Here is a 144,179-nt window from a genome sequence, read left to right as displayed (position 1 = left end):
CAGTGTTTCAAACCATGTTCCAGAGTTTTTAGTTCACCGTTCATGAGGTTTCAAGAAGAAAATGAAAGACAGATCTGAATGTTTGAAAGTGTTTTGGAAAAACTCTGTAAAGATTAGATGAACAATACTCAAAGGATAAATTCAACTGTTTTATTTTGTTAAGTTGAAAAAAAAGTTAAACAAGCAAGTAAATAACGAAACAAGGTTAAATGAGTTAAGAACAAAAAGTTAACAAGTAAATAACGAAACAAGGTTAAATGAGTTAAGAACAAAAAGTTAACAAGTAAATAACGAAACAAGGTTAAATGAGTTAAGAACAAAAAGTTAACAAGTAAATAACGAAACAAGGTTAAATGAGTTAAGAACAAAAAGTTAACAAGTAAATAACGAAACAAGGTTAAATGAGTTAAGAACAAAAAGTTAACAAGTAAATAACGAAACAGGGTTAAATGAGTTAAGAACAAAAAGTTAACAAGTAAATAACGAAACAAGGTTAAATGAGTTAAGAACAAAAAGTTAACAAGTAAATAACGAAACAAGGTTAAATGAGTTAAGAACAAAAAGTTAACAAGTAAATAACGAAACAAGGTAGAGGAGCGAAAACCCCAACAATCCCCTCTGAGCAAGCACTAGGCGACAGTGGGGAGGAAAAACTGCCTTTAAACGGGCAGAAACCTCCGGCAGAACCAGGCTCAGGAGGGGGCAGTCAACTGCCGGGACTGGTTGGGGGGGTGAACAGAGGTGGAGCAAGACGAGGCTACATCAGTTGAAGAAGCAGTATTGTCCCTCTTCCGGAAAAAGCTGAAGAATCTTTTCTTCTTTTTCATGGACTTTTCCACGAGCGCCTTTTTGTCCAGGATGAGGGTTCTCAACTCATCGATGGTTTCTGTGTTCTGCTTCTCCAGTTTCTTGCATGTTTGTTCCACCTGTTCTAATGTTGCTCGTGTTTCTTCAAGCTGTTCTTTGAGCTCTTTGGATGTTGCCTCCTGTGTCAGCTTTGCCTTCTGCAGGTCTGCATTTCTCAGTTGATCTTCTTTGTGCAGGCCTTCTAGCTGCTCATTTCTTTTCTGGATATTGCGGAGCGTACACTGCAGGTCTTCATGCATTTTGTCTTGCTTTTGCTTTTGCGCCTGCATTTCTGTGTTTTCCCGCTTCAAGTTGTTGAATTCCAACAATATCCCCTTAATGAGCTCTGAGTTGTTTTTGGCCATGTGATCGATCCTTTTCTGCATGTGTGAGCATCGTTGTTCCAGTGTTTCCTTTTCTCCCTCCAGCTCACTTGTTTTGACCTTCAGTTCATTACAGAATTCTTGCAACTTTTGATTTTTACTCTCAAAGTCCTTGATGATGCACTTTTCTTCTGCCAGCCTTTCTTGCTTTTGCTGTTTCTCTTGAAGGTCTTTATTTTGGCGCAGTGTTTGGTCCAACCTTACCTTCACCATTGTGTACTTGTCCTGCATGCCCTGGAGTTCGCGCTGCAGGTCTTTTTGCTTTGTGTCCTGTTCTTCCTTCTGTTGGAGGACTTCTTTCTTTTTTTCTTCAGCTTCATCAAGCTTTCTTTGGAGCAGGTGATTCTGTTGGTCCATGTATTGGAGATCCCACTCTAGCTTATCAATCGTCGCTTTCCTGCCTTGAAGCTGCTCGGACATTTCTTTAACTTCAGCGCTCTTTTTCTTGTTTTCTTTGATGAGGAATACAATCTGCTCTCTGGCTTGAGCAAACTTGATCCCCCAGCCCTCATTAATAATGTTGATGTCGGGCTGGCGCTGTAGTGTTTCTTCCAGGTGTTTGTTTTGTGCTTCCATTTGTAAGCACTTCTTCTCCAGGTGAACTTTTTCTTCTTCAATTTGTCGAATTTTGTTCTGGAGATGGTTGTTTTCATTTCTACTCTCCTGTAAAGCCTTTTGGATGGAGAAGAGGCCATTTGGAGAAATTGGCCGGCCACGCGTGGAAGGAGAGGCGGCGAAATCTTTTTGTCTCGGTTGCCGTAATCTTGGATACATGTTGGCGTTTGTATCCGATGACTCTGAGAGGTTTCTAAATTTTTCTGTAGTGAACGTTTGAAAGCTGCTAACACAAAGGCTGCGAAGAAACGAACTAAAAATTTCTGTTTCTCACCCCTATTTAAGGAAAAACTTCAAAGGATCAAAGATCCTTGTGACATCATCACTCCTAAGCCAATCAGATTGTCACATGACATTTTGGAATGTGGAATGGGGAGATATTGTTTTTTAAAACAGTTTTCAAATTTAACTTAATATTTAAGTGTTTCTTACTTGACCCGCTTAGTCGATTAAAAAGTTAATTGCCACGAACACCCCTAATGTTATATAACAGACCACAGAAAAAAGACCGTTTTTTTCTACGTGACAGAGCTATAATAAATGTTTTGTTTTTTTTAATTATCCTACTTTTTATGAAAGGGAACATTATTTAAAGAATATGTATTTAATTAAAAACTCTGTATTCATCTAAAGGGTATAACAAGAAGGGTGAGCTTCCTGCTCGAAAAGGAAATGACCAAAATAAATGTATTTCTCTGCAATTACAAACTCTGTGTAAACAGTCTTGGTGTCAAAATGAAGCTAACACTGGTGAGCAATGTTCCCTCTAAGCTGCGCGCGTGCGCAATTGCGCACTGCTGGCACGTCTCTGCGCACAAAAAATCTGTGTTGCGCACAAAAAAAATCTAACCTGAATTGAAATTAAAGTAAATACGTTAACAATTCTGTTTTGCAGTGTTAGTCAGTAAGTGACTGGCTGCTCCTGTATGGGAACAGAACGATGTCACCTTATCCCATAGTCCAGCCAAGAATGCGATTCACATTCGTATATACGCAGCTAATCAACGTTGCTGACAGGCTATGACAGCGTCCTTATGTGCCGACACCGGTGTTTTAGCGAGCAAAGCGGCTGATGTGGAGTGAAACCACGTTAATGACAACGTGTACAACCATTGGAGATGTGAGCAGGACAGACGGAAGAATTAACGGAAAAAGTGTGGACTTTATACCAGTTTTTAAATTGTGTTGATCGGCCACGTAAAACCAGAGTTATGATAAAGAGAATATATGCAATGTTTGGTTTTTATATTTATTGCGGGAAGAAACTGTAAAATCGTCGTTTTATAAGGAAAACGCTGGAAAGCTCTTTCCGCCTGTGAGCAAAAAGAAAACCAAAAACCCCAGCCTTTCCTATTGGTCGAAAAATGTACCATGTCGACCAATCAAAAAATGATATGGCAACATGGCATTTAGTGGTTTAGGGAGGGGGAAGTTTTAGGAGTGACGGCGTGTTTGAGATGTGAGAGATTTGCCACGTTTAGCACAAATCTTGTGTAGTTAGTGTGTAGTTAGTGTGTAGTGTAGTCAGTAGTTTTGTTGTGTGTGTCAGAACAATGAGGCGACTGCTGAATGTTACAGGTGTTACAGCAGTGATGCATCTGCTGCTGTCAGGCCTGCAGGTATCAGGCTGTTGTTCTCCTTCATCTCATAGTGGACAGAAATTATTTTTTGGAGTGGCACAAATAATTTGTGTGGCATCAGATTTGATGCAGAACAGCTGATTGTTCTGTAAATAGTTTGAAATGTTTATTTATTTTTATTTTTTTTTTAAAAAGCGCCTTGGCTGCATTTTTAGGTAAACAGCTGCAAAAAACTTTGTTTGCAAAACTCAGTAACTTTCTTGAAGAAGTAACTATATAATTAATTGCCCAGCATTGGTCATTATTTACTGTATTTTGCAGACAGAGTTACAGACTCTCTCCCAGACCACAGACTCATTATACAAGTCAGAGCTTTATAAAAAAAAGAAAGAAAGAAAGAAAGAAAGTTGTGTTTTCAAAATTGGAGTTCAAGTTATTTTTCCTTCCAATAGTGTTAACATGCTACAGGTCATGAACAAGATTTTTTTAAATTTTCATTGTAAGTGGGCTAAAGCAGTTAATTTAAAGTAGTCTAACATAAATGTAAACGCTGTAATTTGATTATTTTAATAAAGCATGTAACTTGGATGGATTTGATGCTGGCGTGACCACAGCGCACACGTCTGCCGTTGCTCACAGTGGTCCAAGTGTCCGCTCAGGGAGTTTGTGTGTTCGCTCAGACACGTGAAACATTAGAAGGAACATTGCTGGTGAGATGTCATCAGAGCTGTAAATATTACTGCAGATGCTACTGTGTCAAAGTTACTGTGACTCAAACATAGAAAAATAGATTTTTTATTTCCCTCACCTAATTTTTAAAAGTATTTTATAGCATATAACACCTTTGAAAATATGCTTTGGTTCCCATTTAACTCCAGAAAATCATAAATCAAGATATGGATATTACCTGTCCACAGATTCATGGTGACGTAACTGCTCTTTTAACTGTCTGGTGTCTTTGCTTTGTTTGGTGTTTCTAGACATGGTTTACATGAGCTTTTAGCTGAGATTCAGAGGTTTCTGTGGACACTACCAGTGTTGGGACTAACGCGTTATTAAGTAACGCGTTACAGTAACTACGTTATTATTGTGGTAACGAACACGGTAACTAGTTATTATGCCAAAACCGGGAACGCGTTACTCGTTACTGGGATTTAAATGGGCTCGTTATTCGTTACTTCGTGTGGTGGCTATCGCGGAGCTTCCACAGATTCAATAACATTAGCAAGTGGTGGAGGCAGCAGGTGGATGAAGGAAAAGGGAGGCAATTCAATTCAATTCAATTCAATTCAATTTTATTTATATAGCGCCAAATCACAACAAAAGTCGCCTCAAGTCGCTTCATAGATACAGAGAAAAACCCAACAATCATATGACCCCCTATGAGCAAGCACTTTGGCGACAGTGGGAAGGAAAAACTCCCTTTTAACAGGAAGAAACCTCCGGCAGAACCAGGCTCAGGGAGGGGCGGGGCCATCTGCTGCGACCGGTTGGGGTGAGAGAAGGAAGACAGGATAAAAGACATGCTGTGGAAGAGAGACAGAGGTTAATAACAGATATGATTCAATGCAGAGAGGTCTATTAATACATAGTGAGTGAGAAAGGTGACTGGAAAGGAAAAACTCAATGCATCTTGGGAATCCCCCGGCAGCCTACGTCTATTGCAGCATAACTAAGGGAGGATTCAGGGTCACCTGGTCCAGCCCTAACTATATGCTTTAGCAAAAAGAAAAGTTTTAAGCCTAATCTTAAAAGTAGAGATAGTGTCTGTCTCCTGAATCCAAACTGGAAGCTGGTTCCACAGAAGAGGGGCCTGAAAACTGAAGGCTCTGCCTCCCATTCTACTTTTAAATACTCTAGGAACAACAAGTAGGCCTGCAGAGCGAGAGCGAAGTGCTCTAATAGGGTGATATGGTACTACAAGGTCATTAAGATAAGATGGGGCCTGATTATTTAAGACCTTGTATGTGAGGAGCAGGATTTTGAATTCAATTCTGGACTTAACAGGAAGCCAATGAAGGGAAGCTAAAACAGGAGAAATATGCTCTCTCCTTCTAGTCCCTGTCAGGACTCTTGCTGCAGCATTTTGGATCAGCTGAAGGCTTTTCAGTGAGTTTTTTGGACATCCTGATAATAATGAATTACAGTCGTCCAGCCTGGAAGTAATAAATGCATGAACTAGTTTTTCAGCGTCACTCTGAGACAGGATATTTCTAATTTTAGAGATGTTGCGCAAATGGAAGAAAGCAGTCTTACATATTTGTTTAATATGTGCGTTGAAGGACATGTCCTGGTCAAAAATGACTCCAAGGTTCCTCACAGCGTTACTGGAGGCCAAGGTAATGCCATCCAGAGTATGAATCTGCTTAGATACCATATTTCTAAGATTTTCAGGGCCGAGTACAATAACCTCAGTTTGATCTGAATTAAGAAGCAGAAAGTTAGCGGCCATCCAGGTCTTTATGTCTTTAAGACATTCCTGCAGTTTAACTAATTGGTGTGTGTTATCTGGCTTCATGGACAGATAGAGCTGGGTGTCATCTGCATAGCAGTGAAAATGTATGCTATGTCTTCTAATGATGCTGCCTAAGGGAAGCATGTATAATGTAAACAGAATTGGTCCTAGCACTGAACCCTGTGGAACTCCATAATTAACCTCAGTGTGTGAAGAGGACTCTCCATTTACATGCACAAATTGGAGTCTATTAGATAGATATGATACAAACCACTGCAGCACAGTACCTGTAATACCTACAGCATGTTCTAATCGCTCTAATAGGATATTATGGTCGACAGTATCGAACGCTGCACTGAGGTCTAGCAGGACAAGCGCAGAGATGAGTCCACTGTCAGAGGCCATAAGAAGATCATTTGTAACCTTCACTAAAGCTGTTTCTGTGCTGTGATGAGCTCTGAAACCTGACTGAAACTCTTCAAATAAGCCATTCCTCTGCAGATGATCTGTTAGCTGTTTGACAACTACTCTTTCAAGGATTTTTGATATGAAAGGAAGGTTGGAGATTGGCCTATAATTAGCTAAGACTGCTGGGTCTAGAGATGGCTTTTTGAGTAAAGGTTTAACCACAGCCAGCTTGAAGGCCTGTGGTACATAGCTGATTATTAGAGATAGGTTGATCATATTTAAGATCGAAGAATTAATCAATGGCAGGACTTCTTTGAGCAGTTTTGTAGGAATGGGGTCTAAAAGACACGTTGATGGTTTGGAGGAAGTAATTATTGAAGTTAACTCAGAAAGATCAATTGGAGAAAAAGAGTCTAACTTAACATCAATGGTACTAAGAGTAGCTGTAGATAATATTACATCTGTGGGATGATTACTGGTAATTTTTTCTCTAATGATAAAAATTTTATTTGTGAAGAAGTTCATGAAGTCATTACTAGTTAACGTTAAAGGGATGGTTGGCTCAACAGAGCTCTGACTGTTTGTCAGCCTGGCTACAGAGCTGAAGAGAAACCTGGGGTTGTTCTTATTTTCTTCAATCAGTGATGAATAGTAAGATGTTCTGGCTTTGCGGAGGGCTTTCTTATAAAGCAGCAAACTATTTCTCCAGGCTAAATGATGATCCTCTAAATTTGTGACACGCCATTTCCTCTCCAGATTACGAGTCATCTGCTTTAGGCTACGTGTTTGAGAATTATACCACGGAGTCAGGTACTTCTGATTAGAGACCTTAGTTTTCACTGGAGCTACAGTATCCAGAGTCGTACGTAGTGAGGAGGTGAAATTATTAACAAGATGATCGACCTCTGTTGGGGTAGCGTTCAGATAGCTGCTCTGCTCTGTGTTGGTACAGGGCATTGAAGATGATAACAGTGGGTGGATTATATTCTTAAACTTAGTTACAGCGCTTTCAGAAAGACATCTACTTTGATAAAATCTACTCTCCACCGCTGTGTAATCAATTATTGTAAATGTAAATGTTATCAGGAAATGATCAGACAGGAGAGGGTTTTCAGGAAACACTGTTAAATGTTCAGTTTCTATGCCATATGTTAAAACAAGATCTAGAGTGTGATTAAAGTGGTGGGTGGGTTCTTTTACATTTTGAGAGAAGCCGATTGAGTCTAAAAACAGACTAAATGCCATGTTGAGGCTGTCATTTTTAGCATCTACATGGATGTTAAAATCACCCACAATAATTATTTTATTTGAGCTCAGAACTAAATTAGATATAAAGTCTGAGAAATCAGACAGAAACTCTGTGTAAGGCCCAGGTGGACGATAGATGATAACAAGTAAGACTGGTTTCTGGGTTTTACAGCTGGGGTGGACAATGTTAAGCATCAGGCTTTCAAATGAATTAAAAGTCTGTCTTGGTCTTTCATTAATTAATAGGCTGGTGTGAAAAATTGCTGCCACACCGCCCCCTCGGCCTGTGCTTCGAGGTTTCTGGTAGTTAGAATGACTCGGGGGTGTTGATTCATTTAAACTAACATAATCATCCTGCTGCAACCAGGTTTCTGTAAGGCAGAGTAAATCAATTTGTTGATCAATTATTAAGTCATGTACTAACAGAGACTTGGAGGAGAGAGACCTAATATTTAATAATCCACATTTCACTGTTTTACTCTTTGGTTCAGATGTGGATACTGTATTGTTCTTTCTTTTTGATTGTTTATGTTTAAGTTGTTTGTTGCTGGTTTTTAGTTTGTTTTTTGTCTTTTTGGAAGCTGACACAGTCTCTATGGAGATGGGTTTTTGGGGGGGTAGCAGGAGGAGAGAAGCTGCAGAGAGGCGTGTAAGACTGCAACTCTGCTTCCTGGTCCCAACTCTGGATAGTCATATTTTGGGGGGTTTAATAAATTTGTCCATATTTCTAGAAATGAGAGCTGCTCCATCCAAAGTGGGATGGATGCCGTCTCTCCTAACAAGACCAGGTTTCCTCCAGAAGGTTTGCCAATTATCTATGAAGCCCACATCGTTTCTGGGACACCACTCAGACAGCCAGCAATTTAAGGAGAACATGCGGCTAAACATGTCACTCCTGGTCTGATTGGGGAGGGGACCAGAGAAAACTACAGAGTCCGACATTGTTTTAGCAAAGTTGCACATCGATTCAATATTGATTTTAGTGACCTCCGATTGGCGTAACCGGGTGTCATTACTGCCGACGTGAATTATGATTTTACTGAATTTACGTTTACCCTTAGCCAGCAGTTTTAAATTTCCTTCAATGTCGCCTGCTCTGGCCCCTGGAAGACAATTGACTATGGTTGCCGGTGTCTCTAGCTTCACATGTCTGAGAACAGAATCACCAATTACCAGAGTTTGACCCCCGGCGGGTGTGTCGCCGAGTGGGGAAAAACGGTTAGACACATGAACGGGTTGGTGGTGTACCTGGGGCTTCTGTTTAGGACTATGCTTCCTCCTCACCGTGACCCAGCCGCCCTCTTTCCCCAGCTGCTTGGGGTCTGCCGGGGAACAGCTACGCTATCTTCGGCTGCACCAGCTACAGGGGCCTGGCTAGCTACGGGTGAATGAAGGGTGCGAAGCCGAGTCTCCAATTCAGTAATCCTGGCCTCCAGAGCTGCAAATATGCTACATTTGTTACAGATATCATTACTGCTAAAGGAGGCCGAGGAGTAACTAAACATCTGACACAATGAGCAAGAAAGTGCAGGAGGGACAGGTGAAGTAGCCATGGTGCTAACGAGTCGGCTACGAGCTAAGCTAAGCTAGCGAAACAGTACAGAGACAGTGAGTGAATACTTTGGCTATAAATTAGGTAGTGAGTACACAGAAAGTGTGCTTCGGATGAAGCACGTGAAGATTATACTATGAAAGAAGAATGTATTTAAAAGTTGTTAATTAAATTGCTAAGCAAATAAGCTACTCAGAAACACCACTGTGTTTGAGCAGGAACAGGAAGTGATACTCTACCGCAGAGCGAGCGAACACCAAGTGACAGCGCCACCAAATTGGCAGGAGGAGAGACCCGAAGCGGCCGCCGGTCCGAGAGTGTCAGGTGAACTGAACTTCAGGTAAGAAGTTATGACCTGCAGTCCATCTGGGTCAGATATGAACCAAGTTTAGGTGGAGTTTATTTTCGTTATGCTGACTTTTTCGTCCTGCGTGCTAGCTAGCATGACGGAGTTTCTATACAGCTGGGTGGGTGCTATGTTAGAATAGAATAGAATAGAATTCAACTTTATTGTCATTGCACATGCACAGGTACAGGGCAACGAAATGCAGTTTGCATCCATCCAGAAGTGCTTTAGTGATATAGATATATTACAATATATATTAGCAATAATATAGATATGTAAGTATATTACAGAAATGGGTCTATTATGGTATGTTATAATGTACACGGTATGAGGTATGTTGTGAATATTCTATAACTATAAGTATGTACAGGCTGTAGTGAGTACAAGCTATGTACAGGCTATGAACAGGATATAAATATGAAAAACTGTACAGAATATGAAATAAATAACTTTACAGAAATCTGAGATATACAGCTATACAGAAATGGGAACTATGCAGGTTATAAACAGTTGTAGGATTAAAAATTATCGAATGTACAGAATGATTATTTACACAGAGCTATACAGTAGTGCAGTTAAGATAAGTGAGATATAATTCCTACAGAGGCTATATAAAGTGCTAGTGGTTGTGAGTGGTGGTTCAGTCCATGTTATTATTGTGTGTTTGAGGGTACAGTTGTCCGTTGTGTGTGTGTGTGTAGGTGGTTGTGGTGTGTGTATGTCCAGTCCATGTGTTAACGTGGGTCAGATGTCAGGAGGCAGAGTTCAGGAGTCTGACAGCTGTGGGGAAGAAGCTGTTCCGGTACCTGGTGGTCTTAGTCCGGCGGCTCCTGTAGCGCCTCCCAGAGGGCAGGAGGGTGAAGAGTCCATGTGATGGGTGACTGGGGTCTCTGATGATTTTCCCAGCCCTTTTCAGACACCGCTTCCTGTAGATGTCCTTTATGGCAGGAAGTGGTGCTCCGGCGATGCGCTGGGCAGTTTTCACGACCCTCTGCAACGCCTTCCGGTCCGAGGCAGAGCAGTTCCCGTACCAGACTGTTATACAGTTGGTCAGGATGCTCTCGATGGTGCAACGATAGAAGTTCACCAGGATGTCTGAGGACAGGTGGTTCTTCCTCAGAGTCCTCAAGAAGAAGAGGCGCTGGTGAGCCTTCTTGACCAGCTTGGAGCAGTTGGTCGTCCAGGTGAGATCCTCGGAGATGTGGACTCCCAGGAACTTGAAGCTGCTCACACGCTCCACAGCCGTCCCCTTAATGTGGATGGGTGGATGTGGGTCAGCATTCCTCCTGTAGTCCACGATGAGCTCCTTGGTCTTCTCGGTGTTAAGCAGCAGGTTGTTTCCGTCGCACCACTCAGCCAGACGATCCACCTCCTCCCTGTAGGCGGCCTCATCGTTGTCACTGATGAGGCCAATCACCGTGGTGTCATCTGCAAACTTAATGATGGTGTTGGAACCATCAGCAGGTCTGCAGTCGTGGGTGAAGAGGGAGTAGAGGAAAGGGCTCATCACACAGCCTTGTGGTACACCGGTGTTCATCGTGATGGTAGATGAGCAGCGGTTATCCAGCCGGACATGTTGGGGGCGGTTGGTCAGGAAGTCCAGTAACCATTTGCAGATGAGGGAACTGATGCCCAGGTCTGTCAGTTTCCTGATGAGTTGTGAGGGGAGGGTTGTATTGAATGCTGAACTGAAGTCTATAAACAGCATTCTGGCGTAGGTGTTGTTGTTGTCCAGGTGTGAGAGGACAGAGTGCAGTGCGATGGAGACTGCATCCTCTGTGCTCCTGTTCTGGCGGTATGCGAATTGGTGGGGGTCCAGGGTGGGGGGGGGAGACAGGATTTGAAGTGTGCTAGGACCAGCTGCTCTAAGCACTTAGTGATGATGGGGGTGAGTGCTACTGGGCGGTAGTCATTGAGGCAAGATGGGTTGGAGTTTTTGGGTATCGGGACGATGGAGGTGGATTTGAAGCAGGCCGGTACCACAGCGTGGGCCAAGGACAGGTTGAATATGTCTGTCAGCACTCCTGCAAGCTCCCCAGGACACGCTCTGAGAACACGCCCGGGGATGCCATCAGGACCTGCAGCCTTGTGGACATTGATCCTGCTCAGCACCGCTCCTACATCGGTGGGGGAGAGAGTCAGAGGTTGGTGGTCTGGCGTCACGTCTGCTTTGGTTACTGATGTTGAACTTTATTTTGTTCATAAGGTTAATTATTAGAGTTGCCAACCGTCCCGTAAAAAACGGAATCGTCTCGTATTCAGAGAAAATATTACGTTTCGTATTGAGGTGAAAAGGAACAGTTTGTCCCGGACTTCAGCTACAATGAAAAAGACACAAAGCTGGAGTTATTCTGTGTCTTTGCTGCACAGCTGCCTCTTCTTCTCTCATCCTCTCACCCTCCCTCTCCTGTTTCTCCTTCAATCATGAAACTGATCAATGATCAGCTGATCGGCTTTTCTCTCTCGTTAGTTTATCTCCCACTTTGCGCCAGAAAGAGGAAACCAGCGGATGTCGCGCTAAACAACAGCAGCACTTTTAAGCTTGATCAGCTGTTGTTAGAATTTATTTAATATTACTTTCTAGTATCAGCTGATGTTTGCTGGAGCCACAGCTGTAAAGCTGCTGGTCATGATGTCGGTTTGGTTATGTGATGAGAGGGAAACATGAAGATGAAACCAGGAGATGTCCTTACTGAATCATCAGAGCTGTGATGGAGAAACAGGTTTACCTTTTAGGTGACATGAATGAGTTGAAGGGAAGTTATGAACTGTTTCTGAGAGACTAATAACACCAGGATCCTTTTCTAAGTAGCTGACAGCTGGTAACTGTGCAGGGGCGGGTCTAGCAAAGTGTTGCCAGGGGGGCAGGTAGGGCATTAACAGGGAGAGGGGGGCACAAGGAAATACTTTCTTATTCTCATTTAAAATGTCTCACTTTTAAAAAAATAATTATCTGAGTCTTGCAACAAACGATTGATAGATTGATACATATATACCATCAGAACAGTGTACATCACTGTCACAAGAGCGTTTGTTTTCATTCAAAGGCTTTATGATTTTTCCTGTAATGGTGGGCCGCTCTCTAGTCAAAATGCCCGGGACGATTTTTTTGTCCCAGTCCAGCTCTGTATGCAGCTCATCTGCAGTCTGGTGTTACCTACATCTTCCTATTCAGAAGGCAGAATTTCCGAGTTCTGAGTACAATCGAAAGCACCACGACTGCAGTTTTTGTGTTGGATGTAAAAAGCAGGCTAGGATAGAATCAGGTGTGGGATTTCTCTCGTGGAAATGTGCACATTATTTTTTCCTTTCTATTGGTAGGTGGCACAGTGCACTTGTGGCAAGTAAGCAAGCTAGAAGACTGGCAATCTTGCTGGGTATCCAGTTACGGAAGCAACACATTAACAAGAGAATTCTGAGTAAAACCAAAGTTACTTTCCCTAGTAACTAGTTACTCTGAAAGTAACGAGTAACTTGAAGTAACTGAGTTACTTTTGATAGAAGTAACTAGTAATGTAACTAAGTTACTAATTTAAAGTAACTTACCCAACACTGGACACTACTCATGTCAGCACTTATATTTCTGACCTCGTGTTATAATCGATTAAACGCGATCTCCTCCCTTTTGCCCCCATTTTTGATGTTGTGGGTACAAATGATCAGGCATGACATTCTCATAATAAATCAGATAAAATACTGCAAATAATTAATCCTGCATTTGTGTGATTGAAATGTGTGTGCAATGACACAGTTTTAAAGATTTGGCCTAAATGATTCTGGAGTGAATGAGCCTGAACATGATGACCGGACTAGTGACACCATATCACCTGTGACACTCACACACGCACGTGTGACTTTGCCAGTTTCAGCTGAAACAATTTCAGTGTTTCAAACCATGTTCCAGAGTTTTTAGTTCACCGTTCATGAGGTTTCAAGAAGAAAATGAAAGACAGATCTGAATGTTTGAAAGTGTTTTGGAAAAACTCTGTAAAGATTAGATGAACAATACTCAAAGGATAAATTCAACTGTTTTATTTTGTTCAGTTGAAAAAAAAGTTAAACAAGCAAGTAAATAACGAAACAAGGTTAAATGAGTTAAGAACAAAAAGTTAACAAGTAAATAACGAAACAAGGTTAAATGAGTTAAGAACAAAAAGTTAACAAGTAAATAACGAAACAAGGTTAAATAAGTTAAGAACAAAAAGTTAACAAGTAAATAACGAAACAAGGTTAAATGAGTTAAGAACAAAAAGTTAACAAGTAAATAACAAAACAAGGTTAAATGAGTTAAGAACAAAAAGTTAACAAGTAAATAACGAAACAAGGTTAAATAAGTTAAGAACAAAAAGTTAACAAGTAAATAACGAAACAAGGTTAAATGAGTTAAGAACAAAAAGTTAAGAAGTAAATAACGAAACAAGGTTAAATGAGTTAAGAACAAAAAGTTAACAAGTAAATAACGAAACAAGGTTAAATGAGTTAAGAACAAAAAGTTAACAAGTAAATAACGAAACAAGATTAAATGAGTTAAGAACAAAAAGTTAATAAGTAAATAACGAAACAAGGTTAAATGAGTTAAGAACAAAAAGTTAACAAGTAAATAACGAAACAAGGTAGAGGAGCGAAAACCCCAACAATCCCCTCTGAGCAAGCACTAGGCGACAGTGGGGAGGAAAAACTGCCTTTAAACGGGCAGAAACCTCCGGCAGAACCAGGCTCAGGAGGGGGCAGTCAACTGCCGGGACTGGTTGGGGGGGTGAACAGAGGTGGAGCAAGACGAGGCTACATCAGTTGAAGAAGCAGTATTGTCCCTCTTCCGGAAAAAGCTGAAGAATCTTTTCTTCTTTTTCATGGACTTTTCCACGAGCGCCTTTTTGTCCAGGATGAGGGTTCTCAACTCATCGATGGTTTCTGTGTTCTGCTTCTCCAGTTTCTTGCATGTTTGTTCCACCTGTTCTAATGTTGCTCGTGTTTCTTCAAGCTGTTCTTTGAGCTCTTTGGATGTTGCCTCCTGTGTCAGCTTTGCCTTCTGCAGGTCTGCATTTCTCAGTTGATCTTCTTTGTGCAGGCCTTCTAGCTGCTCATTTCTTTTCTGGATATTGCGGAGCGTACACTGCAGGTCTTCATGCATTTTGTCTTGCTTTTGCTTTTGCGCCTGCATTTCTGTGTTTTCCCGCTTCAAGTTGTTGAATTCCAACAATATCCCCTTAATGAGCTCTGAGTTGTTTTTGGCCATGTGATCGATCCTTTTCTGCATGTGTGAGCATCGTTGTTCCAGTGTTTCCTTTTCTCCCTCCAGCTCACTTGTTTTGACCTTCAGTTCATTACAGAATTCTTGCAACTTTTGATTTTTACTCTCAAAGTCCTTGATGATGCACTTTTCTTCTGCCAGCCTTTCTTGCTTTTGCTGTTTCTCTTGAAGGTCTTTATTTTGGCGCAGTGTTTGGTCCAACCTTACCTTCACCATTGTGTACTTGTCCTGCATGCCCTGGAGTTCGCGCTGCAGGTCTTTTTGCTTTGTGTCCTGTTCTTCCTTCTGTTGGAGGACTTCTTTATTTTTTTCTTCAGCTTCATCAAGCTTTCTTTGGAGCAGGTGATTCTGTTGGTCCATGTATTGGAGATCCCACTCTAGCTTATCAATCGTCGCTTTCCTGCCTTGAAGCTGCTCGGACATTTCTTTAACTTCAGCGCTCTTTTTCTTGTTTTCTTTGATGAGGAATACAATCTGCTCTCTGGCTTGAGCAAACTTGATCCCCCAGCCCTCATTAATAATGTTGATGTCGGGCTGGCGCTGTAGTGTTTCTTCCAGGTGTTTGTTTTGTGCTTCCATTTGTAAGCACTTCTTCTCCAGGTGAACTTTTTCTTCTTCAATTTGTCGAATTTTGTTCTGGAGATGGTTGTTTTCATTTCTACTCTCCTGTAAAGCCTTTTGGATGGAGAAGAGGCCATTTGGAGAAATTGGCCGGCCACGCGTGGAAGGAGAGGCGGCGAAATCTTTTTGTCTCGGTTGCCGTAATCTTGGATACATGTTGGCGTTTGTATCCGATGACTCTGAGAGGTTTCTAAATTTTTCTGTAGTGAACGTTTGAAAGCTGCTAACACAAAGGCTGCGAAGAAACGAACTAAAAATTTCTGTTTCTCACCCCTATTTAAGGAAAAACTTCAAAGGATCAAAGATCCTTGTGACATCATCACTCCTAAGCCAATCAGATTGTCACATGACATTTTGGAATGTGGAATGGGGAGATATTGTTTTTTAAACAGTTTTCAAATTTAAACAGTTTTCAAATTTAACTTAATATTTAAGTGTTTCTTACTTGACCCGCTTAGTCGATTAAAAAGTTAATTGCCACGAACACCCCTAATGTTATATAACAGACCACAGAAAAAAGACCGTTTTTTTCTACGTGACAGAGCTATAATAAATTTTTTGTTTTTTTAATTATCCTACTTTTTATGAAAGGGAACATTATTTAAAGAATATGTATTTAATTAAAAACTCTGTATTCATCTAAAGGGTATAACAAGAAGGGTGAGCTTCCTGCTCGAAAAGGAAATGACCAAAATAAATGTATTTCTCTGCAATTACAAACTCTGTGTAAACAGTCTTGGTGTCAAAATGAAGCTAACACTGGTGAGCAATGTTCCCTCTAAGCTGTGCGCGTGCGCAATTGCGCACTGCTGGCACGTCTCTGCGCACAAAAAATCTGTGTTGCGCACAAAAAAAATCTAACCTGAATTGAAATTAAAGTAAATACGTTAACAATTCTGTTTTGCAGTGTTAGTCAGTAAGTGACTGGCTGCTCCTGTATGGGAACAGAACGATGTCACCTTATCCCATAGTCCAGCCAAGAATGCGATTCACATTCGTATATACGCAGCTAATCAACGTTGCTGACAGGCTATGACAGCGTCCTTATGTGCCGACACCGGTGTTTTAGCGAGCAAAGCGGCTGATGTGGAGTGAAGCCACGTTAATGACAACGTGTACAACCATTGGAGATGTGAGCAGGACAGACGGAAGAATTAACGGAAAAAGTGTGGACTTTATACCAGTTTTTAAATTGTGTTGATCGGCCACGTAAAACCAGAGTTATGATAAAAAGAATATATGCAATGTTTGGTTTTTATATTTATTGCGGGAAGAAACTGTAAAATCGTCGTTTTATAAGGAAAACGCTGGAAAGCTCTTTCCGCCTGTGAGCAAAAAGAAAACCAAAAACCCCAGCCTTTCCTATTGGTCGAAAAATGTACCATGTCGACCAATCAAAAAATGATATGGCAACATGGCATTTAGTGGTTTAGGGAGGGGGAAGTTTTAGGAGTGACGGCGTGTTTGAGATGTGAGAGATTTGCCACGTTTAGCACAAATCTTGTGTAGTTAGTGTGTAGTTAGTGAGTAGTTAGTGTGTAGTTATTGTGTAGTGTAGTCAGTAGTTTTGTTGTGTGTGTCAGAACAATGAGGCGACTGCTGAATGTTACAGGTGTTACAGCAGTGATGCATCTGCTGCTGTCAGGCCTGCAGGTATCAGGCTGTTGTTCTCCTTCATCTCATAGTGGACAGAAATTATTTTTTGGAGTGGCACAAATAATTTGTGTGGCATCAGATTTGATGCAGAACAGCTGATTGTTCTGTAAATAGTTTGAAATGTTTATTTATTTTTATTTTTTTTTAAAAAACGCCTTGGCTGCATTTTTAGGTAAACAGCTGCAAAAAACTTTGTTTGCAAAACTCAGTAACTTTCTTGAAGAAGTAACTATATAATTAATTGCCCAGCATTGGTCATTATTTACTGTATTTTGCAGACAGAGTTACAGACTCTCTCCCAGACCACAGACTCATTATACAAGTCAGAGCTTTATAAAAAAAAGAAAAAGAAAGAAAGAAAGAAAGTTGTGTTTTCAAAATTGGAGTTCAAGTTATTTTTCCTTCCAATAGTGTTAACATGCTACAGGTCATGAACAAGATTTTTTTAAATTTTCATTGTAAGTGGGCTAAAGCAGTTAATTTAAAGTAGTCTAACATAAATGTAAACGCTGTAATTTGATTATTTTAATAAAGCATGTAACTTGGATGGATTTGATGCTGGCGTGACCACAGCGCACACGTCTGCCGTTGCTCACAGTGGTCCAAGTGTCCGCTCAGGGAGTTTGTGTGTTCGCTCAGACACGTGAAACATTAGAAGGAACATTGCTGGTGAGATGTCATCAGAGCTGTAAATATTACTGCAGATGCTACTGTGTCAAAGTTACTGTGACTCAAACATAGAAAAATAGATTTTTTATTTCCCTCACCTAATTTTTAAAAGTATTTTATAGCATATAACACCTTTGAAAATATGCTTTGGTTCCCATTTAACTCCAGAAAATCATAAATCAAGATATGGATATTACCTGTCCACAGATTCATGGTGACGTAACTGCTCTTTTAACTGTCTGGTGTCTTTGCTTTGTTTGGTGTTTCTAGACATGGTTTACATGAGCTTTTAGCTGAGATTCAGAGGTTTCTGTGGACACTACCAGTGTTGGGACTAACGCGTTATTAAGTAACGCGTTACAGTAACTACGTTATTATTGTGGTAACGAACACGGTAACTAGTTATTATGCCAAAACCGGGAACGTGTTACTCGTTACTGGGATTTAAATGGGCTCGTTATTCGTTACTTCGTGTGGTGGCTATCGCGGAGCTTCCACAGATTCAATAACATTAGCAAGTGGTGGAGGCCAGCAGGTGGATGAAGGAAAAGGGAGGCAGGAGGAGAGACCCGAAGCGGCCGCCGGTCCGAGAGTGTCAGGTGAACTGAATTTCAGGTAAGAAGTTATGACCTGCAGTCCATCTGGGTCAGATATGAACCAAGTTTAGGTGGAGTTTATTTTCGTTATGCTGACTTTTTCGTACTGCGTGCTAGCTAGCATGACGGAGTTTCTATACAGCTGGGTGGGTGCTATGTTAGAATAGAATAGAATAGAATTCAACTTTATTGTCATTGCACATGCACAGGTACAGGGCAACGAAATGCAGTTTGCATCCATCCAGAAGTGCTTTAGTGATATAGATATATTACAATATATATTAGCAATAATATAGATATGTAAGTATATTACAGAAATGGGTCTATTATGGTATGTTACAGTTTTTCTCAAATGTTAAAACACAAAAGCCAATCCTGTAACCCAAATGACCAGTAGTCTAAACACATTTACTAAATGTAGCCACCATATTCCAGTACCATAAACACATGTCACATGAAGACACAATTCACAAAACACAACCCTCTGTACTCATAAATCTAAACACATTTTTCCTTGCTAAAACACATGTTGCAAAACAACTCTGCTCATATTCTCAAATGAAAGCCCATGTGATGCAAAATGCTTGCCACAGTCACCAATCTTTGAACACAGGGAACACACCTGGCGTCAGTCACTACACACAACGACTCAAAATTGAAGACACCTGTTGCTAATGATGTGACCCCACCTATAAAAGCATAGTTTGGTGAAGATGCCAAACAATCACAATGGATGAAGGCATTCGAGCGTGCGGAAGGAGAAGAGCTGCAGGCCGAAGAGGGGTTGAGATCAGAGGAGGAAGAGGTGAAGGCCTAAGAAGAAGAGGAGTTCGGAGTAGAGGAGGAAGAGAAGGAGGCCAACAAGAGAGAGGAGAAGGTCCAGGTGGGAGAAGAAGACAACCTCGCACCATCATAACAGATGATATGCGAGCAACAGTAATCGATCATGTCATTGGCCATGGCATGACAATGGCTGAAGCGGGACGAAGAGTACATCCAAACCTGAGTAGGTTCACCGTGGCCACCATTATCAAGGCATTTAGACAACACAACAGGTATAGTACGCTATTGCTTTCTTTGTCACACTACAGTTTTACAGGCCTGTGAAAGTGGTCTGTTACTTTACATGTAGTTTTACATATAAATCAGTCAATTGACAACACATGTTTCTTTCTTTAGAGCTGAAAGGATGCCACATAGAGGTGGGAGGGTTGCCATATTCACAGCGGCACAAGAAACCCTCATTGCAGATATGGTCCGTGAGAACAACTGCATTAGACTCCGAGAGATCAGAGACAAAGTCATTGCAGATAATGTAAACTTTGAGAACATTGATGCTGTCAGCGTGTCCACAATAGACCGAGTTCTCCGGCGCCAACAGATGAGGATGAAACAGGTCTACAGGGTTCCCTTTGAGCGCAACTCTGCGCGACACATAGAACAACGTTACGAGTATGTGCAAGTACGTATACATCCATGTCCACAGTACAGTTAGTGGACATACTGTGTTGCTTAGTGGCCTACATTACTTCTGGACAATACTGTGCTACCTGATTGACCGTTCTGAACACCTGTACGCTTTTCCATGTTCACAGAGGATAATGCAGTTGGACGCGATGGCCAGACCCCATGAGTACCTCTTCCTGGATGAGGCTGGCTTCAACCTCCAGAAACGAAGGCGAAGAGGCCGTAACATCATTGGCCAAAGAGCCATCACTGAGGTTCCTGGCCAACGGGGGGGGTAATATTACTCTTTGTGCAGCTATGGGTACGGAGGGGCTTGTCCACCGGCATGCTGTCCTTGGGTCTTACAACGTCTCCTCACCTTCCTAGAGGAGCTAAAAGACATCCTCCTGGACCGTCAACAACACCATCCTAGGCTAGCACATCACATGTATGTGATCATTTGGGACAACGTCCGCTTCCACAAAACACACCAAATCAGAGAGTGGTTCACCACCAACAGTGACCACTTTTTAAACGTCTGTCTGCCACCCTACTCCCCTTTCCTGAACCCTATAGAGGAGTTCTTCTCATCATGGAGATGGAAGGTGTATGACAGACAGCCATACACAAGAGAGAACCTCGTACGGGCAATGGAGCTGGCCTGTGCTGACATCCCAGTGGAGGCCTTCCAGGGATGGATTCGCCATTCCAGGGCATTTTTCCCGCGGTGCCTAGCAAGGGACAATATAGCCTGTGATGTGGATGAGGTGATGTGGCCCAATGCAGCTCGGCGACATGATGCCGCACAGTGACTGTGTGTAATACTGTAAAAAGACCGTGTAGACAATAAAAAAGACTTCACACCCTGATCATGTTTCCGAGAGTACTGTTGTGTGCGATAGATTCTGTTTTTGCATTGAGTTGTGTTACAGTAGTGTACGTACATGCAGGATGTTTTTATAGATTTATAGTCTTCATGTGAAACTCACAAATCTAAATGCCTAATCCTCTGCAGGGTTCTATGACGATCCGTTACTGTACAGTTTATAAAAATATGCATTGGCAGTTATGAACCAAAGAACCTTCTCACAAATTGAGCATTGTGTTTTCAATTGTTTTGCTGTAGTGTGTAATGCTGTGTATAGTGTTTACAGTTTTGACAGCTTCGAGCTGCTCTCTTGGTGTGGGAGTTTGAGTTTTGCAGTGGGAAGGTGTGGTTGTGTTTATGTAGCTTTAGAGAAGGGTGTTGTGTTTGGACATTGGGGGACCTGGTGGTAACGTTTGTGACATGTGTTTTAGCATTTGAGAAAAACTGTAAATGAAACAACAGACACATTAATAAATGGAACCTTTTCCAGCAAATTACAACAAATAACAAGAATATGTTTTAAACAGGAAACTTGTATGAGACAGTATGCTTTTACAGACATTTGAATCTGTGTCACCCGATTTAGCAGGTGAGTTCCTGTCCAGTGTAATATGCAGCCTCACCTTCAACCCGTGCCTTCATGACTGCTGGCCACAGCTGCCTCTGGGACTTTATCACCTGCTGTGACAGATCGTCAGCAAAGTGGAGTTTGTTTCCGCTTACAGTTGGATGGTTTCTTACAGCTAAATAACTTTCTTGTACGTCATGGTGTCATGACAAAACTTGGTTTAGAAGTTTGAATTTTTTCACCTGGTGGTGCAAATCTACTTTCAGTTCATCATCTTCACAGGGTCTTGTAATCTCAGTGCAGGTTGGTTTGGGAAACCAAAACGGCATCCAGAGCTCAAACTCTAAAACATGTCTTTGAGTGGTTCTGTTTTTGCACTTCTGTTACTTGTTTGTACAGTTCAGGTTGTGTATGTGGATCAGGCAGCTGAACTGTGATGTATTTGTTTATAAAATCCAAAACAGTCTGATCATCATCCACAAGAACACCTTAAGAGAAAGTGCATGTACATGAAATGATCTTGTGGGCTGGATATAATTGAATGTGACCCACAAGATATGTTTTTGCAGCATTTAACAGCTGTGTTAAATGATGCTGGAATTAAATTGTGTTTCTATCGTATTCAAATTTTACTAATCTCTTGTATTACTGTATTACTAATATTCCTACACTTACCAGCCAAAGCACCAAAGGGATCAGATGACAAACCCATTACACCATTTTATAATTCGATCAAACTGAGGAGGCTCCAGCAATGTTTAACTCTGAAATGGTATTTATATCAGGTTGTGCAGCAGAAAGCAGGACCCAATCACAGGACTTGCTGAATGGTAACAGTGAGTTTATTTACAATGCAAAAAACAACAAGGTGGAAACAGTTCCAATAAATCTTGAATCCCTCTGTGATGACAATCCCAGCTCCAGATGCAAACAATCATCTCTCACACAGATTCTCCTTCATTCTCACAGAAATATTTACAATGTGCTCACAGCTCTCTCCAACACTCTCCACAGTTTCCTGGATGCAACAAAGCACAACAACGAGTCTCCTCCAACTTGGCGAGATAAAAAAACTGACTATTGCCACTTAATGATCCAGTGTTGACTGAAGCTCAGCCACTCTTTTAAATAGTGCTCTTGTGATCGGTTCAACAACAAGGTGTGGCTTTAGTGCAGGATCCTTTTGGCACCTGACGCTACACAAAGAAGAGGATACAGGCACACACACACACACAGATAGGGGAGGGAGACACAGTGAGCTCCAGGATGAGGAAAAGAAAAACAGAAATGGCAAGTTCAGCCAGCGAGGACAGAGGAACCATTGACCATTGTCACAACCATTATTATTGCATAGCACTGCTAGGGGTTGTCCTCCCATTAGTGTAGTAGTTGGAGAGTGTCCTAGAGTGAGTGCGCCAGTAGCCATTACAATCAAGCATGCTGCTTTCCACACACCTGTTTTAGAGAGACCTTACCATTGTAACAGGCTGGTGCTACCTGGTAACTACCTGTACATGTATGTACAGATAGTGTAGAGCCATACAGACCTGGTTGTATGGTCTTGTTCTGCTATTGTCAAATAAAGGTCTGTTGTTCTATCTAACTGACTGGCCTACGAGTCGTCTGGCTAACCTCCACGCTGCATGCCTGCTGGACCTGCTACCTGCTCCAGACTGCTGTTATACCAGGACAGTTTATCCATCTATCAGAACATCCTGTTCATCAGTTAGTCATTATAATTATATTTAAAAGATATACAGGTAAAAAATGAATATATGTAGTAATACAGTTTTCTGTTCCCACTGTAACTGCATCAGCATGACTACAGTCGATGGTTGAAGTAAATGGTGAGAGCTCACTGAAGTCATTTTTATCAAGCTTCCCCACTGATGCATTCAAGTGATATGATTATTATCATTATGAGATTCCTAATAAATTTAATTGCTTTACTTGGCCTTCAAGCTGGCTGTAGTTAAACCTTTACTCAAAAAGCATCTCTAGACCCAGCAGTCTTAGCTAATTACAGGCCAATCTCCAACCTTCCTTTCATATCAAACATCCTTGAAAGGGTAGTTGTCAAACAGCTAACAGATCATCTGCAGAGGAATGGCTTATTGGAAGAGTTTCAGTCAGGTTTCAGAGCTCATCACAGCACAGAAACAGCTTTAGTGAAGGTTACAAATGATCTTCTTATGGCCTCTGACAGTGGACTCATCTCTGTGCTTGTCCTGCTAGACCTCAGTGCAGCGTTCGATACTGTCGACCATAATATCCTATTAGAGCGATTAGAACATGCTGTAGGTATTACAGGTACTGTGCTGCAGTGGTTTGTATCATATCTATCTAATAGACTCCAGTTTGTGCATGTAAATGGAGAGTCCTCTTCACACACTGAGGTTAATTATGGAGTTCCACAGGGTTCAGTGCTAGGACCAATTCTGTTTGCATTATACATGCCTCCCTTAGGCAGCATCATTAGAAGACATAGCATACATTTTTACTGCTATGCAGATGACACCCAGCTCTATCTGTCCATGAAGCCAGATAACACACACCAATGAGTTAAACTGCAGGAATGTCTTAAAGACATAAAGACCTGGATGGCCGCTAACTTTCTGCTTCTTAATTCAGATCAAACTGAGGTTATTGTACTCGGCCCTGAAAATCTTAGAAATATGGTATCTAACCAGATTCTTCCTCTGGATGGCATTACCTTGGCCTCCAGTAACGCTGTGAGGAACCTTGGAGTCATTTCTGACCAGGACATGTCCTTCTGAGCAGGATCAATGTCCACAAGGCTGCAGGTCCTGATGGCATCCCCGGGCGTGTTCTCAGAGCGTGTTCTGAGGAGCTTGCAGGAGTGCTGACAGACATATTCAATCTTTCCTTGGCCCACGCTGTGGTACCGGCCTGCTTCAAATCCACCTCCATCGTCCCGATACCCAAAAACTCCAACCCATCTTGCCTCAATGACTACTGCCCAGTAGCCCTCGCCCCCATCATCACTAAGTGCTTAGAGCAGCTGGTCCTAGCACACTTCAAATCCTGTCTCCCCCCCCACCCCGGACCCCCACCAATTCGCATACCGCCAGAACAGGAGCACAGAGGATGCAGGAGATAAACCCAGGTAAGGGTGGGAATAGATCGAAGGCTAGAGCATCCAATTTGGTAGTAAATGAATTCATGAATTTGTATACATTTACTACAGTATATAAACTAGTATGTAATATATATAAAATGGATCCCAGGCCTGATTTTCAACTAAGCAGGGAGACTCTGGCAGCGTTGTCTCCTGAACCAAGATCAGAAACATGGTTGGGGTGCCACAAATGAGACCTGTTGGGATTTATTTTTATCTGTAAGACTAATATCTCATAATTAGCACCACATATTTGTGTTTTGTACTTTGTTGCACACAGTGTAGTTTTGGAAGCAGTCTGTTACTCTGACACAACAGACACAAGACTAAGACCCTTTACAGGAATGTGGACACTCTACAGGGCTGACAGAGGCCATGAGGAGGCTGTCCTGGTGATGGGTGAAGTGGTGTCTCGACATAAGGGGATGCCTAGGAAGCTGCAGAAGAAGAAACCTGTGCCGAAGTGGTGGATTTCACCCAAATAAGGAGAAATGTGGCTTTCCTCCAACTTTTGATCAATAACCTGTTTATCAAACATAAGAAAAAGCATTACCTGTTTTTTTTTCCAGGAGTTACAAGTATTATACTATAGTAGTAATACTTTATTCACCATCTCCTGCTTGCATATTTCTGAATACATCTTAGTGGTGTGGCAGGCATCTATGGAGCCAGCCCTGCAAACCCTGTTAATGGACGATGCTGTAGACAGTGGCAGGAAGGTTCCTAAAGCACTCTTTGCAGACCACCCTGTGTAATGCTCCACTCGTCAAACAGAAAAGATATGCAAAAGGTCTCAGTTGCAGCATCCCATCCATGGGATGTCAGCCTAATGTGTACCTTAATCAAGCAATGTAATAAAAACATGTGCTGGAACATAATAGTGCAAAAGTAACATGACAGAACTGTTCAGAAAGTGAACAGACTGATTCTTATATAACACTTTGCTACTCTCGCAGATTACTTAAAGTGCTCTATACAACATGCCACATTCCCCCAATCACACAGTCTCTGTAAACTGACAGCTAACTAACTACATTCACACGCCAGAGCCACAGCCACCCGGTGGTAAATATGAGTAAACCCTCACTAGCTTTTGGATAAAGTGTACATTCACAAATCTGTCAAACCTGCGTTTGAAACGCTGGCTATCATAGCAGTATAGTGTTGCAACATGGCATTTGGTTTTTCTAACTAAAATAGAAAAATAGGAACATAAATAGTGCCATCATTGCCAGACCTGGCCCACATCTGGTTGACATACCAGATGTGGTATGCCATGACACCAGTCAGTCAGAAGTGCCAGCTTGATGCCGGATCCGGGCCAGACCTGTTTTCTATGAGCCTGGGCCACATAAACCAAACCACAATCGGGCCAGATGTGGCATACCATCGCATAAACAGTGCCATCATTGCCAGGCCTGGCCCATACCTGGATGACGTACCACTTACCATGCCAGAAGTCAGCCAGCAGTGCTGGCTTGACACCAGATACGGGCCAGACCTGTCTGCTGTGTGGGGAGAAGTTTAAGTATCTTGGGGTCTTGTTCATGAGGGAGGGGGAAAGGGAGGTGGAGATCAACATTTGTGCAATTGTGTGTGTGTGGGCCATGTCTGCACCTATGTGTGAATGCGGGAACCAGGAGGAGTTTCGTGCTCTTGAGCCAGCCACACCTTCTGCTGATGGATCATTACCTGGGCACTATTTAACAGTGTAGCTTCAGTCGATGCTGGAACGTTGTGTGACAACAGTCAGTGAACCCCAGCTTGTGCTTCGGTGAACAGTGTTGGGAAGGTTACTTTTCAAATGTATCCCACTACAGATTACAGATTACATGCCCCAAAATGTATTTTGTAACGTATTCTGTTACGTTACTCAATGAGAGTAACGTATTTCAAATACTTTGGATTACTTAATATATTATCAAGCTTTTTACAACTACATGAATGTACTACTGCTGTGTGATTTATTACTATTACTGCAGGTTACTCTCCACACCAACACCAGCTAGATTTTTAGATCTTAATATAAATGAGTAACAGTAGGTGGACATTAGGTAAGGCTGCACTTTCTGCAGTGATCTCGTATAGAAAACTATTCTGCGCGTATATAAAACAGGTCCGCGGCTCCGAACCGTAGCAAAGGGACCTCTGGCTAATACGTTGGGGTCGTGTCGGGCTCGTAGCTGAAAACTAGCTTTACTTTGTTGTCTGGGTCAACTTTGCTAGCGAGAGACAGAGAGAGGCGTTGAAAGGCTGCTGCAACGGAGCTTATTGTTTCAGAGGAAAACACGAACACAGCGTACAGTCGAGTCTTAATAGCTTACTTACAGCTGGGCTCGTCAGGCTGCAGTGGTTATTATTATATTTACATGCTTCCAGCTCCCGTTTCTGCTCGGTGACAGCTCGTACTTTCCCTTTTTCTCCCTCCTCGCTCACAGACACATAACAGGTATAGCAGTCCATTCTCCCTGCAGCACGGACTACACTGCCCATCAGGCTACATTCTTAGGACTCTAGGACGATGCCTGTAACACTCTCTTATTGCCTTCATATTAAATCATTTTTTAAAATATTTCTTCACGTCATTATGATTTGAGCATCTTAATGTGTGTTTTGTTTGGGTTTCCACCGGCGTGGAATTACCAAAAAATAGAGAGAGCATAGCCTAACATATGAAACAGGAAGAGACCGCCGTGTAATCCATTTATTTCAACAAAGCAACTGTATTCTGAATACCACCTTTTTAAACAGTAACTGTAACGGAATACAGTTACTCATGTTTTGTATTTTAAATACGTAACACTGGTACATTTATTCCGTTACTCCCCAACACTGTTGGTGAATCACCATTTCATCATGGTGAAAATAGCATTTTTGGCAAGTAGTGAAACTAACGACCGTGTCTTATGTTCAGGAAACCGTGGGGACAGCATGTGAGGAGAGTCAAGTGGTGTTTTGTAAATATTGGTGTGGGAACTGAGGAAGTTGGAATTCACTACACTGTGAGTCACAAAGATCACGTTTTTGGAACTGTTTTTCACTGTGCATCGATTCACTGTAAATAAATCCCATCTGCCTGAAGAGTACCACTGTCACCATCGTGGTGAAGCGAGAGCTGAGCATAAAAGTGAAGCTTCTGATTTACCGGTCGATCGATATCCCTACCCTCACCTATGGTCACGAGCTTTGGGTAGTGACCCAAAGAACACGATCCCGGCTACAAGCAGCACAAATGACCAGAAATGCTTCTCTGCTTAGGCTGCTGCCTCTGCGACCTGGCCCTGGATAAGTGGAAGAAAATGGATGGATGGATGGAATGGATAGGTTATTGGACTTCATGGCAGGTCCATGTTTTGGCCGACTGCTTCTCCTCTGCTTGAGATGAGAGAGGGGGGGGGAACACTCATTCACCAGTCTCACCATCGGTCTGCTCTTTGCTACTGCAACCCTGCACTGCCATACCTGCTACCAACTCACCAGCCTCCACACGTGCCAGCTCTTCTCCATTGCTGTAGCCTACGTCCCACGCTGCTCAGCTCTTGACTTTTGATATTCCCAGTGAACCCTTAGTTCCCTGTATTCCCAGCGAACCCAGAGCCTTCAGTGACTTCAGTGCCAACAAACCCACAACCTGTAAGGCCTCTTGTACTTGCAAGATCCAAAGCTCTTGGTTCCTCACTGTCTGAGGGTCAGAGCGAATAGGTCCCAGAGCCTGTGGGTCATACTCCAGCTGAACCTGAGCCAGAGTGGTCCTGCCACCTACAGCACCAGACTCCAGAGGGGTCCCTGAGTCACTGACCTTCAGTGGCTCTCCAGCGCCATCCCTGTCAGCATTAGTAGGTCCCCGCTGACACCGAGTGCCTGCTCAGCCACAGGAGGGTCTAACCTCCTTGCTGGTCCTCTAAAAAGCTTTGTTGCTGGCTTCCTCTTTTGTCTCCTGGGGAGTTCCATCTCCTCAGGGATCAACAACATTCAGCAAAGCGATGGGAGCTTGTTTTCTCTGCCTCTGGCCTCCCGGGTCAGCACCCAGAGTTGCTCTGTCTCCACCGCTGGCCTCTCAGCTTGACTTGTGCTAAATTTGCTGTTAGTCTAAAAGCTAGCCCCCACAAGGCCCCAAGTCTCCTGAATCCATTCTGGGTGCTAGTTCCACCAAAGAGGGGCCTTAAAGCTGAAGCCTCTGCCTCCCATTCTACTTTTAAATATCATAGAAACCACAAGTAAAGTATAAGTCTGAGAGCGAAGTGCTCTTTTGGGGTGATATTGTACTATGAGGTTAAGATAAGATTAGCCCTGATCATGAAACACCTTGTATGGGAGGAGAAGGGTTTTAAATTGGATTCTGGATTAAACAGGGAGCCAATAAAGAGAAGCCAGAAGAGAAATATGCTCTTTATTTCTAGTCCCTGTCAGGACTCTTTCTGCAGCATTGTGTATCAGCTGAAGGCTTTTCAGGGAGTTTTTAGGACATCCTGATAATAATGAATCACAGCAGTTCAGCCTGGAAGTAATAAATACATTATCTAGTTTTTCAACATCATTTTAAGACAGGATTTTTCTAATTTTAGAGATGTTGTATAAATGGAAATAAGAACTCCTACATATTTGTTTAATATGCACATTGAAGGACATGTCCTGGTCAAAAACAAAACCAAGGTTCCTCACAGTGTTACTGCAGGCCGAGGTAATTCCATCCATTGTAAGCGTCTGGTTAGATACCATATTTCTAAACATTTTAGGGCCGAGCACAATAACCTCAGTTTTATCCAGATTTAGAAGCAGGACATTAGAGGTCATCCAGGTCTTTATGCCTTTGAGGTTCCCTGCAGTCAACTAAATGGTGTGATTTCTGGCTTCATGGACAGATAAAGCTCGGTATCATCTGCATAACAGTGAAAATATATGCTGTGCCTTCTAATAATACTGCCTAAGGGAAACATTTATAATGCAAACAGAATTGGTCTTAGCGTGAAACTCTGTGGTTTCTATAATTAAATTTAGTATGTAAAGTGGGCTCTGCACGTAAAAACATTTATGTGAACAAATTGGAGACTATTAGAAAGATATGATTTAATCTACTGCTGATCAATACCTTTAATACCTACAGCATGAGCTAATCTCTGTAATAAAATATTATTGATCAATATCAAATGCACACTGAGGTCTAGCAGGACAAGCACAGAGATGAGTCCACTGTCAGAGGCCATAACAAGATCATTTGTAACCTTCACTAAAGCTGTTTCTGTGCTGTGATGATGTGTGATCTGTGATGCTTTCTGTGTTTAAGAAGCAATTTGAATGATAAAAGCTGAGAGGGACACACTCATGCAAAGCGTACAATGAGGTGAAAACCAGTTTCTGTTTTTTCTTGTTGTTTTCTTGTTTTGCTGTATTGGCCTTCTGCTTTGAGACGTCCTTGTCTCATCGTTCATGTTTGTTTAGCAAACAGCGTCTAAGCTTAGTGCCCATATAAGGAAGTTGAAAACATGCATGCGAGATGAAACTGACAGATCACAATCGTTTCACTTCCACTCTAAGTTCCTACCCTGAAATGCATCAGCAGAAACGGCTGCCATCTTACTGTGCTGCCTTTTCTTAGCACGCTAAACCTGTGTAAGTAATCATGTTTCTCTCAGTGCACTAATGATCCTACAGATGCAACGAGTGACCTACCATGTGACTCACTCCACTCCTCACGCCTCCTCTAGCTCTTTATCAGTATATAAAAACCCTGCAAAAGATTCTGGGATTACTCTTAAGAATTGTATGTGAAGAAATGTGACTTTCATTTTTTTGCTACTGAAAGCTTGCTGTGTGGTTTGGCTTTTAGAAATGTGAGGAAACCTAACCCTGTCATTTAACTTAATTACTGTATTAATATCATTTGGCAGTAAAGTGCTTAATATCTACACTTTTACATCTGCCTTCTAATAAAGCAGCCTTTATTTGGTTTGTTAGTTGGAACTCATTGGATTATTAAGCGAATGGGGTGACTCTCGTTTAGAAGCTAGAAAAGGTCATCCACTAATGGTGGTCTGAGCCGTGGCTGCTCCAGTCTGTATGCCAAAGTATCCCTGGGCAAGATATCAAACCCTCAGTTCAGTTTATTGCCCACTCTGACAAACCTAGTGTGTTACTCAAGAGTGTGAAAGGTAAATATGATGGTTGTTGCTTTTCTACTCGAGTACTGTGCATAACAACTACAGTACAGTTATAGTTAAACAGCATTGTATTTTCCTTTTATTAATTCATTTAGTTTTTGTATCGATATCGCCATGTCTGTGCATACATATGTGTGGGAAGGTATTGCTTCGAAAAGTCAAGTAACAGTTGCTCAGCTGAATGTCTGAACGGAAGTATGGTACGTTGTTGCACCTCTCTGTGGTTGCTGCTAGAGAAGTTCTTGTGATACAATGTTTCCTGTTTGTGAAGCAGGAAGAAGAACGTGAACACTCGAAGACGAGCAAGGGTTTCGCTCATGCAGACATTGTGCTGTGCAGTGACAACAGTCGAGATACAGGACGGAGACAAGGTACTGTTACCTATTATTTATCCACATAAATGCAACTATAGAACAAGCTGACAATGCAATTGTTCCAAAAATGTTACAGCAAACTCCGCCTGGTACTGCGGCGATTAGCATTTAATCAGAAAGTAAAAGACTGTTCATTTCCTTTTCAATACAGGATTTGTCTTTCTCTGTATAGTTTGTCATACAGGATAAATACATCACAAAACACACACAACATCCACACACCCATAAGCACCAAACAAAAAGAAAAGGCGTGACTTTATCCAGGGCAGCAGCAGTGCTCCTAATAACAGGTTGGAGCTGTACTAAAATTGTCAGCGATTGTCAGCTCCTTTCATTCTTCAAGGAAGAATATCAAATGAAAGGAAAAAGATGAATCCTTGGACCCTGGTGTCCTTTTCTGTTTACTGCTTAGCTGTCAAAGACTGTAATAATAACAAAGCAAAAGAGGAATGATGATACGTGGGTATACAGCTTGGAAAAAATTAGTCTTGACAGCATCATACATACTTTCCTGATGACATCACACAATGTCAAAGATGTCAAGTAAGGTTGGTTGTAAACACTTATGTACTCAATCAGTTCTGCCTGACACAAATCATGAGAATTTGTGAGAATCGTTAGAATCACCTAATAATCACACAGCGATCATCATATTAGACAAAGCATTTCAGTAGAGCTGGGCAATATGGACAAAATATTACCACAACATTGTTTTTCTGCATTGTATAAATTCATATTAGTATTCTTAAGCTAGCATCTCTCTGGTTTGATACAAACTGAAAGAACATGTTACGTTAACATAAACATTTTTAATAACTAATACGATTTATTTTCAACAACTGACACAAACCAAATACACAATTCTCTTAAGTATTGTTATTTGTATACATGTTTTAAAAATACACTCAAATTAACTGGCAATCAAACAATGTGCAGCACTGTTTAACTGTTTAACAGTGCTGCACTGTACTGAGTACTGATTTGCATTGTTTTATCAAGTCAAGTCAGGTCAAGTGGCTTTATTGTCATTTCAACCATGTGCAGTGGTACAATACAGAGTGAATCGAGACAACGTTCCCCCACAACCATGGTGATAAAATGTGTAGGACCAGCATTGTTTGTGCTTGTGCAAGCATAAAACAACGCAAATCAAGGAATGGCTGATTACTAGCTGCAATTTCTTTTCTATCTCGTATATTCCTTCAAATAAAAGTATGAGGTAGGGAGTTGTCCAGTCTAACAAATGCATTTTCTCAATAATGACGCCTGTAAGTCAAATATGGAAAAACAAAAAACAGTGCAAAGTGTGTGTTACTAGCTGTGTTAATTATCTACCTTTAACTCCCCAAAATCTTCAAGCAAATTTTAATTTTAAATAAAAGTAAAAAAAAATATGAAAGTTTCCTTAAAAATCAGGAAGTGCCTTGAGGCGACTTTTGTTGTGATTTGGCGCTATATAAATAAAATTGAATTGAATTGAATTGAAGTAGTTGGGTTTTGTTTCAAGTTTTGAGAATGTTTGAGTATTTGTAGTACCAATAACAGGGAAATGTAGATGTGTTTTGAAAAAAACTACAGTTTAACAGTGAAAATATGTCATAATATTAACAAAAATGTGTAATGATGTGCGCTTATTTTATCCCTGAGATAATGAAGAGAGAGATTGCTGGTCAGTTTGAGATGCCATATTTGTTTTCATTTATATGCTGAAATACAGAACAAAACTCTGCTGTCTTAGCTTATATAGTGTGTGTGTACCGTGTGTGTGTGGGTGAGGTGTGTGTTTCTGTGTGTGAGTATATTTCACTGCGTGTGTGGATAGGTGGGTAAGAAAACCGCCTTGGTATTTTTGAAGGTGGTTTGTCATGTTAGCGGACTTTATAAGGACCTGTCAGTGTAGATTTCCCTGCAAACTGGTTTTATCTGGTGGCTGTAGCTCAGTAGGTTGCTGGTTTGATCCCGGCTGCATGCCAAATAACCTTGGCCAAGATACTAACCCCTGTTGCTCTCTGATACATCTTCTGGAGTATGTGTGTAAATGTTACATAGAAATCACCTACATAGAAAAAAGACTTTGTGAGAATGAGTTGAATAAAGTGGGATTTATGATCCTACAAATGTGTCTGTCCGTATATACTTTTTGATTGGGGGAGAGAGGTTTTCACCCACGTGAGACACATGGTGGGACTAAGGACAGAGTCCGTCTGATAGGGGCCACTGTATGGGGGCCAGTTTTTTGGAAAAAAGACTTTAAAGTATCTAAAGTATCTTTAAAGTGCCTTTAACAGATAACCACACTCTCTAACTTTGAGTATAATGTAAAATTAGGGAGCTTTTGTAATGTCTGTGAACGTTCTCAGAGCAATTGGTGGACAGTCCCAGATTTTAAGACCTATTGGGAGTGTCCAAGCCATGCACTAAATAGTGTCCTTAAAAGGGATGGGTCCAGGACTATCTTAGGGACACTCCCAATAGGGCTGAAAATCTGGGACTCTCCACCAATTGCTTGGAACTGAAGAAGCTTCCCGGATGAGAGGTGAAATGTTTTTAGATGCTTCCAAAGCATTTGACAGAGTTAATCAACTGAAGATGTTTGTTAAATTGCAAAGCAGAGGGGTCCCTGCATATCAAATGGATAAAGGATTTTACACTTTTGGTATTTACATCAAACTATGCAAGTTAATTTGGGTACAGAGGTATCTGAACCTTTTTCTGCATCTACAGAAGTCAGACAAGGTGGATTATTGTATTTGTATGTTGGTGATCTTGATCTTTCTGTCAAGTTAAATGATTGTAAGACTGATTGTATGGTGGGCAACCTTCTTATTAATCATTTAATGTACGTTGATGATGTGGTCATTTTGTCCCACCACAGTGCTGATTACTTAAGAGTTTGTGCTAGTTATGGTGCCCAGTATGATATTGTGTTTAACCCTAAAAAAAGAGTGTTATTGTGATTGCTACAACTAAGAAGCATCAGAAGCTACAGTGGCTTGCAAAAGTATTCGGCCCCCTTGAACACATTTTGTCACATTACAGCCACAAACATGAATCAATGTTATTGGAATTCCACGTGAAAGACCAACACAAAGTGGTGCACACGTGAGAAGTGGAATGAAAATCAGACATGATTCCAAACATTTGTTACAAATAAATAACTGCAAAGTGGGGTGTGCGTAATTATTCAGCCCCCTGAGTCAATACTTTGTAGAACCACCTTTTGCTGCAGTTCCAGCTGCCAGTCTTTTAGGGTCTGTCTCTACCAGCTTTGCACATCTACAGACTGAAATCTTTGCCCATTCTTCTTTGCAAAACAGCTCCAGCTCAGTCAGATTAGATGGACAGCGTTTGTGAACAGCAGTTTTCAGATCTTGCCACAGATTCTCGATTGGATTTAGATCTGGACTTTGACTGGGCCGTTCTAACACATGGATATGTTTTGTTTTAAACCATCCCATTGTTGCCCTGGCTTTATGTTTAGGGTCGTTGTCCTGCTGGAAGGTGAACCTCCGCCCCAGTCTCAAGTCTTCTGCAGACTCCAAGAGGTTTTCTTCCAAGACTGCCCTGTATTTGACTCCATCCATCTTCCCATCAACTCTGACCAGCTTCCCTGTCCCTGCTGAAGAGAAGCCCCCCCAGAGCATGATGCTGCCACCACCATATCTGACAGTGGGGATGGTGTGTTCAGAGTGATGTGCAGTGTTAGTTTTCCACACATAGCGTTTTGCATTTTGGTCTCATCTGACCAGAGCAGCTTCTTCCACATGTTTGCTGTGTCCCCCACATGGCTTGTGGCAAACTGCAAACGGGACTTCTTATGGTTTTCTGTTAACAATGGCTTTCTTCTTGCCACTCTTCCATAAAGGCCAACTTTGTGCAGTGCACCACTAATAGTTGTCCTATGGACAGATTCCCCCACCTGAGCTGTAGATCTCTGCAGCTCGTCCAGAGTCACCATGGGCCTCTTGGCTGCATTTCTGATCAGCGCTCTCCTCGTTCGGCCTGTGAGTTTAGGTGGACGGCCTTGTCTTGGTAGGTTTGTAGTTGTGCCATACTCCTTCCATTTCTGAATGATGGCTTGAACAGTGCTCCGTGGGATGTTCAAGGCTTGGGAAATCTTTTTGTAGCCTAAGCCTGCTTTAAATTTCTCAGTAACTTTATCCCTGACCTGTCTGGTGTGTTCTTTGGACTTCATGGTGTTGTTGCTCCCAATATTCTCTTAGACAACCTCTGAGGCCGTCACAGAGCAGCTGTATTTGTACTGACATTAGATTACACACAGGTGCACTCTATTTAGTCATTAGCACTCATCAGGCAACGTCTATGTGCAACTGACTGCACTCAGACCAAAGGGGGCTGAATAATTACGCACACCCCACTTTGCAGTTATTTATTTGTAACAAATGTTTGGAATCATGTCTGATTTTCGTTCCACTTCTCACGTGTGCACCACTTTGTGTTGGTCTTTCACGTGGAATTCCAATAACATTGATTCATGTTTGTGGCTGTAATGTGACAAAATGTGGAAAAGTTCAAGGGGGCCGAATACTTTTGCAAGTCACTGTAAATGTTCCATGATTTTATTCAGCAGACCAAGTATTGGATGTGGTGAGTGTAATAATGTGAATTGTTGTCTACAGGATGAGATGTGTTCCACAGTAGGTTGTGTTGCTACACGGACGTTTAACACAAGTAAGTGAGTGTTGGGCCGGAACGTTAGGCTGTATGTTGTTGTTGTACATGGCAGAGAGTCAATCTGAGTCACATGACTTGTTAATAAATCTTACTACTCTGTTGGGCAGGAAATCGATATTCTGGAGTCTGTCGTGAATGAGACCAGAATATAACAGTGAGCAAAATGAAATACTTTTTTCATATCTTCAGAAGTGATCTTTCTGAGGATGATGTTGTGAAGTGACAGTGCTGGAAGTAGTACATGCAAGCTAATAGGCAGGTGAATTTTACATGTGCACAGATGATGTTGATTGTTGCCTATTGTTCCTCTTTTTAAACTATTTTTTGTGGCGTAATTACAGTTGAGCCATAATGAAAAAACTACAGGTTTCTACAGAGATGGACATCTGCAAATATTTATCAACTTTTCATGCCTTACTGGAGAACTTTATGTACATATTTATGTGCCATTTTAATGAGTCAATAAATTCAGTGGGAAGAGCTTTGACAGTTAAAACATGTGGTGACACAAGGTATATGTCAAGCTTTCATAAACACTGGGCCAAGTGTCTAGATATTTTATGAGGACCAGTCTTGTCTAAAATAAATAAATAAAATAAAGAAACATATTTTTTTTAAATTTGGCGCCTTTTTGCAACAACTACTGATAAGCGCTATAGAACTGGAAAGCAAATATCACATTGAAGGTGTGTGCCAATCTCTCATCATCCCTGTGAATTTTGGGAGAGACTGGACTAGATTTATCTGAGTTAGAGCAATTTCTTGCTTCATGGTGAAACATTGAAATTCGCCATACCGCCAGGGTCATGCCCTGAAAACTCAGTTTTCGATGTAACTTTAAGACCAACTCCCTGAGGCTTTCCTGTACCAGTGTGAGGCTGTTGCCTTGAAACTGTATCCCAAAGTGTAAAACATCCTGCAAAAATGGTCCCAACAAGGGCCCAACAGACTTAATAAGGAAGTCTGTTAGGAAGGACTTTTGTGTCCTTCCTTCCTTATTATTTTACACAGGTGTACCAAATTTCATTCTTGTAGCTCATACTGTGTTTCCTTAGGACTTTCTAAATGCATAAGGTGCCATTTTGAAACTCTCATGTATGAAACCAATAAAATAGGTCATATATGGCATATCAATCCGGATTCTCATCATGTCTGTCAAGTCTGCTGGAGTTTGCAGAATCTGTCACTGAGTTACAGCAGTCTCATTTTAAGTGATCGAAATTTGGTGTGCTGCCATGACAATGTCCTTTCACAAAAACCTCAAAAGCTTTGCATTCCAGCCATTCTGTTCACTGAAGATCATGTTGATCTGATGAAATCCCTACAAGGAGTTTGTTAAAGTACGAGGTCCAGAAATGGCGAAATATGTAGCCAAAATTAGTCAGTAGACTCAACATGGTTGACTTCCTGTTGGGTTCTAAGAGATTCTAGGAGATGGCTCTAAAAGACTGTTTTGATTGTGTTGATATTTTATATGAGGCTGTCAAATTTCAGATTTATAGATTAAACATAGTGCAGGGGCTGCTTTTTTGTTTTGTTTTTTAAATGTTGTAATTGTTTGTAATTTTGCAGTTACGAAACTGCAGGTTTTGTCACTTTCCAACCAAAATTCACTGAACCAGCAGCAAAAGAAGACCAAGACTGCACTTCATGTCTGATAAACATTGTTATGAATTCTCTCTTACTTTGCAGTTTTGCTTCCACCAGAATAAAATCCCATTTCCTGCACAGCTCTATCTCTCAGTGTACTTTGAGGCCAGTTTCCCATGCTTATTACGCACTGGTCTGCTGTTGTGTACAGTGTTGTCGGCTGCTGTTTTTGTTTTGTTTGTTTGTTTTTTCCCTAAAAACGACCTCTGACAAGAAAACCTAATTCCTGCTGTTCAATATGGGAGAAATTTCTACTTTCACAAATTATGGCAAATTGCAAATCCTAAGCTATGTCTCCAATAAAACCTCTGTAACTTTGTGAAAACAGAAAAGTTTCTGTTTTCACTTTCTACTATAGAAATTTCATGTTTCTTACAACAGTTAAAAAACAGAAAAAGAAGAAGTTCAAAGATTCGTGCTGACAGATTCCTTTATTTACCACAGCAGCTTTTTCTTTATTATGTAGAAAAGCAGTTAAATATGTAACTTCTTTAGATTGGTCAGGCCCACTTGAGATCAAAGTGTGGTGTATGTAGCCCATGATGTAAAATTAGTTTGACACCCCTGAACTAGATATAACAATTCAAATTAAGTCTTATACAATTTGACATTACAGTGTCTACAGAAAAATGCCTTACAAAGAAGTTGACATACCCTAACTCTGATTCCAACCCAAGAGGTCTTTCTTAAGCTGGTGGATTTTAAGATGCATCCACCTTTAAGTTAAAACTATTTAGATTTTGAGTTTGTGACATGAAATGTTTCAAATGCACAATAAATTATTTTGTTTTTGTCTGTGTCTTTTGTACAGGTAGTTCATCAGCTGTTCACTGCTCACAGCCAAAGAGAAAAACTCTAAAGAGACAGGCCTGTGTTGGTCACCCTATCCAAGAACAGCTCTGGGATCCCTGGGTTCACTAGAACACCTCCTCTGAAAAGCTGCCCGAGAATCACTACCCACACGTTACAGACAGTAGAGTTACTGTTAATGTACACGGCCTTTCTGCTACAATGAATGACGAAGAGAATGTCCTTGAGGTCGATGACACAGTCACAATGACTCCTGAAAATAAATCTGAAACTCCTTCAGAACTTAAAAAGGCTCCTCCAGTGGCACCCAAACCTGCCTGGTTTCGCCAGAGTCTGAGGAAAATTAAGGATGAGCAGGACCAGAAGACGCAAGCAAAACCATCAGAGCAAACATCTGCTGCAAGCTTCAGCAGAAACTTTGGTATCAGATCTGCATCATCTGCAACCAACCAATCAATCAAGCAAAGGATTCACTCTTTTGAGACTTTTTCCAGTCCAGAAGCTCCAGAAAAGGGGAGCAACAGAAGACCATTGGCTCCTTCAACAACCCTCTCTCCAGTGGAGAAGGGATCCCGAGCCCCTTGCTCTTCCTATTCTGCCTCAAATGGAGATAATGTGAAGAACAAAACTGAATTTTCCAGAGAGATCCAGTCCAGAGATCCAGCACCTAGTAAGGAGGAAGACAACATACCTGCCTCTGTTGCGCCCTGTGCCATTGCCTCAGCCAGCAATGAAGCTCGTCAACAAACAACAGAAAAGTCCTCTGAAGATGAAACTCGTTTTAATCAGTCTACCACTGATTCCATGTATTCTCAGACTATCAACACTGATGTGGAGTCAGGGATAAATGATTATCAGTCTGCTCCAGCGCATGACAGCAGTGAAGCCTTACCCACCAAACTGGAGTCTGAGCTTGAAAGAGTGGATTCTGAGTGTTCTGAAACATCGATGAGATCCAATCAAACTGAAGGTCAAAATAGCTCTGACTGGGCAGAGGAGGAAGGAAAGCTGTCAAGGACTGCTCGGAATGCTGCTCCGACCACAGAGAGTAACACCGTGAGCAACCCAGAGAGTGAAAGCTTGGGGAAAATAATTACCTTCAGTAATCAGGTAATCTCACACATGGGGGAAACTATATATTGTGTTTATTTTATATAGTCAAGGCTGAATATTCCCAAGTTTGGGAATATTCAGCCTTAACATTTATCAGTACAATATTATTTTGTTCCTCTACCAGCTTCGCTTACATGTGAAAATGGACAGATACACAAATCAACAATCTTTTTGTGGTGTTTGTGAGTAGGAGTGAGTGTCTTTGTATGAGGGGTGGGAAGTCATCATAGCGCCCCCCAGGAGCCAGAGGCAGACAGAGAAAGATCCGGGCCATCCATAGCCCCAGGAGTACAGAAGACATAAGACCACACATACTGGCTGTGTGTCCATCCCAGCAGGAAAAGGAGGGAGGCCCCAGATGGGGTACCCACGGCCTAAGAGTGAGAGTCTCAACGAACCACAGGCGACAGGCAGTTGACCCCATCAGAGGCCCAACACCCTGGCACGAACCACCTGGCACTTTCTACAGGACTGGATATAAAACCATTCTGTAAAAGTCCAGAGCCTCTGCGCTTTATCTGAGGATGATGGGAAGTGACTCTACCATCACACAAAGCAAACATCAGTATAACAGTGTTCCTAAAGTGCTGGGTTTGTTCATCTACAGTAGAGAAGGAGATTTCTCTCTGAGGGAGCCCCTGGTGAAGATTATGATCCTAGTTGATCCCTGGGATGAGCTCCAGTTTTCCTGATGTTTCCGAAGTGATTCCTCTCAGTGGGTCAATGGAACATCACCTTTAAAGAAAGGGAGGAAGTTTCTTCAACCTCTGCACCCAACAAACCCAGCTTGGTTGTAATGGTCTCCTTCACTCGTTTTCCTGCAGGGTGAATGTATGTTGTGTATCTGTTGTGTGTGCTGTTACACCCCAGCCTAGAGAAAACCAGAGAGCAACACAAAAAGACATTGCACCTGCTTCCTGGTCCCAAGGAAGGACCAAGGCTGCCACAGAGTTTGCAGTTTTACAACAACCAAATATTTTATTAGTCTGGTGGGCATCACCAAAACAACAAACAAAAAGCTCTAGAAATAAAACAAAACTAACTTACCTATCATGAGGAATCCAAAAGAAAATCCAGGCCTCTTACCTGTCTCCCTAACCTAAACAGAAGAATGGGCTTCCACATAAATCAGCAAAGGTCGATTTACAATATACAGATTCAAAATATTTGTTGGACTTTCCGATGTAATTGTCTTTGTATGTTTACAGTTTCACCACAAAAATAACATGATTTTAAATTTGTGTCAGTCTGATTTAGTGTGTTTTTGTTACAGGTGTCACAAGCATTGATGTGCTCTTTGACCGTCTGTGGAGGTAATCCTTCCTCCGCAAACCTGCAGGACACCTCTTCACTGGACTCCATTAACCAGCAGGAGTCTGATCTAGCCTTGGACACGTCAGGCAGAGGATTCTCTTTCAGGTATCACTTCAGTTGAGACATGTGGACATGCAAAATGCTCTGCTTTGTTATTTAACTTTTGTTCTCAGGGAATTTGGCTTAAGTTAACAAATACTCCCAGTTTAATCAAAGAAGGAGTAGTTAATTTTTAAAAACATGTTAAATAGAGCTCAGTTCTATACTTGTACCTATGCTTGTGCTCGTGGGTAACTGACACTCCTCAGATCTAATGCCTTTCTGTCTCCATAAATACAGCCTGTTCACTTTGAGGGAGTGCATCACTGATCGAGGGGAGGGTGGAGTTCACAACGAGACTGCTTCTGTTTCTGCTTCTGCGCACTCTGTCATCTCAGCTATCAAATCACAGGAAATACAGAAGATGATTCAGGAAGTTGAGGCTTTAGATGAAGAAACACTGAAGGTAAAAACAAAAAAGACATGTCGTATATCACAGTTCCATTAATTCACAACATCTTTAGAGACAAGTTGTAAAAATTGTAAGAGATTAACATTTTCAGTTATACATCATGAAGTAACAAAATGTAACTTTAGTAATGGAGACAAAAAAAGACTGAAATAAAGTATCTTCCTCCCAATTTTCTGTAATTAAATCCAACCCACCACGGCTTCCTGCTAAACAACAACCGAAAGGAACAAAATCCTGTGGAGACCGGGGACATCTCCTGCACTGCAAACAACAGAGGGTCTAACCAGTGATCCCATTTGCATACATCCTCGTGAATGAACTTAGGAAAAATTAACTTTAAAGTTTTACTCAGTTCCTTCACCACCCTGTCAGTCTGCGGGTGGTAGATGCTGACCAGGACAGATTTAATGCCCAGTAATTCATACAGTTCCTTGAGAGGCGGAAATGGTGCACTCGAGTGCTTGCTCCAAGGGGGTCATTTGATTGATGTTGGGGTTTTCTCTGTATTGTTATAGGGTCTTTATCTTACAATATAAAGCATCTTGAGGCAACTGCTGTTGTGATTTGGCAGAATATAAATGAAATAGATATATAAGTGAATGCCTGCAAAATAAATTTCATGGCAAATGGTAGAAATCTGCCACGATGCCACGGATACGCCTTTCAACAAAAGCTCAAAAGCATCATAATTTAACATCACCCAAGTTTTGGGCCAAATATTAGGCCGGTCTGATATTATCCCTAGGAGGAGTCTGAAAATGTGTGACTACAGGAAATGATAAAATTGGTACTAAAATGTTATCTTTAATTCAAAATGGTGGACTTTATGTTGGGTTTGGGTCATTTCATCCAACCTGCCATATTACACATGTGTACAAAAATTCATTAACATTTACATAACATTAACATTTGTTGCCATGATGCCAGGTCTCTCTTGGAAATGAGATTTTTAATCTCAATGAGATTTTACCTGGATAAATAAAGGACTAATAAACTTTGCTCAAACTGTGTGCTACATGTCTGTAGTACTTTGATAAAGATGTTGTAAGTGGCACTATTGAGCAATTTTGAAATGCCCTTGTCCAAGACCAATAAAGTACACATATTTTCACCAGACATGTTGAAAGATAGGTTGAGGATTTAACATTTCTCTTGAACAATGCGTTTGTTACTTGTGTGTATAAATAACAAAAATATTTTATTTATACAGCGCCAAATCACCACAACAGTCGCCTCAAGATGCTTTATATTGTAAGACAGACCCCACAATAACACATGCAGAGAAAAACCCACCAATCATATGACCCCCTATGATCAAGCACTTTGGCGACAGTGGGAAGGAAAAACTCCCTTTTAACAGGAAGAAACCTCCAGCAGAACCAGGCTCAGGGAGGGGCGGGGCCATCTGCTGTGATTGGTTGGGGTGAGAGAAGGAAGACAGGATAAAGACATGCTGTGGAAGAGAGACAGAGGTTAATAATAATTATGATTAAATGCAGAGTGGTGTGGGATGAGGGATACTGAAAAATGTTAACAGATTATTCATGATTGATTTTGTTACGCTGTGCACTTTGTCTTCTGGTGATGAATTTTCCTATATAATAAAATGCTGCTAGATTGTCTTTACCACACAGTATCATACATGCTCTAAATATGTTTGCAGTGTCGTAGTTTACTGGATTCTGCTATATTGTGTAGGATATTGTAGTTGGTGTTTGGAACAAAATGACAAGGATGGTTGTATTTCAAACCTGTTTTGAACCTTTTAAATTGGCCTCTGACAATGTATTATATTATACATATTTTAATATTAAATTATACCCTACAGTGAATCTTAACAACTTTCCTGAAACTAAATATAAAAAAAACCCTCAAAATTTAAATAAGCAAGTGCAACATTTCATATGCATAAATATTACATAAATATTTATTACGTAAATATTACATATACACGTCCCTACACACTGCTCCCCGGGTGCCCAATGGCTGCCCACCGCTTCACTGAGTGAATGGGTTAAATGCAGAGAGGGATTTCCCCACGGGGATCAATAAAGTATACATTATTATTATTACTAGTATTATTATTATTACTAGTATTATTATTATTACATGTAAAAATATTACATTTGAAAAACAGGGTCCAGAAAATAGAAAAATGTGTGGATTACTGTTGAAAAAATGCCTTAAAAATGGCCGCTCAAGTAAACCTACATCTTTCCACAGCAACTAGTGGACATCCATGTTGTGATTCTTCATAAAGACGAGGGAGCTGGGCTTGGCTTTACCATTGCTGGAGGGTCTGACCTGGAGAACAAAGCTGTTACTGTAAGATACACACTACACATTTATATTACTGAATTGTAATCTATTTTTTACAAAATGTTATTCTGTCTAATGTGAAATAAAAAGCATTGCAACTGTATTCACTGAAAAGTTGGCATTAGTTTAAAATGCAGTACAAATAATGTGCAATCCTGTGAATATCCACTGAAAATAATGTTTAAAAGAAAAAAATGAAACAGTGATTGACAGCAATCACAGCAAATCAGGTCATCGAATTGCAAGCCCACATCAACTGATTGCTCAGCTGATATTCTGTGACATATTCAGTTGGCTTCACCAACAGATATATCCGTCACATCTGTTGGTGATAATGAGCCATACCATCCATCCATTTTCCTCCGTTTATCTGGGCCCGGATCGCGTGGGCAGCAGCCTAAGCAGAGAAGCCCAGACCCCCCTCTCCCTAGCCACCTCCTCTAGCTTGTCCAGGGGAACACCAAGGCATTCCCAGGCCAGCCAAAACATGTAATCTCTCCAGTGTCCTGGGTCTGTCCCTGGGCCTCCTCCCAGTGGGACATGCCGGACCACTGTACCCAGGAGGCGCCCAGCAGGTATCCTTGCCAGAAGACTGAACCACCTCCACTGCCTCCTTTCAGTGTGGAAAAGTAGCAGCTCTACTCCCATAGATGCCCCCCTGGCAATCTTCTGCTCCCCTCACTCGTGAACAAGACCCCGAGATACTTAACCTCCTTCACTTGGGCAGCAACTCGTCACTGACCCAAAGTGGGCACTCCACTCTTATCCAATCCATGGCCTCAGACTTGGAGGTGGTGACACTCTGCTGCGAGCCACTCCAGTGTAAACTGGAGGGAAGCACCTGATGAAGCCAACAGAACCACATCATCTGCAAAAAGCAGAGATGAGACTCTGAGGCCACCCAAGTGGAAGCCTTCCATCAGATTCTGCCTGTAAAAATTATAAACAGAATTGGCAACAAAGTGCAACCCTGGCAGAGTCCAACACCCACTAGGAACAAGTTTGAGTTATTACCAGCAGTTGTATAAGAACTGAAAATGCTCATTTAAATTTTGAGTCTAATAAAAAAATGTAATGAGGTAGTGAAGCTGTCATTTCAGGCTCTACTTTCTCTGATCCTTAGTGAAGGTAATAAGTGGAGTTGGGACTTCTCCTTATCTTGTAATTCAGCATTAGAAGTTCTTTACTAATAGATTCATGTATTCATATTCATATTCAAGTAATCAAGTAAACAAAATCTGTTCATCCGTTTACCAGTACTCCGATACGTACTCCAGTCTAGTCAGGATTTGTGTTATCCACAGTGTGTTGGTCAAATCTGGCTTTATTCATTTTAATACCAATCTAACAAAACAATAAAACAAATATGAAATCAACTTCTCCCATACTGTGTTAAGGCTAGTTCTACCTGATCTCTGAATTTGCCGCTGTTTCCTACTTGTGTCTATGTGTCTCACTGATTATCTTGTGTTTAGGTCCACAAAGTGTTTCTCAGTGGCCTGGCAGCTCAGGAGGGCACAATTCAGAAAGGCGATGAGATATTGTCTATAAATGGACAAACACTGTGGGGTGTCACGCACACTGATGCCACCACTGCTCTGCGTCAGGCCCGCAATCTGAAGCTGGCTGTCGTTGTCATCTGCAAGAGAGTCGTGGAGGAGGGAAGAGAGGAAGGAAGCTGTAGGAGTGAAGAGCCAAATCCTGCTGGTCAGTCAGACAACTGGGAATAAATTTATTATCCCCAATTTATTTTAGCAGAAATCACACAACCATCAAGCAAAATGCAATACTTCCAAAGAATTGGGAATCTGTGCAAAATAAATAAAAACAGAATGCAAAGACTGCAAATATCATACACATATGTTTTATTCAAATATTCACAACAGAACACAGAAAACATCAAATGTTTAAACTGAGAAACATTCACAAAATGTATGCAGACATAGCTCTGTAGGTTTATCCAGGTCAGAATAGACATTTTTATTATAAATACTATGCAGGCTACATATACTCTGTGTCTTTGCTGTCGCAGTGGAGGAATGGGGCGCTCCAATGAGTGTGGAGCTGGAGAAATGTGCTGGTGGTGTTGGCTTTACTCTGGAGGGAGGAAAAGGCTCAATCCATGGAGACAGACCTTTAGTCATCAACAGGATCTTTACAGGTGCACTCACGAAGCTGGCAGTATTCACAAAAACTTTATCACAAGTGTTTCTTTCGTAGTTTATTTTGGGAAAAAAAATGAGTTTGATTCCAAAAAAAAAGAGCAGTAATTGTAATATTTGGACAGTTATTAAAAAAAAATGTCTTTTGGATATTTCAGGGGGAGCGGCAGAGCAGAGTGGTCTGCAGAGTGGAGATGAAGTGCTGCAGGTCCAGGGAATAAGTCTGCAAGACATGACTCGATTTGAGGCATGGAACATGATCAAGGCTTTGCCTGAAGGACCCATCACAGTGGTCCTCAAGAGGAGGCTGGGGGGTGCAGAATGACCGGCACAGCTTATGGGCACTGATTGAAGTAAAAAACAAAAAAACAAAAACAAATACCCCAGGACAAACAAAAACAACAAACAAAAAAAACAGCAGCCTCAGTAGCAAACAAGGACACAGATGTTGGACTTTTTCTCTTTTTTGTTTTTTAAAAAATCTCATCAGGTTAATAATTCTTTTAGTTTTATACCAAAGACATTGCAAATTTTTTCATTTTTATGCAGTAGTTTTGCATCTACTTACTTTGAATTTCAGAAGAAAATAGTGAAATTTCACAAGTTGTTGCTTTTCAATCTTGTGGCGAGAAAAAGGGAACGTCCCACATATGCAAACAAGACTCTAAAACTGTCAAATTGGTTAAAGAAACACACAAACAAAACAATATTTCTCAGAATTAAAGGACAACTGCACATCTCGAGAAATAATACAAAACCCAGTCAATTGGCAAGGGTTTGAACACTGCAAGGTTCATTTTTGCTTTAACTTGCTTGCTTAATGATATTTGTACAGTAAAAGCTTGTAATGTGGCGACAAACAAAATCAATTTGGAATCTGGAGGCAGCTCAACAGCTGCAGGTACCTGTACCTGCCTACTGCTGCAGTAGCTTGACACTGAATCTTATTAAGAGATTAAGTTAATTACAGAAATTGATATACTAGATTGAATTTTATTTTTTAATTAATATTATTAAAAAGAGTTTCTGTGCTCACAGTCTAAGTCATGTGCCTGAAATAACAATATTAATGGTAATTAATGGTCATAGAGATGATGAAGATGATTACCAGTGTCTTTGCAATTTTGTGAGGACATTTTTTTTTGCTCCATGACACCTACAAAGTTATTTAGCCTGTGTTTGTTACATCTTGAATGACAAGTGTCACCATTGTCCAATCATATATGCAGTACATGAAAACCTGAAATTAGACACTGGACTACATTTGAAGTATAGTATGTGATAACAAGCAGTTTTACTCCCTCTGCCACCAATCAGGTCATATGAACAACTTCCTGTATCTTCAATAAATGGCTTTAGTCACTGGGATTCAGGTGATGTCTGATTGTTTTCACTCCTACTTGCTACCACAGCTGCCTTTGACATTGACATTTTGCATTTTGATGAAATTTGAAAGAGATTGAAAAAACTACAGAAAACAGCCAAAATAAAAGAAACACCGTTAACGATGCATCTGACCACAGCAGTCCTGTGCTGGGCTGTTATAGTGAAATTTGTCATGTTTTAAGTAAAGATGTTTTTAATGTCTGAAAAACAATTATGCAGTCATAAGTAACAAATGAAAGGAACACCTTTTTAATGAAAGTATAGCACGAAGTCACTTAAGCTTCTTGGATTTTGATCTTGTCAGGGGGGTTTCAGCTGCTTTGGTGTTAATGAAATTAACATCAGCTGCACTGGAGGGGGAACAATTAGACGACCCCCAAAATAGGAACGGTTTTACAGGCGGAGGCCACTGACATTTTGTCTTCTCATAGCTTCTGTTTTGTTTTTTTACCAGTTTTGCATTTTGCTAGGGTCAGTGAAACTATAGTAAGTGAAACTTGGACCCTACAGATGTTGCACAGCTAGTCCAAATCCTCCAAGCACATCAATACGTGCCATAGCTAGAAGGTTTGCTCAAGATTTTGAAGGAAATTCCAGGAGACAGCCAGAGAACTGGACAGGTCCTAACGCATCAACGGGACCATTATCTGCTCCTTTATTCAAGGAGAAACAGGATGAGCAGTGGAAGAGCCCTACACAAAAATGTCTTGGATACTGACATTCACACCAGCAGGCCAATGGTGTGAATGTCTTTGACAAAACAATCAATAATAGATTTCACGAGGGTGGCCTCGAGGCACCACAGAGCCTGAAGGTAAATGTGTTGGAAAATGTGAGAGCTTGAAGAAGAAAAAGTGTAGGAAAAAAATGATCTTGTATTCTGACATTTTCACTTGAAAAATATTTTCATAAATTTTTATGATATACAGTTACAGAAAAAATATTCACAAATGTGTTGATTGACGTTTTCACAAATATACTGAGAGCTGCATTCAAAGTTTACTCATATTTATTTATTTTTACTAATTACAACCACAACTCTGTGATTACAACCTCTCAAATCAGTGAATACAGTGGGGACTATTATACAAGTGTTGGTTTGAACTTGGTTCATTAAAGTGTTGATAATTGTAGGTAATTGATCATAATTGGATTTTATTTGTCTATGCTGTCAGTTATAGTTCTTCGAAAGGAATCCAAATTGGCAAAAATTGTCATAATGCTGAAGAAATAAAAATTCGTAATCCATGTATTCCATCAATAGAATTTGAAGAAACAAAACACTATAAATTAATGTGAAGCTCCACTAGCACTTTATAGTGTCACACTATTAAGCATTAACCTATTAGCAAGTACTTATTTTTTTATATGTAATTAATCCTCCCTAGTATGTGGTTTTGTATACTGACACCGTGTACAGTAGAGGTGGGAATCACCATACATCCCACGATACGATATTATCACAATACTTACCGCACGATACGATATTATTGCAATTTTTAAAAAAAATTTGCGATATTTAGATTCTGTACATAAAGGTAAACTTTATCAATATTCATTTTATCTAATATCAAAGTCTCGCACTCAGTCTTTCTCTCATTTCAGTCAGTTTTATTGTTGACAAACTGAATGGTTTGTATTACAGTCTAGTCCAACTTAACTGAACGCAACCATCTGGTACAATTATAGCTATTCTGAACTATGCAATTTATGAAAACTATGCAGCCCATTCAGCAACTGAAGAATTTGAAAGTAAATTAAAACAAAATATAATTTTACATTAAATAAAAAAGTTTTAAACTTAATTAAAATAAAACATGTCTTAAATTAAAATAAGTAAACTGTCATGTTTATTGCTGCCAAAAAAAAGTTAAACACATTTGGACAGTGAAGGAATGTCAGGATTCTTGCTCAGAAAAAGGATCAACATGCTCTGAAGTCAGTTTTGTAACAAAATATCGATTTCTGCTGTCCCTGTATCGATACATTGTTAGCAAACAAAATATCACGATACTACACAGAATCGATTTTTTTCCCCCACCCCTAGTGTACAGCAATCACTGATACTACATCACTGCTAGCAACAATCATAATCATAGTCATGATCATATTCATAATAATATAGCTGTATTTATAAATGGCATAATACAGTGTAATGCAATGTAAAAGGTGAATTAAGCTCTTGCTAATACCTTGATAATGCTTAGTATGACACTATTATGCATTATTATTAAGTGCTAGCAAAGTCCCCCACTCTGTCTTGAAAATTAAATTAGATTAAATTAAGATTAAAATCAGTGCACTTCCATTCAGTTAGAAACTTACTTTTGTCTTTAGGATTTATAAACTGTAACCCCTCCCCGTAAAAAAACCCAAAACACTGCAAATAGACTACTGTAGTTTCTATAGATTAAATTGAATGTTTGCTTACTTGTTAAAACAGAAAAAGATGAAATAAGCTATTACACATATTCAGATATCCTCCTTAATGGGTCAGCCAATCAGAACAAAACTTTGTCCAAATATCACGACGCGTACAGCGTTTATTAACATCTGTGTTTTATCTCTTATATTCATCTTATAAATACCACTTATTTTTATTTTCTATGTCTCACTTTCATTTCATCATTATGTTTGTTTCACGTGTGACGTTTACCGTACCTTGCCGATACTTCACCATCACCGAAAATGTCCTTTTTCTTTTGAATTGGGGTTGTAACAGTTTGATATCTTAAGCCAGTTACACAGCAGTTATTCTTATCATTCTATCTTACACATGCAGTTACCTCATGCCACTTAAAATAGTTATTTTTCAAAACTTTTTACATCAAATCTGTCAGTCGTAGTTTTATAAATTGGTATAAAATTGACAAAAAAAAAAAAGAAAAAAAAGAAAAACCTTTTTACGTTTTCCTAAATGAAATATAATTGATTTGGTCATTACTGAACCAGTCTACCAAAGTTCCACTGTTGTTTCAGGTACTGTTTACCAAGAAACAGAATGGAAACTGTGCTTCACAGCCATGAAAGTCACAGGAAGACACTTCTGCTCAGGTGAACAGCATTAAAAATATCCAATTTAAAGGCATTTTAGGTTCGCCAGAAGAAAAAAAAAAGATTTTGCTTACAAGGGCTCCCCACGAATTCCAATGTATACTTTATCGTTTTAGTATAACTGATAAAAGAGGTAGATATTCATCGTTTGCAGGTGAACAAAACCACAGGAATTCAAGTACAACACGAACAAGCAGGTAAAATAAGTATAGAAAATGTCACTCATTTCTTTAAGTAAATATTTGTAACAGTGCTACTGTCATGAAATTCTAACAGATATCCACACATGCAAATAAATCAAACCATAGATGTCAAAAAATGATGTGTAAGTATTGAACATGGTTACTGAAATTTATCCAAAAGCCTTTGTTGGTGATGACAGCTTCAAGATGAAAAACTATGCATTGCTGGGAGTTGTGGCCCACTCTTCCCCATAAACAGTCTTTAAGCAGCAGATTCTTATCAAGAATGTCTCCGTACATTTCCCACACATCCTTCATTTACTTATATGAAGCATGCCAGCACCCTAAGCTGAAAAAACAGCCCCACACCTTCATGTTCCTGTCGCCAAACTTCACCGTTGGTATAGCGTTTCTTGGATAATATGATGATGATAATAATTTGATAATTTTCCATAATTTCCTTCGGGATTAATAAAGTATTCTGATTCTGATGATCTCTATTATGGCATCAAACAGTTCAGTTTTGGTCTCATCTGAACACTTTATTCTCCCAGCATTTGTTTAAAAGTTCAGCAAACTTTAAACGTATTTCAACATGCTTTTTATTCAGCAATGAAGTTACGCATGGTGAACATGGATGCAGGCCATGGGGGTGGAGTGCATTCATTTTTTCTTTGAAATAACAGTACCTACTGATCCAGGTGTTTCTGTAGCTTTCCAGATGTGGTCCTCCACTGCTGGAAAACTCTTCTGATTATTCTTTTCACTCCTCTGTCTGAAATGTTGCGGGAATCACCTGGTTGTGGCTGGTTTTTGGTGAAATGGTTATGGTCAGATTATGGTCCCAACAGTGCTCACTGGAACCTTCAGTATTTTAAAACCTCTTCTGTAACCAGTGCCATCAGTATCTTTTGCAACAATAAAGTTGCAAAGGTCTTGCAGAGCATCATGAGATTCTTGTGTGACACCTTGGTAATGTTACTTTTTATAAGCCATCAGGTGGGACTGAACAAGCTCATATTAATTTGCACTGAGTGGCAGGATTGCGTTCTAATTACTGATGGATTTCAGTTGCTGTCATGACTTTCTTCACGTGTTTAACCTCTGCCCCTTTTTGTTATTATAAATAACTTTACGGACATCTATGGTTTGATTTCTTTGCATGTGTGGATTAACTGGGTTGTTACACACATAGTAAAAATTTAGGGGTCAATAGGAACTTTAGAAATATATTTACTTGAAACATTGGTGATGTGTTTCATACTTCTTTTACCAGCTGTAAATGTGAGGTATGAAGTTAAAACCAATAAACGATATCAGTATACGTTGACTAAGAGCCGTGCAATGTGCATGTTTACTATACACGCAAGTAAGAAGAGGAAATGTCTAATGCCACACTATTCTCATAAAAAAGGAATGTTTTTCATGCTTTTAACACGTGTACAAATACGTCTATGTTCATGTGATCATCTGATAATCTGAGCTTGTTCGTTACTGTTGACTTAGACTGTTAAAAATGGCACGAACATCTGAACTACTCGTGAGCAGCCCTCAGGCAGGAATTGAACTCTTTGTGTCAAAAGTCCTTGAGTGATTTAACAGACTTGGCCAGGTTGCTGTAGAACTCCGCCATGCTGGAGGGGAAGAATGAGTCAACCACAGAGCGAGGGAGGTAGCCTCCTAGGTCTGTTTGGAAAAAAGTCAGCACCTGGGTTTTGTTGGGCTCTCTGGAAAAAAACAAGGGGGAAAAAGAGAGAAACGTTTAACACACACACAAACACACACAAATGAAATGTACTGTTTAGTTACTCACCCTGAGACGGGGACACAGATGCAACCACAGGGATGGTTGAATCCTCTCACGTAGCCAGACTGGGGAGCGCAGCTCGGGTGAATTGTATTGGTAGCTTTTTGATATCACACAAAAGATACAAGCACATAACCATATGAGTCTATTTATACGGGTCCATGTGAGAATAAATCAAAGATTCATAACATTTTTGAGAATATTAGATTGTAACAATGTAAACGTGTACTTTAACCTCATCACAATAAAAATGCTATTGCATGTCTCACGCATATGAACAGTAACCAGCATATTTTGCATCAGTTCGTTGCATTGTAGTTCCTAAAGCTCCACTGATCTAAAACTGATGGCATCTTCAGAACAGGCTGATTAATGGCAAATGCTTCTGATAATATAGTGATTTTACCTCAGTTATTTTCTTCTGTACATTTCTCTGACGAATGTCCTATTCATTTATTTATTATGTCTGTTTTTGACCAGGACATGTCCTTCAACGCACACATTAAACAAATATGTAGGACTGTTTTCTTCCATTTGCTCAGTATCTCTAAAATTAGAAATATCCTGTCTCAGAGTGACGCTGAAAAACTAGTTCATGCATTTATTACTTCCAGGCTGGACGACTGTAATTCATTATTATCAGGATGTCCTAAAAACTCGCTGAAAAGCCTTCAGCTAATCCAAAATGCTGCAGCAAGAGTCCTGACAGGGACTAGAAAGAGAGAGCAGATTTCTCGTGTATTGGCTTCCCTTCATTGGCTTCCTGTTAAATCCAGAATTCAAAATCCTGCTCCTCACATACAAGGTCTTAAATAATCAGGCCCCATCTTATCTTAATGACCTTGTAGTACCATATCACCCCATCGCTGTCCCTGTCATGTGCTTCCTGTTTTATTTTTGATAGTTCTGTTCTGTGCTCAGCTTCTGTCCCCGTCTCGTCTGCCTGATTATTTCCAGCTGTGTTTCCCTCCAGTCTCCCATTCCCTGATTTCTCTGTTGTGTATTTTAGTCCTCCGTCTTCCCCTGCTTGTTGTCACGTCGTACCCTCAATACGCTGTGTTTTTCCTTCTGTGCTCCTGGTAGTTCCTAGCTCTGGTTTCCAGTGTCTTAGTGTATATATTTACGTTCGTATTTCTAGTTCCTCGTTTTCAGGTTGTTTTCTGTATGAAGAGTTTTACAGCCAAAATAAAGCTGCCGTCTTCAGTTCTCTCCTTCGATGTCCGTGAGTCCTGCATTTGGTCCAATCTCCTGCCTGCCACACAGCGATTCACGACAAAAACTGAATTGACTTTATGGCCAGGGAGTAGGTCAGCTGCTTTAATCATCCAGTTACAGCCAGTATTTTCAACTCTACTGTTATCATGTCTTTTACAATAAAGTCGACATTTGTGATATCACCGTCAGGGAGAAAGTGTCCGAGACTGTTCATGCGCTGCGTTGCGCAGGTAAAAGTCAACTGTGCATTGCACATGGACAGCACTGCTTAAAATAATAAAAAATGATTCATAAAGTTAGTTGCCTTTGCGTATACCACTCTGCTTCTTTGTCATACATCTTTACATTACCAAGTGTCGTCGTCTTTAGAACTTTGGCTGTCTGTCAGACTGTTGCACTGCTCTCACTTTACGAGCGTACTGGTGTATACGGCTGCAGCAGCCCAAACGGCACACACACTGCTCCTGGCTGCTCCTCCTAAGGCTGTTTTTATGCTCACCGTGTTGCTTGTGTCACATGGCGATTTTCACTTCACATCCTGCGTTGCAAGACATCATATTTGTGGTACGTCGGCCGGTCGTGCAACATCTTTTTTTTTTTTTTTTTTGTAACCTGGTGCGTTGAAGAGAAGTGTACGATCGTGCAGGTTTTTTTAACCACCATTTTAACGAGAATCCTGCACAGAAGCTCAGAGATATACTGACACACAGAGGAAGATGTTGCAACCATTTAAAAATTTGAGTTTGTGGAAGGGCTCTGAGTGGCGATACCTATCATTTAGGAGAAAACTGCAGCGTCTTCTTGTGCCTTATCGGCGGGTATAAATGACTGCATCTGTGTGATGACTGTGGGGCGGCGAGCGAAGCAACCACTGCAGAGGGTATATTGGCACCTTAAAGGCCACAGTATACTCGCTGTAATGGTCGCTTTGCCCTCTGCCGAAACCTCATTTCACAGACACTTGTATTTATACCCACCATTACGCTGCAGAAAGCTGCTGCGGTATATAACAATATAGGTATAACCATAAGTGTCGCTACTCAGACAGTATCACCACATAAGCTTTGATATGTTGTTGTCAAAACTGGAGGCCAAGGCTCGGGCCTCCATCTGTGTATCTGTACGTCTCTGAGCTGCTAAAATGTAACTAAAATGGTGCAAAAAACCTTCAAGATCAATCACTCGTTTCTTCAAGCCAGCTTACAAAAACTGAGAGGTGGATGACATGTTGAGTGGCACCGTAAACTGTGTGCCTCAAACTAACCTGACTTGGCTCTAACTCTAACCACATGATTGGGTCAGCGCTGTTCATTTCTGTGCAAGTTTACAGGCGATCAGATAATTATTTCTCCCACGATTTATCCCAATCACAATAACATCTCAAAGAGCCATGGAAGTAAAAACGGTGCTTAAGTGCACATCACAATCAACCTTAGAGAGTAAAAAAAGACAGAAGTACAAGAAGAGCGAGAGACAAACATTGAGTCATTACGCACCATTTGAAGAAATGCTGCCATCTTCGTATTGCTTAATTAAAATAACATCTACAAAGTCTCGTGGTGCTATGATGCCCATAGCTGCAGAGGGCGTGACTGTTCGGCAGATGGAGATGTCCTGCACAAGAGTGGACGACAAGGGGACGAACTCAATAAAGCTTAACAAAGAACAAATATGATACACATTTTGATATCAGTTCATGCAGAAAGTATTCGCAGTGCTTTACTTGTTTATCGTGGTTCAACCTTATTCCAAAATGAATTAAAGTAGTTTTTACCCCTAACCTCCACACACAACATCCTATAATGACAAAGTCAAAAAGTTTGCTTGAAATTATTGCAAATTTACTCAACCCTCTGTTTGCCAACCCTGCTCCATCTGAACATTTGCCAGTGTTCCTATGCTCAAGCATTCCTCTCAGTCACACCAGTTATCAGTAGCTCTCCTCTAAATCCGTGCACCTGGTAACTAACTGGATTAGGATACAGTGGTCTGGAAAAGTAGGCCCCAAGGCCCTGAATAGAGCAACCTGTAAGAAGCAGTTAACTATCAGTAAAATCACATACACGTTTGGATTCTGTGTTTTAACAATTACAACATGCCATTTCTCTAACTCAGAATCATATATAATGATGGGCAGGAGACATTTCTTCTCTTTCACATTCCTGCAGCCAGCCACACTCTGCCTAAGACACTAATCTGCCAAGGTCAAAGCTGATTCATGTCTACTGAATTTCTCATTCATCATATTAGACTTTGTGGCGTGAATGAGACCCAGCGAGTCCACAGCTCACAGACTGCCAGCCGGCATACACCACGCCACCACTCACAGCTCTCTCTCCCCCAACCCTGATTCCCCGTGTTTAACACGGCGGGCGTGATCACGGATGCTGCACAGGTGCGTCCGCACAGCACCACAGACCACGCCTCCCCACAGACTTATACTTTACATTTTTGAATAAAATGAAAGATGATTCACTAATAGCAAACTGACACACAGATAAACTCTGTATCACCTGTAGACATTAAGCACTTTTACCCTCTCTCAGATGTAATGAGGTAAACCAGGAGCACTTCAATATCTTTCAGTTCCACCTGTCTCTTGACGGTTGGCCAGGTGATGAGCGTGCCATGTTTCCTCCAGATATGACATTTAGCATTCAGACCAAAGAGTTAAATCTTTGTTTCATCATATCAGAGAATCTTGTTTCTCTAATCTGAGTCTTTCAGGTGCCTTTTGGCAAACTCCAGCTGTCATATGCCTTTTACAAACAAGTGGCTTTCATTCTCTCTCCACATAGCAATGCTGGAGAGTGAGTGGACTGTCACCTCCTTGACTAAGGATCAGATTGCTTTAGGAAGATAACTGGTGGTCCCAAAGTTCTTCCATGTACAGATGATGAAGATCACTGTGCTCACGGGACTTTCAATGCTGCAGATTTCTTCCTGAACGCTTCTCCAGATCTGTGCCTTCATACAATCCTGTCTTGAAGGTCTACAGACAATTCCTTGGATTTTATGACTCGGTTTGTGCTCTGACATGGACTGTCAGAGGATCTTAGACAGATGTGTTCCTTTCCAAATCACGTCCAATTAACTGAATATGTCACAGGTGGACATCTAAAAAATGATCAGTGGGAACAGGATGCACCCGAGCTCAGTTGTAACTGTCACGGCAAAGACTGTTAAGTTACTTTTGTTTTTCTATTTTTAATAAACTTGCAAGAATTTCAAGCAAACATTTTTATTTTATTTTTTTTTACATTTCATCATTATGGGGTGTTGTGTGTAGAACTTTGAGGTGAAAAATACATTTAAGCCATTGTGGAGTGCGGCTGTAATATGACCAAATGTGGAACAAGTGAAGGCAAGAATTTCATTTTAAAATAAAGTAAGTGACTTTTCCTAATTGATCCAATTGATCAGTTTTCATTAACAGACAAACACGTAACCATGACAAGAGATGTGAGAAGTGCTTTCATTCATACTTATTAATAGATGCTGGTTAATATAAGATTTCCAAATAGTTTTGAGGAAAGCAAAAACAAAACAAAACACAAAAAACTGATGCAGCTTTAAATAAAATTAAAAATTGAATGACTTGATGGAGCTTTAAAGAATGTAAGGGAAAAACTACAGTGGGGCAAATAATGATTTGATCCCAACTGAATTTATAAGTTTATTCACAAAGAAATGAACAGTTCCTAATTTTTCTGGTGGTTTCATTTTAATGAAGAGAGAGACAGAATAGTTACTCAGAAATGCAGAGAAAAAACACATTACATAAAAGTTGGAAACTGATCTGCTTGTTATTGAGGGGAAAAGTATTTGATCCAAGCAAACATGACTTTGTAGTGAAACTCTTCCTGGTTGCCAGGTTTGCATGCATCTCAGGACGGGCTTTGGCCCGCTCCTCTAGAAACTCTCTAAAGTAATTTGAAGTTTCAACTCGTTCCACAGACTTTCTATATGAGAACGGGTCTGGAGACTGGCTAAGCCAATCTATGACCAAGTGCGTTTTGTCTTAAGTCGCTCCTTTATGCCATTGCAGTATGTTTTGGATCACCGTCATTCTGGATGACTCATCCACGACCCATTGCTCACTGGGTTTTATGGTACACAGACCTGTCCATTGGCCCCTCAATACAGTCAAACTGTCCTGTACCCTTAGCAGAAAAACAGTCCCAAAGCATAATGCGAACAATGCTGTTCTTGATGTAATGGTCCCCTAATCTGTCTTAATCATTAACACGTTTCTCCCATGTAGTTGTGAACTGGTCCAGCACCTTTCTCATGATTTACCCATGAGGCAAGATCTTGCATGGACTCCCGACTAAGAGAGACTGGTTGTCATTTTATATTTCTTCCATTTCCAAATATTTGCACCAACAGGTGTCATTTTCATCGATCTCATTTCATCAACACGTTGAGATCAGTAGTATGTTGTTGAATGACTAATCTGTGGGAGACTGAATTCTGATTGATTTGTATGGGATCAAATACTTATCTCAGTGAAATTCAAAGGCATGCAAATCAATTTATAACCTTTATGTGATGTGTTTTTCTGCATTTTTGGTTGATATTCAGTCTCCTGTTATTAAAGAAAACTACTGTAAATTTAAAAAAAACAAAAAAACATTTGTTTTTGTGCAAACTTCAGCTTCAGTGTACATGAAAACTCTAGGGTTAAATAAATAATAATAATGATAATAATCACAAAACATTATTTGAACAGAAAGGAGACAAAAAATAACACACCTCTGTAATTTGTTCCAGAACCTCAAACCTTTTGACATTGTTGTCCCATTTGACTCTGAGTCCATTGGGTACCGGTTTAAGACATTCCCACACTTTTTCAGGAGTGCCGTTGACAATCCCGTCACCCTTATAACTGCCAGTGTAATCAGATAATGGCACACAGTCAGGAGAGAAGATTATGAAGGCAGGACTACCACACTGCTGTATAAGAAAACAATTTGACCTCCGCACACAGATAACAGAAGCAAAACATTCTGTTATAAATGTGACTTGCAAAAACATTTGCATGCACGTGATGCACTGAGCATTATTAAAGCTCTGCATTTAAGTATGTAAAGTAGACTCACTAGCTTTTCTGAAAACTGCAATGGCTCCAAACTGATTCCTTTAAATAGGAGCTATGAAATTATCAATTTAAAAAAAAGATATCTAATTTGAGAGCAGCCCATTTCTACCCTTACACCCAACCAGTGTCTTTCCTGAGTGCAGTTTTTCCTCCCATCTGTAACCAGTTTCTGGCTTAAAGAGGATTATTGGATCATTTTGTAGGGTCTTTACTTTATGTTGTAAAGAACATTGAAACAACTGTTGTTGTACACTTGTGCTATACGAATAAAAGTGTACTGAACTCAGCATAATAATACACTCTGATTTATGCAATGCAGTTCAGCTATATGCCAATTTTTAGGTTCATATTGCCATCAAACATTAGGATGAGTAATAATGATCTGCTGTAACTTTACAAGCTTTCATTATGAGGCCAGAGTAATGAAATAATTTATATTTCACACATATTTAACCTCCTAAGACCCAAACTCTTTCATTTCGTTTTTCATTTCTCTTTGGGACCTGATGAATGTAAAAACAAAGAATTAGATGTTTTGGTTTTTTTTAATATTTGTTTCTGGGAAAGATGAGATCCACATATGAGGACATTCGCTTTAAATTTCAACAGAACAGTGGTAGTTTTACGTCCTCGTACGTGGATATCAGGCCCCAGAGCAAAACTTTGTATTTTGGTCTAGACAACCCAAAATGTGATGTCCACATATGTGGACGCCAGGTCCTTCATGTATAAAGGCTAATTTACACCATGGAGCTCTGCCCTCAAAAACAGACACAGATGTAAAACTGTCTATGTAGCTGGACTTAAGAAATAAACGTGTTTTAAAAACTTGAATCACTTAATGCCATCTTGTGGCAGAACAGAATGTGACATCATTGGGTTTGTTGGCTGGTTGCAGTCAATAGACCTGCATTGGTTTCTGTTAGCTAACTAGTAACATAACTGATAACTTGGTGGAAAATAAGAACACTAAAACTAAAAATCAGTCCCAGAGGGTCACTTTTGTGCTGCCCCTGGCAGAAACAATGAGCTAGTTTTATCTTAAGAAACTGAGTATATGCTGTCCACTGTCAGTCTGTGTCTCTTAACCAGTAAGTGGGTTCCTTATCGTTTGGCCAGCTGCACTGAAAAGGGAATTTCCACCATGACCTGGTAGATTCCCCTTGATACCTGCACTTTAAAGTCAAGAACACACACTACTCTATTTTTTTTATCTGAGTTAAACTAGAAGTTGAATAAAATCCTCCACAGATAAATGTATGATTACAATTACTGATGAAAAGAAGTGCAAAAAACCAATATTCCAGGAACCCCAACAAGCACAAACGTTTTTCTGAGGCATTTCTGGTTTGACGTGTTTTAATTCCATTGTTCTAAGAAGTCACTATCATCCTTATGCCTGTTTTTATTCTTACACCTGCACAGCAATGTTTACTCCAGAAAAGCACTAATCTGTATATTTGATGTGTGCTTAATACTCCAGGAAACCAATAGTGCAAAAGAAGTGAAAAAAGGACAGATTTCTCACAGATTCCCCGGGAACTCAGACGAGGGTCGCCACGACACAATGACATCGTTCTGCCAAAGAAAACGGAACATTAACTGTGAACAGCATTTGGTTATAATGGACCGTGTCAGGTCTGTTGAAAACCTATGCAGAGAAATTTGCATGAAAAGAGTTACACATGTATATGATACACAAGTGTGTAAGATTTACAAATGTGCACAGTGATTTGTGTGTAACCTTTGGGTACACACAAATGTGTGCTTCAATTCACATACAAAAAAAAAACAATTTTACAAATGTGTCCATCCAAACTTGATGCACACATTTAAAATAAATAGCGATCATCTGCGTGCAACTTTTTTAATTGGAGTTGCACAAATCGAATCATTTTTCTTTTTAAAAAGCTTCTTGTGCATACATGTGTCTAAAATACATGAGATCCACAAATGTATGTTATGTTCAAGTCCCATAGGAAAACTGTGACATCTGGGCTTCCACTCTGTTCCCGTTTCTTTTTCTAAATAAACAGACCAGTTCATCAACCCTCTATTAGAAAACATAGATTTACAAGTTACAAACCCCACACATTAACCTCTAAAGGTTAATGTTCTTCAGTCAGTGCGTAGCTGCAGATGGGGGAACACTACGGTTGAATATCCCTGTGGATCATCCTCTGAACTAGGTATATGCTAACGAATCTCTGTACATTTGAATATGGATAAACCAGGTAGTGTGGAACACTTTGATGTTGATCCTACTCTTCTTGGATAACAGCAGGCTAACACTGATATTAGCTTAATAACTAATGATGAAGTTTGTCATCTGAATTCATCACTAAGTTAAACGTTTTCTGCTCTCAGCTAGCATCAGCTTAAATAAACCCTGCAGATGATGATGAATTTCTACCAGTAGACTTACCCACAAGAGACTGCTAGCAATCTGCCAGGTCTCTCCTAGCAGAGAGATTTACCTCAGTGTTACAAATGCATACATGATCTACAGGCGTAAAGTAAGATTTACACATGATAAATTTTTTCTCTTTTTTCTATACTTAACAACTTTCTATCTAACATTCACGCACATTCACACATCGATGTGCATCAGAGAATTTGGTGTTAGCATCTTGTCCAAGGATATTTGGCATGCACCTTGGAGCAGCCAGGTATCGAACTGCCAAGCTTTCGATTAACAGATGACCTGCTCCTGACCTATAGTCACGTACTGTACAGTGTACAGTGATTTCTGTCTAACTTTTGAGGACTCACAAATTCCAATCCACATACAAATACAAAGCAATTTGACAGATGTGTAAATCCAAACCTGAATTGTGATCATTTAACCTCAATTTTTAACTTTTATACAAAGGTCTAAAAATAGAAGTAACAACTCACTTACAAAAGCTTAAATGGATGTGCATGAATCGCCTGCTACTAGGAAACCATGACATCTGGACTTCCTCTGTATTCCTGTTTTTTCTTTTGAATTTTTGTTAAATAAAGTAGAATGTCACCGCCTACCAGAAAACAGAAACAGAATTCATTTTGATTCGGCAGGCTCCTAACTGAGAGATGTGACCTGGAAGTATCTGTGTGGCAGCCTTAACAAGAGCTGTTCCAATTCTCCAAATAATAAAGAAAGGAGTTTCAATGCTTCCATTAGCAGAGGATACACTGGACCACCCTTTATGAAAAGGTGGGAGAGAACGGTGTCCCATAATTCATTGCAACAGACATAATAAACAATTGCTCAGATCACGGAAATCATAGCATAAATTCTTGATATATTTAGAGTTTTTAACAACAGTTTGTTAAAGTCACAGCTGAACTCTGAACATCACATTGGTGGAATAAAAACTGCTTGTTGAGTTGTTTCTCCATCAGCTCAAGATTATGATTTACATTCACTGATAAAAATGTGCTTAACGTTCTGTATAATCAGTGTTCATTGGTAACGCACTTTCCTGTAGTTTTAGTCTTTAGGATTTATTTTTTACTTCAGTACAAGTCAGCTGGGATCAGTGATGGATGGAGGGGATTTTACTGCAGTTACAGAAACTCTTAACAGGGAGGAGGAAAGAAGTTCCACTAAATGACAAAAGAAAAATATGAGAAAATAAGATTGATCTCATTTTATAGATATGGGACAGATTTACTATGTGAGGCAAATTACTGTCATGTCGCAATTGCAGGATGATCTAACAATGCACTGTAATTTCTATACAAAGATGCAGGTAGTTCACTTCAGTGAAAACCAGCATTCTGCCGAGAGAATGTGAATTAGAGACTCAAAAATTCAATGCAAACTAAATTGCGTCTCTGAAAACAGCGAGGCAATTCAGATAAATGAGGCTGAAGGAGAATCGATATGCTTTCGATATAAGAAATAAAATTCACAGAGTACTGTGCAAAGGGTTCAGAGGATTGGGACTCAGTACAGATGTATCCAGAGGAGAGCTGCAGTAGAAACGGTTCCATACTATAAACCTACCTGTGTAAACAGCTGATCTGTACGAGTACGGAAAGTCCGACTCCGGACTGTGGTACTGAGAAACGACCAATATGTATTCTATGTCTACTATTTAGCTGTACTCAGTACAGTCAGTAGTAAAACACACGTTTTACTTCTCTGTGGTGAATGAATGGGATGCAAAATGTTATTAGCTAAGCTTTCAAGTTAGAAATCCCAAACTAACGTTTGTGAACTTTGAACTACCGACGCGGGCCACGTTAGTTAACCCACTAGACCAGAGAACAGCATGTATCTCGAAAATGTAGGGAAATAGTGTTGAGCTCACATGAGGATGTAAGAAACATTTACCGATTTCTTGCAGACTTTCCATCCAGACTCATCCTTCCTGTAGCTCATCAAGCAGTCGGCCACTGCTTTCGCTTTATGTTCATAATCCATTTTTGGGAATAACAATTAATCTTGCTCACCTAATCCAAAGGAGACTGATTAAATAGCTGACGGGAAACACAAAACTGAAGTCACGCTGGATCTTAACAATACAAGTCAGGTCCAGCGGCTAAAAGTACCTAACGAAGGCTAGAAACGCAAACCCTGGTCAGGTTAGTGTGGACCACCGCTACAAAGCTAGCGTTAGCCAGAATGAATGAGACGAGCTGCGCAGCGGCCGCATCGCTGAGCAACAATGTTCCATTGGCTTAGGGTGGTGTGACTTTTGGTCCCTGCCTGATTTAAAGCATCAAAATTGTAATTTTGCACAATTAATTTCCCCAAAGTACAAACAAAGCACCGGAATCAGTTATTGAGATATCGCGTCATCGAAAACAATAAACTTCCGGTAGCTTTCAAAACAAAACACCTTTAAACCTTATTTAATTGCTTTTCATTCATTCATTAAACGTTAACAAATAGATTTCAGTGAACTTTTTGAAAACTTGATTCCAGTATTCCCATGATAAAAAAGCCCAGTGGCTTTTAATAAAGTGATATACTTTTGATTTAGGGAGAGCAAGCTCACATCTATCATATTTTGAAGTCCCTCAGTGCTCATAGAAATTTCTCCAGCTTCACACACACCCGTGAACCCCCTCTTCCGTGATTACAGCAAATTAAGCTGGGTATTTTTAGTCAGCTCAGATACAATTTTATCTATCTATCTATCTATCTATCTATCTATCTATCTATCTATCTATCTATCTATCTATCTATCTATAATAAAAGGCAACCAAATGTAATTATTTAAGTTGTTTATGTTTTTATTGCTGATGTTACACAAGTAGACACATTCTTCTATTGTTCTTTGCACTTCCACAATAGCTAGTGCAATTATTTAACAGCATCAAAAGGATATGGAATCACACAAACACAGAAAGGAAATGACATTTTTGTGTGCTTTCAGTGCAGAGTGTCACTTAATGCCTAATGCTACATATATTATTTAACAGAAAAAATTCCAACATTTCAAACATTGGAGCAGACCAGATCATTTGATTCAGTGATTTTTAGATCAAAGCTGGTTTTGGATTTCTTTTTGGCCATTTGTCCTTGCCTGGCTCCAGACTTCAAATAGCGCTCCTTGTTGTGGATAACCTGAATATACTGGTCATTGCTGCTATTCTGCTGGTCACTGCTAGAGGCCAGGGAAGCTGAGTCTGACTCAGTCTGCACATTCTCCAGCTTTTGCTTTGTCTTGGACTTCACATGAGGCTCAACATGCCTGGCCCGAGTTTGAGACAGATACTGTCTTCTCGGGGAATGAATGTGACATCTGGTTTGCAGAAGAAGAGGGTCAACTACTCTCACATTAGCCTGTGACTCAGAGTGTGACTCTTCATCTCCACAGGCTATTTCTCCTACTCCATTCTCCTCTTCATCTACGTCTTGAGCCCCATATCTTCCTTGAGCTGTGTGGTTTTCTTTAGATATAGTTATGTAGGTTTCTAGACGGTCACCAATGTAGAAATGTGCTGGCTGTTGGAGGTTAGACGGTGAGCGGGGCCGATGAGTTTTCCCTAGTGACATCTTTCTCCTGCCTTTCCCTTGGTCTTCCTCCTCATCCTCTTCACTTGGATGTTGCTGTGATGCGTGGGACTGGTAAGGACGTGGTTTACTGTGAGCATTGCGTGGTGTGTAGCGTCTGACATTACGTGGGTACAGTTCCATGATCTCTGTGGGTTCCTCCATGAAATAATGGCGTGGGATCCGTGTGGCTGAGCGCAGCAACTTTTTCCTGGGTTCATGCTCATTGACAATCACATAGCGGGTGGTGTGACCACGGCGTCCTCTATAACTCTGTGCAGTAATGATCCCAGCACCTTCAACTGGATGAACAGAATGTACAGTCTTCTTGCACAAGGGGTCAGAGTGAATGCTGTCAGAACAGTGAGGTGGAGAATTGTATACCATGTGATGGTAGGACTTGGATCTGCAGGTACCGCTAGGACCACCAAGAAAAGGTGGAGGCCTATAATGAAAAAGGACAACAATAACAATCAGCTTTTGTGTTACCGCAGATTACATTTCGTTGTTTTCCATGGATTACAAATGTCAGTGCTCTCCACAGAACACTAGTGTTGTGGAACAGGGGAAAATGATACCATCTTTACATATCTCTGCCCCCTGATAAAATGCTGATTAAGGATTATTTAGCTACAAATTAGGGCTGAATGTTTAATCCTTGTTATATTAAAATCAAGAGGCACTTGATTGACAGCCGTTTGTAGTCAATGATTGACTAAAGTCTGGAACCCATGCACCGATCAGTTTGGCAGCATTTCGTTGAATCTGCGTAGTATAACTCGGTTCCCTTTGCCACAATACAAACTTTGTCTCTACCATGTTTGACAGATAATTTAGCATGTTTTGGATCACGAGCTGTTCCTTTTCTCTGCCACACATTTCTCTTCTCGTCATTTTGGTACTAGTTAATCTTGTTCATCTGTCAAACATATTTTTTTCAGAAATATGTTCACTCTGTTAGATGTTTTCTGGAGAAGTCTAATCTGGCCCTCTTGTTCTTGTGTAACCAGTGGCTTGCACCTTGTTGTAAACCCTCTTTAATTTAGGTGTCTCTTGCCTTGAGAGTGTTCTTGACTTAGCTAGATGTTATGCTTTTGTTTTTCTAAACCATGGAAATCATTTTGTCATTGTTCCCTTTCATTGTCTTCCTGTGGCCTTTCAAGTTTCTTGGTGTTGTGAGTGCCTTCATTCTTATTTGAATGTACCAAAGTGTTGATTTGACCACCCCTAAACTTTTGGAGTTCTTTCTAATATTTGTATTTTGTTTTATCGGCCCAGTGATAGCCTCCTGTCTTTGGCCCTCATATTTAAAATACAGTTAAAAGCTTTGAAATAATTTGAAATTCACTACTATGGTGTACAGAGGCAAAACTATAAAAAAATTGTGTCAATGTCCAAATACTTTGGGGCCTGATATATACATATTATTAATAGTATCTCTATATACATGTTAATAAGCTGATTTTAGGGGATGTGGAAGAGGCAGAGACACATACTAGCAGGATGCCATAGTCATGACTTAATGTTTTATGTCTTTGCATGAAAAATTATAGACCTATTTTTTTTAGATTATAGTGAAATCTATACAAATTACAGATTTACATAATGGGCAGCATGAGAGAAGTTTACTTCTGAAATGTCATAGGTTAGAAATAACAGTTAATCTTTTAAATATGTATAAAAAGAAACTATTTGAATTGCTTGATCATTTTTAATTTACGTTTTTTCGCTACCAATATTTTAAAGTGGACATTAAAAAGAAACTTTCTCAATAGGCTGTATATGTTTTACCAGGTTTGACCAAGTCTGAGTTCTTCCATTGGCAAACTAGACTGAGACTTTATCAAAACATATCATTAGGCATCGCTCCTGGGTATAATTTCACAGTGAATATATGATACAGGAAATTTATAACACAGTTTCACTATATTCAGCCTTTAAGAGGTCCCCTAAAGTTGTGTAAACCTGACTGGTTAAAGCAACATGTCAGTGTGTGAGACCTGTTAGGAATGTGCTCCAGCCAATGTTTGGGCAGTACGGTTACTGCTGGACTTCTGATAGATCCGGCCACACCTCCTCTGTTCAGGTCTCCTCTAGATACTGATTTCGTGATGGTGCGGATGCAATTCCCACGATGAACAGGGGATTCAAAGTTTGTGGTGCTGCTATTCTGACAGGGAGATGGGGTGTGGTTAGAGGACTCTTGGCTTGCGATGTTGCTTTCCTCATGATCTGACTTTTTGTCTGCAGCAGCCTCTGGAATCTGTAGTCTCGCTGTAGAAGAGCGATACAGTGGTGTGAAAAAGTGTCTGCCCTTCCTGGTTTCCCTTTTTTTTGTATGTTTGTCACACTAAAATGTTTCAAATCATCACACAAATTTAAAAATTAGACAAAGATAACACAAGTAAACACAAAATGCAGTTTCTAAATGAAGGTGTTTAATATTAAGGGTAAAAAAAAATCCATACCTGTATGGCCCTGTGTGAAAAAGTTAAGTAAGTAAGTAAGTAAAGTAAAGTTTATTTATTAAGCGCTTTTCATAGACAGGTAGTCACAAAGCGCTGCACACAGAGATTAAAATAAACAGTACGATAAATAGCAAAATGCACAATATACACAATATAGAGTTTAAATGTAAATTAAAAATATAAAAATGTAAAAAAGCATTGGTCAACAGAAAGCTTGTTTAAACAGTAAAGTTTTTAACTGTTTTTTAAAGGATTCCACAGAGTCAACCACTTGTAGACTGTTCCACAGCCTTGGTGCCACAGACTGAAAGGCTCCGCCCCCTTTCGTCTTCAGACGTGTTCTGGGAGCAACCAACAAACTCTGAGTCTGTGAGCGGAGGCGGCGAGCAGTAGTGTATTTTGTGAGAAGCTTGGATAAATAATCTGGGGCCATTTAGTGCTCTGTACGTTAAAACAATAATTTTAAAACGAATTCTAAAATCTATTGGGAGCCGATGTAAAGAACATAAAATAGGAGTGATGTGAGCTCGCTTGCTAGAGCGAGTTAGTAGTCTGGCTGCTGCGTTTTGTATAGCTTGGAGGCAAGAAAGAGATGATTTATCCAAGCTGGTAAACAGGGAATTACAATAATCTAAACGCGATGACACAAATGCATGGACAATTTTTTCCAGTTCAGCTAAGGAGACCATATGTCGCAGTTTAGAAATGTTCCTTAAATGAAAGAAACAGGAACGAGACAGAGATTTTACGTGTGAGTCAAGGCCCAAAGAAGAGTCAAATATTACTCCAAGATTTCGAATATTTGACTTAGCAGAAGAACAGAAAGGGACAAGAACCCGACTGATTTTAGAATATAGATCAGGAGGAGCTATGATCATGGTCTCTGTCTTGTTCATGTTTAAAACAAGGTAATTGTTAGAAAGCCAATCAGAGATTTGAGTTAAAGCCTGGACTAGGGTGGACAGCCTATCCAGCTGATGAGGCTTAAAGGACATATACAGCTGAATGTCATCGGCATTAAGCCCTTAACCTAATAATGGGTTGGGCCAGCAGTCAGTTGGGCCTTTATTGCTGCCTCAGGACTTGTAATACTTGCTGTGATAAATGGAACCATGATTTCTGCTGTCTACCAAAACATCCTGAAGGACAATGTCCAACCATCTGATTGTGACCTCAACCTGAACTTCACTCCTGCAGCAGGAAAATGATCCAAAACAAGTTTTGAAAAGTCCAGCAGCAAGTCCACCTCTGAATGGCGTAGAACAGCGGTGTCCAACTCCAGACCTCAAGGGCCGGTGTCCTGCAGGTTTTAGATGTGTCCTTGATCCAACGCAGCTGATTTGAATGGCTAAATTACCTCCCCAACATGTCTTTGGCTGTATCCCAGTCCAGGGTCTGCAGCCTTAAAGGCCGCATTTTAAGGCCGATTACATCACAGCGACGCGACGAAGGCTGTCCCAATTCAAAGGCTGCTCGAAATGCGGCCCTCAAATGCGTCCTTAATTTCACTGAATTTTAAGGGTGTGGTGGTGTAGACTTCGTGGCCCAACATATCCCAGAATGCATAGCGCGGCGGTGGGTGTGGATAATTTTGCCGGAAAAAGAGGGTTGGCCGAAGAGTAAACTTTTAAAAGTAAGTACTGAATATTATGTCACTTATTTATGTGCGAATGTTTAATAACGAAGAACATTAAAACATTGCTGTTGGCCACATGTCGGCAAAGTTATGTGACATTAGTGACGTTTGTACTAACCTGGTTTTAAAGCCTTTACTTTAAAATATACGCCGTTCAATAGTTGACGTTAATCTTACAGAGAATGTGATGATTTCATGGATATTTAAAGTCAGCACTGAGACAAATCTAGTAATGCCAACATATTAAAAGAACAATATTTGTCTCTTATATATAACACAGTTATATATACAGTGTCAAAGAAACCTGTCTTTGAGTGAAGCTTTAAGGTGACAGGAAATATAAATAATATAAATAAATGCAGCTTGAATCTTTACTGAAGCTCAGTATTTGAAACAGAGTCATTCACTGCTGTAATAACTAATAATGATTGAAATTATAACTTTAATATTGGCCATATTGTATTTACATTACCAAAGTGAGATGACTTTAGTCTCATGAACAACATTAGCTAATTGTTATTTACTAGCTAATCTTAAATGACTGTTCAGTACAGAAGTGAAGCCCAATAATCATGATTTCACAGTCCTGTGGTCTCAGCTCAGATACTTATCAAATCAAAGCTCATGTAGAAACAAACAAACAAATGAACAAAAGATTTTCTCCTTCATTTCTGTCAAACAATGCTGTATGAAACGTTTCCAGCTGTTAGTATCATGGTTGCTAGGCAACCTGGGCAGCGCAACGGAGGCTAGACCGTCCCATTTCACAAGCCTCGCACTTCCGGCCTTAGCGGTCTTTGAGTACGCGGCCATTGTGGACCGTTAAGGCTGCAGACCCTGAATTGGGATACAGCCTTTAAGGTCTCCAGAGGTAATGAACTAATCCTTTGATTCAGGTGTGGTGACCCAGGGTGAGATCTAAACCTGCAGGACACGGGTCCCTGAGGTCTGGAGTTGGACACCCCTGGCTTAGAAAAAAACAAAATGAAGACTTTGGACAGGCCTAGTTAAAGTGCTGACCTGAACATGACTGAGATGCTGTGGCATGACCTTAAAAAGACGGTTCATGCCGAAAACTCTCCAAAGTGTCTGAATTACAACGATTATGCAAAGATGAGGGGGCCAAAATTCCTCCACAGTGCTGTAAAAGACTCATTGTCAGTTATGGCAAACATGTGATTGCAGTTGTGTTGCTGCTGAGGGTGGCCCAACTCCTTATTAGGTTTAGGGGGTAATCACTTTTTCACACATTGGATTTTTTCCCCTTAAAAATAAACACCTTTAGAAACTGTATTTTGTGTTTACTTGTGTTTTATTTTTAATATTTTTATTTGTTTTATGATCTGAAACATTTAAGGGTGACAAACATACAAAAAAAGGTCATCAATAAGGGGGCAAACATAGAAGACGAGAGATACCTGCAGCCATCTGGAAGACTTTCTTCTTGTCTTCAGTGCGCTCCTGAGAAGGTTTGAAAAAACACTGACTTCAGACGCACACCATTATACTATCATTATGTAATGGCCAGTTTAAGGCTCCACTATATATACGCAGTGACATGACAAAGTATTTGCTCCCTCCCTTCTTTTGCATATGTGTGAGACTTAAATGTTTTAGGTCAAACAAATTGTAAAACTGACAACCTGAGTAAATACAAAACACAAATGCGTACAGACAGTATTTATGTTTACAAAATTAAAAATGATAAACATTTCCACTCCCCCTGTGTGTGGTCTTCATCCTTCTAGCTAAGGCCCTCTAACAGAGACCTGGGAGGTTGACGGTCCTTCACAATATCTTTGTTCCTTCCCAACTGAGGGTACTGCTCCTTGTGGCCGTTTATCTTGTAGTCAAATATCTCACCAATGATATGTTTACTGCCTGAATTGACACCAAAAAAGCCTGAATGCTCCACACATCAAAATCAGAATCAGAAAGACTTTATTTATCCCCAAGGGGCAATTAAGAGGATACTTAATTATGGATACTAGGGTGCTTGACACTTTAAAAGGCTAACAGTGTACTTAATGGGACTTTGGAAGACAAAGTCAAAGACAATCACAGAGGTCACCATCAAGTGTGGGCATACCAAGGTGATGCCCACTTCTGGATAGGCCTCAACCCTCTAAAGCAGTTTATCAGTAAGATTGGATAGGAATATATATTTAGGTCTGGAGTGACCATTAGCCATCTCCTGTACAAAGAAATTATGATGTACACCAGGAGATCCACTTCAGCATCTACTGTGAGGACATCGTGATTTTATTCGAACTGGATAAGTTTGGTTGAAAACAGAGGAAAGGTGATGCAGACTATTAAGCCAGAAAGGAGAATAGCAGATATGCAGGATAGCTACAAGTGCCTGGGTATCCCACAGGCCAGTGGGAACCATGATAAAGATGCAAAAAGGTCAGGCACAGCCAAATACCTCCAGAAGGTAAGATAGGTGCTGAGAAGGCAGCTAAACAGTAAGAATAGGATCCATGCCATCAGTAGAGATTCCCTACCAGTTATCTGAATAAAAAGCTAGCTAAAAGAGGAGACGGATGCCGCTAATGTGAAGATACAAACATTCCTCATAATGTCCATCCAATCCACATGAAGTCCAGGACCTTGAGGCTCTATGAGCAGTAAAAAGAGGGAGTGAGGATTAGTGACTATCAAAGTCACCATCCAGGATATAGCATAGAACATATGCAAATAGATCAGGCCCATCAAGACAGACAGTGATGCAGAACAGGACCAGGAACCATTATAGATGACCAAGCCTGTGCATGGGATGTACCTTTGAAAGGCGGAGGAAGTGGCTGACATGAACAAATCCCACAGTTGCTGGGAAAAGCTGGCTTAAAGGACAGCACAGAGGGATGATGGTGGTAGATCCACAGGAAGAATCTACTACAGACAACAGGACCCAAGTTAGGGTCTGCAAAAGGTACTTGAGAGACAATCCAGCAGATAGTAGCTTCCAGTAGATCCCAGGCACAACATCAGATGTCTATGTCCAGAAGGACCCAGTCCCAGGAAAGATACTATATGTTTACAATGCTATCTGGAAAATCATTTGTTCTGTTAAATAGCACTTGGGAAATTTTTGACAAAAACTTTAAATTTCATAGAGGGGCTAATAAGTTTGTCCTCATCTGTAAATGCCTTTCTCTCTCTTATTTTTATGTGAAAAATTGCTGAAAGTGATTCAACTTACAGTCTGGAGCTGCATCCTTAGCTGGTTGTTGGTGAATTTGAGGGATCTGGCGATAGACTGGAGATAGTATATCAGCATGCTGAAACACAGTTGAACAAATCACAAGTCATGTAGGATACAGATGTTTGCGTATTTGCATATTGTGAGTGTATGTGTATATGTGTGTGAGAGAGAGAATTAGAGAGAAATTGTGAGTGAGAGAGCGCATGTCTACGTGACAGATATATGCAATATGTGTCGTGTGCAGCCTCACAACAGCAGCAGCAGTGCTGGCAGTACGACGACAGGACTGGTGATATAACTTATTACTTTACTGAACCACATCGGGAAGTCAGTGGCCACTGTCTCAGAGATGATGTCGTAAATCTTCTCTTGACCACTGAAACACAAATTTAAGCATTTTTCTTTGTCTGAACACTGAAACACAACCACACAAGAAGGGGGAAAACAAAAGAGCTGTTCATGCACCACATTTCAAAAACCAGTAGTTAGGGTATATAGTATATCACTGGTAACTTCCACATCGATGAAAGCAAAAATAATGCTGAATGAAATATATACAGCTGCATGACAACATATATTGCCATCCAGTTGACAACTTCAGGGAAGGCTTTGCTTATTTCAGCAAGACAGTCCAGAACATTCTGCATCCATTTCAATAATATAGCTCCAAAAGGGACAACAGTGGGCATCGCTTTCAAACTGCAGCAACTCGTTCCAACACGGAGACGCAACACAGAAGGAAATGGAGATGTTTCCTACTGTTTTAATGTGTATCTGGCAATGGAGTTTAATCAACATTTCATATAAATTGAATAATATTTTTCAATTTCAGTTATTTAATATGTTCTTTCTGAAGTATTTAAATATAGTCTTTAAATGGTATGAAAATTACTGATTTTATTTAAATACCCTACCAGCTTTTTTGGAAACAGGATTTAACTTTGTATACTATGCAAAGAAAGATCTTTTCCAAACTATGATGCTACGCTCATAAATTAAAATATGTCCCGTTTCAAAACACACATAAATATGTATTGTGCAGGCTGAGGATGGAAGACACCAAAATTGGGAATTCTCTAAAACATGCATATATCCCTCATTGGTACATGTGGTAAAACGTCCACTACTGTCTTACATTCTCAGCACAGTAAATAAAAAAGGGAATCTGTTCATTAAAAACAAGAAACAGTCAGAGGCTTGCTTCCCTGAGCAGTATTTACTTTAGGGAAATAGTATTGTATTTTGCCTGCATTATCACTTTGACCTTAGGTCAATTTATTGACCTTTGGGAGAGGTCAGAGGTGAAACGTGACACGATATTCAAAATCTTTATACAGTGCGTTCTACTGTATATGTTGACAATACACACCAAAATTCCAAGAGTCATAGTTTCCATAAAGTCTTTTGTCAGTTTCTCACCAATAAATTGTTAAGTTGACCTTGAAGGTCTCGATGGATGTAAGATAAATTTTAATTCCTTACCTGAAAGGTCCGCAGTGTTGTGATGGTCTGTATCTCACTATAGCAAAGATGGTGGGCAGCATACACAAAAACAGCATGAAAAGCAGCATAGCCAGGTAGAAGTTGTTTGACCTAAAAAAGCAAAGCAACGTGAGAACATGGATGTGTTGATATGATTCATTTTTACATTACTGTCTTTCCTTCATGCTCCTGAGCAGTTCAGTAGAAAATTACAATTCATGTGAATCAACTTAGCAGAAGTATCCCAGAGTATATCTGCAAAATATGCTCTAAACAGTTTGTCATCTTCAAAAGGTAAACTTTTTTTCTTTGTTTTTTCTGTGTATCTGACCACATATCTGTAACATCTAACTGAAAATTGACAAAGTAACTAGATTAAGTGTTGTGACTATTCTACTTGCCAAAATACACTGCTCAATAAATAAATAAACTAAGGAAGATTTTTCATAAAAGTATAGCATCAAGTCACTTAAACTTCTGGGATCTTAATCTGATAAGCTAAGTAGCAGTGGGCGTTATTACAGGAGAGCTGACAGGGCTGTAAAAGGTCCCGACCCATCAGCAGAGCTAGAATCTGTTCCTTTGTGCAACGAGTAACAGGATAAGCACTGTTCCCTTTTTGAGCAATAAAGATCATAGAAAAAAAATATTCTGACAAATCTTGAACGAGTGGTGAATCATGAGAACTGCAGAACTCAAGTGTGCTTCAGCTTGCGGTCAAAAAGAGATGGCCAGATATTCTCCTGCAGGAAGTTTTGGTAGACAGCAGAATTCATGTCTCCATTTACCACAGCGAGGTCATGTATGTTTGGATTTGTTCCCCCTTAATAATAAACACCTTCATTCAGAAGCTGCATTTTGTGTTTACTTGTGTTATCTTTGTCTAATATTTAAATTTGTTTGATGATCTGAAAAATTTAAATGTCACAGATACAAAAATATAGGAAATCAGGAAGTGGACAAAAAGTTTTTCACACCACTGTATTTTCATTTGCACAGTGAACTGTCGATGCTATCAATATGCACATGTGTCTTGTGTGATTTTCCACCACATCTGGGAGTAGCTGATAAGGACTGAAAGAGGCAATCACAGCTTTTTTAAAAAAAACATAAATCAGAGTGGCCTGACTGAGTATATGTGTGTATACGTAAGTTGCTGCACAGGCTGATAAGTGAACAGGCTTAAGAAAAATACCCCCTTTGCTGACAATATACAAGCCTTTGGTGGCAATTTTAAATCTTTGTCAAACTGCAATGAGCCAAGGATGTAATATAAGAGACTGTCTGGACACAGACATTGTTGGTGTTTTGATGGTGGTTATGAAAAGTGCTGGGCTGCACCTCTCACTGACCTTGATTTCTCCATAGTGTTTGCACCATTTATGCCTTTTTGCAGCATTTTAATGGATTTTGTTTTAACAAATTGTGCTGTAAGGAAAAGACAGTCCAAAAGGTTTGTGCTTCAGTTTTGGTGAGTGAAAATTTAATATGTAATTAGTCCATTATTCAGCAGCATCACAGCACTAAACCTGTGCAGATACAGCTAGTTAACCAAGCTTGCTAAGATTACCTGAATTTACCTTTACTTTCATCCAAATGTGGGAAATTCTGTGTTCAAAATGCCAACACGGTGGTAGAAAAAACACTAATATTTAGGCCAAATAAAAAGTCAACAAATGATTTTTTTAACTATACTGGAAATTTGGGTATGTTTCATCTGTGTGTGTGTGTGTGTGTGTGTGTGTGTGTGTGTGTGTGCGCGCGCGCGTGTGTGTATCAAACCTGGATGCTCGAAAGACCTGCTGATGGGGAACATTACAGGTAAGTACAGCCCAGCTCCTCAGATACATCAGACCAATCAGCTTCAGCACATTAAAGGCAGGAAGACAGGGAGAAAAAAATGCCCCCATCCTGAAGGAAAGAAAGAGATAGATCAGTCACACACACACACACACACACACACACACACACACACACACACACACACACACACACTCACACACAGGCAATAAGGTCACACTTCATATAAAAGATATTACATTCAGTGGCTCATGATTTCACTTCATTACATTTATTGCTGCAAGGAGACGTTTCTGAAATTAGATGAGAAAATACAATCAAGAGGTGTAGTGGAAAGATTACAGAGAGCTACAGTCCGTTAAACAGGGTAATGGAGACCTGTCAGCACCAGTCAGGCCATTAGCTCTGAAATAGGTCCTGTGGTTCTGGAATTGTAAAATGTTTTTCAGACTTACCAGATCATTCCTTGGTTATAAATTAGATGCAAGACATTCTCGGCTATTTTGAATTCTCCATATTCAGGCTGAAAAAAGACAAAACAAAAGTAATCACTGCAACAATCCTGTGTCAGACCAGAGTCTCTCTGGGTCTTTATTGTCTTTTCATGACATGCCAAATGTTTTCAGTTACTGCAAAGGTCTGGTTTGCAGGGATGCCCGGTCATTACCAGGACTCCTGTGCTATGAAGACATACTCTTGTAAAAGATACAGCATTAGCATTGTCTTAGGTTAAAATTTGCAAGGTCTTCCCTGAAAACGACATCTGGATCAAATCATATATTGCTCTAAAATATGCATAGACCTTTGAGCTTTCATGGTGGTTTTGTAACCAACACAGTATGACAAATCCAGCTTTTGAACCTGAACCAGCTTCCCATCCCTACTGGGTAGTGACCAAAGGAATAATACTGCAGATATAAGTGGCAGAAATGAGCTTTCTCTGAAGACTGAATGGCCTCTCTCTTTGAGATAGGGTGAAGAAGTCGGCCATTTGGGAAGGGCTCAGAGTAGAACCACTGCTCCTCCACATTGAAAGGAGCCGGTTCAGGTGGTTCAGGCATCTGACCCCCCAAAAAACCCATCTCCACAGAGACTGTGTCAGCTCCCAAAAAGACAAAAAACAAACTAAAAGCCAGCAACAAACAACTTAAACATAAACAATCAAAAAGAAAGAACAGTACAGTATCCACATCTGAACCAAAGAGTAAAACAGTGAAATGTGGATTATTAAATATTAGGTCTCTCTCCTCCAAGTCTCTGTTAGTACATGACTTAATAATTGATCAACAAATTGATTTACTCTGCCTTACAGAAACCTGGTTGCAGCAGGATGATTATGTTAGTTTAAATGAATCAACACCCCCGAGTCATTCTAACTACCAGAAACCTCGAAGCACAGGCCGAGGGGGCGGTGTGGCAGCAATTTTTCACACCAGCCTATTAATCAACCAAAGACCCAGACAGACTTTTAATTCATTTGAAAGCCTGATGCTTAGCCTCGTCCACCCCAGCTGTAAAACTCAGAAACCAGTCTTACTTGTTACCATCTATCGTCCACCTGGGCCTTACACAGAGTTTCTCTCTGATTTCTCAGACTTTTATCTGATTTAGTTCTGAGCTCAGATAAAATAATTATTGTGGGTGATTTTAACATCCATGTAGATGCTAAGAATGACAGCCTCAACGTGGCATTTAATCTGTTATTAGACTCAATTGGCTTCTCTCAAACTGTAAAAGAACCCACCCACCACTTTAATCACACTCTAGATCTTGTTTTAACATATGGCATAGAAACTGAACATTTAACAGTGTTTCCTGAAAACCCTCTCCTGTCTGATCATTTCCTGATAACATTTACATTTACAATAATTGATTACTCAGCAGTGGAGAGCAGACTTTATCACAGTAGATGTCTTTCTGAAAGCGCTGTAACTAAGTTTAAGAATATAATCCACCCACTGTTATCATCTTCAATGCCCTGTACCAACACAGAGCAGAGCAGCTATCTGAACGCTACTCCAACAGAGGTCGATCATCTTGTTAATAATTTTACCTCCTCACTACGTACGACTCTGGATACTGTAGCTCCTGTGAAAACTAAGGTCTCTAATCAGAAGTACCTGACTCCGTGGTATAATTCTCAAACACGTAGCCTAAAGCAGATGACTCATAAGCTGGAGAGGAAATGGCGTGTCACAAATTTAGAGGATCATCATTTAGCCTGGAGAAATAGTTTGTTGCTTTATAAGAAAGCCCTCCGCAAAGCCAGAACATCTTACTATTCATCACTGATTGAAGAAAATAAGAACAACCCCAGGTTTCTCTTCAGCTCTGTAGCCAGGCTGACAAACAGTCAGAGCTCTGTTGAGCCAACCATCCCTTTAACGTTAACTAGTAATGACTTCATGAACTTCTTCACAAATAAAATTTTTATCATTAGAGAAAAAATTACCAATAATCATCCCACAGATGTAATATTATCTACAGCTACTCTTAGTACCATTGATGTTAAGTTAGACTCTTTTTCTCCAATTGATCTTTCTGAGTTAACTTCAATAATTACTTCCTCCAAACCATCAACGTGTCTTTTAGACCCCATTCCTACAAAACTGCTCAAAGAAGTCCTGCCATTAATTAATGCTTTGATCTTAAATATGATCAACCTATCTCTAATAATCAGCTATGTACCACAGGCCTTCAAGCTGGCTGTAGTTAAACCTTTACTCAAAAAGCATCTCTAGACCCAGCAGTCTTAGCTAATTATAGGCCAATCTCCAACCTTCCTTTCATATCAAACATCCTTGAAAGAGTAGTTGTCAAACAGCTAAGAGATCATCTGCAGAGGAATGGTTTATTTGAAGAGTTTCAGTCAGGTTTCAGAGCTCATCACAGCACAGAAACAGCTTTAGTGAAGCTTACAAATGATCTTCTTATGGCCTCTGACAGTGGACTCATCTCTGTGCTTGTCCTGCTATACCTCAGTGCAGCGTTCGATACTGTCGACCATAATATCCTATTAGAGCGATTAGAACATGCTGTAGGTATTACAGGTACTGTGCTGCAGTGGTTTGTATCATATCTATCTAATAGACTCCAGTTTGTGCATGTAAATGGAGAGTCCTCTTCACACACTGAGGTTAATTATGGAGTTCCACAGGGTTCAGTGCTAGGACCAATTCTGTTTACATTATACATGCTTCCCTTAGGCAGCATCATTAGAAGACATAGCATACATTTACACTGCTATGCAGATGACACCCAGCTCTATCTGTCCATGAAGCCAGATAACACACACCAAGGAGTTAAACTGCAGGAATGTCTTAAAGATATAAAGACCTGGATGGCCGCTAACTTTCTGCTTCTTAATTCAGATCAAACTGAGGTTATTGTACTCGGCCCTGAGAATCTTAGAAATATGGTATCTAACCAGATTCTTACTCTGGATGGCATTACCTTGGCCTCCAGTAACACTGTGAGGAACCTTGGAGTCATTTTTGACCAGGACATGTCCTTCAACGCACATATTAAACAAATATGTAAGACCTCTTTCTTCCATTTGCGCAACATCTCTAAAATTAGAAATATCCTGTCTCAGAGTGACGCTGAAAAACTAGTTCATGCATTTATTACTTCCAGGCTGGACGACTGTAATTCGTTATTATCAGGATGTCCAAAAAACTCGGTGAAAAGCCTTCAGCTGATCCAAAATGCTGCAGCAAGAGTCCTGACAGGGACTAGAAAGAGAGAGCAGATTTCTCCTGTTTTGGCTTCCCTTCATTGGCTTCCTGTTAAATCCAGAATTTAAGTATTTAAAAGTAGAATGGGAGGCAGAGCCTTCAGTTTTCAGGCGCCTCTTCTGTGGGAACAGCTTCCAGTTTGGATTCAGGAGACAGACACTATCTCTACTTTCAGGATTAGGCTTCAAACTTTCCTTTTTGCTAAAGCATATAGTTAGGGCTGGACCAGGTGACCCTGAATCCTCCCTTAGTTATGCTGCAATAGAGTTTTTCCTTTCCAGTCACCTTTCTCACTCACTATGTATTAATAGACCTCTCTGCATTGAATCATATCTGTCATTAACCTCTGTCTCTCTTCCACAGCATGTCTTTATCCTGTTTTCCTTCACTCACCCCAACCGGTCGCAGCAGATGGCCCCGCCCCTCCCTGAGCCTGGTTCTGCTGGAGGTTTCTTCCTGTTAAAAGGGAGTTTTTCCTTCCCACTGTCGCCAAAGTGCTGCTCATAGGGGGTCATATGATTGTTGGGTTTTTCTCTGTATCTATGAAGCGCCTTGAGGCGACTTTTGTTGTGATTTGGCGCTATATAAATAAAATTGAATTGAATTGAATTATAATCTGCTCGACTGACCCAATTAATGCCCGTGCAGTTGAATGGTTCAGTCTGAATCCATACTGACTGTCAGAGAGAAATTTATGTTTATCTGTCCCACAAAGTCTAGAGTCTGGTTTTTCCCTGGTTGTGGTCTCTTGTGATTACTGTCAAACTGCAAAAACTGGAAAAAAAAATTATTGAAACTATTATCAATTAGGGTGGCACAATGAAGTGTAATTCTGTTTGGCCTAGTGATTTTAGGATAGCCCAACTGTTGTGTTAATTCATTAGTTTTTTATGGTTTTTTTTTAATTCAACAGGACAATGTTAAAGTCACCACAGATAAATATATCTGATTTGATATAATTTGATTTGCTTTTGAGCTGAACGCTAGAGCCTGCTGCTTTATATATACAGCAAATATTAGAACATTTTTTTAATATTCCTTGCAAATTTCAATTGTTACACATTGACTAATAAGTTATCAAACACAGTTATCATAGCTCCCACCACCTTGTAATCTATTTTTTATCCATGTACACAGCCCCCCCCCCCTTTCCTGGGTTGAAAAGTCCAGTTGAAAGTCCATCCCTGTTTCTGCATTAATCCATATTTCAGATACAGCAATAATTTTGAAAGCTTTTGTTAACTGATTTAAATATTCTTTATCGTTATTGATCATTTATCATTATCATTTAATGGTGTGATTAAACTGTTCATCACTGTGGCAGCAACAGCTGATGTCTTCAGTATTGGAGAAGAAATCATTCTCTGGGTCTATTTCCTTTTTCAAGTCTGAAACATTATGACCTGTGTATTGTGTATGTATACAGAATTCCATTCAATAGAATAAGAATAAATACCTTAATTCTCATGTTTAGCATTTACTTGCTAAATTTTGTAAAAGCAAAAGCTTGCAACCAACTTACAAATTTGCTCTCTAAATCCCAGCAGCAGCAGTCACTGAGGTAGCGAACCACTAGACCTCTGATGAAGTCAATGAGCAGGATGCTCGCCACTGTGAAGATCATGTCAATGATGGACAGCTTCAACATCTCCTAAAGACACAATATACACATATTCATCAGGGAAATTTACAAATACTATATACAAGTATTTTATTTTACATACACACACACACACACACACACACACACATATATATATATATATATATATATATATATATAGATACAGGGAGTGCAGAATTATTAGGCAAATGAGTATTTTGTCCACATCATCCTCTTCATGCATGTTGTCTTACTCCAAGCTGTATAGGCTCGAAAGCCTACTACCAATTAAGCATATTAGGTGATGTGCATCTCTGTAATGAGAAGGGGTGTGGTCTAATGACATCAACACCCTATATCAGGTGTGCATAATTATTAGGCAACGTCCTTTCCTTTGGCAAAATGGGTCAAAAGAAGGACTTGACAGGCTCAGAAAAGTCAAAAATAGTGAGATATCTTGCAGAGGGATGCAGCAGTCTCAAAATTGCAAAGCTTCTGAAGCGTGATCATCGAACAATCAAGCGTTTCATTCAAAATAGTCAACAGGGTCGCAAGAAGCGTGTGGAAAAACCAAGGTGCAAAATAACTGCCCATGAACTGAGAAAAGTCAAGCGTGCAGCTGCCAAGATGCCACTTGCCACCAGTTTGGCCATATTTCAGAGCTGCAACATCACTGGAGTGCCCAAAAGCACAAGGTGTGCAATACTCAGAGACATGGCCAAGGTAAGAAAGGCTGAAAGACGACCACCACTGAACAAGACACACAAGCTGAAACGTCAAGACTGGGCCAAGAAATATCTCAAGACTGGTTTTTCTAAGGTTTTATGGACTGATGACATGAGAGTGAGTCTTGATGGGCCAGATGGATGGGCCCGTGGCTGGATTGGTAAAGGGCAGAGAGCTCCAGTCCGACTCAGACGCCAGCAAGGTGGAGGTGGAGTACTGGTTTGGGCTGGTATCATCAAAGATGAGCTTGTGGGGCCTTTTCGGGTTGAGGATGGAGTCAAGCTCAACTCCCAGTCCTACTGCCAGTTTCTGGAAGACACCTTCTTCAAGCAGTGGTACAGGAAGAAGTCTGCATCCTTCAAGAAAAACATGATTTTCATGCAGGACAATGCTCCATCACACGCGTCCAAGTACTCCACAGCGTGGCTGGCAAGAAAGGGTATAAAAGAAGAAAAACTAATGACATGGCCTCCTTGTTCACCTGATCTGAACCCCATTGAGAACCTGTGGTCCATCATCAAATGTGAGATTTACAAGGAGGGAAAACAGTACACCTCTCTGAACAGTGTCTGGGAGGCTGTGGTTGCTGCTGCACGCAATGTTGATGGTGAACAGATCAAAACACTGACAGAATCCATGGATGGCAGGCTTTTGAGTGTCCTTGCAAAGAAAGGTGGCTATATTGGTCGCTGATTTGTTTTTGTTTTGTTTTTGAATGTCAGAAATGTATATTTGTGAATGTGGAGATGTTATATTGGTTTCACTGGTAAAAATAAATAATTGAAATGGGTATATATTTGTTTTTTGTTAAGTTGCCTAATAATTATGCACAGTAATAGTCACCTGCACACACAGATATCCCCCTAAAATAGCTAAAACTAAAAACAAACTAAAAACTACTTCCAAAAACATTCAGCTTTGATATTAATGAGTTTTTTGGGTTCATTGAGAACATGGTTGTTGTTCAATAATAAAATTATTCCTCAAAAATACAACTTGCCTAATAATTCTGCACTCCCTGTATATATCATATATACCAGGCATAACATTATGACCACTGACAGGTTAAGTGAATAATACTGATTATCTCTCCTGCTACTGGGTGGAATACATTAGTGAGCAAGTTAATATTTTGCCCTCAAAGTTTGGCAAGCGTAAGGATTTGAGCAACCTGGAGGACTGGTTCAGAGGAGCTCCAAAACTTTTGGGGTGTTCCCACTTTCACAGTTGGGAACCAGCGACAGGGTCATGGGCTCGTGTGGCTCATTGATGCACATGGCGAGGAGAGCTTGCCTACGTGTTCCGATCTAACAGATGAGCTACTGTAGCTCAAACAATTCTGAAAAAGTGGTTCTGATAGAAAGGTGTTAGAATACACAATGCATCACTGTCATTTGATGTTTTGGCAACAGGCAGGTGGTCATAATGTTTATATATATTTTTATCATTTCCACAAATATACACCGTTATCCAATCAGAAAGCAAAACCTGTCCAACATAGGTCTCCCAGCACTGATCCTGTTGTCGGGTGTTCTTTTCAAACACAGCTGTCTGGTTGTAGACGTCCCCTGAGCTGCTCCTGCTGGTTACAGCCAGCACTGTGGCGATGGTTGCTGTGGTGCTGTTGTGATTCTTAGAGAGGGAGATATCTGACACTAGGGTGGAGAGGCTGTTTCCCTCAGGATGCGATATTGTGGCCAGAAAGGAGCTGGACTCATTCCAGTTACTGTTACTCACTTGGACCTTGAAGACAGATCACAATCCATACAGCTGTGTGCTATGCTTTAATTATATGAGTGACTTCAAAGGTATTTCTTAATTCAAGGGCTGCATCCTTAGAATCTCCATGATGACCGAGAAGGAGCTTCTTCTCGAGTGGCTCGAGTGAGTGGCTGTTAACGGTCTAGTCCAACTGTGACAGTAGCAACTAGATATATGTTGGACAACATTGTTTGAAAGAAACAGTAACAAATCTTTATTTTATCCAAATTGCTTTACTGTTACTTGAAAAAACTAAGATATTTAAATCGATGTGTGATGTATCTGAGGCTGAGAGAACACCGTGGGAATATAAAGACAAGAGTCCCTTTAGACCAGAGTGTTAACTTTAGCCAATAAACAAATTTGTACAGCAGCACAAAAGTAGCAATTATATTAGATCCTACAGGTTTGTTTTATTATAATATATATATTTATGCACATTTTGAAAAATGATCCAGGGAGGTATTTAACTCAAATACTGCAGTCCAGTTCAAATTCATGAAACACTTAATGATTTAAATTTACTTTATGGATCTATGACTGACTGTTTCAGGTAAAATGAAGGATAAACTCTTTTTTCTTAGCTCATCTGTATTCTCTTTATCACAGCGTATTTGTGAAAAAGAATGCACAAACTATAGTTCCTAGTAAGTCTAGGAAAAGATACACAAATTATAATATAGAGCAGCGGTCTCCAACCTTTTTTGCGCCACGGACCGGTTTATGCCCGACAATATTTTCACGGACCGGCCTTTAAGGTGTCGCGGATAAATACAACAAAATAAAACTAGTACCGGTACCGAAAAAAAAGAAAATTTATTCATAACACACGTGAAAAGACCAAGAAAAACCGAGTAAACAATAAAAACGATGACAAAATAACGCTGAAAACCGATAAAAACCCTGAAAACTATACATTTCACACCTGAGCCTCAACTCTCACGGCCCGGTACCAAACGACTCACGGACCGGTACCGGTCCGAGGCCCGGGGGTTGGGGACCGCTGATATAGACAACTATTTTAATTGTCAGTGATGTAGTGTATTGATTTGTTAGATAACATTTACTTGTGATTAATGGCAGTTTCCACCAATTAATGGTTTCTGTTAATAAATGAGAATAACCTAAGTTATGTGTGAACTTAGGTCAAGAAAAGATGTTTAAAATGCTAAAGATGCTAAATTCAATTTATATTTATATTTATTTATATATATATATATATATATATATATATATATATATATCTATATATATATATATATATATATATATATATATATATATATATAAAATTATGTATTTTTTATATATTTATATGTTTTATATATTTATACAGCGCCAAATCCCAACAACAGTCACCTCAAGGTGGCTTTATATTGTAAGGTAGACCCTACTATATAATAACAATACATACAGAAAAAACCCCAAAAATCATATGACCCCCTATGAGCAAGCACTTTGGTGACAGTGGGAAGGAAAAACTCCCTTTTAACAGGAAGAAACCTCCGGCAGAACCAGGCTCAGGGAGGGGCGGGGCCATCTGCCGTGACTGGTTGGGGTGAGAGAGAGAAGACGGAACAAAAGACATGCTGTGGAATAGAGCGACTGAAGGCTTTTCAGGGAGTTTTTAGGACATCCTGACATAACAAATTACAGTAGTCCAGCCTGGAAGTGATAAATGCATGAACAGCTTTTTCAGCTTCACTTTGAGACAGGGCATCTCTATGGGCAGAAATCTGTGCCATCAGAAACTGAATTTGAATAAGTTAAATTCGAATTTGAATTGCTCAGATTGAATCTGAATTGTAACTTGAATAAATGTTTTTAAAAACTGAATTTGAATTAGCCTAATTTGAAATTCACTTTATTGGTTTGAAAATGATCATCACTAAACTGAAATTGAATTTTAGATTTTGAAATTGAATTCATTTGCTTTGAAACTGTATTTTATCCTTTAAAAATTTAGTTCTCGAATAATTTCAGATTCACTTCTCACCATTCAGTTTCAGTTCTACAATTCAGTTTTTTGGGACTTACATCCGGTTCTGGTTCAAGAGTAATTAGCGCAGATTAATAGAACTACGTTTTACTAGCGGACCGAAAGTGTTACTGACGGGAATCTACAGCGTTTTGAGCTGAATTCAGACTTCAGAAGTCATTCGTCATGTCGAATGACCAGCGGATAAACTCTCAGGTTGGTAATAAATGTATTACATGTATGAGAACAAGCGTCATGTTAACAAATGATAGCTGTACAGTAACTTTTATGCTTATTGTAGCTGTTAGCTAAAAACGCTAATTTAGCGTAGTTTGCCCTGAATTCAGCTTTGACAAATATGATCGACTGTTTCTAGTAGAATTCCAAAGTTGTCATCTTGGACCCTCTCAGAGCTCTGTATGCTTGCAGAGACCCCTACAGTAGGGAAACATGCAAAACGGTGTCCAAACCTTTGTGTTTTAGCTTTATTTATGTCTTACACATAGTCTGAAGTCTGAATTCAGCTCAAAACGCTGTAGATTCCCGTCAGTAACACTTTCGGTCCGCTAGTAAAACGTAGTTCTATTAATCTGCGCTAATTACTCTTGAACCAGAACCGGATGTAAGTCCCAAAAAACTGAATTGTAGAACTGAAACTGAATGGTGAGAAGTGAATCTGAAATTATTCGAGAACTAAATTTTTAAAGGATAAAATACAGTTTCAAAGCAAATGAATTCAATTTCAAAATATAAAATTCAATTTCAATTTAGTGATGATCATTTTCAAACCAATAAATTGAATTTCAAATTAGGCTAATTCAAATTCAGTATTTAAAAACATTTATTCAAGTTACAATTCAGATTCAATCTGAGCAATTCAAATTCAAATTTAACTTATTCAAATTCAGTTTCTGATGGCACAGATTTCTGCCCATACACTTCTAATTTTAGAGATATTGTGCAAATGGAAGAAAGAAGTCCTACATATTTGTTTAATATGTGCACTGAAGGTCATATCCTGGTCAAAAAGGACTCCAAGTGTGATGAAAGAATCTGAGGAATGTTTCTATCACCTTGTTGAATGTATGCTACAAAGAATTAAGTCAGTTTTGTCAGACAAAAAGGGGTCCAGACTGGTAGTAGTGAGGTGTACCTAATGAAGTGACAAGTGGGTGATGTAATGGCTTGTTTGCAAAGCCAAAAAATAAAATATGTAATTTCAACACTGCACAGTCTTAACACCTTTTAGGTATCCAAATCATAATCAGAGCTTTATTGTACATCATCAATTTTCTTAACTGAATACGTTTTTGAACACTTCCCCTCTATTGCCAAACTGAAAAGCAGGGGAAAAGTGAATTCCCTAGTGCATCAGAGTGCAAGGATAATTTTGTATTGTACTGTATTGTTAAAGCTTTTAAACATTTTTTTAAGTATTAAGAAATTGTTTCATGTTCTTAACATGAAAACAACTCACCTTCACTTCGTTATTATATGCTCAGATAAGCCTGCAAAGTTTGATTGTATGAATGTATAATCTCAAATAATCAGGAGAAAAGTTCTTATCACTATCATTTTTATATTTAATATAAAAGAACAGATGACTAGTGGACCATCCATTACATACAGAATTACTTAGGCAGTTTGTAAAATTAATTACGGTTTACTTAAATTATTTACATTATAATGAATGTCTCCTTTACTGTAAAAAACATAACAAAAAACAAAACATAATTTGAAATAAAGTACCTCGAAATAACATTTAATTATGTAATCACACTGTTGGTCACTGTTGGCTTTTTTCTCCCTAAAACATTGAAGCATATTAAACTTCACACCACTAAACAGACCCAGCTTTGGTATCAAAACTGAATTGTATGTGCAGAGGATTTTAAAAGTTATACACAACTGAAGGGAAATCTAGATATATTTAGTATCAATTTTCCATAGCATCTACACAAACTCTGAAACATGTAAGTTGGTTTTTTGACTGCTTATGTTTTAATGTAAAAGCTTTAAAAGCATCACTAACTCATTACACATCTGAAACTTTGTAGAATTTTGACATTTTAGACTCTTGTTAATATTTTTGCTACAGGATATTTGAGTGAGATAAAAACAAGTAATTACATTTGAGTTTATTCCTTGACTGCATTCCTTGGACCATCCTTTTCAAAAAATATTCTAGAACCACCAATGCGCAATGAATCTTGGGATAGAGTGGGCCACCAAGGTTCCACCTCATGGATCCTTCAGATCCCGGGAAAACAGTCTTCTTCGCATTGCTGTGACATAATCAGCCTTCAAATGTGGCCTTTGAAGGATGCAACCCCTGAATTCAGATGTCTAAAATGTAGGACTGAGCATTGTAGCATATTAGCTTATTTAGCCTACACAATTAGCATTAGCATTAGTATAAAGATAGTAGAAAATAATTCCAAACTAGTTAGTTTATGTGCATAAAAAGTAAACAGAATACCTGGACACATTTTAAAGACACTGAAGATAGAATGAACTGTGTTTACCTTCTTAAAGTCTTAACTTTGGCTCTAAAATGTAGCAAAGTAATACTACTGGAATAGTGCTAGTTGTTAGCATAACAAGTTTACCAGTTATTTTCTGTCCAATGTGTTGCTCATGTCAACATTAAAATAACCTATATTCTGAATTTTCACTTGAATGATATGTATCTCAGTTTAACTGTTTAAAGCCATATGTATTGTATTTGATGAGATTTTGTGAGTTAGGGACTTTTACATCAGTGATATTTCTCCCCTTAACAATCAATTCCACACTATACTTTTAAATAATAAATTGCAACAAAAAATAAATAAAATGCCTGAGTCACAATACAGATTTAAACTCATATTAATATTCATCAATATTCGCCTCTGTCAGTGCGCCCCAGGGTGGCTGTGGCTACAATGTAGCTGCCATCACCAGTGTGTGAATGTGTGTGTGAATGGGTGGATGACTGGATGTGTAAAGCGCTTTGGGGTCCTTAGGGACTAGTAAAGCTCTATACAAATACAGGCCATTTACCATTTACCATTTACTTTTTTAATTTCATCAGAAGGTCCACTAAATACTGCATTTTCAAAACATGATTTTTGTAGCAATTCTTCCATGGTTAAATATTTGGTAACTTGTTTGTGCTATTTTCTAGTAACTGTGGCAAAATGAATGACCAGCAAATTAAATTATTAATCTTATATTATTTTCTAAATAGTGTTCAAATTTAAAACAAGATAACTAATTCTTAACTGGGGCTAGTTAACATACTCACAGCAGAGCTCATACTGTTGACTTTATCAAAGAGAGCAATGATGAGACTGTAGAGATTCCCAAGGTATAAGACAAGGACCCTGTAAATTGATGAGCATTGTAAGACCTTTCAGTTATTATATAAATACTGCTCCAATGAGGGCTCTCATCAGATCTTGATGAATGAAATAGTCAAAGTAAAAATTGTTACTGACAAACATTGTATAATTTGTTGAGAACAAAACAAACTAACCCACAAACCAAACTAACTTTGGTTAGTAGAAACTATATTATTAATATCAGTTACCCATAAAATCACCACAAACTTTAAAAAACCATAAAACCAGTTTTTGTACTACTTAGGTTTTAAATTAAAGACTTTAAAAACGTGCAGGGCCTGAGTAAGTTGCAACTCATATCACTATTGTCACATAACTAACCAAAGTTAAGGGAAAATTTTAACTTAGATTTTTGGCATAAAAGTGTAAGGGTTCCATTCAATTTCTGAATAGTATAGCATGCCATTATTGTGTCATTATAGGCTGCGGTTAGACAATGGTACCTGGCCAACTGGAATCGCAGTGAGGTTCGTGGGTGGTACATCTCCAGCTGAGCCACCAGTTCAAAAGCAGATGGAGCAATCATGGTGATGAGAGAAACCACTACACTCACCTGGAAAGAAGATGGATACATAAGTAACTGATGGGTAGTTGGTAGTTGGAGAAAAGTTTGTTATTTTAACTGAAATACATGTAACAAATATGTCTCATTGTTTCTAACAATTTCAGTGATTTCCGAGGGTCCTAATCAGTGTTGGTCAAGTTACTTGAAAAAAGTAATCAGTAACTAATTACTGATTACTTCCCCAAAAAAGTAATCCCGTTACTTTACTGATTACTTATTTTCAAAAGTAATTAATTACTTAGTTACTTAGTTACTTTTTAAAAACACGATTTACAACCTGAATAGGTGATAAAGCGATAGATCTGTCAACCCAATTCTACTTTTTCTTCATAATCCATCATACAAAATGTAATCAAATGGAAAAGTCTCTTTTTTTTAAACTTGTTTTATCCGTTTTAATCTTTTAACTTTATGCATCAAGCAAAAATTAAATTATATGCACCATTCTCTGACTTGACAAAATTAGTTTAACATTTAAACCTATTTTCTGCACATTCCAGCGCATAAAATAAAATATTTTTTGTGTTTACACTCAGTCTTTCAAATAGATGCAAGTAAAACACAGCAGAAAGTAAATAAAATCAAAGACTAGCAGTCCTGTTGCTCTATTTTCACCTGTAAAGCAGGAGTAGGGTAGGCGGAGGTTTACCCTGGTGCAGGTGTGGCGCAGCGGTCAGTGGAAGAATCCACGAGTTTCTCTGTGAATTTCCCATTACCTCGTTGCACTCGGAGCTTGTTTAGGGGGTTTTTTCGGTGTAAAAAGAAGTTTTCTTCCCACGCACAACGGACACTAATGTTTTTGTCACTTTTTATGGAATCAAACTCAAAGTAAGGTCAGTACTTCCACGCTTTAAACGCTGCACGCTCATACTCTCTCCTGCACTCGATATATGATCCATTGTTGATCTGCACACAGCTGAACGTCGCACTCGCTTACGTCACAGTCATGAGACATTCTCGCAAAAAATCATGGTTTTAGTAACGCAGTAACGCAGCGTTCCTACGGGAAAGTAACGGTAATCTAATTACCGTTTTTGCAATAGTAATCCCTTACTTTACTCGTTACTTGAAAAAAGTAACCAGATTACAGTAACACGTTACAAGTAACGCGTTACTGCCCATCTCTGGTCCTAATTAATTGAGTCATTGATTAATTCATTCATTGAATGTTTATAATAACTGAACATGCTCATTAGGTGCAGTTTTCAGTTATGCGTGTGTGGCAAGAAGTTCGGCTATAAGCACCCAAGTGGCAGTGGCAGTGTACTTTTCACCACTACATCAGACACTTTGGTGACGTAATGCTTGGATACAGCTGCTTGCCCATGAAAACCTATGAAGCTCTATGCAATGTTCTTGAGCTCTGATGGCCACAGGAATGTTGGAGGTCTGTACAGATTGACTCTGCAGCAAGTTGGTGACCTCTGGGCACTACATCCCACAGTATCCGCTGACCCCGCTTTGCAATTTTCCGTGGCCTCAGCCTCATCGTGGCTGAGTTGCTGCCTTTTTCAGTCACTTCCAGTGTGGCATAATGCCACTAGCGGTTGACTGCGGAGTATTTGATGGTTGCACGGTACCGCAATGCCCTCTCACTGAGCTCCTGAGAAAGAACGATTATTTCACAAATGTTTGTAGAAGCAGTCTGCGTGCCTCTACAACTGTGACCATGAAAGTGATTGGAACACCTGAATTCAATAATTTGGATGAATGAGTAAATCCTTTGGGCAACAATGTGTGTTACAAAAAACAGGTCAAAAGATGTAGGCATGTAGCAGTTTTACAGCTTCTGTTGAGAAAAAAAATTTCTGTATGTGTGTATGCACACAGAGTACACATGTATGTGTGTTGCACAGTTGATCAGCATAGCTTACACATTTTGTTGTGAGAGTGAGCTGGTTGCTGTAAGGTGACTAAAGCGCTCTAAAACTGGCAGATGGATATATACATTTAGTAGTTGCCTTCCACTGGATCCATGTCAAGTCTCCACTTTCAGTGGTTCCTTAGAACTGTATTGTATATTGGATTATCCAATTAAAATAACTGATGATAAGGATGGTGACGTCCAGTCTGTTCCTGTACCTCATTCTTCTCCCATAGCGTCAGCTCCGGCTTCTCCTGCTCCAGTTTCTGAGAACGATCCACCACAAAGTAAATGATGTATATGCTCCCTGCTAAAGAGAGGAGCACCAGGATGTTGGCCAAGATCCGTAGACTGATCAGAACTGCACTGAGGGAAAACACAGTGTCATTGGCAATGATCAGTTAGAAAAGTGGATGTAATTGTGATGCACTATTCTTAGTAGACATCTGAAGTGTATGTTGGATGTTCTGAACAACATACACTTCAGATAAGGTGTCACTCCAGCCTCTTTTTGTTATTGCTGACTCTTTCATTATTTACATAGACTTTCAAAAGGACCACCTTCAGCCATGAGTCTGTCTGTAGGTTTTTAGCCTCCTTGTACCAACACTGAACCTAGAATATAAAATATAGAGATTTGGAAATGTATAGATTTTAAACATTAGAAAATCTTTGGGTTTAATCAACTTAGACTTCTGCCTAAAGTAAAGTATTGTAGCTCAGTGTCACCAGTGATTTACATGTCACTGCCATTTTCAGTTTCAGGAGATGCACTTGTTTTTCAAGGAATTGTGGCTACTTAAAGATCTGTATCCATCCATCTCCTGCCATTTATCCAAGCACAGCAGTCTAAGCAGAATTTACCTCCCCTTCCCCAGCCACCTCATCGTTATCTTCTGAGATAATCTAAGAGACATAATCTCTTCAGCATGCCTTGAGCCTAGCCTGAGGTACCTGCCCATCTTACAATGCTGTGATTGCAGCCATTCACCAAATCAATGTTTTTTGATCAATGGTCATGAATATTTGCATATTAATGATCATGAAACTGACCTCATAGCCCATTGTTCACCAGTGGGCTGGTTTCAGTCATATAAGGTTGGGGAAACCTGCAGTCAGCTGAGACTGAAAAAGTCACTTGGCTGAGTGACGAAACGCTTCTGCATTGAACGCTACGTCCAGATGAACAGAATCAACTTTTTGGGGTAGTAAATAAACAGTCACTCACCTATAGCTTCAATAGACTGAGCTGGAGGAAGCTGGACAAACAGAAAACATACAAAACAATGCTCACAAATAAGCACTTACAGACTGGTATCCTTCTTCTTTTCTTGCTCCTCGACAATGGCTTCCTGTGCAGAAAAATATTGATAGTCACTTGTGCTTAGGTCATAATTTAAATATCTTGTTCTTAAAAAAATATTAATTGCACAGTTCAAGTTACATTCTTCTCTGACCCTGATGTTGTTAACAATGGCAGCTCCTTTGCTCTCTGCAGCCTCTGGGTTTCCTATCAGGTAATCCCAGGCACAGAACACTCTCCAGCAGAAAGTGAAGCTTTCATCAGAAGCACTAGCCAGGCTCAGGCGTGAATTCTTTGCCATTCTGCAGAAATATTATTTTTCGGGGCATATTATCAGACGATATATTTTGCACATCATGTTTTTTATTTTAATAATAACAGTCCTTCACCATCAGTGAAGCATTAACAGCAACAGGGAGAAGAGAACAATGTGATGCCTTGTGCGATGTTATGCTGGGAAACATTGGGTCCTGACATTTTTATTTTATATTAAGTTGCTGATTATTAAATGTTGCAAAGATTGGAAATTATGCTAAACATTACTCTGACCATGTTATTGTGAAATGTTATAGATTCAGTAGGGATAAGTAAAGATTAGATTAACTTTTAACTCTTTTTTCCCAGTTTTTCCCCAAGTTTTAACAAACTTGAAATCATTCTAAGACATCACATTGCTAACCCATCAGATAATTATAGCATCAGTATAAGTTTTAAAGAGCATAATGATTACTTTCGCAACAGAATGATGAAACTGTAGGCAAAGACAGCCATTCCAACCAGGAAGTAGGCAAGGGGTAATCGGTACCCTGCACTGCCGATTTTCCTCACCCTGCCATAGTAACCATAGAATAACACAGAGTACTGGAGGTAGCCCTGTGAGGAATCAAAGACAACACATTTTCACAAACACACATGGCAATACACACAAAGAGATAAAAATGGTGAAAATGAAAACAGTAAAGGAAATCAGTTGGAGCATGATCATTAGTATCCATTATATGAAATGTTTATATAGGGATGAAAGAATTATGTCTTTACTTGCTCAGTCCTATATTCTAACTCTAATGCAACTTTTGGACTGGAAGAGGTTTCGATCGGTTTTATCTTAATTGGTCAGAAAGGGAGTAAAATAATGTTTAAATAATGTTCTAGTCTATCTGTAAGTAATGTGCTGTTGATAGAATAGTAAAAAGAAAGAAGCTTGCCCCAAGAGACCAGATGGTGTCCAGGTCCTGGGCTGAAGCCAGGTGTTCCTTGGGAATAGTTTTACTTCTTGTTGTTCCAAATGGTGCTCCAGCCAGCAGCTAGTGCACACAAACATAGTTCAGTGCACTGTAATTGTAATAAATAAAATGCATTTCAGTCATGTTATCTACAGGCAAAAGAAGACTGATATGTTTATCTGTAAGATAGGTGACCATATCTATTTGGTGGTATGACTCTTCTGGGACTTCCCCTTCCTTCATCCAGAGCCAGAGAGCAATAGCAAGACTTGACGATTTGTACAAGGACAGCTGATATTAAGATCGCCTACTGACCTGCAGCTGGACTTTTTGTAACATTATGCTTGATTTTTTTAGTCCATGCCTCCTGGTTACGGTTTTGCTAGGTTTAGGCTCATGGCAGCGTTAGTGTTAGGTAAAGATCAGTGCAAGGTTACAGAAACTTTGTTGTGATTTTTAAAATTAAAAAAAACTTGGTGTTACTGTTGGATTTTTGATAACCCTTTCATCCCTCCATCCATCTACCTGCATAACAAGATAATTTAATACAATATAATAGCCCTTTATTGCCATTGTACATGTACAACCTAACTGTTGGTGCTCCACAACAACTGTGCAGGTATGAAGCATAAATAGTAAGACAGCAGGGATAAATAGACATGAGAAATATATACAAACCAAGAGGAAGGCACACAATAGAAGAACAGGTTGCAAAGGACTTGGTCTGAGTAGCCTCTGAGTGTGAGTGGCCCGAGTGATGAGGTTTACTTAGACAGGTGTTCAGGTGTTAACAATACAAATGGCCTAGCAATGTCAAAGCATGTGAGGGGCAGGATTGTAGACCTGCCTTTTAGAATGAGCTTAAAGATCATCACCCAGAAGCTTTGTGAGTATTATTATTTTCAAAAATCAACCAACTGTTGGTGTGATTATTATAAAACAACAACCAGGAGGAGCATGTTAATGATTTAAAGGTAGTTGGAACCGTAGAAACAAAGAACACAATTTGAAGCACAGTACGCCATATTAGATTGACATCTTGCAGTGTCCCCACAGTCAAATACGGAGGTAGAAACATTGTTACCAACAAGGGTTTCTCCACCATGTTTTCCCTGGGGATCAAATACTTATTTCAGTTGGCCATGCAAGTCAATTTCTAACTTTTAGCCAATATGTTTTCTACTGGGGGTTTTTTGATTAAAATTAAATGTTTGTTTTTTGGAGGATGTTAATTTCTTTATAAGTGAGCAAACCTACAGCTTCAGCACAGGCTCAAACAAGCCTGTGTTCCACTGTGTGCAGTACATTGAACAAATACGATTGAGGAGCACTGTAAATGTTTTTGAGAGTGTGTTATTAAAGAAAGACAGTGATAACTCCGGTGGACTGACCCTACATTCAAACTCTGTTGAATAATTGGTAAATGGACTGGTTCTTTAATACTCTATGTCAAACTTGCCTCATTCACTCAAACACTGTTTTTCTGTACTCTTTCTATGCTAGTGATTTCTATCTAACATTAACATGCATTCATGCGCCAATGGATGCATCAGAGAGCAACATGGGTTTAGTGTCTTGCACAAGGACATTTGACAAGAAGAGCTCAAACTACCAAGCTTCTGATTAGTAAGTGGCCTGCTCTGCTACCTGAGCTACGGCCACCCACTCAATTCCCAGTACAATACAGAAACATGAAAATGAGAACCTATAATGTTTGATAGCGAATAATATTATTCACTAAGCAAGGTGAGATAAAGGTGAGACGTGCAAATAGGAACAGCAGAATGGTAATTCCAACAAACCATGAAGTGAGAAAGAAGAAAAATGGAGGATCAAGATATGCAGTGGGAATGACATTGTAAGTTATGTCTGAGAAAATTGCTTGTGTCTGCATGTCAGTGTTAGATATATATCCAGGTGCACCCCTATCCCACTATTACTGTCCGTGCCTTGCCTTGCAAATATTCTATAATCTGTACTAAAGGACAAATCAACAATATATCTACTGGGGTAAAAATTAAAAACAAAACTCATCATTGACCATTTGTGTAGGTTTTATTATTTAAGATATTTAACAATTAAATTTAAAAGAAAAGGGCAGGAGATGTGCTGAAAGAGTCCTGCAAGAAAATATTGTCAAACAGTACAGTACAACAAATACCTGAGGAAAACTAAGCGCTTAAATACACTCAAGGTAATTAGGGAGAGGGGAGGAAGCTGGGGAAGACAAGACACAGGTGGATAAAAGATCAAATCTAGCTAACGAGAGAAGGGCAAGCAAAACTAAAGACAATGCACACAACATTAGCATGGTAACAAATTAAAACAGGACGGAACTAAACACAGGACACAAGAATGCAAACTTGATATGGAGAACACAGATGGGCAGAAAACATCCAACTATGAAAACAAAATACAACCTGAAAATATCATGGAGTGGAGCAAATTCCACCAGGATGTGAAAGTCTCATTGCCAGTTAAACTCAACATTTTCACAGCACCGTATGAGAAATAGAAGTTAACATGCATTTATGAATAGAAAATTGCTATCATAGGTATCTCTAAGAGTCATATGCTGCACACCTAGACATGTGATTCTACAGACTAGTTTCCAGGAAACAATGTGTATGATTTGAATATAGGATATGAATGAGTTGAATGATTTGACTGCATTATTATTTATACACAGATTGTAGGTGAAACTTAAAATTTATTTAACAAATTTGTGTTCACTGCAAAATTTTAAATCTTGCAATGAGTCTGAATTAGTTGGCGCCAATGAGTGCAATTCATCTATGATATCTCTCTGTCCAACAGGGGACTTAACTTAGCTGCTGCTAAGTGGTTGTATTAGGATTATATTCCTGTATAAAAGCAAGGTTAAGTGCCTGTGTAGTTTTGCAGCTGGATTACCATTCTAAAGAAACTAGAACTTTCTAGTCCATCCATCCATCCATATATGGTATGAGAGATTTTCTGACCTCTGGTAGGACAATGAAGGCTCCAGTCATGATGGTGAGAACAATGTTGATCCCAAACAACCAGCGGAGGAAGATAAAGTAGGAGGCCACGCCTGACCCAAAGTGACCTCAGCAAGTCAGAGGAAACATCAAAATAAGACTGACTAATATGTTGCACATAGTTCACACACAAACACTGCTGTAGGTGTACACCACTGACAGTAATGCATTTTAATGGTGCTGTTTGATCAAAAAGCTTGGTGGTTTCTTTCAAAGCTTAATCTAACTTAATAATAAACACAGCTCACTGAATAAACTTTTCACATTCATGGTGCCTGGAAGCAAACACTATTTGGTACATTAATGACAAAGAAATAAAAATTTCTTTTTGAGAAAAATATGTCAAATTAGGCAGTTGTACTGGGCCAGCTTACTGTGGTGGCCTAATACGCCATAACACGACTCCTCTCTGGACAACCATCCAAGCATATAACACTTTGGATATAACAGTCACCAACAACCCTTCGGTTGTTATTTATGTCGATGCCTTCATCCATACAATAAAATGACTGAGCTCATCAATGCATCCATAAGGATTTATCCTAAGAGTGCATGTGCCAAATAGCATTTGTTCCTTTAGTGCTGTACTGCTGTCACCAAAATGCTGCTCTCTTTGAAGCTCCGCACCATAAGAATTGATTACTTTAATAATCTGTTGGATTGTATTCTGCTGTACCACAAATTTGAATAGCTTAAACACGTAACCAGCAGTATCCTTGGATCTGTTGTGCCGTTGTTCTTGATATGCATTTAAATCAGTGTGTTATTTTCTTTTGAATGGCCCCAGTTCACAACAACGTCTCTTCAAAGTCCATATGCTTATGGTAATGTGTTGATGCTGAGCTAAAATCACAAATATTTCTTTGTTGCTGAATCCAGTTGAAAAGTAATAATGGACTGCATTTATATAGCGCTTTTCGGGGCCCTCAAAGCGCTTTACAATTCCACTATTCATTCACACACTGGTGGAGGCAGCTACGGTTATAGCCACAGCTGCCCTGGGCAGACTGACAGAAGCGAGGCTGCCCAAGGACACAACGACCAGGACAGAGAGCCTGGGGATCGAACCGGCGATCTTCCGGTTACAGATGCGCTTCCCAACCCCCTGAGCCACAGGCCATCTAATGTTTGAATATATCTAATGTTTGAATATATCACAGCAAAGCCGATGTGGAAAGCAATGACTTTCCTTGATGAAAAGATGCTATTTTCAAAGTTATTTCTAGCAAATTTCCCATTTTCTGTCCTGTTGAACATCATGAGTGATTTCTTATCCCCCCCACACACACACCCTGCTCCTTTGTTTTTTTCTTTTTAGCCAGCAGATGTAGGAAACACGTTTTCATGAACAAAGAAAACAGATAACTCACTTTCAATTTTCTTGATCCTGACTTCCCAAGGAATGAACAGCACCACAATGTTGTAAAGCAAACGGGAAAGTTTCTTCAGCAGCTGCAGGAGAGAATCAAGCTGAGAAACACTGACAGAGGTTTAACAAAAATCTACTTCTACCATTGTTTCTGTGATGAAAAGCTCTCAGTAAAGTCTAAAATTATAACAGCAATTACATTTTTTATTTATTGTGTGTTGATGAACTGTCTAATTTTCAATTTTCAGCATATAATAAAGTAGCAGACACCTGAGATCTGAAACAGTGTGGCTGTATCATTTTTAGAGTGCTGAAAGATAAGAAACACAACTAAGCTGTTAATTGTTAATCAAGAGAAGGTCAGCTGGGCCATTGATTCTGATTTTCAATTAACCATGAGCCAAACTATAGAACTGATACCTGATCATCAGACTGCTCACTGAAAGTCAATTTATTCTAATGGGTGGGAAGCAGCCCAAACATTGAATTAACTGCGCCGTAACATGGGCTATAAATTCACTTGTGCTGCTCCATGGATTATTGCAGCACAACTATCTTTCTCACAGTCTGACTTAATCTTTTTGCAAATACGAATAAAGACTTATACACATGTGTGTTCAGCCCACAGAGGAGAAGAGCCTTGAAAGATCAAAACTCAGCAGCCTTTATATAAGAAATCCAACACAATTTACTGTTTTGGCTGTAATCATCAGGCCACTGCAGTGCAGAGAAATAAAACTGCCCTGAAATAGCACTTTATCCTGTTGTGGACAAGATCTATAATGCACTATAAATACATTAAGCAATCTGTTTCTCCAATCTCCAGTCCAGCAGGATTAGATTGTTAGTGCAAAAGTCAGTGGATGAAAGGCTGGTGGACGTACATCAGCTCCTGCGGTCTGGTAACCTCTGGTTCTGGTTAGTCGGCCCTCATATCTCAGAACAATCTCTCTGGCCTGCCTGGGAATCACACAGATAAAGTCCACCAAGTACATTTATTTATTTAAACAGAAAAAGATCTTTCCATTCAGTTACTTGCATTTTTACAAATGAAAATTTTGTGAATACTTACGCAGTACACATAATCAAGTGCAATCAAGTAATCAATAATCAAGTGAGCATAACTCAAAATTAAATTAAATCTTAATTAAATGTTCTTGAAGTAGCCCCAACATTTTTACATCACAAAGATTTTCAATATATAAATATTATTTCTCTGATTCAAGTAATCAAACCTGTTTTTGTTATGGCACAAGGAACAACTAGGAAGCCACTGAGTACTGAGTGTGTGAATTGTATAACAATTTACAGACTTTCAAGGCTCAAAAAAGAAACTCCGGCTTTACAATAAATGCATGTTCATTTACAGGGCTGAGAGTCCAAATCTGAAGAATAACTCGTGTCTGGAAATGTGGGTAAAAATCACAAATTTGTGGTGTGAAATAAATTGTTCTTGCAGTGGAAATAATTACACTCACCCTGAGATTAAAGGGGGGTTAAAACTGCACACTAGCATCCCATCCCTGATGATGGTAATAAAACCTCTGCGGTAATAGCAAACTGCCCATATAAAACCTGTTATTCATGGCACACACTCAGCACATCTCAGGAGCTCTCTATCTACTCCCTCTGTCCCTCTGAGGCTCAGCTTGTTCTCTGTTAGTAGTCTCCTTGGACTCAGTCAGTCTGTACTATTTGTTGATACTATCAAAAAAATTATATTTCCTTATGCAAAAAGATATAATTGGTGAAGGTAAAATTAAATGTGTCCCTCATATATGCTCTTCGTGTACAGTGATGTGAAAACCCTCCCACCTTCCTTTAATTCCAAGGTTTTATGTACAAGGAAATAATTAAAAATAATCTGGTATTTACCACATTCTAAAATTACAGTGTAACGTGCCATGTAATTGCATGACATATCACACTGTGTGCGTGTGTATATGCTTAACTTGTTTCAGCCAGCTTAAAACAGGCTTATCTGTTTCCTGTCACTGGCAGTACTTTCCTCTCCATTTGTCACCACATTGTTGCCCTACTCTGTGTCAAAACCTAGCTGCTGTGTTGTTTGAGTACTTACCTGTCTGGCCCAGTCTCTCACACACTCTCAGTTGCAAACTGTTCTAGAGGCTTTGACATTGCAAAGCTGGCCCTGTGGAAAAAGTGATATCCTGACTTGTGAAAGAATTGTAGTAAACATTTTTGCTGGAGTCATTCTTGAAATTGTTCATTAAGCCCTGGAGAACCTTTCTCAGCTGCATCTGAGTCCTCTGAAACTTTGACAGTTCTGTAGTAGATTTGCTGCTGTGCTTGGGATCATTGTCCCAATTGCACCATTACACAATTTTGGCCTAACTTTGCAACAGATGCCCTTATATTTGACTTTAGAATGCTTTTGTATAATTTGCTTGCTTTAATATGCACTATATTGCCAAAAGTATTCACTGACACATCAAAGTGACTTTAAGTGTTCCAATCCATTGTTGTTGATCAATGGTCATGAGAATTTGCATAATTATGATTAAGGAACTGACCTCCCAGCCCATTGTTCCTTCAGTGGGCTGGTTTCAGTCAATATGCAAATGTTCTGTTAATAAGATTTGGGGAAACCTGCAGTCAGCTGAGACTGAAGAAGTCACTTGGATGAGTGATGAAACGTTTCTCCCACAAAACGTTACGTCCAGATGAACAGAATCAACTTTTGGAGTGTTCCAATCCATCTTCCATTTCAATTCAATTTTATTTATACAGCACCAAATCACAACAGCGCCTCAAGGTGCTTTATACTGTGAGGTAGACCCTACAAAAATACATACAGAGAAAAACCCAACAATCATATGACCCCCTATGAGCAAGCACTTTGGCGACAGTGGGAAGGAAAAACTCCCTTTTAACAGGAAGAAACCTCCGGCAGAACCAGGCTCAGAGAGGGGCGGGGCCATCTGCCGCAACCGGTTGGGGAGAGAGAAGGAAGACAGGATAAAGACATGCTGTGGAAGAGAGCCAGAGATTAATAACAAGTGTGATTCAGTGCAGAGAGATCTATTAACACATACCCACATAGCAAAATTGGTATGGTCCAGATCAGGTTGGCCAGAGGTAATCCACACATGGGCCAGCACAAGGCCAGTTGCAGACACATTGGTGGTCCTGTGCTGGCCCATGTGTGGATTACCTCTGGTAAACCTGATCTGGGCCACCAAAGGGCCGTCATTCTTTGTGGTATGTGGGCCATGTGTAAGTTGTGTGCAGCCACGGGCCAGTTGCAGACACACTGCTGGCCCAGATGTCAGCCTAATGTGTACCTTAATCAAGCCATGTAATAACAACATGTGCCGGAACATAATAGTGCAAAAGTAACATGACGAAACTCTCTTCAGACAGTGAATGCACTGATTCTTATATAGCGCTTTTCTACTTACTCAAAGTGCTCTATACAACATGCCACATTCACCTAATCGCACACTTTCTCTAGACTGAGTGCTTCCTAACTATTTTCATACACAGACTCGCAGATTGGAGGAGCCAGGGATCGAACCACTAACCTTCCGATCAGTCGGCAATCTGCTCTATCTCCTGAGTTACAGCCAGCCACTGGCAAAGATGAGTAAAACCTCACTAGGTTTTGGATAAAGTGTACACTCACAAACCTGTCAAATCTGCATTTGAAACGTTGGCTACCATAGCAATATCGTATTGCAACATGGCATTTGGGTCTTCTGACTGAAACAAGAAAATAGGAACATAAATAGTGCCATCATTACCAGACCTGGCCCACATTTAGTTGGCATACACCCTGCCATGACACTAATCAGTCAGAAGTGCCAGTTTGATGCCGGATCCAGGGAAGACCTGTTTTCTATGGGCCTGGGCCACATAAACCAAACCACAATCGGGCCAGATGTGACATGCCATTGCATAAACAGTGGCGTCATTACTAGACCTGGCCCATATCTGGATGACATACGTCTTATCATGTCAGAAGTAAACCAGCAGTGCCAGCTTGATACCAGATCCGGGCCAGACCTGCTTGCTATGTGGGTAGTGAGTGAGAAAGGTAACTGAAAAGGAAAAACTCAATGCATCATGGGAATCCCCCAGCAGCCTACATCTATTGCAGCATAACTAAGGGAGGATTTATGGTCATTCAGGGTCACCTGGTCCAGCCCTAACTATATGCTTTAGCAAAAAAGAAAGTTTGAAGCCTAATCTTGAAAGTAGACAAAGTGTCTCCAGAATCAGAACTGGAAGCTGGTTCCACAGAAGAGGGGCCTGAAAACTGAAGGCTCTGCCTCCCATTCTACTTTTAAATACTCTAGGAACAACAAGTAGGCCTGCAGAGCGAGAGCGAAGTGCTCTAATAGGGTGATATGGTACTACAAGGTCATTAAGATAAGATGGGGCCTGATTATTTAAGACCTTGTATGTGAGGAGCAGGATTTTGAATTCTGGATTTAACAGGAAGCCAATGAAGGGAAGCCAAAACAGGAGAAATCTGCTCTCTCTTTCTAGTCCCTGTCAGGACTCTTGCTGCTGCATTTTGGATTAACTGAAGGCTTTTCAGTGAGTTTTTATGACTTCCTGATAACAATGAATTACAGTCGTCCAGCCTGGAAGTAATAAATGCATGAACTAGTTTTTCAGCGTCACTCTGAAACATGTCTTGGTCAGAAATGACTCCAAGGTTCCTCACAGTGTTACTGGAGGCCAAGGTAATGCCATCCAGAGTAAGAATCTGGTTAGATACCATATTTCTAAGATTTTCAGGGCCGAATACACTGACCTCAGTTTTATCTGAATTAAGAAGCAGAAAGTTAGCGGCCATCTGGGTCTTTATGTCTTTAAGACATTCCTACAGTTTAACTAGTGTGTGCTATCTGGCTTCATGGATAGATAGAGTTGGGTGTCATCTGCATAGCAGTGAAAATGTATGTTATGGATGCATTGAACTATCTTACAGCCATACCATCCTGAGCACGCCCGATCTCATCTGATCTCGGCATCTTCCATGGCTACAGCTGTTTAAAATCAAGCACCTAGGCTGCTACTAATGCTTCTGTGAAAGAATGATTCACTCTCATGAGCTCACTGAATTCCAATGTGGTACTATGATAGGATGCCACCTGTGCAACAAGTCCACTTGTGAAATGTCCTTGCTGGGTATTAAAACAAAGTGGGAATGATTGGGAACGATAGCAACTCGGCCACAAAGTGGTGGGGTATATAAATTACAGAGTGTGGTCAAGAGATGCTGAGATGTATAGTGCACAGAGGTTTCTGCAGAGTCAAATGCTACAGACATCCAAACTTCCTGGCCTTAGATTAGCTCAAGAATAGTTTGCAGAGAGCCTCATGGAATGGGTTTCCATGCCCGCTACATCCAAGCCTTACATCACCAAGTGGAGTGCAAAGCATTGGATGCATTGGACTCCAGAACAGTGGAGATGTGTTCTCTGGAGTAAAGAATCATGCTTCTCCATCTCCATCAGTTTGGACTTGGCATTTGCAAGGAGAACAGTACTTGTTTGACTGCATTATGCCAAGAGAAAAGTTTGGTTGAGCAGGGATTACGATGTGAGCTTGTTTTTCAGAAAGTAGCTCTTAATGCTTTAGCATACCAAGACATTTTGGACAATTTCATGCTCTCAGCTTTGTGGGAAAAGCTTGGGGATGGCCCCTCCAGTTCCAAAATGACTGCACACCAGTTCACAAAGTAAGGTCCAGAAACTGGACCCTGCTGTGAGCCAAGCCTTGTGGTCCAACACTTGTGTCTCACCTCACTAATATGCTTCTGAAAGAATGGTCCGAATTCACACAAACACACTCCTGAACCTTGTGGAAAGCCTTCCCAGAAGAGTTCAAGTTGTTATAGCTATAAAGGCAACACCATATTAAACCCTATGGCTTAAGAATAGGATGTCACTCAAGTTCATATGCATGTGAAGATAGATGAGTGAATATTTTTGACAATAAAGTGTAGTGCTTTTCTAGTCCTACTAACCAAATAAACAGTGCTATACAACAAATCAGATTTGATCTCCAGAAGTTGGTTCTGTTCATCTGGACGCAGCGTTTTCAGTGGGAGAAACGTTTCGTGCAAATGTACTGTTTCTAAGATCGGGGAAACCTGCAGTCAGCTGAGACTGAAGAAGTCACTTGGATGAGTGATGAAACGTTTCTCCCACAAAACGCTACGTCCAGATGAACAGAACCAACTTTTGGAGATTTACTTACCTGGATGATTGAGAATGCATCAAGATGAAATCAGATTTGAATTATACATCCATTGATATTGACTGATTTTATACACTTCAAGCACTTCATCTACCAAAATTTAATGGCCAATTTAAAATTACAAATAACAATTATACTGCAAAGCTAGAGTACCCAGAGTTAAATGAAATGATTCTTATATAGCACTTTTCCACTCTCCCAGAGCACTCAAGCCGTTTTATATATGCCTCATTCACCTATTCATACAAGCGTTTTCTTCTAGGATTAAGGGCTTTTTATCTACCAATTACACACATTCATACTCCAATGCATCAGAGAGAGCTTGGAGTTAGCCCAAGGATATTTGGAATGGAGACTGGATCAGCCAGGGATCCAACCACCAAGCTTCCGATCAGTAGATGACCTGCTCTACCTCTAGATTGTTGGATCAGCCAGGTGATGTGCTTGGCCTCAATTCGTTCTGTCTGCCTATTCATCTTACCCTGGAATAATCATTGTTTCTGTGCAGAGCTCTCCCTGTGTCTGGAACCAGTAAACACTAAGAGACTGTGAGTGTGCGCCTAAGGACCGCCTGCAAAACCTCAGCACATCAGTAACACTGCCATTTATTTTCAAAGTAAATAAGGCTGTGTGGGTCTATCCTCCTCCCAGCTTATAACAGAAATCTCCATATAGAAAGGTGCATTTTAGGTTTTTATATTTTATGCACAGTTTTCCAATAATACAGTTTTATTTGTGGCGAGGTGTTTTAATGATGTTTTATTGCTTCTTTTTGTTAAGAAATGGTTTGAAAAATTCCTCCACAGCTGGTCGTTGTCTGCTAATAATAAATAATTTTTGCAATATAGCAAATATCAATTTAACTACAGAAGAAATAATATTTTACAATTCTTCAGCCAGGAAGGAGGCCAGAAATGTGAAGATGTCCATGTAGTGTGCAGATAGGCAGCATAAATGTTGTGTTTTAATCTGATCCAATTTATCTTACTTACTAAACAGTGCTAGTTATCCTATGGAAGCTGTAAGGGTGCACTTAGTTTTTCACACACTGCTTCTGAATTTTGGCTGAATTTTTCTGAAATAAGTGGTGTTGTTTGTGTGCGTATGATAATGCAAGGTGGCCATCTCTGTTCGCCATTCTGTAAAAGCATGCCACTCTTGTATGTAATATCAGAAACACTTTTAAATGTAATGCAGTCCTCTTCAAACCATACATATGTATGTATGTTAGTGACAGATAAAAGAATATTTAATTATTGATATGTCTGCAGTATGAGCATATATCTAGGAACCTATATATATATGGTATATATACCATATACACAGTACACAGAGAATAAGAAAAGCAACAGAGTAACAGTCTACACAGAGATCCCAATCAAAAAGATGGTTACTTTAGGACTTTGAGTTTGCGCCTCATTGGCCAGGGCCTAGTCCGAATATTGGCGATGATCTCCTTCTGGTACTGAATGTTTTGGAACATCTCCTCTGGATCATTGCTGTCCACCCTCTCATCTACTTTGTCTTCTTCATCTGAGGAGCTACAGAATAGGACACACGGGCAAAGGGAAAAATGGTTCTGTGTTACTCTGTTACAAAGAATGGATCTAAGTGGTTTCAGTGTGGAAAAAAAACATGGCTGCAATGTCTCTACTTTGAGATAATATTTTTCATTTGATGTGTCATATTAATCTATATTTCCAGTCAGGCTCACTTTATACAACCCCAGTTACAAAAATTGTTGGGAGGCTGTGTAAAATGTGAATAAAAGCAAATAATTTGAAAATGTCATAAACTGAGAACATTTTTAAAGGAGCAAATGTAACATATAAAGGAAAGTTGTGACAGGGCTACATCTACAGTTGTGTAGTATTTGCATTTTTTTAACGACATTCCCTAAACACCTGGGAACTTATGAGACCACGTGCTCGACCTTTGGGACAGGAATGTTGTCCCATTCTTGTTTCAAAAATAATTCTAGCTGCTGAACAAAAGTTGTAGCTACGTTGTTTAGGAAACTCCCCAGACCACTGAGAACTTGTGGTCAATCCTCAAGAAGCAAGCAGACAGAAAAAATCCCACTAATTCTGACAAACTCCACGCATTAATTTTTCAAGAATGGGTTGCTATCGGACAGGAAGTTGATTGGCAGCATGTCAGGGTGAATTGCAGATGTGAAGCAGCAAATTTTATAAAACCCAATACTTGTGTCACACTCAAATTTTCCAGCCACAACTGTACTTTTCAGCACGGATGGTGGTTTTCAAAATATGCAAGATATGCAAGCTGCCAATTCAATAAGAACTAATGAACCCCGAACAATCACAAATGGTAATTTTGGGCCCAAGGAAACCAAGAGCCACCAGGTAAACACCCCCCTCTCCAGCCCACACAGAAGAGGCCCGAGCCACCCCAGACACAACCCCCAGGGGACCAGGTCAGAAGCCATGCCACGGACAGAGACAAATACACATAATGACATGCACAAAGACACACCAACCCACTAATGGATGTGCATGAGAACTGAAATTTTGATCTGAGCGATGGACAGATCACAATCCTGTTTTTCAATTATGAATCATTCTTTTGCACATGTAGGTATTTCTAAGTTCAGTTGATTGGGTTACAATCTTGCCTCTATGATGGACTGCTGATATTCAAGAAATTGCTGATTTCATATTTTGAAATAAGATCTTGGAATTAATTTTTTTTAGCCATTGCTCCCATCTCTTTTTGTTTCTGCCTGTCCTTTGTGAGAAACCATATTCCATTTATTAAAGCTTGATGAATGGCAGCAGCCTCATGGCATTTCATATGTTTGCTTCCTTTGAGCCACACGCAGCCAGGTTAGAAGCACCGGGAATGAGATTTAGCAGCTCTAAGTCTTGGTTGTCACTGGTATTCTTGTACTTATGTTTATGTTTTCTGTATGTTGAGATATCTAAACTTATTTTAATGTGATTATTGAATTAAACTGAAACTGTGAAGTAGGTTGCAAGTAAATTATTCAGTTGCTGTTATTTCTATTTATTAATTTTTATTTTATTGAATTTTTTTCCTAAACAAAAAAACACCCTTGTCGATGGTGAATGCAGAAGCAGTGTATTGATTTTCCACAAAGGAGAGATTTCATATGCAGAAAACTATCTGACAAAAACTATGACCAATATGATTGTCAGATGCAGTACTTACAGCATACAAATAGTGTATCTCCAGTGGTTTTCTACCATTAGATAGCCCATTATTACAAATGCATTTGTTATGTTGTTAATTGTTGTAGTAAATTTGTAGTTCACTTTTAATAAGAAAGCATTGAAGAAGACAGCTGTTTGCTGTATCTCTGAAAGGAGTGAATCTAATTGTTCTGTGTGTAAACACTTATGGTAATAAATGAGTAACATAAATTATTTTAGCTGAAATATGGAATGCAAAAGTCATGACTGAATATATCCCCATCACAGAAGAACAGCTCGATGCAAGCATTTCTATACACAAAAAATATTCACTGTCACAAAGCTATTATGCAAATATGCATTACAATCAATAAGGGACGGCAAATGATGGTATTTTTTCCATATATCATTCATGCAGTACATTTCAAACATCAAACAAAAACTCATCTGTATGCTCTCTGTACCTCTTTGTGTTTGCTTTCCAGGAGTCAGACTCTTTAATAATATTAATTAATGAGCCAAGCAAAACAAATGTATTTGTAGAGGAATGTAGAAACACAGCACACATAAAAATCTTTGCAGTTTTCGCTTATTGACTTCATTTAAAAATGAGAAATTTTGTAACTAATGGGAAATTTGAAGCTCTGAAAGAGCAGCTATAAACAGACAGACAGAGAGATCCGAGCAGCGAGGAGTTCCACAAGTGCTGATAGTAGTAAGAGTGAAGAAAGAACAGAGAGTAGACTCACCCCTCCTGGTGGTCCTGGTAAGCAGAATAAATCCTCCTGGAGGTTTTCCTGATACTCTTGTGTCTCCTGGCTGCAGACAGAGACCTGCTGCTCCCATCTAGAGACTCAGACACTGTACTCATGCTGTCTCTACTCAGAGAATGTGCACGATTGTGTGTGAATAATCTGTGTGTGTATCAGGGTGAGAGCTCTACTTGAGCACCTGTGCTAGAGCTATCTGCTGCTCTGGCTCAACACTACAGCAGTACAGGCTGAAACTCACTCACTCAGCTGGCCAGTCACAGTCTACACTGACTGCTTAAAGGGACAGTAACAGAGAGATGTGAATACTCTCACCAAACATATACCAGCTTTCTGCTGATCAGTAATTTCTGAAATGGTTCTTAATTTGACATATGTTCAAAATTCTGATTCATTTGTTTTATTACTACTATATAATATAATAACAAATATATAGTTATAATCAATCTATGTCTGTGAATTGCTGTAACTTCTTAGTTGATTGCTGATCAACTATAAAGTCAATTGCTCATTATTTTTATTCTTGGAAAGAAAAGAACGTCATTTTAACTCCTCCCCTTTAAGGCAACATTCTTCTGATTGGTTGCCTGTCAGTATCTAAATGCTTGAACAGTAACCAGGTGTTTGCTGCTGTGTTCGTAGCAGGACATCCTGTTCCATGTCAAAAATGAGAAATGCAGACCTGTAAGTGGTTTAAAAAATCTGTGTATCACAGGCCTTGAAGCTAACTGGAGTTTTGCATTACTGTAAGGTGACAGCACAGTCTCAGGAGCACGGAGGAGATTCCAGGAGACAGGCATACTCTTGGAGAACCAGACAGGTCTGTAGATGGTTGTTAAGCCATCATCAATAAAGGTATCTGCTCCATTGTGCAAGAAGAAACAGGATGAGGACTGCTAGAGCTCTACAAATGACTTTGAACAGGCCTCTGGTATGAATGCCTCTGACCAAACAGAGAAACAGAAAAAACTGTGGGTGAGCCAAGCAAGAGGGTAGCCTGAGGGTCTGACATCCTATGTGTATGATTATACCGAATCCAGACCCACACCAGACTGTTGGTATTTGACATGTGTTTATAAGGATGCACTCCAATCATGATTTTGATGCATCACAGTGAGTAAGTCTTCTTTTCTGTTCTCAGTTGTGTGAAAAAAACATACCATCTTTAAATTCCAGGTTATTATACAAATCAGGACATCATAAAAATAATCAGATCTTTAGCGTGTCCTAAAGGTTTGCCAGCTAGATGAACAGTAACACATGACATATTAAACTAAGTACACCCATACTGTTACCTTAGGAATTAAGAGGGTATGCAGCAGCCAGGTGCTGGTTTTTAAACATACTTGATTAACTGATCATCACCAAGTGGCACTCTTCTTCTCTATACAACATGCCCCATTCACCTATTCACATCCATTCACACAAGCAGTTTTTTCAATGCTTTCCATCTAACATTCACACACATTCACATTTTGGATGCATCAGAGATCAACTTGACGTTAGTATTTTCCCCAAGGATATTTGGCATGCGGATGGGAGGAGCCAAGGATTGAACCCTACCCTTCTGATTAGTAGATGACCTGCTCCAACTTGTGAGCTACAGAACTCCCTTTGAGACTACTTCTCAAAGGGAGGCCCAGTCAAAGAGCAGACCTAAGCCTAACTGAACTGCACTCATCAGACCTTAGGAGAGCTGAGCATAAATGAACTTAAGTAAAGCTGTAAAGAAGAGTGGCCCTAAGTTCATCCACAATGATGTAAAAAACTGATCAAATCATACATGACTACTTAAAGTGACTTCAAGTTCTTTCTACTAAACATAGTAGTAGAAAGAATATAAAATGTTACAACTAAGTTAGTCCACTTTATTTCTTTTTATCATGAGTTAGTTCTTATATATCACTTTTTCACTTAGGTACTCAAAGCACTTCACAACATGCCTCATTGAAACAAGCACTTTTTAAAGGAGTTTTCTGTCCAACTTGGGGTCCTATATCTTGCCCAAGGACACTTTGGCATGCAAACTGTGCAGCTAGCGATCCAATCACAGGGAAAGAAAAAAATTTAACTTAGGCGTTTCTCTTGGCTTTAATTGACCCGAGCAGTGGATTAACTTTTACACTCATATCCAATTTTTTTGAACAGCAGTAATAAAGTAATTTGCTTCATTTTCAGTTGGCTCCTCGTTCTAGCAGATGTCTTGTTTAATTACTGACTCTAACTAGACACTGTGGAGTATTTTAGAACAGTGTGAAACTCTCACTGAGGACAGATTGCAGTTTCTAAGCACAGAAAAAAAAACCTTGCGTATACAACTTAATCAGATTTTGTGAAAACTGTGAGAATGTACTATTGCACCAGCCTTTCTGCCTGTCTTACAAAAAAATGTAGTGTTTTATTACAGTGTGCAGATGTCAGCATGAAGGTTTGTTACACGCACAGACATATACATATACACTACCAATCGAAAGAACACCCCTATTTGTCCAGTTATTTATTGCAATTCAAGTCATTCAAGTACATTCAAGGTAGGTGAACTGCTAGAGGTTAAAAAAAGGTAAGGTTAACCAAAACTGAATATAATGTATATTTCAGAATTATACAAAAAGGCCTTTTTCAGGGAACAAAATCTGGGTTAACAATTTAAAGCTCTTCTGCAGCAATGGCGGTTCATGAAGCTTTGAATGGTGTGAGTAATTCCTACAGGTGTTCCAACTTTTCTGGATTAATTACAACCCCCTCTGTCTGCATAAAAGCAGTGTTGGAATACACTGTGGTACCATACCCTCGTCAGCATCAATTGAACAGTATTGTACTGCAGAAAGTAGTGTGTTGCTACAAAAATGGCGAGAAAAAGGCAATTAACAATGGAATTTCCTGATAACAGACAATCATAACACCTAAAAATGTAGATCTTTCCTACAGAGAAATTTCAAAGAAAGTCAAGGTGTCAGTGAGTACAGTTTCCTTCACCATCAAAAGGCACTCAGAAACAAAGCCACAACTGAATCAGAGGACAAGTTTCTGAGAGTTAACAGCTTGTGTGATCGGCGGCTCACAAGGACAACAGCTTCAAGCACAGCTTAATAGTGGTCGTAGTAAGAAAGTCTCAGTTTCAACTGTAAAGAGAAGACTTCAAGCTGCAGGTTTGACAGGACAAGTTGCAGCAAGAAAGCCATCGCTAAGACTTCAGAATAAGACAGAGGCTTGCCTTGGCCATGAAAAACCACCATTGGACTACTGAAGACTGGAAGAAGGTATTATGGGCTCATCAATCAAAATTTGAAATCTTCAGTTCATCACGTAGGATCTTTGTATGCCATCAAGAAGGTGAAAGGATGGTTCCACAGTGTGTGCCATCAACTGTCAAATGTGGAGGAGGATGTGTGATGGTCCGGGGCTGTTTTGCTAGATCCAGGGTCGGTGACTTGTACAGAGTGAGAGGCACCCTGAACAGCTACCACAGTATTCTGCAGCACCATGTAGTACCCTCTGGTGTGCGCCTACAGCAAGACGACCCAAAACATAAGTCCAAGCTATGCCAGAACTACCTCAGGAAAAAAGAACAAGATGGTGAGCTTGAAAACATGGAGTGGCAGCACAGTCTCCAGACTTAAACCCCATCGAGCTGGTTTGGGATGAAGTGGACAGAAGACTGAAAGCAAAGCAGCCTACAAGGTCCACATTTATGGGAAGTTCTGCAACAGATATGGGAAGAACGTTCTGAAGAATATTTGATTTCTATTTTAGAAAGAATGCCACAGGTGTGTTCAGCTGTTATAGCTGCCAAAGGTGTCTACTTTGATGAGTCAAAAGTTTATAATAGATTCTGGTCTTTAAGTCGATTCCATGATTTCTTTTTTAACTCCCATTGCTTATTTGGACTATGCTTTCATTTCAGAGTGCAATGAGATATTAAACTGCATAATTTTCAACAAAAATTTGAAAAATTGGGGTGTTCTAAAACTTTTGACCGGTACAATATTGAGCTTCATGTGGTCGTCACCTGAAATGGTTTTCCAACAGTCTTGAAGATGTTCACAGAGATGCTGAGCACTTGTTGGTCCTTTCACCTTCACTCTGTCGTCTATCTCATCCTTAACCATCGTCGTGACCTTAACCAACCATGACTTGGTTTAGGTCAGGTGACTGTGGAGGCCGGGGCATCTGGCACAGCACTCCATCACTCTCCTTCTTGGTCAAATAGCCCTTACACACCCTGGAGGTGTGTTTGGGGTCATTGTCCTGTTGAGAAATAAATGATGGCCAAACCTAATGCAAACTGGATGGAATGGCTTGACACTGAAGGATGCTGTGGTAGCCTTGCTGGTTCAGTGTGCCTACAATTTTGAATAAGTCTCCAACAGTGTCACCAGCAAAGCACCCCCACACCATCACACCTTCTCCATTCACAGTGTGGTTTGTAGCTCTTCCGTGATTAAAGGGTTAGTGGATTTGCTTCTCTTGATTTTGAGAAGGAGCTCATGACCGTATGAGCGTTGTGAAAAACAAGAAAAAGAGCAAAACAAAGACGGGAACACTATTTTGTGTGGGTTGTTGTGTGTTGGTTTTTGTGGTGTGATGTGCGGCTGACAGCCGAGAGCTGCAGCCAGAATAAATAAAATGGCTCTAACACTGAATCTGTGGTCCCGCTGTGTCTCAGTCATACCACAGTATTATTTTAGGGTCTACCTGACAATATAAAGCGCCTTGAGGTTACTCTACTTGGCTGTTGATGTGAATGGTTGTCTGTATCTCAGTGTTAGCTCTGTGTTTTATTTTTCAAAGAAATAACACATACATTATGAGCACAATACATGAGTCTGTTAGCTTGTGTAAAAAGTATTAACTAGGTATGGTGCAGCCATATTATCGTTTAAAAAAACACCTTAGCCCTAAAAGAGTTTTTGATATCACTCCTTTAATATGGATAATGAATAAATATCATAATTCTTGATCACAAAGCTTTTTCTGTAGAAATTACCATGTCTGTATGAGGACCTGCTTAGAGATACTAACATCTGTGTCCTTTGCTGAGAATTTTATTAGTCATCCAAGCGATCACACTCATGAGTCCCATCAGCTGTAAATTATATGAGTTCTCCTTACTGCTGTATAAGCACCCCGAATCCAGTCTTAGTATTTGATGTTCTCCAGATATTTTAATGTTTACCTCTGCAGAGATCATGACGTTTTAAAGATTAAACTGATTAATCACCTCTACAGTAAACAATCCATTTTAACCTGAGCTCAGTCCTCCTGAGAGGAGAACGATCATTTCAAAGTGTATTTTCCTTGTGAAAATGATACGATGAGAGCATTGCTCACAGGTTTGTTTGAGGCTATTTTTTCTGAATTTCCAAAATAGAACAGGAGGATCATGCTGACCAATGGAAATCAGTTTGAGTCTGCTGCAGTTTTTTTGTTCTGTTATGAGCTGAAAGGAAATGTGGCAAACAATTTAAAACCTAGATATTACTCACACCTGCTCAAAGGTTTGGAGTTATGTTAAAAAGTCTGTTTTTAAAAGAAAAACACATTTGTTTTCATTTGATAGAGGACAAAACTGATCAGAAATATTGAAAATGATGATTAATGATAAACGGAATCATTAATTATAAATCCTTGATGTTGTGTAATGTGATTCAAGTTTAAAATGTTAAAGACTAATCGCTGTCTGAAAAAGGAACAAACATTAATTCATCAGAGCCAAAAAGTTCATATCAGTGTTTTGGGGAAAAAATGTCAACAACTAAGATTAATGATGCCACTGGAGAAAATAACAGAGACTGCTTGACTACCACTGTACTTGCCAATGAGTCAAGTACTAACCAGGTACCAACTACTAAATCACTGTTTGTTTGGGGATGAAATTAAACTACAATTAAGGTAAAACTACAATAAAAATTGGGTACTGTTCATTTCTTTGTAGAAGAGTAGTCTTTCTAAATGAACTCCATTGTGGTGCTAAAGTGTGGTTAACGGCTCAGCTGCAGATTGAGAAAATCACAGTATAGTGGATTTTCTATACGTAAACCCAGAGAAAAACTTTTTAAATATTTCAGCTTTTATTTTGATGGTCAAATATTACTTGGCCATGTGTTTGAGCATCCATCCAGACCTCCCTCTCCCCAGCCACCTCCTCCAGTTTATCGGGGGGAACACCAAGGCTTTCCCAGGCCAGCCAAGAGATATAATCTCTCCAGCGTGTCCTGGGTCTGCCCTGGGGCCTCCTCCCGGTGGGACATGCCCGGAAAACCTCGCCCAGGAGGCGCCCAGGGGGCATCCTTGTCAGATGCCCAAACCACCTCAACTGGCTCCTTTCGATGTGGAGGAGCAGCGGCTCTACTCTGAGCCCCTCTCGAACAGCCAAACTTCTCACCCTATCTCTAAGGGAGAGGCCAGCCACCCTTCGGAGGAAGCCCATTTCCGCCGTTTGTATTCGCGATTTCGTTTTTTCGGTCACTACCCACAGCTCATGACCATAGGTGAGGGTAGGGGCATAGATCAACCGGTAAATTGACCGGTCTGTTGTGGTAACTCTTCACCACAACAGACCGGTAAAGCGTCACTGCAGCCGATGCACCAATCCGTCTGTCGATCTCCCGCTCCCTTCTCCCATCATTCGTGAACAAGATCCCGAGATACTTAAACTCCTCCACTTGGGGCAGGGTCTCGTCCCTGACCCGGAGTGGGCACTCCACCCTTTTCTGGCTGAGGACCATGGCCTCAGATTTGGAGGTGCTGATTCTCATTCCCACCGCTTCACACTTGGCTGCGAACCATTCCAAGGCGAGCTGGAGGCCATCACCTGATGAAGCCAACAGGACCACATCATCTGCAAAAAGCAGAGGTGAGATCCTGAGACCACCCAAGTGAAAGCCTTCCGCCACTTGGCTACGCCTAGAAATTCTGTCCATAAAAATTACGAACAGAATCGGTGACAAAGGGCAGCCCTGGCGGAGCCCATCACCGACCAGGAACAAGTCCAACTTATTGCCGGCTATGCGAACCAAGCTCTTGCAATGGTCATATAAGGACTGAATCGCCCATAGCAATGTGCCAGACACCCCATACCCCCGGAGCACCCCCCACAGGACCCGAAGAGGGACACGGTCGAATGCCTTCTCCAAGTCCGCAAAGCACATGTAGATTGGTTGGCCAAACTCCCATGCACCCTTGAGTATCCTCGAGAGGATAAAGAGCTGGTCCAGTGTTCCACGACCAGGACAAAAACCGCATTGTTCCTCCTGTATCCGAGGTTTGACTAAGGGACGGACTCTCCTCTCCAGCACCCTGGAATAGACTTTCCCAGGGAGGCTGAGGAGTGTGATTCCCCTGTAGTTGGAACACACCCTCCAGTCCCCTTTCTTAAAGATGGGGACCACCACCCCGGGGTGACAATTCCTTCATGGGAACTCCATAAAACAACATCAATCACAGAAGTGTTTATTTTAAAAGTTTATCACACACACACACACACACACAGCCATAAAGACTTCAAGGCTGAGAGAGAAAGGGTGACACAGTTGCTATGGTACAAAGGCCATTGAGAAGAGGGAGGGGGAGGTGTGAAAAATCCTGCTGTTTGGGTCACTGTGAAACATAATTTACGTTCCCAGAAATGAAACGCTCCTGTGCAGTCCTCAAAGATTCGGACGAAATGGATGATGTATGAATCTGCTGAATGCAAAAAACAGCGAAAAGACCAGAAACCAGAAGCATTTTGTGCTTCAATAATGAATTGAGCAATATATTAGTAAATTCATTTATGAATTCAATTTGTAGTTATTTGAGAGACAGACTCAAATTTTAAGATCAGGCTTCAAACTTTCCTTTTTGCTAAAGTATATAGTTAGGACTGGATCAGGTGACCCTGAATCCTCCCTTAGTTATGCTGCAATAGGTGTAGGTGGCTGAGGGATTCCCAGTATTTCTTCTTCTGTCACCTTTCTCACTCAATATGTGTTAATAGGCCTCTCTGCACTGAATCATACTTGTTGTCTGTGAAGGTTCTCAGTCATTCAGGTCATTGTAGTCTAAGGAGCTTGGAGAGAAAAGCATCTGGACTTTCTTGAAGACGTTTTACCTCTTGTCTGAGAAGCTTCTTCAGTTCTAAGAGCAAATAGTCGTAGAGAGTCCCAGATTTTGGGGGGGACACTCCCATAGTGCTTAAAATTTTGCTCTTAGAACTGAAGAAGCTTCTCGGATGAGAGGTGAAACGTCTTCAAGAAACTTAAAGAAGTCCCGATGCTTTTGTTTCTGAGTTCCTTAGACAATCATACGTGTTATTAATCTCCGGCTCTCTTCCACAGCATGTCTTTATCCCGTTTTCCCTCTCTCACGCAGCAGATGGCCCTGGCCCTCCCTGAGCCTGGTTCTGCCGGCAGTTTCTTCCTTCCCACTGTCGCCAAAGTGTTTGCTCATAGGGGGTCATATGATTGCTGGGTTTTTCTCTGTATGTATTATTGTAGGGTCTACCTTACAATACCTTACAAAGCACCTTGAGGCGACTGTTGTGTGATTTGGCGCTGTATAAATAAAAGTGAATTGAAGTGAGTTAAAAACACTGATTAAGCATCAATATTTCAGTGTTATTTAGCCTATGAACCCATTAATAAATACTTCAAATCAGAAATAGATTTCTCAGTTAAAGATTTTCAATCAATGTGTTTAATGTGTTTAATTTAAAAAAGAGAAATAATCGATTCTGACATTTAAAATTCTACTCCTCATTTTCAAATCCATTTCCTCCAACTGCATTTCTTTTCCCTGTTAGCTCATGGATTAGCTATCATATTAGCTAATGCATTAGCTTTTGGATTCACTACGGGATTAGCTAGCAGACTAACTACCAGATTAGCAATCCCATTTTTACCATTTCCTTTAAAAAAGAAAAGCAATGCAATTTAGACGCGCTGTGCAATTTAAGGAGTTCTTTGATTGGTTAGAGACACATGGCTGCCTGGATGTTTTTACATTATTGATTGTGCCGATAGCTTTGACCTGCTGAGAAGTGCATGTTCATTCTCAACTGGACATCAAGGTCAAGATGATCATTAAGGACCATATTCTCCTAAACCCAGCCCACTCTAACACAGTGCCATACCTAGTCAAAAGTATGGTAAAGATACAGATATTATATATGAAATGTAGTTATTAATAAAATATATTTAATAAAAACCAAGGCTGAAATTAATTCAGTTTATTATTATTATTATTATTTTCTCTGTAGGGTCTGTGTCTATAAAGGCCCTGAATGCTGTAATGTATACAATAAATGATGTGGAAATCATTTTCACAGAGTTCATAAAGTTATATTATTAAATCCCTGCTGATATTTTGGCTGATGTTTACATTTTCAGTTGATTTCTGTGTGTAGGTTTCTTTGTTGACAACAACTTGGCCTTCTCTGGGAGATAAGGACACACTTCTTTTACTCCAGTTACACCGAATGACTTAACTAAAGTAATAGGTAAAATTAAATCTTCATCGTGCTCCTTAGATATATTACCTCCCTGTCCTGTCTGGGACTCTCACCAGCATCGGTCCCACATTGCTATCTATCTTCAAGAGTTCACAGAGGCAAGGTCATGTTCCATCCTATTTTTTAACATGCTGAGGTAACTCCACATTGAAGAAACTGAATTTTGATGCCAGCTCTACTGATGATTATCGGCCTATTTAAAAATTGTCATTTATAAGCAAATTATTAGAAAAAAAATTTAGAAAATCAGTTCAGATCTTTACTATACAGATTAGAGATTTTTGACCCTTTTCACTCTGGATTTCAGAGGCAGCACTCCACTGAAACCACTCCTATAATGGCCTATAATGATTTTTTTAATGGAGGAAACTATTGACCACAAAATCCTACTTAATAGGCTTAAGGTTTTGGCTGGTGTATCTGGCAATGCCTTAGACTGGTTTTCTTCCTACTTGTCTAATCGGACCATCTCTGTTAGAACAGACAGGTTCTCTAACATTGCCTCCCTACCCTGCGGGGTTCCACAAGGGCGCCATTTTTTATTCAGTGTTTTCATAAAAGACATTTACTACTGCTAGAGAGAACATACATCAGAACAAGTTAGAAGCCTTTTGTCAACCCCACAATGGAAAATAGCTGAAAACAAAAACAGGTATCACTTTAACCAGCTCCTAATTTAATCAGTTCTGCACTCAGCTTTGCAGTCTTCAGTATGACTGAAATGCAGCCAGATGCTGATTTTACATTTTCACTCTTTTCTTCAATTTTTCCTGACAACCTTGCATTAGGCTCAGAAGGTAGTGCAGGTCATCTACTAATCAGAGGGTTGGTGGAAGGTTGACCGCACACAGTCTGCATACTGAATATCTTTGAGCAAGGTATCAAGTTGCTCTCCGATGCATCCATCAGAGTACGAATTTGCGTGAACGCTAGAAAACACTTACTTGGAAAAAAGGAGGACAAATGCATGTATGAGTGGGAGAATAAGGCAAGTTGTATAAAGTGCTTTCAGTGCTCACATAGAGTAGGACAGCACTATACAAAAGCCAGACTATTTACCATTTGGACATGCATTACCTGGTTAGAGACAGCCCCACCTTTGCTTTTTTTAGAAGCAGCCCAAGGTACCGGTTTTATCAAGACAAAGCTTGCAAGTATGCTTTTTATACAAATTTATTAAAAATCTTAGCCACTTGTATACAAGTCTACAAAAGTACAAATGGTTCAAAAACAACAAAACAACTAGTTTCTCTAGGTATAAAACCCAACAGCAGCTCACTACAAACACTGTCTCAATGCACATCAGCTGTAGTTGTGGGATAAGCTGTAAACATGCATTTTTGTACCCAATATTAGTGACAACTTCAATCTCGCACATTTAAATCCAAATGTTGCCAGAATCTGCCTTAAAGTTCCCATATGATAACACGTGTTCCAACTCTACTTTCAGAACTTTGGCTTAGGAGACTATGCAAAGAAATCACAGTGATTTAATTTCATCTTTTCAATTCTTAACAGATAAAAGGTAACAGTTTTTAATTCTATTCATTGCGATTTAATATACATTTTTTGGGGAGACGTTTGAACAAGATGACATCTTTTAAATGTTTTATTTTGTCTGAAAACCAGACATATTCCCTTCATTGTCATGTAGAAAAACTGTCACATCAGGGAGCAGAATCAAATGTGCATTTTTTTTTTGTCTGTTATTCTTTTATCCAAAATTGGAGGTCACATGACATATCTAGACGGGTGACTTCTTTGTGCTTTGTGTTGCATGTTTTCAGGCTAGAAGTCACCCGTTTCCAGCTCACATTTCATTATCATTTGATACATGGTGACGCTGAGCTGCACGCACACATATCCCATTTGGCCAGGAATTATCTCAGAGTATGTGACGGAGTTCTCTGTGGGGAGAATGTTATCAGTTCTCCACCTCTTCCTCCTCCTCTGCTTCATTCTCGACCTCAGGCTCCTCTTCCATGCGCTCATCGTCGTCCTCTCCTTCCTCATCTCTGCTCTTATTATTCTCTGTGTCGACCTTCTTCTCTTTATCTTTCCGTTTCTGCTCAGACACCTTCTTTCCCTTCTGTCCTTGTTTATACACTGTTGACAAATACAAACACCTGCTGTTACTTGCAGTTAATTATATTTTACTTTAGGGCTGCGATGATGATTTGTTGACATAATTGATGACACTGACTAAAAATATATACTTTTTTTTTTTTTAAAAAGGGTCAACATGTGATTTTAATGTTCAATGAGGAAATTAGCTTTCTCCAAAAGGTGGATGGGCAATAGGGTGAGGATTTCACTCATTGGTTAGGGGTTCAAGGTAGAGTTGCTACTTCTCCACATTGAAAGGAGCCAGCTAAGCTCCAGATGGGCATGTCTTACCAGGAGGCGGCCCCAGCGTAGACCCGGGACACGCTGGAGAGATTACATCTATTAGTTATAATGCATGCACCACACTACTTAGTCGCAATTTAACATCAGTGTGTTTTAAGTGTTTTCCTTCTTCGTTGTCTGTCTGGAGTGTAACGTGTAAGGTTGATAATGCACAATGAGAGGTGCTGCATTGTTAAAAAGCATGATATACTATTGAAGAATGTGATAAATGGTTTAAAATGCCTCTGTTTAGAAAATTTGGGGCAATAAATAAATATTAAAGTTAACTTACTATCAGAGTGTATATTAGCTTTAGAGTTGTCTGTTATTAGTTTTTGACATTCTCCATTAAACGTTCTCAAATTTCACTTGATATCTGAGCGTTTCTCAGTTTTAGTCTGGTGAGTTTACTTTTTGTCCCGCTCATTTAGGCGCCTAAGAAACTAGTCACAAAAACATCCCTAATACATACATTAGTGTTGTTTTCACAACTTCACAAGGAAATGAATAAAAGTCCTGATGTTACTGAACTTATTGTGGACTTATTAAAATATCTTTAAAAGCTGAGAGTATTTTCAAAGTTTCACCTTCCAAAGCTTCTCTGAGGGGCTCCAGGAACCTTTCGAACTCCATCTCCTCCATTGCAGCCAAGACGTCTCCTGCATTCAGAGTTTTTCGCTTGGCCTTCATAGCAAAATTATTTGCGCTGAGGAGAAGAAAAAAAACAAAAAAAACAACAACAAGCGGGGGGGAAACAATAAAACACATTTAAACTGAAGCAGTTCGTGAATTAACATTCACATCATAGCATTCTTAGCTTGCTGCTGTGCTGGAAATTAGAATAAAAATTGATTTTATTGTCGTGCCAAAAGCACAACAAAATTACATGCACTCTTGATAAACTTTTATTCTATGTATAAAAAAAAATTTAAAAAGAGAATTTCGAATAAATAAAGTACAAAAAATATATATAAATATTAGGGGTGCAACGATACTCGTATCGATATTGAACCGTTCGATACAGTGCTTTCGGTTCGGTACGCATATGTATCGAACAAAACAAAAAAAATTATTTATTTTATCAACTTTTCTTCTGACAATGCTGTCTGTGTTGAGCGCTCAGTGGATCTGCGTTTGACTACTCCGCCTAGGCTGCACCGTCGAGTGCAGATCCACTGAGCGCAGCGCAAGCTAGCAAGACAGAAGCTAAGCTCGTTGCAACATGGGAGCTGCCTCAACGCTACCCGAAATTGAACCTCCCCCACCCTCATTCAGATCTGGCCTTGGGAACTATTTTGGTCTTCATGTGAAGTATGACCCTGAAGGTAAGCGCGTCATGGACAAAAGTAAAACAGTATGTCGGATGTGCCACGCAATGCTCAATTGGTCTCACCGTCCAGCCCCACGCACGGGACGATTTGCCGCGTTATGGCGCGTTAATGTCATTTTAACGAGATTAACGCTGACAGCACTAGTGGGAACACAACGAATATGACTGCACATTTACGCCGACATCATCCTAGTGCAAAGACAAGTGGAAGCAGACAAAAACAACAAGCACGCATGCTACAAACTTTACCCGAGTCATTTAGACAGCCGTTAGCACATGATTCTCCTTATGGGGACCTGATATGTTTAATATGCTGCTGAGAATATAGCCCAGAAGAAGCGTATAGTATAGCTTTTATTTTGGAAAGAGCCATTTCTCTGTAATAAACTCTTTTCCAAAGATGAGTGATTTCTCGATCAGATAGATTTATTTTTTTATTATTTTGTTGTTTCAGCAACATTAAATTTAAAAACTGTACTTTTGAGTTAAAATATATATTTATAATTTTAATAAATGACAAATTAAAAAGGCATGAACATTTTTTTTGTATTGAAAAAATATCGAGCCGTGACACCAAAGTATCAAACCGAACCGAACCGTGAATTTTGTGTATCGTTGCGCCCCTAATAAATATATGTGCATGTATGTCGGAGTCATTATAATTTAGGGCTGGGCGATATGAGGAAAATGTAACATCGCAATTTTTTTTTTGTGTGAGGCTGTACCGCAAAACATGATATATTTCGCGATATGTCTTGAGCCCCAACGCCCCCTGGGGGCAAAGGGGGTGAGCTGCAGTGTAAGCCTCAGTGAAGTCAGGTTTTTTTTTGTTTGTTTGTTTGTTTGTTCTTTTAAAGAAAATATCAGCATGTGTGGTCCACAGAAACCTCAGAGTCCCAGCTTCTTGCCGATAGCCGTTGTAGCTCATATGACAGCGGGTTTAAAGTTGTCTTTGGTGTGTGGGGAGACGTTCACATGCCGAGTTTAAAACAGTCTTAATTTTGCAGTGGATGACTTTTCAGCTGGTGGAATAATTTCGTGGTACTGCTACCTTTTGCGCCAATAGTTTTACGACATGTTTTGCAAATTACCGTATTTTGTTTGACATATTTATGCTCAGTGCATTGGGCAGTGTTGGGCGGGGGGGTTAATGATGAATTCACAGCATGTTAGAGGAAATAAAAACTGACTTAAATGCAGACAGCTTAATATTTCCATGGCAACCTATACTCGAAGGTTACGTTTAAGCCATTTTAACCATCATACGTGGAAAAACTCGAGATACAGCAAGTATATTCGAAATATCGCCCGCCCCTATTATAGTTGCTAAAATAAAATAGTGGTCTATCACATTATGTAAATGGGATTTATTACTTCTTACCAGGAGGTGGCATATAACACAAACACACTGGCTGCTTGGGATATGGCTCTTCTTGCTTCTTTTGACACATTCACCCCATCTGGGAGCTGTTGAAAATAAACATTACAGAAGTGTTATCTCAAGGGTACACTACATACACATTATCAGAAAACACAGTCAGCCAACAAAGGCCCATAAGGGGTTGGCCAGTATTGCATTAAATTATTTTTTCATGAAATAACAAGCAAATGAAGCTGCACCTGGAGACGATTCCAAGTGTTGAACTTATATTTGGTGGTTGTTCACCAAAACTCAATATGAGGTCCAACATTGAGCCTGACTGATATGTCAGTCAATCAGTATCAATACCAGCCAATAAAGAAACAAGGGACAAGAGTAACATCATTTAACCTGGTTATAAGAGTTGATGTTACAAAATTTGCCCACCTGAGGGCACTTTGCATCTTCCCTGTTGGCAACACCTGTTTGGAACGCCATAAACATAACCAGCTGAGTCAGGCAGAGCATAATAATTCACAACCTTTTAGTCACAGCATAACCTGCTAAGCCTGCAATAATCATTTATCTTTTCTCCAACAACACAATCATAATTATTGATAGTCTAGTTCTATAAGTACAGTGAAACCCCGACTTACGAATACCCCGTTACGAAGGCACTGAACGGCAATATTTTTGCCCGTGTTACGGCAAAATGCCCGAGTAACGAAATCCGCTGGCTCTGATTGGCTGAGCCTACAATGCCTTCCGAATCATGTGACAATCCCTTGGCTTCCATACTTGCGCTTCGCTGTTCCACTTGAACGACGTATTGTTGTTCTAGTTAGCAATTAGCCTATAGCCTATCGTTCAGCATCGCCTCAGTCAAAAAGGCGTGATGGGTGCTTCGACTTACGAAAATTTTCGACTTACGAAAGGAACGAATTAATTTCGTAAATCGGGGTTCCACTGTAGTTCTGTCTCGAACTGCGCCATTCTTATCCATGCTTCTCTGCATTGATAATGCAACACATTTCTGACTGCTTTACTTTTTCGAGTGGTGACCGTGAAGTTACATAAGGGTGATCGCCATTGAACATAAAAACAAACAAACAAAAACAGAGAACGTAATGTAGCTTACATTCACAGGTGATGATGAATATGAAAATCAAAACAACTGGAATTTATCATAAATGCTTTAAAAAAAAAAAAAAAGAAAGCATATAGATGTCAATAACCTGCGTATGTGTACAAAGTTTTGTTGAGACTGGCCCATTAGGTTAGGAGATAATATACACAGAGACATATATGCTTACATATGCTATGCTTGTTACAGTAAGGTGTAATGATAGCAAACGTGGCCATTAGGACTCATTGTGGAGATGGAATCTATATACATTTATATCCCTCTATATAATTCCGGTACCAGATGTGCTTTCCAGTATTTGCCAAAACTGATCGGTCGGGTCAGCCGGTTTACTGATAATGAGGTTATTTGTGGTCTTATCTCCTCTTGCTTTTGAGCAGAACTGTATCTTGGATTTAAATAAATAAATAAATAAATATCAGGCCACGACCAACATGTAAACTCATTCTTAGATGAGGGTTCCTCCTGTCACTATGGTCTATCAGCTGAGTCAAGCCGGTGAATATTCCTCCAGAGCTCAGACTGTACGGAAAATCTTCATGTAGGAAAAGAGGGAGAATGGGTGAAATTCGAAGGCGACTCAGGTACACAAACCTTAGAGACTGCTATAAGCTTAACAAGCTATAAGCTTGACTCACTTAAACATGAAATGAGGAACACTTGTGTACTGGGGCAAGGACCTGGAACTGACAGGGTTTGGTATTCCTTTTCATCTGGACCGTAAAGCAGAGACTACCAACAAGCAACTGTCTCTTAAGCAGTAAGTGGCTCTATGTTTTTATTCCAACTGCACTGAAACACAAAAATCCAGCTGTTAGTTGTAATGTTTGGGTGTGTAAAGCACTTTAAATGGGGCCCGTGTGAAGGAGAGCCTGTCTGAATCGGGTGACAGGTCGTTCCCTGGACCAACAAGCTGGAGACTGATTTACACACAGCGTAGTGAGGAAAACCTTACGTGTTGGACTCCAAATTGTCTGTCTGGTGACTGGGCTCTCCTCACTGTTCTCATTTATAATGCGCTTTACAAATCCTAACAGCTGGATTTTCCCATGTGAGTGCAGCTAGCCAAACAACAACATCGCTAACATAAACTAATTTAAGTCTGTTAGCCGCAAACAACCAACCCAGTAATGTCAAGTTCTGTAATGACAAGCTGATGTGTTCTAAAAACTTTAAGCACTTGTGTCTTAAATCCAGCTTCACAGGCAGCACTACATCTATGTCTGTTTTTGAGAGCAGGGCTCCATGGTGTCAATCATCTCTAATTTCAGAGGGTTAAAGCTGGTGGTCCCGATGCCATTTGTGGGCACAAATTAGGGCTGTGCGATATGACCAAAATTTCATATCCCGATATAAGAATTCTATCGTCCCGATAATGATATAAAAAATCACAAAAATGTAACATTTTCTGTCAATTCTGTGAATCTCATCTTGCGTGAAGTGTTTCCAGTTGCGCGTCATGTAGCTGGAGTCGAGTGTTTTAACCGATGCATGAAACGATACATTTTTAGACATAAGTTGTAACGGCCGCCGTTTTCTTTGTGAGTATTTATTACATGGCGTGCTGCGGGGAAAAGCCTGTTCTAACGTTTGAGTCTAAGGTTTATTTTTTAGCACCTGGCGGCTCTTTTTTACCTCTCATCCGTAAATAATCTGCTCTTTCACGTGATTCTGTTTATTTTGAAAAGTCTCAACAGGATCTTGAGCTTTATTGTGAAAGGTTTATGTGGAACATAAACAAGCGGACACGCGATGCTGTTACCGTCGTTGTTGCTAACCACAATGCATAAAAACAGGCGCTTGTCTGTCCGTAGTGTGGTTATATTAAATATAAGAGAAAGAGAGAACTTTAATAAATTAATATAGCCACTACAGTGACCATCAAAACGATGAAAAAATATTACCGTAAACAGTTTATTTTGCGACACCACGAAACAAACGATAGCGTAAAATGAAACAATACACGTTTTTATATCGTCATCCGATATATATCGTTATATCGAACAGCCCTAGCACACATTGCATCATTATGCTGACCAGCTTAGTGCGGTCAGCATTTTATTTCCCTAGGCGGCCTCGGACCCGTGGATGTGGTGTAGACCACAGAAATCTTTGCACGCTTATCCGAGCCGGAGCATCTGATGTTAGAATCTACACCCTTCAAATGGCTCTACTAAATGTAAGATCTTTAGCAAACAAGACATTTGTATTAAATGACTTCCTAAAGTCCCAACAGCTGGACTTTCTGTTTCTGACAGAAACATGGCTTCAACCCGGTGAGTCTGTAGTTTTTTCAGAACTGGTTCCTCCCGATTGCTCATTTTTCAGCCTCCCTCGGTCCTCTGGTAGGGGGGAGGCTTGTTCAACGCTCGATTTCATTGCCATCACCCATTACAGCACGATTCATTTTCTAGTTTTGATCTCCAGCTGTTTGAGTTACACCTGAGCTCTGCTGCGCCTTTGTTGTGTGCCCTCATATATCGTCCTCCCAAGTTTAATAAGGATTTTATCAAAGAGTTTTCAGATTTTATGGCTGGAATTGTTCGTGAATTCGACAGTTTTTTAATCCTTGGTGATTTTAACATCCATGTCTGCTGTGACTCTAAACTTCTGGTCAAGGACTTTTTAAATATTATTGACTCTTTTAAATTGACCCAGTGGGTTACTGGTCCCATGCATGAAAAAGGTCACACACTAGACTTGGCGCTTTCCCACGGACTGTATGTGTGCATCATGGAAATATCTGAGTTGGGCAATACGGGAAGACACAAATGCATGGACAAGAACCTCTGCAGTGTCGCTTGACAAAACTTGTCTGATTCTGGCGATGTTCCTCAAATGATAAAAGGCGGTCGTTGTTATCTCTTTTACATGAGATTCAAAGGAGAGCACCATATCGAACCACACACCCAAGTTTTTACCTTGTTCCTGCAATTTATGGCACTGTCATCAATTTTCAAGATGAAATTTTGGGACAAGTGCTGAAATTTGTGTGGCCCAATGACCATCAACTCTGTCTTATCAGTATTTAGGAGCAAGAAATTATCCGATAACCAGCCCTTAATTGCAGATAAACAATATTCTAGTTTAGAGACTTCAGCACAATTTCCAATGGTTAAAGGAACATAAAGCTGCAGGTCACCAGCGTAACAATGAAAGGTTACATTAAAAGAACGTAAAAGAACACCAAGAGGCAGCAGGTACATAGAAAACAGCAATGGTCCAAGTACGGAGCCCTGAGGGACCCCATGCCTCACTGCACAGGTCTCTGAGAGATAATTTTTCAAGCTAACAGTCTGAGACCTCCCAAGCAGGTAAGATCGCAGCCATGATAAAACATTTCCTGTAATTCCAATAAAATGTTCAAGCCTATCCAATAAAATGTAGTGATCCACAGTGTCAAACGCAGCACTTAGATCCAGCAGTAATAAAACTGAAGTGCGATCGTTGTCTGCATTTACCAGCAGATCATTTACCACTTTGACTAAAGCGGTTTCTGTGGAGTGATTTGGTCTAAAAGCAGACTGAAACGGCTCAAACAGATTGTTAGTTGACAGATGCTCAGTGAGTTGCTTAAAAACCACTTTTTCAAAGATTTTAGATAAAAAAGACAGATGTGAGATGGGTCTATAGTTTGCGACCATGTCAACATCCAGTCCAGGCTTTTTCAAGATCGGCACTACCACAGCTGATTTAAAACATTCAGGAAAGACTCCAGTCGTCAATGAAGTACTTAAAAGAAACAGAATGTAGGGTCCTAATGCTGACCACAGTTCCTTTATAGCCCGGGCTGGTAGAGGATCCAAAGGACAGGTTGTACACCGAGCTGCTTTTACAACCTTAGTTAATCCAGACAGAGAAATAACCTTGAAGTCATGGAACAGTTTATCAGCACCAACAGGCAAAGCAGCTGAGTAGTCTGAGAACAGCTTGAGGAGGGAGTAATATGATTCCTAAGTGTTTCAGCCCTGTCTCTGAAAAACGTACGAAAGTCATGAGCTATCAAATTAGAACAGCAGAGAGTTGACTTACTCTCTTTAATTTGCACACTGTGTTGAAAAGGAGTTTTGAGTTATGTTTATGGCTCATGGTGAGATTTGAGAAATAATTTGCTTTCGCTGTCAACATCGCTGATTGAAGAGAAGACAATGAGTCCTTCCAAGCCTGGAGAAATACTTCTAGTCTGGAAGATCTCCAGTGAGCTCCTCATTTAACCAGGGCATAGGGTTCCTTTTTTGACATTTCAACTTCCTTACAGGAGCAACAGAGTCCAGTAGTTCAAGAAGTGTATTATTAAGATTCGCAGTCAAGGTGTCCACACATAACTCCTGGGTAAAAATAGGGTCCAACACATCAGGTAGATGTAATTTAACTCCAAGCAATGCTTCGGGGCTAATATTACAAGATGATCTGAGGGGCAAGTTTCCCCTCACAGAAGCTGGAGATTTAGGGATTAAAATATCAAATAAAATTGCGGAGTGGTCTAGAATAGGTAAAACATAATTTTCAGTCATTGATACATTCAGCCCGTAGCCCAAGACAAGGTCTAGAGTGTGGCCCTTGCATGTTGGCCCAGACACAAATTGTGTGAAGTTTAAGAAACAGTTACATTTAAGAAATCTTTGACCAGGGGTTTATCCTCACAACACAGATGAATGTTAAAGTCCCCCACTATAAGAATCCTTTCATAGTGAGCGATAAAACATGTCAAGAAGTCTGAAAATTCCGAAATAAACAAGTCATTATATTTAGGTAGATATAGATGACTATAATTAGAACCACAGGACAGCCTAAAGTCAGAAGTTGGGACTCAAATGAGGTAAAAACACCAAGCCTTTGTATCTGTTTGCATTTAAAACAGTCTTTGATGATAGAGGCTACCCCGCCTCCCCTCCCACACAACCTGGGGGAGCTGAAGAAGCTGGCATCAGTGGGGCAAAGTTCCAGCAAGGGTGCCACTTCACCAGCGCGCAGCCATGTCTCAGTTAGGAGCATGACATCAAGCTCATGAGTACCAAAAAAGTCCCGAAGAACATGAGTTCTATTTGATACGGATCTTGCGTTTAAGAGAGCTAATTTAACCATCCGTGGTAGTAGGCAGTATTTGTAGGTTGTTCATATTTGCTCCACCTCCCCTCGTATCCCGTCGGCATGATGACCAATAAAGCAGCCTCGGGTGAGTGTGCTCCGATGACGTCGGGTAAATAGGAAGAAGGCAGCGCTGTTTGAGGCCAAAATAAAGTCCTAAACAGCCACGGTCACCGATGGTAAGGACCCGCCGCATCCAATTTCTGACCCGAACACGCTTCCCAGAGCGTGTGCCGCGCATTCGTCCACTTCTCCAGCGCTTCCGTTTCAAAGGATTCCAGGGGGGATCACAGCGATGCAGTTCCCCCGGTACCGACGCCAGAGGGAGTCCTCCACATCGCTCGCTAACGCTGGGGAGCTTCAATAGTGAGTCACGGATATTAACCCTTTAAAGCCGGTCGGAGCGAGCACGCTCCGTTTTGCGTAACTATTTTTAAATCCCTGTAGAACCGTTTTTCGTTTTTCCTGCAGTATATAAAAATTGGTGTATCTCAAAAATAAAACTATGAAGACACTCAAAATAAATTTCCTGTTGTTGTAAACTATTTTTTGCAACTTTTTTGTATTTAAAGTTTTGAGGGATAAACCTCTTAAATTTCTCCAAGTAGAAATATATGTAAAAAAAAAACCAAAACGATTTTCAATTTTTTTGTAGTTTATTGCAACTTTTTTGCAATTTATGTAGTTACTATGGACATAATGCATACATATTATTAAAATATGGGCTATAACAGTTGTATTGATGTATAGCAACTTGAAATGCTCCCAAAAATGGCACTACAGCATGTAAAAATATAAAGTAAGCTCTGGCGGCCTTGGTTCTATGGTAGGTCTTAAAGGGTTAAGCAGTGTCTGTCGCTCATATACCAACAGGGCGTGGGTTTTTAAAACTAGCAGGGACACCACTAAGAACATAAAACATAAACATTGCAGAACCAAGAGACGGCGTGCCATGACATCCGGCACCATCAAAAACTGCAAAGACACAGTTTGTCTCAAACTTCGTGTCAGTAAACAGTCACACGCCTCAGGTACTTTTTAATGTCCTTAATCTTTTTCTTAGTTCACGTGATAATGTTGGAGTCATTTCTTCACCAAGTATTTGTGATGATTTTTTTTTAGCATTTTTTACGACAAGATTCTATCTATTAGGGCCCTTGTCTCGTCAACTGCTACCTCAGATCCTAGTCTTTCTCCTATGTGCTCAGCTGTCTTAGAGCAGTTTGAGCCAGTCTCCCTTAATGACTTGACTGAGGTAGTTAGTAACCTTAGATCATCATACTGCCCCTCTGATTGTCTCCCCCCAAGCTTGCTTAAAAACACTTTTAATACTGTTGGGCCTTTTATCCTGAGATTAATTAATACGTCCCTTGCTACGGGCTGTGTCCCATCATGCTTTAAACAAGCTATAGTTCAGCCTCTTCTTAAAAAACATAACCTGGACCCAACTGTCCAATTACAGGCCAATCTCAAAGCTTCCTTTCCTGTCTAAAGTTTTGGAGAAAGTGGTCTACTTACAGTTGCAGGCCCACCTTGATTTTAACAAGAACTCTGAAAAAAAAAGCAGGGTCAGACTAGGGCTGGGCGATATGGCCTAAAATTCATATCGCGATATAATTTAAAGCACGTGCGGTAACGATATATATTGCGATATATTATTTTCTTCTGTATAACGTATTTTCCACACTATAAGCACACTTAAAATCCTTTAATTTTCTCAAAAATCGACAGTGTGCCTTATGTATGAATACTGGTTGTGCCTACTGACCTCAAACCGATTTTGGCGTGCAGAAATCTGTTAAAAAATATTTTAGTACAACTTTGGTAAGCCGCACTGCTTGATGGATTGTCAGAGCATTATGGCTGCCGTAGTGAGGAGCTTCGCGGAGTAATCTGGGTCCAAAACTCTGTCTGCTTCAGGTCCCAAAGTCAAACGAACACTGAGAGTTAAAAACGGTCTAAATTCTTTAATCTTTAATAAAATCATCAGCATTGCTGATTAATTAAACTAATTCAAACGTACAGCTCTGCTACCACTTCCGACATAAATGAAGACAGAAAACTAAACAGCAGTGGCGTTTGCAGGGTTACTGAAGTTGGACTACCTGGTATATAATGTTGTGCTACGTGATTGCTAGCGACACAGCTATGTTAGCATAACATTAGCACAGTGAAGCTGGAGGATGAACGGCAACTTTTTTTCCCACTTGATAAAAGTTAAGGTGAGGGATTCTGGTGGTCAGGGACAAATTCAATGATTGAAGAGCTGAGGAGCATGCGGGACGAGGACAAAAAAAATGATACTCGGCACTGAGACAAGTTCACAACTGAGACAACTGAGCTGAGAGAAATTAAAATACAGGAGTGTTGCTCCACCATCATCAGCCGGCAGGCCACAGCCAGGCTCCCCCAGCAGCCGGCAGGCCACAGCCAGGCTCCCCCAGCAGCCGGCAGGCCACAGCCAGGCTCCCCCAGCAGCCGGCGGTCCCAGCCAGGCTCCACCATCAACCAGCAGGTCCCAGCCAGGCTCCACCATCAGCCAGCAGGTCCCAGCCAGGCTCCACCATCAGCCAGCAGGTCCCAGCCAGGCTCCACCATCAGCCAGCAGGCCCAGCCAGGCTCCACCATCAGCCACCAGGCCCAGCCAGGCTCCCCCATCAACCAGCAGGCCCAGCCAGGCTCCACCATCAGCCACCAGGCCACAACCAGGCTCCATCAAGAGCTAGTGAAGCTACAGGAAAAGGCAGGCCCAGAGTTAGCAAGCATCAGGATTGATTGAGGCTGCAGTAAAAAAGGGGCACATGTATTTAGAAGATGCCGCCTAAAAGAAGTAATGTCAATGAGGAGGAACTGGAGGACATAAAGAAATCTTTGAACTTTATGTCAGAAGAAATTACAACCATTGCAAAACAACAAAAACTGATAATCAACTTAATTGAGGATATTAAAGAATTAAGAAGGCAAAGTGAGGAAAAGGACAAGAAGATTGCTATGTTGGAAGTACGAGTGGCAGAGTTGGAACAATATTCGAGAATAACAGATGTAATAGTAACGGGTCTGGAAACCAAGCACCAGACATATGCACGAGCAGCAGCAGAAGAGAGAGGGGAGCCGCCTGAGCAAGAGTTGCGCTCCCTGGAAGAACAGGTAATGGCCTTTTTCAATAGTAAAGGCATTGAAATAGATAGTAAGGACATTGAGGGCTGCCACACTCTTCCAAGGAAAAACAAGAATCAAAAACCTACCATTATTATAAGATTTGTTAATAGGAAGCAGAAGAAAGAGCTTCTGAAGCAAGGAAGAAAGTTGAAAGGAACGAATGTGTATGTTAATGAACACCTAATCAAGAAAAACGCAGATACTGCAAGACAAGCAAGATTATTAAGAAAACAGAAGAAAATACAGTCAACCTGGACATCAGATTGTAAGGTGTTCATTAAGTTAAATGGAACACCGGAGCAGGCAAAGGTCTTAGTCATTAAAGAGCTGACAGAATTAGAAAAATACGGCTGATAAAATGTAAGGCAAAGCATTGGGATGGTCGATGGTACTTTCAATGAATTGTCAAATTGGTTGGTACATGGCTTAGACAAAGTATTGTTAAAGGTGATGGTATGTGGATAAGATATATAATAAAGTCAGATGTCTGACAGATTTCAAGTAACAAATCAAATGGATGTTGAAACTGGGACACTAGGGTATGATAGCAATATAGATCCTGACTGTAATTTTTTTACCAAAATGTTAAAGGACTGTAATTATTATACAATGGAACAATTTAATAGGAACCTAGAGCGGGGTAAGAATATAACCATGGTTCATTTCAATAGTAGAAGTCTATATGCAAACTTTCAATTTATTAAAGAATATATAGCACAGTTTAATCAACCATTTGGTGTGATAGCAATATCAGAGACTTGGATAAACACTGGAAAAGAAGAGGATTTTGAGTTCGAGGGATATGAATTCCTCCACTTAGATAGGACTAATAAAAAAGGAGGTGGGGTGGCACTCTATGTTGATAAAAATTTAAGGTTTGAAAAAATGAGAAGAATGACGAGGGTGGTAGATGGAGTGATGGAATGTATAACAGTGGAAATAAATATGAAAAAACAGAAAAATATGATTGTCAGTTGCATATATAGAACACCAGGGTCAAAGATTGAGACTTTTAAGGACATTATGGAGGACTTGTATACAAATCTGAATCAGAAAAGAATGTTTATCTGTGGAGACTTTAATATTGATTTATTGAACCCAAATCATAATAAGAGTATTGAAGAATTTATTGATTCAATGTATTGTATGGGATTATTTCCCCTGATAACAAGACCGACGAGAATAACCACTCATGGCGCAACTCTATTAGATAATATTTTTACAAATGTAATGGAAGAAAATATAAAAGGGGGGATATTGATAAATGATATAAGTGACCACTTACCAGTTTTTGTAACTTATGACTGTTGCTATGAAGTTCATAGAAATGAATGTAAGACAATATATAAAACAATTAGAACAGAAAAGACAATGCAGTGTCTCAAAAATGAGTTAATAAAACAAGATTGGACTATTGTATATAAACACAAGGATGTCAATAAAGCCTATGAGGCATTCTTAAGCATATTCATGGCCTTATTAGAGGAAAACAGTGTACTTATTGAAGTCAACAGGAAAGATAAGTATGCAGGAAGACCATGGATGACAAAGGGACTGCAAAATGCCTGTAAAAAAAACAAACAAAAAAAAAAAAAACACCTTATATAGAGAATTCATTAAAAAGAGAACTACAGAATCTGAAAAGAAATATAAAAAGTATAAAAATAAATTAACTAACATAATGAGAACTTGTAAAAAAGAATACTTTATCAAAAAGTTAGAAGATAATAAAGATAGCATGAAAGGGATATGGAAGGTATTAAATAGTATAATAAAAAATGGACCAAGGACTAATGACTACCCTGGGTATTTTATGGAAGGGACAAATACTATTAGTAAAATGAATGAAGTAGTAAATGGATTCAATGAATTTTTTGTAAATATAGGGCCAAAACTGGCTGCAGAAATAAAGGTTGATATGATAGAAAGGGAGACTGGAGGAAACATTGAAAGGAATGCAAGTTCAATGTTTTTAAGAGCAGTGGAAGAGAAGGAGATATATGATATTGTCAGTGGACTTAAGAACAAAACGAGTACTGACTGTCATGATATTGATATGGTAACAGTAAAGAGAGTAATTGATGGTATTGTAAAACCACTACAATATATTTTTAATTTGTCTTTCCAGGAAGGGGTTTTTCCGCAAAAAATGAAAGTTGCAAAAATTATTCCTATTTATAAATCAGGTGAAAAGCATTGTTTTACAAATTATAGACCAGTGTCGGTACTCTCCCAGTTTTCTAAGATACTGGAAAAACTATTTCTAAAAAGATTTGATAGCTTTGTGGATAAACATGATTTGTTGGCAAATTGCCAGTATGGGTTTAGGAAAAATAGATCAACAGTTTTGGCATTGATGGATTTAATGGAAGAAATAACAGAATGTATGGATAACAAGAAGTATGCACTTGGAGTCTTTCTAGATCTAAAAAAAGCATTTGATACTGTTGACCACGAAATTCTAAAAATCAAATTGGAAAAATATGGGTTCAGGGGTGCGGTACTGGATTGGATAAACAGCTATGTGATGAATCGACAGCAATATGTACAAATAAATGAGTTTAAATCTAAATTGATGGATATTGAATGTGGAGTACCTCAAGGATCAGTATTGGGTCCGAAAATGTTTATTATGTATATAAATGATATTTGAAAAGTATCAAAGATACTAAAGTTTGTCATTTTTGCAGATGATACCAATATACTTTGTTCAGGTGCGGAATTTCAACAGGTTTTGGAGGTGATCACACAGGAGTTGAAGATATTAAAGAAGTGGTTTGATAGAAACAAATTGTCCTTAAATTTAAATAAAACAAAATTTATGTTATTCGGAAACTATAAGAAAAACATTAACATTGAAATTTGTGTCGATAATATATATATCTAGAAAGGGTTAATGCCATAAAATGTCTTGGTGTGATCATTGATCAAAAGGCCTGTTGGAAATCACACATCACTTATGTGAGGGGAAAGTTAGCACGGGGCATTGCTGTCTTGGGGAAAGTAAAAAAATTTCTGGATAGGAAAACATTGTATATGTTATATTGTGCTTTGCTATTACCATACATGAGTTATTGTGTAGAGGTTTGGGGAAATACATATAAAAGTAATATTCAGACTATAATGATAATGCAGAAAAGGGCCATTAGACTAATAAATCAGGAGGGGTATAGGGCTCACACAAACGCACTCTTTATTAGGACGCAAGCTATAAAATTCCAGGATCTGGTGAAGTTTAAAACAGTGCAAATAATATATAAGGCAAGGAAAGGGATGCTCCCAATCGAAATAAGTAAATGGTTCTTAGAAAGAGAAGGGAGGTATAATTTTAGAGGGAAGTGGAATTTAAAATTACAAAGAGTAAGAACAACATTGAAAAGGATGTCTATTTCAATAGCGGGGGTTAAATTCTGGAATGAGTTAAAAGAAGAAATAAAAGGTCAGTAGTGATATAAACCAGTTTAAAATAAAACTCAAAAAAGAAATATTAAATAAGTATAAGAATGAAGAAAATGCAATTAACCCAAGACAGCAGTCAAACTCATGCTTATTTTCTTCTGCAAATTAGCAAATCTAAATATAGTTTTAGTTGAACATGTGAAAATATTTTTTTGAGATGTTATGTTCTAAGTTGAAGGCATTGTATACGTTTTTGTTGTTCAAATTTAGATGATGAGGATGTAAACCTGAGGGGGTAGGGCTAAATAAGTATATACTTCTGCCTACTCCTTTTCAAACAACTGTATGGAATGATTTTATGAAACGTTGGTGAATGTATATGTTTGAAATAAAAAAAGAACTGAACTGAAATGCAATCGCATAGCAGGATGCTATACACGGGCCAAACTTCAGTCAGGAGAACAACTGAGATAATCCATCCACAATACGAGGTTAGTTATTAATATACTGCAACAACATGGGAATAGAACAGCTGCGAGAGAATTCAACATTAATGAATCAATGTTACGGAAGTGGAGGAAGCGCAGTTTTTGGCTTTCCCCATATTTCAAAAGTGCTTCATCTCTTTGCTATGACTGTCGGCATAATTTGCAGATGATAATGGTTTTAGCCCCTGCGATGCTTTCGAACAAAACAGGCGCAGCTTGATGACATCATCAACATGTGCTATCGCGATAGAGCGGTATAGTCAAAATCTCTATCGTTGGCCAAATTTATATCGTTTCTATCGTTTATATCGCCCACCCCTAGGTCAGACCATCCCCAGCTCTTATTACGCTGCCTTGACGACATCAAACATTGGATGTCCTGCAGGATTGTGTGGAGCTCTGGTTCACCCCAGTGCTGTGTTCATCTGGCTTTTTTAACCCACATGAGTCACTCTGAAGGGGCACACAAACTGCAGCAGCTCTGCACTGAGGAAACAAGCTACATTCGCTTATTTTGTGCAGAATACTGTGGGGCGTTATAGTATATTGATCAGCAGCTGCCCACATTAAACTGTGACTGTCACCAGTTAATGTAGTTGTGTTTTCTGAATCAGCAGGTGTTGTTAAGCAGGTGAACAGGATTTCCGGTGTTCCAGATTATCTGGCGTCGCGAATTAACTGGTGACGGTCGAACAGACGTGTGGTAGACTTGCTTTTCAGGAGCCGCTACCGACAAACCAGCAAATAAACACTAAATATTTCATCTGTGACATTTGCGAGGTTACCTCAAACACAGTCTGTCCTGTTGCTCATGAACAACAAGATATTTAGAAATGTTGCACGTTTACCTGGTGATATTCTCGTGCACGAGGCAACCGCAAAAACAGCAAACACATAAACGTCACCACGCCGATGCTGTTCACAAGACAGCAAGAGTAAACGATCTGGAGAATCTCGTCTTCGTTATCGTTCCCCTCGTACGTTTTATTACTCCGATTTCAGCGTTTTCGCTTCACAACTAAAGCGTGCAGTTTGTGTGTACTCAAATGGAGTCGAGTCAACTGTGGCCAAGTGTCATAGTCTGCAGCTAGATTAACTTGTAACACACATCTGCAGCACGTTTGAATTTGTTTCGTGCACAATACGTTTGTAACTTTCATTTTTTTCTGTTTGTGTGTCTTGCAAATAAACCTTTAAACTAAACAAAATGGTATTATGTCTTTATTTTTGGCCTACATCAGTAGGAAATGTCAAATATTATAGACAAAGTTATAGAAATCACCACTCCCATCGTTCATCATGATTTAATTTTTTTTTTTTCCATAACAAAGAAATACACCTTGAAACGAATATATCACACATTAATATTCCCCTAGTGTTGTAACATCACATCCTGTTAGCATAGTCTGCCTGTGTTTTTTCTCTGGAAATCAACATTTTGGTCCAATATAGGTAATACATCAACATAGCTGGAGAGAGTTGGTAGTTATATACAGTCTGTATAAGTGTGGTTAATTTAACAAACACAGTTAAATTAACCACAGTTACTGTGAATTTACAGCAGTTAGACAGTGATTAGTAATAAACAGCGCCAGTGTGATGAGTAAAGCTTGTGAGAGTGAGTGGATTTCAGAAAGTGAGTGACTCACGTGTGTCAGTTAGTCTGTCATGTGTTTTTGAGTGTTGAGGTGAGTTAGATTTTTTTGTTTTAAAGCTAAGTTAAGAATATTCATAATTTAATTTCCAGAACTTTCACATGGTGCAAGTGATGACTGACATATCACATAGCAGCTGGAGCAGTCTCAAATGGAGTTCAGTCCACTACTGCCACCTGTGGCCAAGTGCCATAGCCTACTACCAGATTAACTTGTAACACAGCTGCAGTAGAGGCTGAGCGGCTGCACTTACACCTGGAGCATTCAAGTCGACCCACAAACATGTGGAAAGATGCAATGCCAGCAACGTGGATTGTCAGGACTAAAACCAGTCATTACGCAAAGACAACAGGGATCTTTTTTTCTGTTTATTTAGCATTCGGAACATTTGTAGTTGCCAGGGCAAGTCCAAAAAAACCCCAGAAACAATTCACAATAACTGCCATCTCCCTACAAATGTTTGTTAAATGAATCACACTTCAGATCAGACTGTATATAACTACCAACTCTCTCCAGCCATGTTGATGTATTACCTATATTGGACCAAAATGTTGATTTCCAGAGAAAAAAAAACACAGGCAGACTATGCTAACAGGATGTGATGTTACAACACTAGCGAAATTTTAATGTGTAATATATTTGTTTCAAGACATATTCCTTTGTTATGGAAAAAAATATTAAAATCATGATGAACAATGGGAGTGGTGACTTCTATAACTTTGTGTATATAATTTGGCATTTCCTACTGATGTAGGCCAAAAATAAATACATAATACCATTTCATGTAGTTTAAAGGTTTATTTGCAAGACGCACAAACAGAAAAAAAATGAAAGTTACAAACGTATTGTGCACGAAACAAATTCAAACGTGCTGCAGATGTGTGTTACAAGTTAATCTAGCTGCAGACTATGACACTTGGCCACAGTTGACTCGACTCCATTTGAGTACACACAAACTGCACGCTTTAGTTGTGAAGCGAAAACGCTGAAATCGGAGTAATAAAACGCACGAGGGGAACGATAACGAAGACGAGATTCTCCAGATCGTTTACTCTTGCTGTCTTGTGAACAGCATCGGCGTGGTGACGTTTATTTGTTTGCTGTTTTCGCGGTCACCTCGTGCATGAGAATATCACCAGGTAAACTCGCAACATTTCTAAATATTTTGTTGTTCAACAGCAACAGGACGGACTGTGTTTGAGGTAACCTCACAAATGTCACAGATGAACTATTTAGTGTTTATTTGCTGGTTTGTCGGTAGCGGCTCCTGAAAAGCAAGGCTGCCACAAGTCTGTTCGACCGTCACCAGTTAATTCGCGACGCCAGATAATCTGGAACACCGGCGAGCTGATCGACGGTGTCGTGAGGGAAATGTCACCACGTTATTTAGGTTACAGAAAGACAGCGGACGGAACATCTGAAAAACGGAGAGTGGAATACGTAAACAAATCTAACCGGTTACCGTAAAAAACAGTTAACCTGGGTCACCGGCGACCTCCCAGAATTGCGTCGTGCATTTGTTTAGCGTATTTAACCATCCCCGGCGTGTATAAAACAAACAAAAAGACCAACCGCGTGCGCGACATTGTGACTGCTACCGTGTTTCGATGTTCACACTCACCGCCTCCTTGATGATGCGGGTGATTACCGCGTTGGGAAGGTTCAGGTCTTCTGGCCTCTCTGCCATTGTTCTCACTGTTTAATGTGCATTTATCTGGGCCCGTTGTATGTGCGCCGCTGTTTCCGCCGTCCTAGGAGAACAGATTTAGCCGTTATCGTTGCTAAAAGGCTGTGGAGGACTGTTACCGCTGAGCTAACCGATTAGCGTCGTTGACAATGCTGTGTGCGTGGAGTTCCTCAGTTAAGCAAGCCAACGTTAAAACTCTCTCCGTTTCAGGGCGTACGTTATATGAAGACACTGATATTTTATCTGGTAAGTCTGAAAGGTTAAACTACAAACTCCGGTTGAAGTTGTACGCGTTCACGTCAGAGCCGACTTGTTTTCAGACATTTCCCGCGAATCTTCCAACTACCACGAAGCTCCTACGTCAGCAATAAACTTCGACCTCTGACCTTCTTGTGACGTATGTCCGCTTTTGACCATTGACTGACATCTGATAAAAGCAGGGAGCAAAGCACTGAGCAGCATATCAGTCAGCATATAAAAATGCCATAAATTTCATCAGTTAGGCTGAAATAATTTGTTTCTAGTGGCTTCTATTGTAAGTGCTCTATATTTCAACATGATATCCTGTATGTGTCCTACACTGAGGACATTAGAAGCTGGTCATTTTCTTAGAATGGAGCTAAAGATAAAACCAAACAAACTTTCATAAGGGATCTTCATTCTGCAATAAGGGATATTCAAAACTTATAATGTTATCATTAAAAATATTAAAATGTGAAATAATCATCAATCTTGAACAAAATCCAAATAATCTGTTTATGCAATACCAGGTGCTGTAATCTTCTACACACAAACATCAGAGAGCGCTGCTGCTCACTCAGTGGAGACAGCATCAACACAAATATCAATTAGATCTTAACAGTTGGGGATTTTGCTTAGAAAAACTACAAATGACAGTTTAAATATTGAAACTAGTCTTTTAGACAGTTTTCTAGTAGAGGTTTGGGTTGTGAGTTTTACACAATGAACACTTTCATAGATGCTGCAATGTCAAATTCTTCATGTGTGTACATGCACAGACCACATGTGCATACTGTTGTGCACATAAACTCACAGATGTATATGACAACTCAGGTTTGTGGCATTAAATTTGTATTATAATTTTTAAAAATGTAATACATATACATTTAATACAGATTTTAATAGACACTTTTCAAAACACAGCCTATGCCTGATTCTCATACATGCATTTGTTTACTCAAAATGTGGATATTGTGTGGAAAAAAGCAGATCAGCAAATCTGTAGCTGCCAGCTCCCCTCTAGGCTTCACCTGTGCAAAACCTGTGTCTCTGAACTGGACCTCAACAGTGTTTGTGGTCTCATAAGCTCTCCTGTCAATTTTAGTTTGCATACTTGGATTGTTCAAATATATTATGCTAAATATAGACAGATTTTTCCACAATGGATATGATAGTAAGAGTTAGTAAACCTCTATTAAAGTCTCCCTCTGCGGCCTGTCCGGTTGTTAAGTGATGACGTGACGAATCCTACTTCCGGGCCTAAAGTAGTCTGCATTTAATATGGCTTTTGTGTTGTTAACATGTTTAATGTTTTGTATTTTCTTCTATTTAATCTCAAAAAGCTCCTAAAACAGTCAGTGATCACTGTTGACCTCCCTCGTCTTTTATTACCGCTAATCATTTATTTAAGCTCAGTTTTTAAAACCTTAGGATGTAACTACAGCCCAGCCCATGCAGCAGTATATGAATGACTAACCTCGTATTGTGGATGGATTATCTCAGTTGTTCTCCTGGCTGAAGTTTGGTCCTTTTACAGCATCCTGCCATGCGATTACATTTGTTCCTGACCACTGAGAACACTCACGTTAACTTTTATCGAGTGGAAAAAAAGTTAGCTTGTTTATATTATGCTAACATAGCTGTGTCGCTAGTGGTCACGTAGCACATCATTATATACCAGCTAGCCAAACTTCAGTAACCCTACAAACGTCACTGCTGTTTAGTTTTCTGTCTTCATTGATGTTGGAAGTGATAACAGAGCTGTATGTTTTAATTTGTTTCCAAAACCCCGCAGTCAGGACATGCTATATTGTATTTAGATAGAAGCTGGCGAGCTAACTTCCTGCTAACTTCTAACTCCGTTAAATGTCATAAATTTTCATGGATGCCTGGATGTTAAACTCAATTGTTACACCTGGTAGAGCAGAACGCTGATCATTTTATTAAAGATGAAAGACTTTAGACAGTTTTTCAACTCTCAGTAATGCCATAGTGATCGTTTGATATATGGAGCTGCAGCGGAGTTTAGGCCCAGACACGGCTAGTGACGTCAGACTTAACGACCGGGTTGTTTCTTAGATTCAGCAATGAAACTGAATTTAAAACAAAACATAGATGACATTCTGTCGCCTCGGCAACCACCAAGATCTCACTGCCTACAGACATTCAGTAACTCTCATTGGATAGTGTTAATAAATATCTTTCACTAAATATGAACATTTTCTACCTGTCCTTGTTTAAATTATGAAAGAAGTTATTATGCCTGAGAATCTGGCAAATGTCGAATACGTTTCCACTAAACAGTCGTCTTCTACTTTGTTTTTTTTTTTTTTAACAACCATTTTTAAAAAACTTATATTTTGCTTTTGTTTTATTTTTTACTGCAATTCCTTTAGAGTAGCGGTTATAGTGTTGATTCAGTATGTGCTACAAAATAAAAGCTTTTCCTTTACAGTAGGTTTGTGGGCATTTTATTTTGAATTGTTCCAATCATGGCACTTCAAAGGAACAGCACTTCAAAGGAACAGCCTGTGATGTCAGAGTGCACATTCTACTGGAAAAACCCTTAAATAGGGGAGACATTCAACCAACTTTAGTGGATCTCGGATGGCAGAAACACAAAACAACCTGGTTGTTAAAACAAAGACAAGGCAGACGCAGAGAAACGCTGACGCATCTACAATGGCAGAAGCAAAAATAGAAATGGTCATCACACCAAAAATAACAATCGTGCAAACGCCAAAACCTGAGCTTGAAAAAGCCGCACAACCAAATCCTGAAAAGTCTCCTGTGGCACAACCACAAAAGGAAATGGTTGTGAAATCAAAGAAACAAAAAAAGCAAAAACAGAAAAGAGTGGCCGAAGAACCAAGAAGACCAATTACTCGGGCATATGCCCAGACTCTTCTTGAAGCTCAAAACAGCATGGGTGATGGAGCAAACCCGAAAAATGAAGAAATGCAAGAAAACACCGAAGCCACTTCTGAAAGGGAAAAAGCTGAATCCCTCACCATTTCAAATGCAAAGGAGGACATGAATATGGAGAGAGAGGGAAATGTGAATAACCCCAGCAGACCAAACCCTGGGCCTAATCGAGGGACTTGGCAATATCAACCCAATCCCACATTTAGACCCCATCAGGGCAGTGTCCAGTTTAATCCCTGGCACGAGATTGCTGCTCTCAGACAGCAACTGGAAGCCTCCCAATACCATCAGAACTACCTTTACTGGAAAATGGTAGCTGCAAACAAGAGGGCCTCTTATCACCAGTTTCAGGTGAACAACCTTCATGCACAAATGAAGGACAACAACAGAAATCATGAGGAAACGATTAAAGACCTCATAGAGCAGCTGGAGGAGGCTTCTAGTAATAAGCCCAATGACATCAGTGAGACAGACACTCTCACAAATGACAATGAAGCTATTGTCATACTGGATGAGGTGATGGTTACCCTGCAGGACCAAATCAGCCACCCTACCACAGAGCAGAGTGTGGAGTCTGCCACTCCAACCACAGAGGCTTCACACACTGACTCTGTAGGACTGTTGTCCTCTAAGGAGGCTGAATTTGAGGTCCAATGTAGAATTCAGCAAGAGCAGATTGAGATGCTCCAGAAACAGCTCCTAGCAGCTCAAAATCAGCTTGAAGAGCAGGCCGTTAAACATAGGCAGGAGCAGGAGACACTCAACCTGGAAATCAGTGGCCTGAAATCCCAGCTCTGCCCCAACAAGGCCCTTCATGATTTGAAGGTAGAGTCTTTTGGACAAGAGCTGAAAGAGGCCAAAGCTTCCTCACTTAAAATCGCACAGGAGCCGGAAGAACAAAATTCCACTGATGCAAATGAAATGCAAACATCTGAGCCTCTGAAAGAAAAACACGCTGGAGGAGAGAAGATGGAAAAAGAGGACTCACTGCCATCCACTGCAATGTCTCTGCTGGAGCCTCTGAAAGAAAAAGACTCCAGACAACAAGAAAAAGAAGAAAAAGAGGACTCGCCTGCATTGTCTGTGCAGGAATCTTTGCAAAGTCTACGAGACAAGCAGAAAATGTTCACAGTGAAGGTGGCTGAACTCGAGACTGAAGTTAAGAGCCTGCCAGAGATTCCACCAAGTAAGAAGAAGAAGAAGCGGAACTGGCTGCGTCCCCAAGTTCACCTAATTGGTCTCAACATTACGTTCTAAAAATCATATTTATATACAACTAAATTGTCAGTGAACATTTGAACCCCACTCGGTCGAGACAGAAGGCCACTCCTTCCTGAGCCCGGTTCTGTCAAAGGTTTCTCCCTATTAAGAGGGAGTTTTTCCTCTCCACTGTCGCCAAGTGCTTGCTCATAGGGGATTTGGGGGATTTTTTTTTAACACCAACCACTGATAAGCTCACTGACATCAAATTTAGGACTCAGCAAATATATAAATGGATGAGGAATCATCCATTTAAAACATGTTTGCTGAGTCATATTTAGTTGTATATAAATATGATTTCTGGGACACTAAGGCCAATCACAGACTAATTTGGACAATTGGTAAAAAAAATAAAAAAATAAATAAATTGGAAAAATTGGAAAAAGTAGTTGTGTCATTGTTTCATGTAGATTTCAAATAACATGCCATTTTATGTCAACATATTTTTGTTACATTTGTAGTGCTCGTGGTCTTATATTCTTATGATCCTGTTCATTTGATGAGTATATCCTTCTGCCTTGCTTCACATATTTACTGCTGCTTGGCTAACTTTAGTCATGCTAGCATCAGCACGGGTAGAAACAGATACACATCAGAGTCATTGCATGTAGCTTGTGTTTATGTTCAGAGTGACATCTGATTTAAAGGCAGGCAGCAAAGGACACTGAGCAGCATATTAGATAGCAGAGAATTCAGCATTCTGACTATTTTCTTAATATTCTTACAAAGAACATAAAATTAAATGCAACAGATCTGAGACTTTGGTGGTTGATCCTTACACACAGGCAAAGGAAAAAAAATCCCCCTCAATAGATGGTTCACAGACGCAGGTCCAGTGGAACCCACTTTCACAAGGAAGGAAGAATCAATTACATAACACCTTTTTGTCAGCTCCATCACCCAGAAACCTGTCACTGCCAAACAATCCGTTTCTAAACGTTTTCTAGAGTCAAATGTGAGGCCATCTGTGTGTCAGCTAAAGCTTCTTATAAATTAGGCCATGCAAAAGGATAATGACCCCAAGCACAGCAGCAAATCTCCAGACCTCAACCTGACTTAAATGCTGTGTATAAAGGAATGCTTGTAAATGTCAATGAATTGAAGCAGCTGAAGTTATTGCTGCTAACTGCTGGTTCTGTAAACTACTCATAGAATGATCGTGATATCGAACTA

The 144,179-nt window shown here is 39.8% G+C and overlaps 5 protein-coding genes across 6 annotated transcripts; 2 read left to right on the top strand and 3 right to left on the bottom strand.

Annotated features, from left to right (window-relative positions):
* Positions 1-30,656: 30,656 nt before the first annotated feature.
* il16 (interleukin 16) lies at positions 30,657-46,721 on the top strand. Its single transcript, XM_084923110.1, has 8 exons — positions 30,657-30,776; positions 37,936-39,044; positions 40,321-40,466; positions 40,701-40,866; positions 43,096-43,197; positions 44,667-44,898; positions 45,224-45,352; positions 45,512-46,721. The coding sequence occupies exons 2-8, from the start codon at positions 38,136-38,138 to the stop codon at positions 45,676-45,678; spliced, it is 1,851 nt and encodes a 616-aa protein (XP_084779236.1). The 5' UTR covers positions 30,657-30,776; positions 37,936-38,135; the 3' UTR covers positions 45,679-46,721.
* A 1,009-nt stretch (positions 46,722-47,730) lies between these two features.
* On the bottom strand, positions 47,731-62,892 carry stard5 (StAR related lipid transfer domain containing 5). 2 transcript variants are annotated; one of them, XM_084923097.1, is made up of 6 exons: positions 62,423-62,892; positions 59,627-59,676; positions 57,753-57,885; positions 54,494-54,611; positions 51,789-51,882; positions 47,731-51,702 (listed from the first exon to the last, which is right to left on the bottom strand). In XM_084923097.1, the coding sequence occupies exons 1-6, from the start codon at positions 62,510-62,512 to the stop codon at positions 51,552-51,554; spliced, it is 636 nt and encodes a 211-aa protein (XP_084779223.1). In that variant the 5' UTR covers positions 62,513-62,892; the 3' UTR covers positions 47,731-51,551. The 2 variants fall into 2 exon arrangements, with proteins under 2 accessions (XP_084779223.1, XP_084779215.1); XM_084923089.1 differs by having other exon boundaries at positions 57,753-59,676; positions 62,423-62,495.
* A 414-nt stretch (positions 62,893-63,306) lies between these two features.
* On the bottom strand, positions 63,307-107,715 carry tmc3 (transmembrane channel like 3). The gene is made up of 22 exons (XM_084923077.1): positions 107,373-107,715; positions 104,845-104,991; positions 98,101-98,176; positions 97,218-97,299; positions 95,809-95,915; positions 92,810-92,908; positions 92,335-92,477; positions 91,759-91,906; positions 91,610-91,653; positions 90,520-90,667; positions 88,316-88,425; positions 87,776-87,854; positions 82,239-82,493; positions 79,944-80,072; positions 75,140-75,207; positions 74,667-74,795; positions 72,885-72,995; positions 71,653-71,778; positions 71,400-71,478; positions 69,613-69,655; positions 66,091-66,364; positions 63,307-64,535 (listed from the first exon to the last, which is right to left on the bottom strand). Exons 1-22 carry the CDS (start codon positions 107,492-107,494, stop codon positions 63,533-63,535), a joined length of 3,522 nt encoding a protein of 1,173 aa, XP_084779203.1. The 5' UTR covers positions 107,495-107,715; the 3' UTR covers positions 63,307-63,532.
* Positions 107,716-118,040: 10,325 nt separating this feature from the next.
* Positions 118,041-138,931, bottom strand: pole3 (polymerase (DNA directed), epsilon 3 (p17 subunit)). Its single transcript, XM_084923068.1, has 4 exons — positions 138,516-138,931; positions 121,983-122,068; positions 119,859-119,977; positions 118,041-118,989 (listed from the first exon to the last, which is right to left on the bottom strand). Exons 1-4 carry the CDS (start codon positions 138,579-138,581, stop codon positions 118,808-118,810), a joined length of 453 nt encoding a protein of 150 aa, XP_084779194.1. The 5' UTR covers positions 138,582-138,931; the 3' UTR covers positions 118,041-118,807.
* On the top strand, positions 130,971-131,761 carry LOC146394243 (uncharacterized). The gene has a single exon (XM_084923056.1). It carries the CDS (start codon positions 131,008-131,010, stop codon positions 131,704-131,706), a length of 699 nt encoding a protein of 232 aa, XP_084779182.1. The 5' UTR covers positions 130,971-131,007; the 3' UTR covers positions 131,707-131,761.
* Positions 138,932-144,179: the final 5,248 nt, after the last annotated feature.

Source organism: Perissodus microlepis, chromosome 1 (assembly GCF_051167445.1).
Source record: "Perissodus microlepis isolate ML-2025 ecotype Zambia chromosome 1, ASM5116744v1, whole genome shotgun sequence".
In the NCBI taxonomy this organism is placed as follows: Eukaryota; Metazoa; Chordata; class Actinopteri; order Cichliformes; family Cichlidae; genus Perissodus; species Perissodus microlepis.
Note: the sequence above shows the minus strand (reverse complement) of the source record. Positions and strands in the feature narration are given on the sequence as shown.

Bases quoted from the DNA above. Each gene is read 5' to 3' on its own strand.
- pole3 (XM_084923068.1), bottom strand. From the start codon at position 138,581: ATGGCAGAGAGGCCAGAAGACCTGAACCTTCCCAACGCGGTAATCACC. The intron at 122,069-138,515 runs GTGAGTGTGAAC...TATTTTCAACAG, and splicing joins CCCGCATCATCAAGGAGGCG to CTCCCAGATGGGGTGAATGT. The intron at 118,990-119,858 runs GTGAAACTTTGA...ATTTGTCAACAG, and splicing joins CCTCAGAGAAGCTTTGGAAG to TGTATAAACAAGGACAGAAG.
- tmc3 (XM_084923077.1), bottom strand. From the start codon at position 107,494: ATGAGTACAGTGTCTGAGTCTCTAGATGGGAGCAGCAGGTCTCTGTCT. The intron at 97,300-98,100 runs GTACGTCCACCA...TCTCTCCTGCAG, and splicing joins ACCAGACCGCAGGAGCTGAT to CTGCTGAAGAAACTTTCCCG. The intron at 72,996-74,666 runs GTTTGATACACA...TTGCTTTTTTAG, and splicing joins CAGGTCTTTCGAGCATCCAG to GTCAAACAACTTCTACCTGG.
- LOC146394243 (XM_084923056.1), top strand. From the start codon at position 131,008: ATGCCGCCTAAAAGAAGTAATGTCAATGAGGAGGAACTGGAGGACATA.
- stard5 (XM_084923089.1), bottom strand. From the start codon at position 58,076: ATGCAGAGCTTTAATAATGCTCAGTGCATCACGTGCATGCAAATGTTT. The intron at 54,612-57,752 runs GTGTGTTATTTT...ACTCTTGTGCAG, and splicing joins TTCTGGAACAAATTACAGAG to GACATCTCCATCTGCCGAAC. The intron at 51,703-51,788 runs GTGAGTAACTAA...GTTTTTTTCCAG, and splicing joins ATCTGTGTCCCCGTCTCAGG to AGAGCCCAACAAAACCCAGG.
- il16 (XM_084923110.1), top strand. From the start codon at position 38,136: ATGAATGACGAAGAGAATGTCCTTGAGGTCGATGACACAGTCACAATG. The intron at 40,467-40,700 runs GTATCACTTCAG...CCATAAATACAG, and splicing joins GGCAGAGGATTCTCTTTCAG to CCTGTTCACTTTGAGGGAGT. The intron at 45,353-45,511 runs GTGCACTCACGA...TGGATATTTCAG, and splicing joins CATCAACAGGATCTTTACAG to GGGGAGCGGCAGAGCAGAGT.